This window comes from Nomascus leucogenys, chromosome 8, assembly GCF_006542625.1.
Source record: "Nomascus leucogenys isolate Asia chromosome 8, Asia_NLE_v1, whole genome shotgun sequence".
In the NCBI taxonomy this organism is placed as follows: domain Eukaryota; kingdom Metazoa; phylum Chordata; class Mammalia; order Primates; family Hylobatidae; genus Nomascus; species Nomascus leucogenys.
The window spans coordinates 67,441,396-67,585,574 of NC_044388.1; the positions used below are offsets into that span (position 1 = coordinate 67,441,396).

Sequence of the window (144,179 nt, forward strand, 5' to 3'; positions counted from 1 at the left end):
TGTGGTGTGGTGCTGAAAAAAAATGTATATTCTGTTGATTTGGGGTGGAGAGTTCTGTTGATGTCTATTAGGTCTGCTTGGTGCAGAGCTGAGTTCAATTCCTGGGTATCCTTGTTAACTTTCTGTCTCGTTGATCAGTCTAATTTTGACAGTGGGGTGTTAAAATCTCCTATTATTATTGTGTGGGAGTTTAAGTCTCTTTGTAGGTCACTCAGGACTTGCTTTATGAATCTGGGTGCTCCTGTATTGGGTGCATATATATTTAGGATAGTTAGCTCTTCTTGTTGAATTGATCCCTTTACCATTATGTAATGGCCTTCTTTGTCTCTTTTGATCTTTGTTGGTTTAAAGTCTGTTTTACCACAGACTAGGATTGCAACCCCTGCCTTTTTTTGTTTTCTATTTGCTTGGTAGATCTTCCTCCATCCCTTTATTTTGAGTCTATGTGTGTCTCTGCACGTGAGATGGGTTTCCTGAATACAGCACACTGATGGGTCTTGACTCCTTATCCAGTTTGCCAGTCTATGTCTTTTAATTGGAGCATTTAGCCCATTTACATTTAAAGTTAATACTGTTATGTGTGAATTTGATCCTGTTATTATGATGTTAGTTGGTTATTTTGCTCATTAGTTGATGCAGTTTCTTCCTAGCCTTGATGGTCTTTACAATTCGGCATGTTTTTGCAGTGGCTGGTACTGGCTGTTCCTTTCCATGTTTAGTGCTTCCTTCAGGAGCTCTTTTAGGGCAGGCCTGGTGGTGACAAAATCTCTCAGCATTTGCTTGTCTGTAAAGTATTTTATTTCTCCTTCACTTATGAAGCTTACTTTGTCTGGATATGAAATTCTGGGTTGAAAATTCTTATCTTTAAGAATGTTGAATATTGGCCCCTACTCTCTTCTGGCTTGTAGAATTTCTCCCAAGAGATCAGCTGTTAGTCTGATAGGCTTCCCTTTGTGGGTAACCTGACCTTTCTCTCTGGCCGCCCTTAACATTTTTTCCTTCATTTCAACTTTGGTGAATCTGACAATTATGTGTCTTGGAGTTGCTCTTCTCGATGAATATCTTTGTGGCGTTCTCTGTATTTCCTGAATCTGAATGTTGGCTTGCCTTGCTAGATTGGAGAAGTTCTCTTGGATAATATCTTGCAGAGTGTTTTCCAGCTTGGTTCCATTCTCCCCGTCACTTTCAGGTACACCAATCAGACATAGGTTTGGTCTTTTCACATAGTCCCATATTTTTTGGAGGCTTTGTTCATTTCTTTTTATTCTTTTTTCTCTAAACTTCTCTTCTCGCTTCTTTTCATTCATTTCATCTTCCATCACTGATACCCTTTCTTCCAGTTGATCACATCGGCTACTGAGGCTTCTGCAGTCTTCGCGTAGTTCTCGAAACTTTGCTTTCAGCTCCATCAGCTCCTTTAAGCACTTCTCTGCATTGGTTATTTTAGTTAAACATTCGTCTAATTTTTTTTCAAAGTTTTTAAGTTCTTTGCCATTGGTTTGAATTTCCTTCTGTAGCTCAGAGTAGTTTGATCGTCTGAAGCCTTCTTCTCTCAACTTGTCAAAGTCATTCTCCATCCAGCTTTGTTCCGTTGCTGGTGAGGAACTGCGTTCCTTTGGAGGAGGAAAGGTTCTCTGCTTTTTAGAGTTTCCAGTTTTTCTGCTCTGTTTTCTGCCCATCTTTGTAGTTTTCTCTACTTTTGGTCTTTGATGATGGTGATGTACAGATGGGTTTTTGGTGTGGGTGTGCTTTCTGTTTGTTAGTTTCCTTCTACCAGACAGGACCCTCAGCTGCAGGTCTGTTGGAGTTTGCTAGAGGTCCACTCCAGACCCTGTTTGGCTGGGTGTCGGCAGTGGTGGTTGCAGAACAGCGGATTTTCGTGAACCGCAAATTCAGCTGTCTGATCGTTCCTCTGGAAGTTTTGTCTCAGAGGAGTACCCGGCCGAGTGAGGTGTCAGTGTGTCCCTATTGGGGTGTGCCTCCCAGTTAGGCTGCTCAGGGGTCAGGGTCCAACTTTAGGAGGCAGTCTGCCCGTTCTCAGATCTCCAGCTGCGTGCTGGGAGAACCACTACCCTCTTCAAAGCTGTCAGACAGGGACATTTAAGTCTGCAGAGGTTCCTGCTGACTTTTTGTTTGTCTGTGCCCTGCCCCCAGAGGTGGAGCCTACAGAGGCAGGCAGGCCTCCTTGAGCTGTGGTGGGCTCCACCCAGTTCGAGCTTCCTGGCTGCTTTGTTTACCTAAGCAAGCCTGGGCAATGGCGGGCGCCCCTCCCCCAGCCTCACTGCTGCCTTGCAGTTTGATCTCAGATTGCTGTGCTAGCAATCAGTGAGACTCCGTGGGCGTAGGACCCTCTGAGCCAGGTGCGGGACACAATCTCCTGGTGTGCCATTTTCCAAGCCCGTTGGAAAAGCGCAGTATTAGGGTGGGAGTGACCAGATTTTCCAGGTACTGTCTGTCACCCCTTTCTTTGACTAGGAAAGGGAACTCCCTGACCCCTTGCGCTTCCCGAGTGAGGCATTGCCTTGCCCTGCTTAGGCTCGTGCACCTTGCGCTGCACCGACTGTCCTGCACCCACTCTTTGGCACTCCCTAGTGAGATGAACCCGGTACCTCAGATGGAAATACAGAAATCACCGGTCTTCTGCGTCGCTCACGCTGGGAGCTGTAGACCGGAGCTGTTCCTATTCAGCCATCTTGGCTCCACCCTCAAAGTCTGTTTTATCTGATATAAAAATAGTGACCTTTGCTCTTTTTAGTTTTCTATTTGTGTGATAGATTTCTCTCTAGCCCTTTGCTTTGAGCCTATGGGTGTCATTAGATGTGAGATGTGTCTCTTGAAGACCGAAGATGGATGGGTCTTGCTTTTGTATCCACCATGCCACCCTATGCCTTTTAAATGGGGTGTTTAAACCATTTACATTCAAAGTTGATACATAATGTTTTGATCATATTGTGAAGTTGTTAGCTGGTTGCTTTGTAGTTTCTATTGTGTGATTGCTTTATAGGGTGTATAGGCTGTGTACTTAAGAGTGTTTTTGTGGTAGTAGATATTTTATTTTTATGTTTATAACTGTCTTAAAGGTCTCTTGTAAGGCTGGTCTAGTGGTAACAAATTCCCTTAGTCTTTGCTTGTCTGGAAAATATATTATTCCTCCACTTATGAAGCATATTTTGACAGGATATGAAATTCTTGGTTGGAATTTCTTTTCATTAAGAATGCTGAAAGTAGACACCCAATCTCTACTGGCTTGTAAAGTTTCTGCTGAGAAGTCCACTATCAGCCTGATGGGGTTCTCTTCATGTATGATCTGACATTTTTCTCTAGCTGCCTTTAAGAGTTTTTGTTTGTTTGTTTGTTTTTTGGGTTTTTTTTTCTAGCATTGGCCTTGGACAGTCTGATGAATAAATGACTTGGGGATGCTCTTTTTTTAGAGCAACAAGTGTCCTCTGGATTTCTTGCATCTGGATGTCTATCTCTTTATCATGATTAGGGAAATTTTCTTGAGTTATTTTCTCAAATATATTTTCCTGGTTTTTTACTTTTTCTCCTGTCTCTCAGAAATCCCAACAATTTGTATGTTTGGTTGCTTTACATAATCACATATTTCTTGAAGACTTCATTTATTTTTCTTAATTCCTTTATCTTTGTTTTTGTCTGACTGGGTTCATTTGAAAGGCCAGTCTTCGAGTCCTGAAATCATTTCTTCAGCTCGGTCCAGTCTATTGATAGAATTTTCAATTGTATTTTTTTTTTTTTGAGACAGAGTCTTGCTCTGTCGCCCAGGCTGGAGTGCAGTGGCATGAACTTGGCTCACTGTGCCTCAGCCTCCCAAAGTGCTGGGATTACAGGTGTGAGCCACTGCACCCAGCCTTCAATTGTATTTTGAAATTCCTTAGGTAAATTTTTCAATTCCAGAAGCTCTGATTGATTTCTTTTAAAAATGTTTATCTTTTCCTGTGTTTCCTGGATTGCTTTAAAAGTTTCTTCTTGTTAATTTTCAACCTTACCTAGCGTCTCATTCAGCTTCATTGCAATCCATGCTTTGAATTTTTTACCTTTTTTTCATTTTTGAATTTCCATTTTGGTTAGGGACCATTGCTGGAGAGCAACTGTGATCTTTTGGTGGTGTCACAACATTCAGATTTTTCATAGTGCCATAATTTTTGCGCTGGCACCTTCTCATCTGGAGACATTGACACTTCTAGTTTTTGTAATTATTTTTGTGCACATAGGAATTTTTTTTCTTTCTTTCCACATAATATTATTGTTCTTTTTTCTTCCTCTGCTATTTCTTTTTATTATGTTTTCTTTTCCTTTCTCTTTCCCTTCCTCCCTAGGGGCTGAGACTGTAGAGAATGCTGAGTAAAGTCTTTTGATTTTGCTTCTATAGACATAAGTACTTCTATTGGCAGGTACTTTATTGGCCTGTGTTGTATGACCTATAAGCCAGTAGATGGCACTTATGAGTAAGTGCTTGCTGTGGCCAATGTGGCTGGATATATACCTGATCCCTGTTTACTGGGAGAAGCTCTCTGTTACTTCAGACAATGGGCTAATCCATGAAGTGCACAGTGGCCTGAGCTCTCTGCCCAGCCCTGCGGAGATGAGGGGCAAAATGGATGGGGACATATAAGGCAGGTCTGCCTACAGGTCCCCTAATGGCAGGCACAAGCACCAGCACCAGCTCTAAGGGATAATTCAGTAGGCATCCATAAAGCACTCAGAAGCACGCCTAGGTGTGAAGCTGGGAAACTCCCTCAGCCCCAAGTTCTTGCACAGGGGAGCAGGACAGCCTAAACTCCTAATCCAGGAGGGTGGGTGCTCCAGAGGCCTGGAGAATCTCCCTGCGTGTGGAGTGTAGAGTGTCCTCCTGCACCATAATCTCTAGAATTTTTAAAATTAATGATTTCTAGCTTATCAATTCTTTATTTCATGGATTATGACTTTGGTGTCGTGTCTTGAAAGTTATTCCCAATACTAAGATCACCTAGATTTTCTCCTATATTATCTTCTGGAAGTTTTAGAGTTTTGCATTTTACATTTAGGTTGGTGATTTGTTTCAAGTTTATTTTTGTGAAGGTTGAAGGTTTGTGCCTAGATTCATTTATTTTTTGCATGTTATTGTCCACTTCGTCCAGCACCATTTGTTGAAAAGATCACCTCTTCTCCATTGTATTGCTTTTGTTCCCTTTTCAAAGATCAGTTGAATAAATTTATGTGGGTTTATTTCTGGGCTCTCTCTTCTCCTCCATTGATCTATTTGTCTATTCTTTTGCTAGTGTCACACTGTCTTAATTACTGTAGCTTTATAGTCAATCTTGAAGCCAGGTAGTGTCAGCCTTCCAACTTTGTTCTTCTCCTTCAATATTGTGTATTCTGGGTCTTTCGCCTATCTATATAAACTTTAGAATCAATTTATTGATATTCACAAAATAACTTGCTGGGATTTTGATTGGGATTGCACTGAATTTATAAATCAAGTTGGGAAGAACTGAACTGACGACATGGAATCTTCCTATTCATGAGCATGAATATCGCTCCGTTTATTCTTTGATTTCTTTCATCAGACTTGTATAATTTTTAGTATAGTTTTTTAAATGCCATCTTTACCCAGTTCTGAGGCCCTGCATAAAAGTCAGTGAATTCCTCTTCTTGACCAGCCAAATTAAGTCTATACCCCAGTCACTTCCATTATGGAATTCTCATACTCAGGCCGTGATCCCCTTTTGCTAAGCACCTCAGGGCCAGGTACCAGAAAACTAAAGACAGCCCCTATACACCAGTGCTTGCTGAACTTATTCAGAGTAGCCAATTGTAAACTCAGTTATCCTCTCTTGCCCTTGGAAACCAGCATGCTTGCCCACAGTTTTGCTTTCTCCCTCTGCCTCAGGACTGACCCTGGTGCTTCCCCTGAGTGGTCTTATGTTAGAAGTAGCGGGGTTGGGGGGTGTCTGTGTTCTCCCAAGAAAATTGTGTGGGCATAAAACTACAACTCTTTCCAGTTAGCCTCTCTTGATCTATGCATAGCCTTACCATACCTCACCCAAGGTAACAGAGTTATTAATGAAACATACCACCATCACAAGATCTCTAACTGACGTATCTGTGCTTCTTTTTGTGGGCTCACTCTCTTGCTGCTGCAGTGAACTTTGCTGTTCATATGGAAAGCTGAAATTTCTGGAGAAATAACACCCCCAGAGAATAGCCTTCAGCCGACGGCTAACTGGAATGAGTGTATAAATACCCCAGTTCCCTTCTCCTCAGATCCATTAACTTTGACGCATGCATTTTATGCCACCTCCCAGCCTTTCCCCAGCATCCATCTTCTTATATTGCTAGCTAGATAACCATCTTTATTGCTTGCCTCCTCTTTGCTGTCCCACTTTCCCATTCCCCAACCCATGTTTTCCTTTACCTTATCGGTAAACTACTTGGACCTTACTTTAGTTTTCTGTGGTGGCCATGAGAAATTGACGTAACAAAAACGTATTCTCCTACAGTTCTAGAGGCCAGAACTCCTTTTGCCAGCTTTACAGGAGCATCCTTGCTTACCTCTTCCAGCTGTTAGTGCCTTCACAGATAGCTTGGCTTGTGCCAGGATAACTTCAATCTCTGCTTCCATCATCACATTGCTTTCTCCTCTCCTATAGTCAAAGATCCTTCTGTCCCCATTTTCTAATGGAAATTGTCATTGGACTTAGGGTCCCCTAATTAAGGATAATCTCATTTCAAGAACCTTAGCTTAATTACATCTCAAAGGCTCTTTTTCCAAATAAGGTCACATTCACAAGTTCTGAGTGGATGTATCTTTTGGAGGAGAATGCCATTCAACTCACTGTAGATCTGAATCCTTGTCTAAGTGTATGCTTCTGGAGGGAACCCAAACTATGACTTTTGTGTCATGTAAAATGAATTTAGATGTTTCAGTTAGTTAAGAGTTTGCAATTTAGTGACTAGGATCCAGACCCATCCTTTCTTCTGTGGATGATCTCAGAAGATGCTGTCTGTACAGAGAAATAGTTTCCATTTCTTAGTCTCAAGTTGGCTTCTATCCAATTGAAATAGGTAATGAAGCAAAATTTCATTCTTATCTGTAGATTTTTACAGTCTTTGGAGCATTTCTATAGTAAGGGGAGAAGTGAACCTCATTACTCCAGAAAGAATTACTTTTCTTCTTTATCTCTTTTTTATTTTCCATTACATTCTTTCCCAACATATAGAAGCATGTCTGAATCCAGAATCCCCAACCTCTCCTTTTAGGCAGGTCACTTCTAAAGATTAATGCAAATGAAGGTCTTACACAAATATCTCTAATCAGCGTCAGACAAATACCAATCAGGTTCTTTGTGCTCTGGCTCAGTAGGGTGCTATTAAGATGATTGAAAACCAGACCTGTGCATCCCGCCAGCACTAGTCCTGCCCTGCCTAGTCACATCATGGTGATCTTCTCCAGCTTTCTTAGCTGCCAGCCCAGTGTGGCTGATCGTCTGGAGAAAAACAATGCGTATTGGAACTCAAACTATGGTGTGGTACAGATTTTGTTTTGAAATCCCAGTTTGAAAATATCCTGTCTGTCGTATGTACAGCAAAGACTTCTGATCATAATTAATATGCATTCAATTTTGTTTATGCTTAAAGAAAAGACATATTCAGAAAGCTTACCTGCAATGTACATAAGAACATGTCATAATTTAAAAGCTATCTTGGCATGCTGCGCTATACAGAGCAGGATGCTACATCCCACAGACTACCATGGTATGTAATTCCTAGCCTAAGAAACAGAAAGAGGGCAAATGGTCTGAAAAATGTACCTCCACCCCAAAATACATATGAAAATATATAATATTATAATATATATTATATATATTATGTGACTAATGATAAATGTATATAATATGTGCATATTATATATTATAAACACACATATACCTATTGTGAACATGTATTATATATACACATAATACAACATACTTTATATGTAATATCAGAGCATGTATATAGTTGTATGTGCTCTTTATATATAACTTATTTGAACCTCAATCTCCTCATCTATAAAATGAGGGTTACAATGTCTAACTCTAAGATTAGTTTGAAGATTAAATCAGTTATATAAAGAGTGCACTTAACATAAAGCCTAGCATACAAGAGGAACACAATTGTAGTGAGTTTCTTTTTCCTGACCTTTATGCATTAAAACCAAATACATGGAAATGTAACCAGGTAGAAAAATTTTAATATGTATTACTTTCAATGGTTACTAGAGAAAAGAATCAAGGATCATATTTATTTTCTAAGTGGAAGAGTCTAAATTTATTTCCAGTAAATCAAGGCATCAAAAATAATTGAGTTAATTTTCAGTCTTTCCCTGCTTTCGCCGTATCTCTTATTTAATACCATCTATAAATATTCAGAATTCTCTATTTCATTTTTATTCTGAAATTTTCATTCTGGATATTACCAGGTTGAGATCTGTATACATCATCTGTCTTTTTAAAAAGAGACTAATTAATGTACTTTATTAAACTGGACTATTTTTAGGTTTGCTTTTATTTTTAAAGTCTATATTAGTATAAACAAAACATTTAGTAAACAGAATCATAAATGAATTATTATTACATTTGTGTAGTGAATTAAAGAAAACTTCAAATTATTTGATATTCCTCCCATCAAGAGTTAGGATCTACACCCTTCTTCTTGAATCTGTTTTCTGTGACTGTTTAACAAAATGATTATTGCCAAAACAATGCTGTACTGGCTCAGGCCTTAAGAAATTAGCAATGTTCCCTTCTTTTCTCTAAGAATGCTGTCTCCAGGAACCTTGAAACACCGTGTAAGAAGTCCGATTACTCTAAGACCACCATGATGGAGAGAGGGGTCACTTGCAGCTGCTTCAGTTGCCGGTCACATTGAGCCCACACCTCCAGCCACCCCTGCCAAGATGCCAAACCTGTGAGTGGCATCATCTTCAGCCCTCTGTGTAGTCCAACCACTAGCTGAATTCCACTAATGCGCCTCAGTTAATGCCACAGGGAGCAGAACAGTTGCCCTGCTGGGCACTGCCAGCATTCCTAAACCCTAGAACTGTGTCATATAATCAAACAGTGACTGTTTTAAGCTACTAAGTTTTTGGGATATTTGGCTACATAACAATAGATAGTCACAACAATAGATTTACCAAAAGGGAGTACAATGTGTTTCTCTCACTATAGGAATTATTAGTGTGGATTCAGAGGATGTGTTGTGATTGCCAGTAAATTGAAATGGATCACTAGAATTAAAAAAACTATGGTATTTTTAGCCAGTAAGATAGCTTTATAATTATTTGTTGGTCATCTTATTCAAACTGGAAATATTTCATGATCAATGCTGATTAAAATGTGGTTCTTCTAAAAAATATCCATTTTTCAGGAAATTATTACGAATATCTGATTCAGACCTCTGAAATTCCCTTGTGAAGCTGTAAACATGATAAGTTAACATCAGTTTTACTTAAGTTGTAAAATATTCCTGAAATAACTATCATTATAACAGATTCAATGTAATACTGTTCTCTGGTAACACTACAGTTCAGAAGTGAGTGATAAATTAAGTTTTGTGGAACACCAGGTACTATTTGTAAATGCTTTTAATAATTTTTATATTTAGGAAATAAATACCAGAGGACAACAAGAGAGTGTAATAATTACCTAGGTCAACTGAGTATTGAGACATGTTGGGAATACTTAAAATATAAGTAGTTAAGATGAATTGCAAATGGGCTCCTTGCTTGAAATCTCCTTCACTTTCTACCTCTGTCAGTTATTCTCCCCTTTCTTTATACTGCACATTTCCCCAGGATAATGAAATGGGTATTGCATCTATTTTCAAGGCTTTAGCCATAAAACGTACATTCAAGACATAAAACACATTTGAAGAGGCCCAGATTTATATTTCTACTCTTGTTCTTTTCACTAAGTTCCAGACCTATATTTTCAATTGCATAAAAATATGTCCTGACTCTCTAATACCACAAACATGTCCAACATTAAAAAAAAGACTCATTAGATCCAACTGCATAATCATTCAAATCTATCAAGCTAGAAACTTTAGGGTGACTTTTATCTTCCTCTTCCATCATCCTACAGATAATTGAACTTCAAATCCTGTGATTTCTATCTCTGAAACATTGCTTCTAGTCTGCCTCATGTCCCTCTCTCCACACAATTTAGGCTCTCATCATCTATTTTCTGCACTTGTGTGATAATCTCTCTCTCTTTTAAGGCAAATCACTTCAAGATTTGTTTTTAAAAACATGTCCAAGAGAAAACAAAATACAGTAAGAAAAAAGTTTTCTTTCAACATAATGCTAGAAAAAGCCATGTCCCATCTGAGAAAATGACATGCTTCCTCCATTCTAATTAAATTACTGCAAAAATGTTTAATGTGAGTTTTATTAAATTATAAATAACAGAAGTATGCACAAATCATAAGTGTAGTTTAGTGAATTTTCAAAAAATGAACACACTTGTAACTTTTTATTTGTAACCACCACACATAAAAAAAGAACACTAGCATTCCCCAAAGCCTCTTGCTTTTTCTCTTCCCAAAGGTAACCACTCACAGGACTTCTATTGTTATCAATTAGCTTTTTCAGTTTTTGAACTTTACATAAATGGAATAATGGTGTAATTCACTTGTGTCCGTTTTCTTTTGTTCAACTATAAAGTTGATGTTTATGTTATGTATAACAGTACTTTGTTCATTCTTGTTATATACTATTCCCATTGTGTGGGTATACTACAGTTAATTTATCCACTCTGCCATTGATAGACATTTGAATTTTTCAGTTTTAGGCTACTGTGAAGAGTGCATTGTGAACATATTTTACTCATCTTTGGGTTAAATATATATGCAATTTTATTAGCTATGTCCCTAGGAAGGCGAATGTTGGGTTGTAGAAACATTCATATTTATACATACTGCTAAATGCTTTTCCCAAGTGGTTATAGTGTTTTTTGGTTTCTTGTAACAGTATATAGGAGTGTCTCTTAATTCAAATCTTGGTAGCAGTTTATGTCATTAGTATGTTCAATCTTAGCATTTAGTGAGCATGTAGTTTTTATTCGTTGGATTTAAACTACACTCCGTGCTGACTAATGAGATTGGTTCTACTTTTATATGTTTATTGATGATTTGAATATCTTTTTTGATGAAATGCCCCTTCAAACATTTTAAACATTTTTTAAAAGTTGGTTGGTTGCTTTGAGTTGATTTTTTGGTAGAAGTTCTTTACATATTTCGCACGTGATTCCATTTTTGACATAGGCATGGCAAGAATTTTTTACTCTGTGGCCTGCCTTATTACTCTTATGAGTCTTTTGATAAACATAGGATTTTCATTTTAATATGATCCAATTTTTCAAGGCTTTTCATTTTGGTTAGTTTTTCTTTAAAAAAATCTCTGCATAGATGCTATTTTTTAGAATGGTTATTAATTTACCTTTAGCTGGCTGGGCGCTATGGCTCACTCCTGTAGTTCCAGCACTTTGGGAGTCTGAGGCGACCAGATCACTTGAGCCCAGGAGTTTAAGACCACCCTTAGCAAGTGGCAAAACCCCATGTCTACAAAAAATACAAAAAATTAACTGGGTGTGGTGGTGAGTGCCAACAGTCCCAGATACTTGGGAGGCTGAAGTGGGAGGATTGCCTGACCCCAGGACATTGAGGTTGCAGTGAGCCGAGATCGTACCGCTACACTCCAGCCTGGGTGACAGGGCAAAACCCTGACTCAAAAAGAAAATTACCTTTAACTTTTTGATCTATGGACCATCTGGAATTAATTTTTGTGCATGGTGTGAGGTATGGATAAAATTTATGTTTTTTCCATATAGATAGATATTCAATGAACCTAATGCTGTTTATTAAAAAGGTCATCTTTTTTTCACTGTAATATGGTGGTATCTCCTTATAAACTGATTATTGCGTATTTGAGTGCATTTCTTTATTAATATTTATTCTATTCCATTGATCTATTTAGCTACCCTTATAATAATACCATGCTGCCTGAATCATTATAGCTTTATAGTAAGTCACAAGATTTCAGAGTAAGACCTCTAACTTTGTTGTGTTTCTTCAAAATTATCTTGACTATTTTTTCTTTCTTTTCTTTTTTTTTCTTTTTTTTCTGAGATGGAGTTTTTCTCTATTGTCCAGGCTGGAGTGCAATGGCCCGATCTCAGCTCACTGTAACCTCTGCCTCCCAGGATCAAACGATTCTCCTGTCTCAGCCTCACAAGTAGCTGGGATTACAGGTCCCTGCCACCACGCCCAGCTAATTTTTTTGTATTTTTAGTAGAGATGGGGTTTCACCACGTTGGCCAGGCTGGTCGTGAACTCCTGACCTCAGGTGATCCACCAACCTTGGCCTCACGAAGTGCTGGTATTACAGGCGTGAACCACCATGCCCAGCCTATCTTGGCTATTTTTTGACCTCATAATTTGTACACAAATTTTAGGATAGGTTTACCTACTTTCACAAAACTAATCAAATATTAATTCTGATTGTTTTATATTTATGATTCAATTTCAAAAAGTTTATGTTTAAAATATGGTCTTTCAATCTATGAGGATAGCACATTCCTTCATTTATTTAGGTTTCTATTTTCTCTCATAATGATCCTCATTTTGTCATAGCAGACTGTAGTATAGTCTCAAGGATCTCTCCTGCCCACCTTATTTCCTGCCATTCCCCATCATTTGTGCATCTTTCTAAACTCTTTGAACTTTGTAGCATGTCTAGAATACAAAAGGCTATTTCTTACTTCCTTGCCTTTGCATGACATTTTTTTCCTATTTCTCAAAATTTTTCTTCTCTTCTGTGTCTTGCAATGTCCTAGCAATAGTTGAAAACAAAGCTCAACTCCAATTGTCTCTGTTAAATCTTCCCTTGCAGAGTAAATTATATTGTCCTACATGCACTGATAACACTTTTTCATATCACTGTGTTTAATTAATTTATAGCACTGTTTCTTCCACTAAAATGAACTCCTCAAGGGGCAAGAACTGCATTTCATTTGCCTTTGTGCCACCAGTACGTTGCACAATTCTTAGCTGAGCAAGAGTTCAACTAGGCCAGGCACAGTGGCTCATGCCTGTAATCCCAACGCTTTGGGAGGCCAAGGCAGGAGGATTGCTTGAGCCCAGGAGTTCAAGACCACCCTGGGCAACATGGCAAGACCCTCTCTCCATGAAAAAAAAAAAGAAAAAAAAATTTAGCTGGGTGTGGTGGCATACGCCTCTGGTCCCAACTACTTGAGAGTCTGAGGCAGGAGGATTGCTTGAGCCCAGGGGGTCAAGGCTGCAGTGAGCTGTGTTCTTGCCACTGCACTCTAGCCTGGGTAACAGAGTGAGACTATCTCAAAAAAAAAAAAAAGTTTAACTATTATTTGCCAAATGAATGAAGGTGTCCTCATTAGCTAATCTGAACCAATTTATGTACTCAGGCACACTAAATTAGACATAACTTTATATGACTTTCAGGCTTCAGAGTGTCTCAGGGTTACCTGGTATTTAAAATAAACTGAGAGAAAATATAACAAATATACCTTAAAATCCACATCTCAAGAAAAATCTAAGAAACTTCCTATTTCTGTGTTCCCAAGTCTCTTGTAGTTTAGTTTAGTGACTCTTATTGTGTATTCCACAGAACGACTACATCAGGATCATATGCAGTGAAATATCAGATCCCCTGGCCCCAAACCTGAACTCAGAACTTCCAAATCAGAAAAAAGGGGCTTGAAAGTATGCATTTCTTACAAGTGTCTGAGATAGTACTCATCAACATTGACTTTTGAGATGCATGAGCCTAAAAATGACCTTTTGAGTCATTCTTTTAAATTAAAGCCCTAGATCTGCAAGCAGAACTATGCTTTCAGGATTATGGCTTTAAAATCTCTCCCTGGCTTTCATTCCCTCTGGGAGGAGGCAGAATAGTCTGAAATTAGGCTTCCAGAATTAGAGTAGTCTGAAGGCTTTAGCAGCAGGCTGTTTCAGTTAAAAACAGAGAATATGTAATAATCTAATATATCAGAGATAAGGATAAAAGGAAGCCTAAAGAGAACTGTGTCCTGTTATTATTATAGAAACCCTCCATATTGGATGCCAATCCAGGTCAAAGTTGACTGACTCCTTAGTTCCTGTCCATTCTAGTTTAACCATTGTGTTTCCACCTGTGGTGACATGGACATATTCCAGAAACTGACACTTCCAATTCTATTTCAATTTTAAGAACACTTAAAGAACAGTCCCTGAGGGTCAGGATTGGCCATTCGTGGTAGTCCATATAAAAAGCAAAAGAAGCAGTAAGTGGATTATTTCTTCCCCATCCAGGGCACCATGGCCATCTGGATTGTGGATATACAGGTGCATGTGTGTGTGTGTGTGTATGTGTGTGTATTTGTGTCTGTGTGTGTGTGTGTTTTCTAGAATGAAAATATTCATTTCTTGTCCCCCTTTTCCCTTCAGAAATGTAAGCCATTTTATTCCACCCAGGAGCTTTGTAATGAAAAGGGTCCCTTGTCTTTTGATGAAGTCCAATGAATAATGGTTTGTAACACTAAAATGCCAATCTGTGGGGAAATGGAGGGAACTCGGTTGGTTTACAGGTAACCAAAGTCAGAACTAAGTAAAAACCCTTTAAACTCCTAGGCAGAATACAAACTAGAAGAATATTTCAGCATCACTTAATTATGAAGTGGATTTTTTTATTTCTTCATTATAAATATCTTTCTACACTCACTTTGGCTTCCTGAAGTTTGCATGCTCAGAGATAGGTGAATAACAGCATGAAGAGAGACAACTGTGCTGTATTTGGAATCAAAGTGTTCAATTATTGGGAAAATGTAGTCCCTGGGACATATGCTGAGGCAGTAAGGGCTGGTCCATTTCCAGATGGAGCTCTTGCACCAAAACCACAGAAGGATTGTGAATTTGATTTCTCATCTAACAAGGCTTCATTTCAAATACAGCTGCCTGAGGATCCTGCTCCAAAACAGATTTACAAGACAGCCAACAAAGACCATGTAAAAATGGTTCTAAGCAAAGATCATGTAATAAATGCATAACAATCTCTAGTATCTATAGACTACCATAGTTATCACTAAGTCAAATTACTCAATAATTCCAGACCAATGCTTCCATTGCTATTTGAGGAAAGATACTGATCACAAACGTGACAGTTCTTCTTTGGGGACAGGTCATGTCAAGGTGTCAATATTAATTTCAAGCTTCCTTGAAACTTCTCTAATGTTGGAGCGTGATGGGCTTTAGAAAAATGGTGATAAGTAAAAGGGACCTATACTTCCCTATGATATTCAAAAGATCTTCTGAAATTAGCAGATATTAAAGAGTCATGAGCATGAAGGTTATAGTCTAACCCAACACCAGCTGCACAGTTAAATGTGCCTAAAATGTAACACATATCGGTGGTATCAAAATTTCCGGCAAAGTAATAGAGACCCCAATGCTCATGAAATCATGAATTGCCCACAGTCAATTCCAGGACGAAATTTACTCACATGGAATGATGTTAATATTTGCTCAGAGTAGTCTATTAGTTCTCAAAATATTGTGAAAGCAAATATGTCAGAAACACTAGAGGCAATTCTCTGATCACTGACACAATGTTCATCTTAGTAAAGGTATGATAGAACCTGAAATTAATTTTGTTAATTCTATATGTGAAACAAAGATGCGGTGTCTAATATGAGTCCCAGCTGCAGTGAGTTGAGATATAAGGTGGCATAATGAATCATTTGATGCCAATGTACATCGTAATCATTATATCACTGGCAGAGCACAGGCAGTGTCTCTCAACCCAGGTAGCTCATGCTGGGGAGTTTTAAAAATATTGATGACTGTGGTTCTCCCCTCTTATTATTTAATAAATCTGGGGTATGCCCTGGGAATCGGTATTTTTTAAAGCTCCCCCAGGTGACTGTAATGTACTCTCAAGGCCATGTGCCACTAATCACTGGTGTAGGGCATTATTTCTCAACTTTGCACGTGTTAAAATCACCTGAGAAACTTTTTAAATATCCCAGTGTAGTCTGGGTCCCATCCCAGACCAATTAAATCAGAATGAGAAACTTCTAGATATAGGATTTAAAAAAAAAGTCAGCCTAGGTCATTGCATTTTGCAACCAGGGTTGGGAGTTACAGACAAAAGGTTAGCTTTCTCACAAAGCAAGTTAAATGCATTTTAGTAGCTTTCTAATTTAAAGAATTCTTGCCTGTAAAACATTATTTTGATTGTCAGGAGTCTATCATATATATGTATACATATTCATTCATACGCATACACACGCTCATAATGGGATTGCATTGAACTTGAATATTTGTATCAGAATTTCAACATCAGAAAAATACTGGCAGAAAAGGCACTGGAGTTTCTTTTTCCTTTTTAATTTGTAAAACTGGGACAGATGATTCTCATCTCAGGTTCTGTGAGTAGAAAACCTTTCCTCCAGGAGATACTGTCATTCAGCTGTTCAAATCCTAATGTGCTTGAAAATTGCTGATGTGCTACTTTTTTTCTTTCCAAAGGAGTTGGTTATGAAACATCTAAAAATGAAGCATGAAACAAAAGAGAGAGTTAACTTAAAATTGCTCTGTTGAAACACTTCGTGTAGATCTTGGCAGATTGGTGAATCCATTTGCAAATCTCTAAATTTGGAAATCAGCAGTTCTTAGGTGTACGGAGTCATTATATTCAAGGATTATGTCACTGTATTTGCAAATGCTAAGTGGGTTTTGAACAAATGAAAGATTGAATAAAAGATCATTAATTAATATTATATGTACCAAACATATCACTAGGTGCTTCTAAAATCTTTTACTCATATAACACTGATAAAATTTCTGTGATTCATAATTTTATTATACATGTTTTTAAAATTAAGAAAATGCAAGCTCATAGAAGTTAAGGAATTTTCTTAATATCACACCACTACAGAGTATCAGAGATTGGCTTGATCTCAGATCATCTGCCCCATTGAAGGGCCAGTTTTCATTAATATGTCCAACAAGGTTTTTTTCCTCCTTATTTCCTCTATCTCTACATAACTAACATTTGTGAATGGCCTTCTATACCCTAGTTCAATTGATAATATAAATGCACAATATGGTCTCCATTAACCAGAACTCAAGGGATTGTGACCTTCTGCTGGTGTTAATCCCTTTGCTGTTCCAGTTTCTGTTAGATCATCCTAAAATGTATCATTTAGAAATTTTGCCTTAGTAGGTACAGGACAGTGAATAAAATTTCTACTTTGACGATTTATTGCTTTTCAGAGCCCACGGGGAAAATCAGATACCATTGTAAAACATAGAAAAAGATAAACTTTTTCAGGTCATTTATGAGTTCTTCCTAAAAGCAATGTTCAGAAAAATATTAAGTTAATCAAAACATCATATAATATTTTATTGATAGCAGAGGCCAAATATTTAATTTTATGTATCTTCAGTACATAGCAACATAACTTCCATCCAGCAGGCAATTGGCAGATTGTTGTGGCAAGGATAGCAATAGAGATTGGAAGCTTTCTGATATTACGTACCTATACCACCTGTTTCTCTAATTCTATTTTTTTATTTTAATCTCAGATATGCATAGGCACGGACACAAAACATTATGGAGGGAAAAGAAAACCTCTTGTTAAATACTTTTACCTTGAAGAGAAAATTTCATTCTCCAAGAATGCTTATATATTCAAAGGCTTTAAAAATAATACTTTTAGGCCGGGCGCGGTGGCTCACGCCTGTAATCCCAGCACTTTGGGGGGCCGAGGCGGGCGGATCAGGAGGTCAGGAGATCGAGACCATCCTGGCTAACACAGTGAAACCCCGTCTGTACTAAAAGTACAAAAAAATAGCCAGGCGAAGTGGCGGGCGCCTGTAGTCCCAGCTACTCAGGAGGCTGAGGCAGGAGAACGGCGTGAACCCCGGGGGGCGGAGCCTGCAGTGAGCCGAGATCGCGCCACTGCACTCCAGCCTGGGCGACAGGGAGACTCTGTCTCAAAAAAAAAAAAAAAAAAAAAAATATATATATATATATATACTTTTAAGTCTGGGGTAAAGGATGCTCAAGTGTTCATCTGGAAACAGCTGGACATTCTTAGAAAATGCCTCTTTTACTTATCCCTATTCATTCCCACTGTATTAGTTTCCTATTGTGCTGTAACAAATTACCACAAGCAATGATGTAAAACAACACAATTTTATTATCTTATGGTCTGTAGGTTCAGATCTCTACCATGATTCTTACCGATCTAAAATCAAGGTGTTGGCAGGGCTATATGCCTTTCTGGAGGCTTCTGGAGGCAGAATCTGTCTGATTCCTTGCATTTTTCAGCTTCTAGGGAATGTCTTCATTTCTTGGCTAGTGGTCCCTTCCTCGATTTTCAAAGCCAACAACAATACATCTCCCTGATATTTCTTCCATTCTCACATCTCTCTCTCACCTCAACCACGAGAGGTGATTAGGTTGGGCCCAACTGTACAATTCAGGAAAACTTTTTCATTGCAGGGACCTTAACTTACCTGGAAAAAGAGCCTTTGCAGATGAAGGTAACATGTCCAGAGGTTTCAGGAATTAGAGGACAATATTTGGGGGGGAAAGGGGCAATGTTTTGCCTACCACACCCACTCTTTATCCAATGTCCTCTAGCCTTCTCTTTTTTCTAGTACCTTCAGATTTTTTTATGTGGTGCTATCGGGAAAACTACATATTTGCTGCAGCCCAAAGTGGCATTATTGGTATAAGGAACTCTGAGATCTGAAATATCTCTTAATGATTTTGGAGATGGGAAATTCTGGGACATTTGAAGGGTGAAAAATCTCAAAGATAGATCAGTTGTAACAACCAAAAGGAGAGAAGAAAAGACTGGAACAGAAGCAGGATGTGAACAAACTATGAGCACTGGGCATGGGTCATCAGCCTCTCTGAAAGGGGAGGAGACAAGGGTAAAACTTTCTTCGGTATATCCTGTCGAGGATGCTGCCCTTCATTGCAAAGGCTGAAGGGAAAGAGCAGTCCACTTCCTTCTGCAGATGGTGGGATATTATTCCATGGTGGTCCTCAACTCTTCTGATACCTATAAGACTTCTCTCCAATAAACTAGAGTGAAGTGGAAAGATATTTAAGTTAAACAAAAACCAAATCTCTCTTTTCTCCTTCATGTTCATCTTCTTTCCAACCTACCTCTGTAAAGGTACAAGAGCCCACTTGTGTTCTACAGTAATTGCCGTTAAAGCAGACCTGCATTCTGAGACACAGAAGAGAATTAAGTGAACAAGGAACAAGTCCCTATTATGTGTCAGACCCTCTCCCTCTCTTTTATTTCTTTTAATATTGAGTTAATATTGGTAAGCTTTTGGAAAGAATCTCAGGATGAATAACACTTGAGAAGTAGCAGTGAGAGATTTGAATTTAATCTCTGTCTCCAAAGATCTGTTTTTTTTTTTCCTCCCCAAAACTGATTAGGCAGCAGAGCAGGCATTGGCTGAAATTTTGGAATATTGATTGAAGGTAAGAGGTAGGCAACAATGAGGAATTACTAGTTTTCCTTAATTTTTTAACATTTTAAGAACAGTATTTGGATGCACAATACAATAAATGATTGCTATTAATATTTGGAGTCTTGATTTAAATTACCATTAAAGCCTTTCTGCATATTAGAAAAGCAGCCATGGCATGTACACAATAATCTATTTCTCACTCAGCTTATTCAATGGTGCAACTATTATGTAAAAGGCTATGAGTTAATTTTGAAGAAGATGTAAAGTATAAAGGACATGATTTTGGCTTCAAAGATTATATGGCATAGGGGAGGATCACACAACAGAACAAATAAAATGAAAGGTAAAATATAAATGCCATAAGGGTGATGGTACAAAGTGCTAGGAAAATATTTTCTCCAAGGCACTCAGGATAGATTTTATGAAATGGTATTTGCTTCATCATAAGTTGTGACATATTTACAGGAACTGGCAAAACAAAAAACAGTGAAGAAGATGGAGGCAGTAATAGGCAGAGGCCTGAGGAGACAGATATAGATGGCTGATTAATGAGATTCCCTAGCATTCCCATTGCCCATATGCTAGAGTGAGTCATTATGATTAGTGAAGCTTAACAGAGAAAACTTAAGATCACTGTAATCTGAGTCATTAGTCAGTTTCCAAAAATAAGATCATTTTACATAGGTAAAGTTTATATGGTAGATTAATTGTAAAAATAGCCCAAACTTCCCACTGCTTTTCATATCCAAACTTTTTGCAATGTCATACAGCTTTCCTCATCGAGCGACTGCAGGGGTGGAGGAGGATATCTCTTTCTCCAACCCTTAAACATGGTTTGACCCTATGATTTGCACTGGCCAAAAGAATACAAGTAAAAGTGTATGTTGGTTCAAGAAGACTTAAACAATTCCACTTGCTTTTTTGGAAAATCGCCAAAACCATGGGACTAAGCATAGAGCACATGAAATAGGGCTAAGTCATTCCAGTTGTTTCAACTGATACCTGAGATATAGGAGACAGTCCAGCTACAGCAACATAACTGGAAGTCAAAAAGAGGGGAATATAAATCTACTGTTTTAAGTTTCTTGAAGTGGCATATTATTTGAAGGCATCAATTAAAGATGCAAATGACTAAATATTAAAAAATAAAATGACATACATACAGAAAATAATAAAAATAGTCTACAAGAAGACACAAAAAGAAGTAAAAAAGAATAAAGAATAAATGAAACAAATAGAAAAATATCAAGAGGATTTATATAATACCAACTATATAGAAATTGCATTGAATTTAAACAGTCTAATTAAAAAACATTAGCTGTTAGACTGGGTTAAAAAGCAAACACAGCTATACGCTGTCTACAAGAAAATACTCAAAATATAAAAATATATTTAGTTTAATATAACATGCAGATACAAATCAAGAGAAAATTAGAATGGCTATACTAATACTGATCAAAGCACATATCAGATAAAGGAATATTATCAGAAATAAGAAGGGACATTTCATCACGGAGTAAATTCACCAAGATGGTATAACACCCTTAAATGTGTATGTGCCAAATAACAGAACCTCAAAACATACCAGGAGAAAAATCTTACCAAACTGAAATTAGCAATAGACAAACTCTCTGTTGTAGCTGGTTATTCAATACTTCTTTCTCAGTAGTTAATAAAACAAGTAGTTATAAATGTCAGTTAGATATGGAAGACTTGAAAAACACAATCACCAACTTCACTGAAGTAGCACTATTGATGGAAATGTGAAATGTTTCAACCATATATACATATACATATGTATACATATATACATATATACATATACACATATATACATATATACATATACATATGTATACGTATATACATATACATATGTATACGTATATACATATACATATATATGTATATATGGTTGAATATAATTTTTTTTGAGCTCGAGTCTCACTCTGTTGCCCAGGCTAGAGTGCAATGGCACAATCTCTGCTCACTGCAACCTCCGCCTCCCGGGTTCAAGCGATTCTCCTGCCTCAGCCTCCTGAGTAGCTGGGATTACAGGTGCACGCCACCACGCCTGGCTAATTTTGTATTTTTAGTAGAGATGAGAGTAGACCATGTTGGTCAGGCTGGTCTTGAACTCCTGACCTTGTGATCCGCTTGCCTTGGCCTCCCAAACTGCTGGGATTACAGGCATGAGCCACCACGCCTGGTCAATTTTTTTTGCATTTTTAGTAGAGACGGAGTTTCACCATGTTGGCCAGGCTGGTCTTGAACTCTTTACCTCAGGTGCTCAGCCTGCCTCGGCCTCCCAAAGTGTTGGGATTACAGGTGTGAGCCACCATGCCCAGCCAATTTCAACCACTTTGGAAAACAGTTTGGAAGCTCCTTATCTTAATATATAACCCTACCACTTCACTCCTAGGTATTTACCCAAGAGAAATGGAGCCATGTATCCACACAAAGACAAGTACATGAATGTTCTTGAAACTTATTCATTAATTTCCAGCCCCAAAGTAGAAACAAGTAGTGCATCACAATAAACTGTAGTATATTCATATGAGAGAAAACTACTCAGAAACAAAAATCAAGATCCATGCAACAAGTGGGTCTCTAAAAACATCATACTGTGCAAATGACCCAGAAGAGGTGATTGCTATGGTTCAATTCATGTGAAATTTCAAAAAATGTAAGTGACAGATGTAGGTAAATACTTTCCCTAGGGTTAAGGAGGAATGAAGGCCCCTCATGCAAAGGGGCACAGATAAACTTTTTGGTTTTATGAAAATGTTCTATACCTTTATTATGAAGGTGGTTACACAGATGTATACAGCTTCCAAAACTCATTGAGCTGTACGCTTAAAATAGGTGTGGTTTACTGAAGGAGGGTCATACTTGTATAAGATTGATTATCAAAAAGAATGTGTCTTACCCCATTCTTAACACCAGCTCCATTTAGATAAATACAACATATACCCAGTGTGTTAATTAGGAAATAATGATCTCAAGAAAGAACATTCTGTAGAATAACGTCTGGCTAGGTGAATTTATATCTTGAGATTTTTAATTAAAATTGGCACTGCCTTCCTCTTTTCTGAAATGGAAATGTGAACACAAATGAGTTTCATCTAGAAGGGAAATCCACAGCTATTACAATTTCCTTTTCTTGATTAAGATGATACAACAAGGAACACAAATGAAGCACCCAAATAAAAATAGACTGTCTATACTGTGTTATTCCTGAATGTCTGATGAATGATGCATTATGGTTACCTAGATATGTTTATTAGCTACATGGAAAGCTGAGCACTAACCCCCTGCTTTACAATTCTTTCAGTCCTTATTGAACATGAAGAATCAAAAACAGAAAACATTCTAAGTGATATTTATAGGTGGGTTGAGAGATAGCAGAGAAGGAGACTATTTTAGCAAAGGGAAGATAATAAATCTGGTTTCAGACATATTAAATTAGAAGTGCCTATAAAATCTCCAGTTGAAAATATCCAGTAAGTAGATAGTGCCACAAGCTTGGAGCTTTAATAAAAGTCAGAGGTGCTGCTGGGGATATGGATGTGGAAAGAAAGATTGGCAGGTTGAAGAGAAGCGAAGGGGAAAGAAGGAAATGATTAATACCTATTATATACTTTTTTAAAGTTGTATGGTTAAAGGAAAGAAAGGAAAACTTAAAGAGAACTTGCTAGGGATAAAAAAAGGTCAGAATATATTTCCCAGCTGAAGCATAGAAATTAGCAAAGAGAATTAAGTATAAGATAGAAACACTGGATTTGTGTGGTCTCCATGGAGATGGAAATGCAATAAAGAGCACAACCCAAGTGGCAATGCTGAATTTGAAAATGAGGAAGAAGATATTGATCTGGGGAATACAGGAAAGAGAACTGGCTGGATTCAGATTATTGTCCATCTTAAACATACACACAAACACCACTCATATTTAAAGTTTGACAGCAAGAAAATTAAAGAAGGGGCTTGAGAGGACAGAAAAAACTGGGGTAAAGTCAGAGGCTTTCTTACAAAGCTGACAGTTATAAACTTGTAAGGGCCCACTCTAAAACTTTATTACAAAATTCCTCAACAACATTGATGACCTGGAAGCAGGAGTTGAATGACAACTGGCTTATTAGGAGTTTCATTTGGGATTAGTGTATGACCAGTATAAGAGGAAACTTTCATATGACCTTTTGTGTTTGAAACTTGTGACGTATTTACTGATTGGGCATCTGAAGATTGCAAAGCAAGGATTTGGGAAAACTTTTAGAGCAAGAAAAGTAGTAGCTGATGGGGACCTGTTGGGTGTTAGAGAAGGAAATAAGGCCATTGAGTATGGAAGATCTATTTTCAAGGTGGATGTCCTGCTGGAGAGAGAAGGAATTCACTGGAGAAGGAATATTTAGTATGTTTAGGGACTGGAGAACTTGGAGGAACAGGCTCAGAACCAGGTTTATGTCAGAGGAAGGAATAGTGGCTGAAAATGTACTGTGAGAAACTTATAGAAATTCTTTCTTATGATTTTTTATTTCTAACTACAGTTCTACATCTTCAGTACCACCTCCCTTTTTCCATCTCGTTCAGTGCACTGGGACAATGGAAGAAGCAAATATAGATGTGTGGGAGGACAGTAGAGGCCATGTTTTCATTTTAGTCGGTGGATCTCAAAATCAACACCTGGGACAGGGTAGAGGGGAGGAAATGGGCCAGAGCGGGGAGGTAGGAGTGAAAAGATCTGAGTAAAATTAGAAACTGAAAATAAGGTCCCAGTGAACGGTGATGGGAGCAATTTGAGCTTTAGGTTCTCCTAAGTCCAAAATGGCCCTACTTTGGATATGTGTGTATGTGCCCCAAACCGACTATTCATTCTGTTTATTTACTACTAGTGTAAATATTCTGTGTAGACTATCATAATGTTATTGTCATTGTTTTCAAGACTTAAATTGGCTAAGTGGTACCGGATTTCTGGGTTCTGGTCACCTCTGAGCCAGGAAATTTTTCATTGATATTTTTCTCTGATCACCTCCAATCCTCTTTATTTCATACTTGGCTTTTAATATTCACTTGAAGAAGAAGAAAAATATATGTGTGTACATTTATATACCCATATAAGACTGCTGAATGAAGCCAATTTTGTAAATCTGAGATCTGAATCCAGTGTGCTTGTCATTTAAACTCTCTATTTGCATGAGATGTATTAAATACTTCTTAAGAGAACAGGGCCCTAGAGGTCGTATTTTCTTAAAACCAGACATGTACTTCCATTATGTGCTTCTGTGTCTGAAAAGGATGCACAAGTTATATGTATGGGAGTGAAAAATAGTAATACTGAAATGCATCTTATTCCTGAAGGACTTTTCACTGTTGTGAACTACTTTATTTTGTATTACTCAAGTTGATTTTTTTTTATCTCTGTGAAATGGTAATAGAGTTTTATGCCTTTCTATCACCATAATATAATGATGGCCTGAAATACAGCAACAGTTCCCATACAATTTTAAATGATTCATAGCCACTTAAAGAATTGAGATCCTTACTATAATTTTTAAAAAGTAAATACAAATGTGTAAAAAAATAGGGCCAAGGTCTGTCATATCCTTATGTATCCAGCTACTATCAAGACGATAATCTCTGGCAGCTGATTAATATGGAGGAAGACATATGTAAGTTGAAAAAGTTCACTTTTAACGTACTCTACTAATGTCTCTCTACCTAGTAATTTGGTGAAATAATTTAGCGAGTGCTTCCACGGGAAATAGGTTTATCTTCAAACCTAATGCTCTTTTCCATCTTAACTGAGCATAAAATTGTATCTTTAAAGATCTGCAAGTAAGAAAGGCTTGGTGCCTCTCGAGCAGTTCAGTGTGACATATGGTTTTAAGTGCAACAATTTTATCTGTATCACACAGTATCTGCAAATTTGAGCTAATGTTCCTGTGGAAACAAGAAGGGATTTATGCCCAAAACTAAAGAAGAAGAAGAAAGAATCTTTTTAGCTGCCATATGTAGAACACTGAAAACTGTATATAAATAGAAAACAATATTGACATTTATGCATCTATAATTTCTTTGGAAACATGTTTTTATGTCTGACTACTCTATTCAAACATGGTAACAGAAACCTTGAGTGCAAATTCCTACAGGGGTCAGGCAGGTAATAAATATACATGAGTGAAGCAGGCCCAGTGAGGATTAAGGTAAATCTGAGAGGGTTGCCCTGTCTTAAGCTGGCAAATGTTTCACAAAATCCAGCAGACTGTTGCTGTGGAATACTGTTGGCCTGCGGTTGCCAGATCTGCCACATTTTCAAGAGATGCCTCATAATTGGATCTCATGTAAATTCTCACAATCATATTGGCAACAGGATTTATTTTTAACACAAAGTGTTTTAAAATAACTATTCAGGTCATAGTTGGCATGTGGGCTGCTGATTTGTAACCACTGATATCTGATGTATGTTGTTAGATGAATGAAAAAACAAAGGTGGGAAGGTGGAAAGTAAAGGAGGAAGGGAAAAAGGAAGGAAAGAATGGAAAAAGGGAGAAGAAAATCAGTTTTCCACAATATACATAACGATTTTTATTACTGTTTTATTTGTTTTTAATTTTTATGGGTACATAATATGTGTATATATTTATGGGGTACATGAGATGTTTTGATACAGACATGCAATGTGAAAGAAACACATCATGAAGAATGAGGTATTCATCCCCTCAAGCATTTATCCATTGAATTGCAAACAATCCCACTATACTCTTTATTTTAAAATGTACGGTTATTATTGACTATAGACTCCTTGTTGTGCTATCAAATAGTAGGTGTTGTTCATTCTTTCTATTTTTTTAATACCCATTAACCACCCCCACTAGTCTCAATAAAGAAAATATCAGGAGTTCTAATTTGAATTTTAATACAAATGAAAATAAAGTTTATTAAAGGATATATGCAACTGATTAAGCCTTGGAACTCCATATCTTTCTGATGAATAGTATACACCTGGTAAAGAGTGCAAACTTCAGATAGACCATGGAATTGATTTTGTATATGATGTGAGACAGGGATTAAGATTTATTCTTTTCAAAATTGATATAATATTGACCTCATACCATGTATTGAAAAGACCATTCTTTCCACAATTGTCAACAATGTCATCTTTATTATAAATCAAATCTATATATAATATACAAATGTATACACACACATATTAACATCTACAGGGAAAGAAAGAAGGAAAGAAAGAATGAACGAATGAAAGAAAGAAAAAGAAAAGAGGGAGGAAGGGAGGAAGGAAGGATAGTTCTTGACTCCATGTTATATTCCATTATTTGACTATTGCAACAGTACCACACTGTCTTGATTAGTGTAGTTTCATAATAAGTCATACTTGGCAGTGTCTTTCCACTTTGATGGTAGTGGTGTTTTGTTTTGTTTTGTTTTTCCTAGAATGTCTTGGGTGTATGTGGCCCTACATATTAACATATACATTTTAAATGATCTTGTTAATTTCCAATTCCTTTGGAAAGCATTTGAGTACATAGTTAAACCTGTGTACCCAGGCACTCCACTTTAAGTACCTTCCCCAAAGCACTGCAAGCATGATGTAGCAAAAGACATTCAAGAATCCTCGTAACAGCACTCTGTGAAATAGGCAAAATCTAGAAAAACTAAAATGTTCAATAAAGTAAAATGAATACATTGTCTTATATTTATACAAGTAAATGCTACACATAGCAATGAAAATGAACTACTACTGTAAGTAATGATACGGATGAATCTTACAATATTGAATTAAAGAAAACAGATACATTTGAGTATAAATTGTGATTCTATGTATACAAACCTTAGAAACCAGCAAAGTAAATTGATGGTATTAGAAGTCAGTATATCAGCTCTCTTTGGAGTGTAATGACTGAGAGTGGTATAGGGAGGGTAATTGGGTACTTGTAATCTTCTTGGCCTGTGTGCTGGTTACACAAGAGGATATATTTTGTGAAAATTTCTCAAGCTGTACATTTATGATTTATGTACTCTTTTTCTATGCATGTTATACCTCAATGAAAATTATTTGAATATATGGATATCATACATGAGGCATAATAGCTTCATTTTGGTTCTGTTTTATTTTGTTCTTACAGAGCAAAATTTGGGAACAAATGGAAAAGTCTGTTGGATCCATAGTTTCTGCTATAACAAACAAGGCTTTTATGTTTATATTGCACTTCCACATCCGAAGAACCTATGAAAGAATCCAGGAAAACGCCTAGTGTCAATGTGAGGAAAGTACACGGATAGCAGCAGACTACCAGGTAACCCAGGAAAGAAACTGTGGAGGAAAAGAGAGAATAAGAGTGGACCAAATGGGCACCTGTATCCTAGACAGGATGTAGAAGTCATATAATTTTGCTTCGTGTTTAGTGAGAATTTATTTTTCTTCCCTTTCCTTCCTTTCTTTTCCCTTCCATTTCCTTTCCTTTCCTTTCTTGAAACTTGTATTAACAGCAAACTCATATCGATGCAGCATCAACAGATGAAGCCAAATTTTGCACAAACATCGTAAGATTTCTAACTAACCACTTTAGGGTATGTGTGACTTGTATCCAGTGGCTTATTAGTGTGAACAAAGTCATGGAATCAAATGAGCCTAGTGACAACTGCATGGAGAGAGAGAGATTGGGTCTGGGCCACAGGGCATACTCCTGTTAGTTTTATATTATTAGTTAATAATAATCGTGTGTTATTGTCTCAACAACCCTGTCATGTAGACAAGAAAACGAATGCTGGGGATATTATGTACTTGATTTCAGGTTGTACTAGTGGTAGATCTTGGGCTCTTGCTGCCAAGATTTGAGCCTTTTTCTTAGACTGATTATTTTCAAATGCCTGTTATCTCCATAATTTTATTTTTAAAGAAACTAAAACGGAGAAGTGTAATACACAAAACAGACAAAATGGGGCTACGCTGAGTGAGGCTGCATGGGAAGAATATACCAAGGGCTCTTTGTCCCTCCCCTTCACCCTCTCCTTCTTGGTTTCCAGAGCCAGTCTCTCAGGTGAACCTTCCCTCAGCTTGTGTTCTTCTCAGACGGCAGGGTTTGCAGCAGGAGCTCCCATGTAGTAGTTTACTTTTGGACTGGGAAGAGAAGAGTTATATAGCTGGCCATCCCTGTGGGCAACTGGGATTCGTTCCTGCTAGGACCCTCTGGGGGAATTACACAGAATAAGTTTCAGAGAATTTTCCTGAGGAATGGCAACTTGGGAATGTTTACCTACTGGCTCCTGCCTCCTTTGATCAAGGAATCCCCCTGGGAGTTTTGTCCCCCTTACATTTCCAGTTTTGCCCCTATGTGAGCACAGAGTAGGTTCCTGCAGGCATCGCACACAGCAGCCTGCATGGGAGGTGACCCACTCAGAACAGAAGGTGAGAGATGCATGGTGCCAATGAGGAGAGGAGCTCTCAGGCCCAACTTCAACAAAGGTGGTTTGTCCAGCAATGTTGCTGAAGCAAATGGCAGTTTGAGAGATGGAAGGAGGGGTGCAAGCACTGAATACAAACCCTAGGTTAGGCTTTCTGAAACCTGCTTCACAGTGGCCCACTGCCTACATTAGAATCAACTGGCATGCTGCTACACTGTAAACTCCTGGGCCATGCCCCAGAACTGTTGCATTGGAATCACCTCAGCTGTGATTCTGGAATCTTCATGTTACATGAACATTGTTAGATGAGTTATGCACAGTAAAGTTTAAGAACAGCTATTGAACATTGGATTTGGATTCAGCTGTGACCAGTTTTTGCTGGCTTAAACATCCTGACTCAGGGATACCTCTTTTATAAAGGGCTGATACCGTTTCTTATCAGGCGAAGCAGTTGCTAATAGTAAGTACTGTGAAATGGGAAGGTGGTGGAACAATTATTGTGTAAATAGAGATACACATCCCACATGCTTGTATTCTCCTCGGGGATCTTCTCTATTCCCCTTTTCTCATACCTGCTTCAACTTCGAGCCTTTTGGGTTTTACTGAAATACTCTTGATATTTATGCTTGGACACTTGAAAAGTTTTTTCTCTTTACACTATTAAGCATTTTGTTGATTGACTTTGGCCTTTGTGCTTTCTCCAAATCTATTCTTTTCCTTACCTTTCTCACTCGTCAGGGTATTTCAGGTCTAAATATTGGCCAAATAATTCTCTACGCTATAATTTATAAAATATTTCCTCTTGGGTCAGGAAAATAAGAGGTTTTATTGCAGTTCAGTTCCAAAAGTAGTAGACAGAGACTGGGTGTTTAAACAGGGCCCGAAGCAAGGTTTTGCCAACCTTTCAGAGGCTGCATAACAAATATTTTTTATTTGCTCCGTCCGGTGTTGGAGTTAGCTATAGCCTCCTGAAGGTCATCTCTGAGCCTTCACTCCCTGTTACCCACACCAACCTTTATGAGTCCCCTATGAAAATAAAATCACCCTAGGAGGGATCATACTAAGCTATAATCAGTTAATACCTTGCTTTTCAATTAACACTCTAGCAGGGATTATTTGAAAGTCAGCTGAGAATAGAAATAGAGGCAGGCTGGCACTTGGAAAGCCTGGTTAGAATAAGAAGAAAGAAAGAAAAAGACAGGAAATCTTTATGATTTTGTTTAAAACTGGTAGGTGGCTCGGGCACTCCAAATCACTTGGGCTGTCTCAGTTTTCCAACCTGTGGTTTAAAGGCATATGACTGTGAAAATTTGGCTTTTAAGAAGAATCAGGGTCTTCTTGAAGAAACAAAGAAATCCAGCAGATCATCCACCTACTCCCTGTTGTTACATATGGCATTATGCCCCTACCAGTGTATGACTACAGTGTGTAGAGAGAGAGGTCTTAACAATCCCCATGCTGTCCTTTATTTGCTTTGTGTTATTTGTGTTTATTGCCAACATAACTTAAAGGTAAGGGGTGCTTAAGTCAACAATATCGATGTGATGGTTGCTGCTCTAGTGAGCTGCCGGGACAGACCTCATGACATAAATTACACTCATGAGATAAATTCATGTTAGGATTAGGATTTTGAGCCTAGTCTTAACATAAAAAGAGCAGCATCTCCTCTCCAAAAGGACAAAAGCAAGTTGGTCGCTGTAATTTCAGGTAGTTCCTTGTGTGGTTATATTGTACAATCTACCTCTCCATGTCTGCCTGATTAATGATTTTTATTTACTTATTTATTTACATTTTAATACAATAGTACAAAAGAATATATGTGACATATGTATGTATGTATATGTATATGTATATGTATAAGTATAAGTCAGGGGTCCTCGACTCCCAGGCCATGGATGGGTACTGGTACTGGTACTGGTTGCTGTTAGAAACTGACATAGCAGGAGGTGAGCAGTGGGTGAGCAGAGCTTCATTGATTGAATTAACACCTGAGCTCCACCTCCTGTCAGATCAGCAGTGGCATTAGATTCTCATAGGAGCGTGAACCCTATTGTGAACTGCACATTCAAGGGATCTAGGTTGCATGCTCTTTATGAGAATCTAATGCCTGATGATCTGTCACTGTCTCCCATCACCCTTAGATGGGACTGTCTAGTTGCAAAAAACAAAAACAAACAGAAAAAAACAAGCTCAGGGCTCCCACTGATTTTACATTATGGGGAGCTGTATAATTATTTCATTAAGTGTTGTAATAGAAATAAAGTGTACAATAAATGTATTAATAATACCCTTGCATCCCCAAATTGTCCCTAATATCCCTGGTCTGTGGAAAGATTGTCTTCCGTGAAACCTGCCCCTGGTGTCAAAAAGGTTGGGAACTGCTGATGTAAGTTGTAAAGTGTGATAGTGTAATGAGCAACTGTGAAATATTCAAACATGGTTGCAGTGCTTCCCTGTATTTATCCTCCGCTTCCATGCTGAAATATTCCCCTCATTTTGCACAAACAGTAACCAGTACTTTGAATTTTGTGTAATTATTGCTTACTCTACTTTTATACTCTTGTCATTTGCTTGTTGGTAGGCCTAAAAAACAGATTTTTTCAGTTGTGCTTCTTTTTGAGCAGTTCGTTAAACATATTACATGGGATATCTTCTTATGAAATTTATTGTTTTTCACTTTGCATCATGGTTGTCTGTAGCTATATTTCAATCGTGTATTCCATGGAATAGCTATGTCACAATTGATTTATCTGTTCTCCTGTTAAAGGAGAATTATGGCTTCCAGTTAGCTGTTGCTGTCATGAATATACTCTTCTACATCTCCTGTTGCACATGTATGCAAGTTTCACTAACACATATACCTAGGACAGAGTTTCTCAACCTCAGCAGTACTGATGTGTGGAGACAGATAATTCTTTGTTGTGTGAAACTGTCCTATGCATCATAACACGTTTAGCAGCATCCCTGGCCTCTACCCACTAGATGTCAGTAGTGTCTCCAAGTTGTGACAACCAAAAGCGTCTCCAGACATTGCCAAAGGTACTCTAGGGGTCAAAATCACTTACCTAGAAATACAACTGCTGGGTAGAGACAATATGTAAGTATTCACTTTCACAAGAGAAAGCCCAGTTGTTTTCCAAAGTGATTGTAACAACTTAGTGCCTACTGGCTTTCCCATTGATTCACTTCTTCTCTGATACTGGGTATTGTCAGATCTTCTAATCTGAGATAATTAAATAGGTGTAAAACTGTACCTTATTATGGTCATAACTTGTATTTCCTTGATTATTAGCTAGGTTGAGCACCTCATTATATCTGTTTTGGCCATGTTTGTTTCTCTTAACTGTGTTTTGGCTTTTGCCTGTTTTTCTGTTGGGTTGTCTGTTATTGATTTGTAGAAATTATGTATATATTCTGGAATATATTAATCCTTTGTTGTTAAGTGACTTGTAAATATCTCCCTTTGTTTGCCATTTATTTTTCTTATTCTCTGATGGTGTATTTGCTGAACACAATTTTTTATTTTAATTAAAATATAAAAATTTAACCTGAATACTAAAATTTTAATTTAAATATTAAAATATGATTAGTTTTTTTTTTATGGTTAGCCTTTTTTACCCCAAGATTACAAAGGAATTTTGCCCCTGTTTTCATTTCTGGTTAGGACATGAAAAGAATAGCTCCTTCCTGACTTACTCTCTCGGATCAATTACTCTGATGGGAACCAGCTGCCATGTCATGAGTACACTCAGCTGGCCTAATGGGAGGCCCACACAGAGAGGAACTGAGATCGCCAATCAATAACCAACACCAATACAGCACAGGTGAGTGGGTACTTTTGGAATTGGATCCTCCGGCACTCATCAAGCCTTCAAATGACCGTAAGTTTATGAGAAACTCTCATTTAAACCTAATACCCAATGTTATAGCATTAAGAGGTAGAACCTTTTGGAAAGTGATTAAGTTATGAGTGCTTTGCCCTCATGAATGGGATCAGTGCCCTTATGAAAAACATTGACCTACTCCCCAAATTCTAGGTTCTCCTATTCTGACCCTCAGAAAATGGCAGGGGTAATGAATGTTTATAGTTATTTTAATAAAACTTTAACTTTTAGAGTAATTTGCTATTCTACAATAGATAACTAATACAGCTTCCTTTCTACTTTGCTAATGATCTTTGATTGTGAGCACATTACTTGATCTCTTTGGTGGAAATCCTGCAGGTCAAAAATTGAGAAGACTTTCTTTCAGTCTGGGTATGCTTTCTGACTATGGCTTCTGTCATTAATGGTAGAAAACTTCTGTTTACCTTGGGTCAGTTCAAGAATTCTAGACTCAGATTCCCTACTTTAATATTTGCTCAAGACTTAGTAACCAACAGCATAGCTACTCTCCTGATCTACCCCTAGGTCACCCTGTTCCTCCTGACCCCTGATTGTTCTGATCCCAGTTCTTCACTGCAGTTCACATGGCAGGAATTTGGGGAGAAGGTTTGAAAATCTCCACCAATTTAAAGGCAAACAATGCTTTGAAGACTTTGTCCTATGTAATAGATAGTAACAGGAGGTTTTCGGAGCACCTAGTCAGCCATAGTGCTAAAAGCAGATAGCCAAAAATATTTTCCCAAGGCCTTCTCATCTACAGGAACGGAGCAGACAGCTTCTTTTCAATACATGGGCATTTGATATATGTTATCCAGGGCTTGTGGCACCATATGAGGAAGTTGAAACCCTTCTTTTAAGCAACCATTGACCTATTGATGGACAAAAACAAACTGGTTAGACGTCCCTTCAACATGAGGGTCCATAAATTAGACCTATATCTTCAGCCTTCTCAAATAACACATGCTAAATTATTTAGCTTGCTAAGTGCCAAAAATTCAAACCTCTAATCAGTGTCAGTTTTCCCAAGGCAGAATTTCTGGAAACTACTGACCTGGAAATATGACGGGAATGAGGATGGCCTCTGGCAATAACTCTCTTGCCTCTCTACATCTCAGTTACCAAACGTATAAAATGTAGACATGGTTTGAGATGACTGTCAAAATCTTTTCCAGCTCCCACAATTTTTAAAATATCTATAGATAATGTCCATTACCAGTAAAAAAAAAATATATATATATACATATATATATATCAAATAGACCCCTCCTAGCTATCAAGTTGCTGAGGTGGTCAAGAAAGAATATGATTATTTCCAAATTGCCAGTTACCAAGTCCACATTTCACATTGACTTACAGCCTTGAAGACCCTCTCATTTTCTCTAAAAAGGCCTCAGATATAGCAGCACTTTTCAAATACTTACTGCTGTGGTGTGAATGATGCTGTCCCCCATAAACCTCATATATTGAAACCTACTACCCAATGTTATAGCATTAAGAGGTAGAACCTTTTGGAGAGTGATTAGGTTATGAATGCTTTGCCCTCATGAATGGGATCAATGCCCTTATGAAAAACGTTGAAGGGAGTGCCCCTGTTCCTTCTGCCATGTGAACATGTAGCACCAAGGCACTATCTTTGTTTATTTAGAGACAAGGTCTCACTCTGTTGCCCAGGCTGGAGTGCAGTGGTGCTATCATAGCTCATTGCAGCCTTGAACTCCTGGGCTCAAGGGATCCTCCTGTCTCAGCCTCCTGAGGAGCTAGGGCTACAGGCATGTTCTATTATGTCTGGCTATATATTTTTTTACATTTTATTTTTTGTAGAGATAGGATCTTGATATATTGCCCAGGCTGATATCGAACTCCTGGCCTCAAGTAATCCTCCTGCCTTAGCCTCCCAAAGTGCTGGGATCACAAGCATGAGCCACCACACCTGGCCAAGGCTCCATCTTTAAAGCAGAGAGCCCTCACCGGACACCAAAACTGCTAGCATTTTCATCTTGTACTTCCCAGCTTCTAGAACTATGAGAAATACATTTCTGTTGCTTATAAATTACCCAGTTTAAGATGTTTTGTTATAGCTTGAATAGGCTAAAACACTTAGTTATTAGCACATTAACACGGAGGAGCTTAACGCTGTCAGAGACAACAGGAATAAGACTCTTGAGTAAGATAAGGAGCAAAAAGGTAGCATTAAAAGAAGTGAGAAGACAGCAAGTCAAACTTTGCTAAATTACTATTTTGCTCAGGGGCCAGCCCTACTTTCAGAAAGGGCTTTATACTGATTTAAAATACTGGTTTTGTATGCGTGCACAAGTATGTATAAATATTTGTGTATTATGTATTCACAAGCAGGAAGAATCCCTTGACAATCTTGAGGTTGTTTTGTCAGAGAACTTCTTCAGTGGAATCATGGTTTCTTCTTATCCTTTCTAAGCAAAGGGTATTTTTTACAAAATGAAGGTGAGGAAGCAACTGGGATTTAGGTCTGCTGAGAAAGGCTTTGTCTTCACTTGCCTGGGTGAGTCATTCTTTTTTTTTTTTTTTTTTTTTTTTTTAATTATACTTTAGGTTTTAGGGTACATGTGCACAATGTGCAGGTTTGTTTGTTACATATGTATCCATGTGCCACGTTGATTTCCTGCACCCATTAACTCGTCATTTAGCATTAGGTATATCTCCTAATGCTGTCCCTCCTCCCTCCCCCAACCCCACAACAGTCCCCAGAGTGTGATGTTCCCCTTCCTGTGTCCATGAGTTCTCATTGTTCAATTCCCACCTATGAGTGAGAACATGCGGCGTTTGGTTTTATGTCCTTGCGATAGTTTACTGAGAATGATGTTTTCCAGTTTCATCCATGTCCCTACAAAAGATATGAACTCATCCTTTTTTATGGCTGCATAGTATTCCATGGTGTATATGTGCCACATTTTCTTAATCCAGTCTATCGTTGTTGGACATTTGGGTTGGTTCCAAGTCTTTGCTATTGTGAATAGTGCTGCAATAAACATACGTGTGTATGTGTCTTTATAGCAGCATGATTTATAGTCCTTTGGGTATATACCCAGTAATGGGATGGCTGGGTCAAATGGTATTTCTAGTTCTAGATCCCTGAGGAATCGCCACACTGACTTCCACAATGGTTGAACTAGTTTACAGTCCCACCAACAGTGTAAAAGTGTTCCTATTTCTCCACATCCTCTCCAGCACCTGTTGTTTCCTGCTTTTTTAATGATGGCCATTCTAACTGGTGTGAGATGGTATCTAAATAGACTTTAAACCAACAAAGATCAAAAGAGACAAAGAAGGCCATTACATAATGGTAAAGGGATCAATTCAACAAGAAGAGCTAACTATCTTAAACATATATGCATCCAACACAGGAGCACCCAGATTCATAAAGCAAGTCCTGAGTGACCTGGGTGAGTCATTCTTAAGCTGCTCCCACCTCCACCTGTCCCCCACCATGCTCTCAACTGTTGCCTGTGCTGTGATCTTGACCTTGAGCACATTCCCTTGAGCGTAACTTACAGCCCGCTCAAAGGGTTGGTGGCAAACTGAAAGACGACCATGCACCTCTTACACTCTGTGGTTTCCTTTGTCATGTCACTCATATACTGAATGCGTTTATGATGACGTATTCAATTAAATGTACTTCATTTATCTGGTGGCATTTTCTCATAAAATTCACAAATTCCCTTAATTTTGCTACTTCCCACATCAAAAACAGAAAGTTGAAGAAAGATTGTAAGGAAGGTTTCACATTAAGGATTCTGGTGACAACAGCCTGGTGATTTTTCAGTCAATCAGGATTTCTTTTAGGAAATATAAAGTAGGTGGGTAATTATTTAGTTGAGCTTAAAATGTTTCTTCTGCATGAGTTCCAGAGAAAATGAAGATGCTTTTGTTATTAGCAAAGTAATGAAAGGAGGGCCTGAGGTTCTAGAGGTAGGGGAATTTGAGAGGAGGTGGAATTGAGGGAGAGTTTTTCAATTGTGATGTTAAGGGAAGGGGGAAATGAAGGAAAGAGAAAGGGAATAAGTGGCTTTTTAAAACAAAACCTGGAGCATTATGTGCCAAAGAAACTAAAATTGACTGAAGAACGCTAAGTCTAAAGTTGCCATTAGAAATCGTGAATTCAAAATTCATAATTATAGCAAGTTTGATTTGTTCTTCTAACGAAATATTGAATATCCCATGCCATGGAAATGGTCTTTGATTAAATGAGAGATTTCTTTCTTTCTTTTTTTTTTTTTAAGACAGAATCTCACTCTGTCACCTGGGCTGGAATGCAATGGCGCAATCTCAGCTCACTGCAACCTCCACCTCCCGGATTCATGAGATTCTCCTGCCTCAGCCTCCTGAGTAGCTGGGATTACAGGTGTACACTGCCACGCCCAGCCAATTTTTGTATTTTTAGTAGAGACGGGGTTTCACCGTGTTGGTCAGGCTGGTTTCAAACTCCTGACCGTGTGATCCACCTGCCTCAGCCTCCCAAAGTGCTGGGATTACAGGTGTGAGCCACCGCACCTGGCCTAAATGAGATATTATTAAATGGTAGGAAAATAGTTACATGTACCATCGGGTATACATCTCATTAGGTATTTGCTTGACTATCAAACCCTGGATTCAAGTCTTCTTTCTAGGCAAACCCTTGACTCACTGGGAAGAGATGCTATGATTCAGGCATGTGAGTATAGAAAATTAAAGTAACACATTTGTTGAGGTAAATTAGCTATCTCTAACATAGGAAGGAGACATTTGTCATTTGATGATGACATATATTCTCCTAGGTCTCTTTTTAGTATTAATATTAGAACAGAATTATAAAATGTTGACACTGGAACAAACCAGCCCATCTGGTTTTTAAGGTTAATTGATTTCCCCAATTTTTGTGTACTTGTATACTTAGAAATCTTTAGTTCTTAGTTTATTTATAAGTTGGTGAAGACTAGAGTAGATTAAGTCTTAGGTCCTTCCACATTCTATAATTCATGTGTTATCTAACATATTTAATTGTGTTCAAGACACACATCTTTTTCACATTTTAGTGTCTCTAAAATTGAAGTGTGTCTTACAATCAATATTTCTTAATCACTGTCACAGAATTGTTATCAGGTTTTCCTTTACTATTTTGAAGGTACATAAAATAATGGTGCATTTTACAATGAACACTATCTTAGCTTTGATGAAATATGCTGTGTAATTGATAACCATGCCCCAAAGATACCAAACTCGGATAATGGCATCATCCATCAGCCAATCATCTCAAAACCAACTTAGTTCATCTTCCCGGGCGTCTTTGAGAGATGAATGGAATTTCAATTCCAGAAAAGGATTTAGTTGATGTAGTTTCCATAAATAAATTCTTTTTATATTTCTCTGGACATCTACTTTGGAGATATCCATTCCTCTTTATCTGAAACTGTTTTCTTTTCCTAAGTTTTGACCAAAAGTCAATATATTCAGTGCCTGGATATTCTGGTATAGGAGTGTAAAATAAGCAATTAGAAAGATAGTTCTTTCCTTATAGCTAAATATGTCTGTTTAATAGTTAATTCAAAAAGAATTTTTTGAATTTCCATGTATTATGCTATCAACTAAGATAATACACAGGAAGCAATATCTATCTTCATGGAACAGGCTATTAAACAATGCAGTGCAAAAAGGACTGCACTGGGGTAAAGGGAAGAAATTGCACAGAAAATCTGGAGTCATTAGAAAACGCTTTCTGTAGAAGGAGATAGCTGAGGACTGAAAGACAAGTAGGCTTAGCCAAGTGAATTATATGGAAAGAAGAGAAGGGCATTCTAAGGAAAGAAAGCAGAGTGTTCAATGACCCATGATTCAAAAGAAAAAGCAACCCATTAGGCTAAGGGAACTAAATCTTGTTCAGACTGGCTAGACACTCATAAGGACATCAAGTTTTCTTTCTTTTTCTTTTCTTTTCTTTTTCTTTTTTTTTTTTTTTTTTTTTTTTTTTTGAGACAGAGTCTTACTCAGTCTGTTGCCCAGGCTGGAATGCAGTGGCATGATCTTGGCTCACTGAAACCTCTGCCTCCTGGTTTCAATTGATTCTCTTGCCTCAGCCTCCCAAGTAGCTGGGATTATAGGCACCCACCACCACGCCTGGCTAATTTTGCTATTTTTTGTAGAGACAGGGTTTCACCATGTTGGCCAGGCTGGTCTCAGACTCCTGACCTCAAGTGATTCACCCGCCTTGGCTTCCCAAAATGCTGGGATTACAGACAAGAGCCACCGTGCCCAGCCCAACATCAAGTTTTCTAAATCAATCCTTCCATTTAAAAGCATTTCATCTAATCTGAGCTAAACTCTGCACAAAGCATGAGAAAATTGCAAGTAAACTATTGTCTTGACCACATAAAGCTTGAAATTTCAAAATAGGATTACATAAAAATAATTAGATAATAATACAGTTCTGAAGTAGCTACCAAGGACTTTTTGGTTCTCTCACAGATCTGGAAACTGATAATAATTTTTTTACACAAAAAACTCATCTCTTTAATGTTCACATCTATTGTTCCTTCTCTTTCCCAATCTCAGTGAATAGCCGAATAGCCATACCCTGACAACCAAACCACAAATCTCAAAATCATATTCATCTGTTCAATAACACTCTCCAAGTATAATCCATCATCTAGTTTTGTCTTTTTCACCTCATTTTTTAGCTATGCTAATATCAGACAAAATGGACTTTAGAACAAAATTTGTTGCTAGAGAAAAAGGACATTTTATGATAATAAAATCATGTGCACCTAATAAGAGAGGCCCAAAATACATGAAGCATAACCTGACAGAACTGAAAGGAGAAATAGACAGTGAGTGATAACCTGGAAGAAGCTACAAATGAGGATATTCTAATGGATTTCTGTTATCTTTAATATCTTTGGGTCGTTCAATATTCCCTCTTCTTAATAGAACCCCTATTTGGGGGGAACTCATTTCATATGGTTTATGTGAGGCTGACCCTAATCTTCCCAGGAATGGGCATATGTTATACATTTCACCAATTAGAATACCACAGGCTCTAGAGTTAAGACAGAATCCAAGATAGGTCAGTTAGAGAACTCAATGGAAATTTATTGCTGTGCTACCCCACTTTTTTTGTGTGTGTGTATGCAAGATTTATTAAGCTGGCATGGTACGATCCATCATGCCTACAACTGAGAAAGAATATGCATGCAAAATTAAGCCAAGCAGAGACAAATGGATTTCAAATAATAAGAAAGCCGGGGCCTTGATAACATTATTTTGAGGTCCTGGATTATTCCTGAATCTAAAATACCTGTAGACATCTTTGTTATGTGAGCTCTTTTGCTTAAGCCTGTTTGAGTTAGGATTTCATCACTTGCAACTGGAAGAGACAAAAACAAAAAAGCAGCAGTTAACAATAAAAGTGTATCAGTAAACTAGGTATTTTTAAACACGTATTACTAGTTATTGAGCAGGGATATACAGATTAAATGTCTTTATTTTTCTCTAATCCCTGTTTTCTGACATGACTGGTCATATCGTTCTTTCCTTCATCTGATTTCCTGAGACGATTCCACAGTTTCCTAGAAATGTTCAATTATAAGAATGTTTAGATACATATAACACTTTCAGGAAGTAAAATTTCTGGATAAGGTTAAGCCAAAATTCCAGTCTCACTTCTGATTTGATTTGAATATCTTTCTTCTCACAGCTCAGGCCAGACCCATGGCTCTGGGCCTGTAGTAGGGGAGGGGCCATGTTCTCAACTTTCAGATTTCCTTCTTACCCTTTCAAGCCTTTATTTATTTAGCTGCTTTTTTTTGTAGTTCTTTCTTGGCTGATAGTAAATGGCTAGTGTGTTCGCCATTAGAGCAGGCTTCTAAATACTGCTCTCTCACGGATAACTTTTCTTTTTTCTCCCTTTATTTTCTTTTTGAGTTCTTCAGCCAATATCTCTAAACATTGTTCACTGAGATTGTTCCAGGTTATTATTTGATGACATGGGTAATGTGCTTTCCAGCTGACCTAGAGTGACATCCTTTCAGTCTTTGTCCACAGGGATCCATCCTGTTAGGATCCACTCACCCCCAGCACTTTCTAAAGTAGGATCCCATAGAGACAGCCTAAGCTCACTTGGACTAAAGGAAACTTTTGCCTCATTTCCATGCCAGACTCTGGGTAGTCTGCCGCCCCCAGGCTCCACTCTCCCTTCCTTGTCTTGCCATGGAAGACAGCTCCAGCCAGCCTTTTATCTTCTGATTTTTTCCAGTTTGGCAGCAGACACCAGTATGTATTTTTATGTACACTGTCAAACTTCAGGGGACACAAATAAATTCCTTCTAAATGTCAAGTGCTCCCAAGGCCTCCCTCATCAAACTCTGATGTACTGACTAAGCCTAAAACTGTCTGCGAGTTGAAAGTATCCAATTGGAGAGGACAATCTGGTATCTCTTCTTTTGCAGACATCCAAAATCTCTACAAAGGTCTCTTTCAGAGCTCCCCTTACTTGGTTAGGTGGGGAGAGCCCTCTTTCCTTTTCTTCATGTGCATTTCCCCCTAGTAACAGCTCTTGTTCCTAGGCAGATAATTCTCCCCAACTTATGTCTCTTTTTGGGAACTCCTGTCCATAGCTTATATTGGATAGATGGAAGAGGTAAGTGGGAGAAGTAAGTTCCAGTTTGATCACCCCTTAGTAAACAACACTTGAAGGATTGCTGGCTGCTCTTTAGAACACAGAAGAACTTATTGACAGTGGTAGTCCTCAATGTGTTTAATGGCCAGTGTATTTAATGGCTCCTATGGCAGGTCATTAGATGGATTCAGACCATAATGTTGAAACAGTATTCTGTAAAGGCCTTGATGATCTAGAATTTAATCTTTTAGTTTCTGAACCATTAGGAAATCAAGGGGTTCCAGGCAAGAGGCTAAGGCCTCTTGCTGGGGCTCAGGGAAGTGGCTATTTATCAGTTCTCTAGAAGTATTTCTATGTTTTAGCAACCAAGTGCCTGAGAGCCCTGCCTATTTCCTATTCTCCTCAGGATTATTTGCAAGCCCTTCTCATTAAGAAACAGGGGCAAAACACAACATGTACTTGAAAAGAATTGAAGCTTGAGCTAAAATCTCCAGATAATAAAAAAAGTTTTACTCCACATTTTGTTGGAGTCAATGTCCAAGAAATGTTTGATAAACTTAAGTGAGTTAAGGTCAGAGCCTTGGGGAGAGGAACTGCTGAAGGAGCAGTAGGCATAAAAGGAGAAGGAAATCAGGAGAATGTGATAAACAGAAAACAAGAGATTTATGAAAAGTAGACCATTTGCAGCATGGAAGACAAAGACACTGAAGGTGAAGGAAACACCCTTATTTTTATTGATGGCCTTCATACGAAGATTCTTAGAATGGTGGTGAAGCTGAAAGTGAGAAAAGAGAGATAAGAGAGTAGAGGAGGTGAGATGAAGAAATAAAAGTGGACAGATGCAGGCAATTCAAGTGTGGAGTTATAAGGATGGGAAGAAGTTGGATGGTAGTGAGAAGGGCATATGGAACAAGAAGGCTTGCTTGGAAGTGTTTTGTTTTTGTTTTTCAAACATTTAAGTATGTTTGAAGGCAGAAGAGTAGGACTTGGTTGGGAATAAATGGCTGTGACTGTGAAGAAAATATAAAGCATAGTCCCTTTGCATTTGGAAGGCCTGAGCTCACAAAGATGGGATTGGCTTTGGGAAAGGAGAATTTCACTTCCCTTCCAAGACTGGATGGGATTCTGAATATTTACCAGGGTGTGAAAAAAGCATGAGTGTGAGAAAAATTAGTAGCTTGAGCCAGTAAACCCCTATCTTCTGAGTCAAGAGGCAAGAAGATTATTGAGAGTGGCAGAGAGAAAGGAGAGGTCTAGAATATTTTGCAAAGGGTGGGAGAGAATTTGCAGAACTGAATTACCAGGCATCATCAGGGTGGGTTCCGGCTGGAGTCAACACCAGATTGTTTGGTGAACAGACCCCCATGCTGTGAGGCTCAGGAAAAGAAACAGAGAGAGAGAGATGGTGGATTTGCTTTTGGGAAAGGAACTGATATAGCTTAGTGGTTAGGCACAGTTAGGGTGAGGAGAGGACAATAGCACAGAGCTGAGTGGCTGTGAGTCCAGGCTGAGGAGACAATCCAGAGAATGAACAGGATGAAGCCAGGGGTTCTGAATAAAATGGCAGACTCCATTTATATAGGAAGCAGATTGTCTAACCATCAAATGGGAGGAGAGGTTGAAATGTTTATTCTTTGGAAAGAGGACCGGGCTCCATGGATGTTGAGGTCCTGGAAGGCCTTGCTGAATTGTGACTGGTGTGGGAAGTTAGGAAGAACTAAAACTTTTCATTAGCTTGGCTTTTGATCTGAAATAAGTTTTGAAAGAGCTATATGCTGGAGAAATAAAGAGGAGTGGCCCTGGAGTCAGACAATAGTGGAGCCACACGGACATATGCAAATATGTGTGTGTTCCCTTGCTTTTGAAAGCAAACATTTTGTTTTCAGCAAACAGCTTGCATCTTGTGCTTCCTTAATTAAAAAAAAAAAAAAAAAAAAAAAAAAAAGTGGGGGAGGAAAGTACATACACAAAACAGCCTGTCACTGCTGGCTTCACAGAGGAGGAAGACAGGCCCTTGAGTGTTTTCCAGTAAGCAGCTCCCTAAGCTGGTTCTCACACGAGAAAGAAACTCAGAGTAACAAAAGGTGCCCGTGAAAGGTTCTTTTAGACTAAAATTTGGTGGAGATTAAAAGAGGGCAAAAGTTCAAATGAGAGGGAGCCACTGCCAAGTAGGCAGAAATCTTAGCCAAGGGGAAGGAAAAGGAGCCACTGGTTTAGAATGCAAGTAACCATGGCGAGCCAACAGCTCAATGCTAGAATCTGGTTAAGAAGTAATATCACACAGAGCTGTGATTGTTTATTCAAAGCAGGCCATGAGAGAACAGTTGTCTCCAATGGGTACTTGCACAGCTTGGATTCAAAATTATAAGTACATTTTTAAAAGCGTCCAGCGCTTCTCCCTGACCCGTTTGGTATTAAGCAAAAAAGAAAAGAAAGCACAAAGTTTATTCTCAGTGTCTCTTGTGGGTTTAAGACAGCTTTACATATGGAAAAGCATTTTGGTGTCAGCTGTTGAACTGGTTTCTTGCTATTCTGCTTTCAGTTGCCATTGGAAACTTTGGCTGGCTGTGTGGTAACATCACCCATTTCCCAAGGTTAGGAAACCAATGCCCCTCTAAAGGGAAGCAGAGCATTTCTTTCTTTTCAAGTACATGTGCTTTGCCCCTGTTTCTTAGTGAGAAGGGCTTGGAAACAGCTAACGGACTGTGGGAATAAAGATGAAGTATTGAAATGCCTGATGAAGATAAGCATGATACAATGTAACAAGAGGTTCTGCAGTAGCCAGAAACACAACTTCACATAAACGCCAAGTCTTCCAACGTAGATTTTCCATTTGCTGTTGTCACCACTATATAGATTAGATTGTAGATAGAGGCTGTTATCCTTTCTGTGTAAATGAAATAGTATTACTAGAGCAAGGGCTTTCAGAAGGGAGAGTGGGCTTCTGTTGGTCCTTGAGTCGCTGAAATTTATGCAAAAGCTCCTATATCACTTTGCATGTGCATTTTTTTTCTGGGGCAATATGTCCATAACTTTCCTCATATTATTAGAGTGGTCCATTACCCAAAACACATTAAGAACCAAGGAACAGAAGTATCACCAAGTGAGGTGCACTGGCTACACTCTCACATATGGAAAGAATGTAACCTAATGGTTTCAATTATGACAATGCAGTAATACGGACAGTGCACTGGGAAAACTTTCTCCCTGGTTAATGGATACAACATGGTCAAGGAGAGGAAATTTCCAGGAGAAGATTGACTCTCTGCTGGCTGGCAGCTGGGAGAAGCGGTGTTCAGCTTTAAAAAAGAATGTGTCATGTTGGTGTTCTCTTTTTATATCTTGAGCTATCGAGGAGTTGGAGAGATACAAAGAGAATCTGCTTTGTCAGGAAAGGAAGAGGTGTGCTTCAGAGCTCAACCTGATGATTTCACAGACCAATTTAGAGCAAAAGGGAAGGGCAGCCTCATCACATGGTCTAGTTCAAGGAGGTAGTCTAGCATAGTGTTCTGGCACTTAAAATATATCATCTGGAATCAGACTGCATGGGTTTGAAACCAGGTCCATTAAGCAGTAGATAGGAAAGTCAGGTATTAGTTACATAACATCCCTGGGCCCAAGTTTCCTTATTCTTAAAGTGGAATTACAATAGTACAACCAGTACTTACTGTTTTAGTCTGCTCTGGGCCACCATAAGAAAATACTAGACTGTGTGGCTTAAACAACAGAAATGTATTTTTTCAAAATTCTGGAGGCTAGGAAGTCCAAGATCAAGGTTCTGGCTAATTTGGCTTTAGGTGAGGGCTCTTTTCATATCTTACAGATGGCCACCTTCTCACTATGTCCTTACATGGCCTTTCTTCAGAGCATGAGGTGCGGAAAGAGAAAACTCTCCAGCGTCTCTTCCTTATAAGGAAATTAGTCCTATCTGATCAGGACCCCACACTTAGGACTTTATTTAACATTAATTACTTCCTTACACACCCCATCTCCAAATACATCCACACTGTGGGATAGGGGACATACCTATCGATTCAGGGCACAAATATTTCATTTTTTACATTCGTTATTCACAGATTTCATATTTGCAAACTTGTCTGCTCACTACAATTTATTTATAACTCCAAAATCAATACTTGCGGCACTTTCATGGTTATTTGAAGACATGCACAGAGCTGTGAAAAATTTTATTCACCTGATATACATGCTCCCAGCTGAGGTCAAACAAGGTGATGCTCTGCTTTCTGGTTTCAGCTCACATGCTGTAAACACGTGTTCTTTCCACAGTCTAGGTGATGCCACATTTTCACATTTTTGTGCATTTCTGTTGGTGATTTCACCTTCTACAATGGCCCTAAGTGTAGTGCCAAAGTGCTGTCTGTCTAGTGTTTCTGTGTGCAGGAAGGCTGTGGTGTGTTTTATGGAGAAAATACATGTGTTAGATAAGTTTTATTCAGGCAGGAGTTATAGTGCTGTTGGCCATGAGTTTAATGTAAATAAAACAACATTACATGAGGTGTCTTTAAACACAAGCACACATAAAACAGGGTTGTGTATTGTTCAGTTGATGAAAATGCTGTCAGCAGGGGCTCAAAGGAACCTGACCGTTTATTTTTTCTAGGAACAGCAGTCCAATTCAGTGTTTGTACAGAACATAAGTACTGTGAATAATGAGAATTGATCGAGTATGACTCATCAAGCTATTATGAAGATTAAATACATTTTTATACATAAAGTCCTTATAAGACTGCTGTCCTAGTTCAGGCTGCTGTAACAAATACCATAGACAGGGTGGCATAAACAACATTTATTTTCCATTTTTTGAGGCAGGGAAATCCAAGATCAAGCTACTAGCTTGACATTGTTTGGATCCGCATCCCCATGCAAATCTCTTGTTGAATTGTAATCCCCAGTGTTGGAGGTGGGGCCTGATGGGAGGTGATTGGATTGTGGCAGCAGGTGGTTTCTCATGACTGGTTTAGCACCATCCCCGTAGTGCTGTTCTCATGATAGAGTTCTCACAAGATCTGGTTGTTTAAAATGGTGTAGCATGCCCCTCCTTCTCTCTTGCTCCTGCTCCAGCTGTGTAAGACAGGCCTGCTTCCCCTTTGCCTTCCACCATGATTGGAAAGTTCCTGAGGCCTCCCCAGCAGCAGAAACAACTGTGCTTCCTGTGCAACCTCCAGAACCAGGAGTCAATTAAACCTCTTTTCTTTATAAATTACCCAGTCTAGATTTCTTTATAGCAGTGTGAGAACAAACTAACACTTGGCTGATTCGTTTCCTTGTGAAGACCTGCTTCCAGGTTTGCAGATGGGTGACTTCTTGCTGTATTCTTACATGGTAGAGAAAGAGAAAGATCCTCTCTCTCATATCTCTTTAAGAGACAGGAATCCCATTCATGAGGGATCCATCCCCATGACCTAATTACCTCCTGAAGGCCCCACCTCCTAATGTCTTCATACTGGGAATTAGGGCTTCAATACATATATTTTGGGAAATAAGCATTCAGTCCATAGCAACTGCCTAACTCACAGTAAATGCTCAATATATGCCCTCTATTACTATTTTCTCAGTACTAGAACAGTAAAAGATCCCTCCACAGTTGGAAACAACACCACAAGATATTAAATAACACTCATTGAAAGTGTTACATAGTTAGGCTTTATGATCAGGCAGAAAAAAATATATTTACTGCTATGTATTGTCTACCCTGCCATTTATAGGGTAGGGTAGACAGAAATATCCAAAAGTGCTTAAATTTTAGCAGTAGATTATGGCTTAACTTGTATTAATTAGTTTACCCATTCTTCATTTACATCATCTGTAAAACATTTACTCTGCATATTCACGTTGTGAAGTAAATGCCGTAGGCATACTAATATGAATAAATCTTGTATATAACTAAAAAAAGATATGGGATAAGCAGTGACTTGATGGAAAGGTAAAGAAGATATTAAAGGAATGTAGAGATGGGATAAATTCCCTGAGAGTTCTCTCAGCATTTTCCTGAGAACTTCCTGGTCTTAAAGCCAAGCTGATGTTTGTGATAAAATAGGAGGGAAGCAGCAGCTTCAGTAAGGCCCATGGGCAAGGACCAGGTTGGCCATGATGATCTGTTAGGACTCCATCCCCTGCACTGATTCAACTATAACACTATCATCATCAATACAGTTCTTTGGTTAAGAGCTTAGGTGCTGAAGCCAAGTCTGGCTGTTTTCAAGTTTCAATATTTCCTACTACCAGCTCTGTGACCTTGAGCAAGTTCCTTAATTTTTCTGTGACCCAGTTTCCTTAATATATAAAATGAGGGTGATGATAGTGCCTTCTAGCATTTCTAGATTAAATATTTGACAAGCACCCTAGAACTGTGTCTGGTACATGATATACTTTACTTCAATATTTAACAAATAATTAAGTGACCTGAATGTCCCACACCAGACACACAGTAGTAGTCAGATAACATAATTAACAATCAATTGTTGAATGAATAAGTGAAAAGTAAAAGACCCTGGAAAATGCTGGGAGGAAAGAAAATATGAAGGCATGACTTAAAAAGAGCTAATTTGATAGTTAAGATATTTTAGATTGCTGCTGCCTTACATAAAAGCTTCTAATGGGCTGACTTGGTTAATATTTAAAAGTCCAAACTTTATGGCACGGCATATTGACAAGAAAAGGACAGGGTTTGTGGCAGCAACATATAAACCCCCAAATCTCAATGGTTTGGAAACAAAAGTGTATTTCTTTCTCTAGCAAAGCCTGATGAAAGAGTTCTCATCTATTTGATCACTGAGAAATTCAGGCTGAGTTCATCTTGTGATACTATCATCTCATGTCACCCTGTGTGTGAAGAGAAGAATGGAGAAGGGAAATTGATTCTTAGCTGCCATGGCCTAGATGTGACATATGTCATTTCTGCTCACAGTCCGTTCCTCAGCACTGTCGTGTCCCAAAGGCAGCTGAGGGCTGGAAAATGTAGGGCACATATGGATATGCAATGAACAGCTTTCTCAGCCCCATATGGCATGCAAGGACCTCAGTAATTTGTGAGTGGCTATTTCCACCTATCTTTCAAACCCAACGAAGGCTTGAGGTCTCATGACACTGACAAATAATCACTCTATGTATGGAACAGGCTTTCATCACATGAAGTCTGGTAATGACACTGCTTGCTAGGTGCTGGCTCTATAGGAGTGACAAACATAGGATATAGCTTCTGCCTTTGAGGAACTTACAGTATGGTAAAGGAAATGCGAAGGTAAGAGGAGAAGGCAATGTAGAATCAGTTGCAACTGAGTGCCAGAGATAAGCTAGCTTGGTTTTAGCACAAGGACCTTGAGATCTGGAATCAGGCAGCCCTGGGCCCCAAAGTTCACTACCTGCATTATCTTAAGCAAGTCACTTAATCTCTAACAGTGTGTGTGTGTGTGTGTGTGTATGTGTGTGTGTGTACACACACACACATATATACAGAGTGAGAATCCAAAAATCTGATATCAAAAATGCTCTCAAATCCAACATTATTTAAGTGCTGACATGATACCACGGTGGAAAATTCTACACACAAGTACTCAACACAACTTTGTTTCAGGCACAAAATTAATACAAATGTTGTATAAAATTATCTTCAGGCTAGGTGTAGAAAGTATAAAAACCATAAATGAATTTTGTGTTTAGACTTACCTCCTTTCCCCAAGATATATATCTACAAATATTCCAAAATATGGAAAAAAAAAGTACAAATCCAAAACGCTTCTGGTCCCAAGCATTTCAGATAAGGAATACTCAATCTGTATGTATCCTTAGGAACTCAATAACTCACGAAGTAGTAGCTGCTGTTATTTTTAATAAAAAAAATCCTTGATAAGAAATAGATTTTTTTCCAGACATGGAATAAAATGGGACATTATCCCAGCTACGCTTTTTAAACCTCTGTTGAACAGCAGCCCAAAAGCAAAGGTAAATCTATGACTCATCTAGTCTGAAAGAATTTCTTCTAGATTATCTGGTTGATAGGTGTCTCTCATAAGTGGCTCGTTACTCACTCTCCCTTGGTGGAAACACAGACCATGATAACTCAGAACCTAAGCTTAAAAGATGTTTTCTGCTATGTTTCAGGGGAAAACAGGGCCACAAAACCTACACCCAGCAAGACTGCAGTAGCATTTGGTTAGGGATACCTCTGCAGCGGTAAGCAGTACTAGATTTATACCTCACCAGAGGTACTGCCACTGGTACCCACAGTGCCTGTAACACCCTTTCAGAGGCATGCAGTTGGGATGAAGGGGGCACATAAAATATGAAAGTAACCAATGAACTTCTCATTTTAGCAAATACCTCCCCACTTTCTAGCCTCCACATCCTTAGATACGGGGGACTTCCTTTTCCCAAGTCCATCACTACAGGTTTTCAAATCATAGTTTACTGAATTATTTCAAAACTTACTGAATGAGAAGTTATTATCCACTTGGCTTTCTTGATTTCCAGAGTCAACTTAGAAGAGCAGATGTTCCGTTTCTTTCCCTAGGCGCTATCTATCCCAGATCGGAGGCCCTGGGAACTCACAGAGGTGTCGACAGATCTCCCATATACATCCTGATTCATGATAAAGGGAGCCTGACTGAATAAAGTTCTCACTCTCTGGTATCACACTACTGACTGTGACAAACATCAGTAGATCCTTTTTTTTTCTACTACCATGAATAAGAATATCATTTTACCATTTCTCTCAGAGCACAGAAGCAAATAGAAAGGAAGAATCCCATCATTTTCATTGCATAAAGCTATCTTGGGCTCTGTTCATCAGAGAGTTCAATTTTGCTGAATAATTCTCTATAGACACGAATGATAGAAGAGGGGATTATTACCCATCTGTTTGCCCTCTCGGCTTTTGTTCAGCCCTTATTGTCTTTTCAATCTGGATCCATCTGATTGCTTTAGTGACGCAGGAAGACATCACCAAACATGAGCACATTCCCAGGCCAGGAGCCTCTCGCCACACTGAGGCAGAGTGATACAGAGTATTTTGCCTTGAAGCATTTCAGCAAACTGGGGCTGGAATACGATGCTTAAGGTCAAGGCAATGGCCTCTGTAGCTGGGAAAGGGCCAACGGAGATCATTTTTATCTTCTACTGTACACATGCAGTCTATTCATCACCAGGCATCAAGACCTTTACTGAACAGCCAGGAAAATCACAGAGAGCAGAGCTCTGGTCTCTGCTGTCAGAGTTGCTGTTTGTATTATTTTGCCTTGTTTTTCCCTGGAACCTCATATAAAGCTTTTTCAGGTTTGGGCAAAGCTTTGCTTGGATTTTCATGTAAAAAAGACAAATTTAAACTGGAGTTGGGAAAGGAAGGAGAGACTTTTGAGCCATATTATTTCTGACTTCCGGTTTGTAGAATCAACAGGAAATTCTTTTTGGGAAATGGATATGGTTGCCAAATTGTATAAACTTAATTAGAAAATAAAATGATTGTTTTCTATCAAACCACATCCACTTAAGCCCCATGTGAAAAACCCATCTCTAATTCTCTTCTGACATTCTTTTCGATGTGAGCAGAATTACAGATTATTAAATAGAGACAGTTTAGAATCAAAACCTTTTCATTGCTGAAAATTACCTTTCACTTATTTTGTAAAGTCCACCTGACTTTCTACGGGCCCTGTTATAGAAAGGAAATTGTAGCTATACTTAAATCCTTTCAATTCACACTCTTAGATCCAATAGGATGTAAAAGATAAGAGAAACACTAACATCTTACAGGGCCTGGGTTCAATTCTATGCTGAAAACACACACACACACACTACGCTGAAAACACACACACACACACACACACACACACACACACACACCTCTTATGTCCTTTACATCTCAGAACTTCATTTTCCTCACCAATAAAAATACAGTTGAACAAAATTGCTTCTAAAGTCATCTCTTCCTTGATAGTATTTCCTTCAAGTAACATTTGCACTATGTATTTACTATTTCTCTATATTGATTTTGTGACCACTCTATTAACTAGAAACATACTTACCTTTGTCTTCATGAGTGTGATAGAGGCCAAAATGGAGAAAGTGACAGGACCTTCGACCTTTAAAAGCATGTTGTCCTGAACACTTTCTGGGCTGTGCTCCTAATCTACTTGTGATTATGCCTCTTGTTTCACTTAAGATTTGGCAATAAGAAATTCAGAAAGAAGATGCCTATTGTGTTTTCATTCTCTCGCCTACCCATTTTCATTTAACAATGCACTGCTATGCTATCATGTACTTATTTTGTAATTTACTGTTAATTTTTGTGACACCATCGTGATCAGCATTTCAGAGCATGTTTGAAAGATGCATTGTTTCATGCCGTTTTTGTACAGTAAATTGAATTTTGATGTTATCCATTTTCAAGGTCGCTAAAGCATACTCATAACAGGTCATCATGATCCTAGATAAAAACAACCCAGAAGCACCAGATTACACATCCCAACTTAAAAAAATACAGGGATCTGATTTTGCCTTTCAGATTCAAAGAACTGGCTTCATCCTGCACTTCTTCAGTGCTTGAGGGAAAAATATAATAAGGTGTTAAGATATAGCTTCAAAATTCTGCTCCTCGAAAGTCCTGTGTAGTGTTCACTTACATTTCTGAGAAATAAAGAGAAGAGGTTAATAAGCCACATTTATTAAGTCTCTTCTATCATATATTCCAGATGCCATGTTCAGTGCATAATAAATACTTTTGCTTCTAATCCCTAAGTGGGTAGCAGTATGCTTATACTACAGATGAGAGCTAAATGTTTGCAAATATTTTAGAAATTGCTGAATGTTTCACAAAAAGAAAATATACATCTTTTCGAATTTGTTCTTCCACTGTCTGGTATTTCACAAGGAGGACCAAGGCTTAAATATTTTTCCGTTTTGCAAAGGGTCTTTACTGAGCCAACCATAATGGAGCATGTAATTCATGAGCCCAAAGCGCTTTTCTGCTATAGAAGCATCTACTTGCCCTACACTTTTTATGATAAAAGGGGACACAGTCCCTCCCTCCCTCCGTCCCTTTTTCTTTTGTTCCTTTATGTTTCATTTATTTAAAGACTATGTTTTTAGAATAATATTTAAAGCTCACAGCAAAATTAGGAGAAATGTACCAAGATTTTCTTTATGACCCTTGCCCCTTCACATGCATAGTCTGCCTTATTATCAACATCCCCCTTCTGAGTGGTACATTAGTTAGAATTAATAAGCCTACATTGACCATCATTATCACCCAGAGTCCATAGTTTACCATAGTATACACTATGGGTTTGAAGAAACATATAATGACATATATCCACCATTATAGTATCATAAAGAATAGTTTCACTCCTCTAAAAATACTGTGTGCTCTGTCTATTCATGCCCCCCTCCTCAGCTCCTGGCAACCACTGATCTTTTTACTGTCCCCATAGCTTTGCCTTTTCCAGAATGTCATATAATTGGAATGATAAGTATGTATCCTTTTCACATTGTCTTCTTTCACTTAATTATATGTATTTAAGTTTCCTCTATGTCTTTTCATGGCTTGATAACTAATTTCTTTTTAACACTGAATAATATTCCATGGTCTGGATGTACCACAGTTTATCCATTCACCTACTAAAGGACATTTTGGTCACTTCCAAGTTTTTGGTAATCATATATAAAACTGCTGTAAATACCTGAGTACCAGTTTAGTCCACAAACTTATGTGTTGACATAAGTTTTCAACTCCTTTGAGTAAGTGCCAAGGAGAGTAATTGCTAGATCATATGGTAAGAATATGTTTAGTTTGGTAAGAAACTTCTGTTTTCCAAAGCTGCAGTACGATTTTGTATTCCCACCAGCAATGATTGACAGTACCTGTTGTTCCACATTCTTGTCAGCATTTGGCATTGTCAGTGTTACAGATTTTGGCCATTCTAATAGGTGTGTATTGCTATCTTATTATTGTTTTAATTTGTATTTTCCTGATGACATAGGAAGTGGAACATATTTTCATATGCTTATTTGTCACCTGTATATCTTCTTTGGTCAGATGTGTGTTGCAGTCTTTGCTTTATTGTTTAAATCAGGTTTTTTTATTGTTGAGTTTTAAAGTTTTTAATATATTTGATATATATAAATAATATATCAAAATAGTTGTATTTTGGGGCTGATGCTTTGTGTTTTAGAAATTTTAAAATTAGAAACTCAAATTTTTAATAGATAATAATATATCAAAATAGTTGTATTTTGATATATTATTTGATATATTTGATATATATTATCTTATATATTAATATATTATTTTGATATAAAAGTATTTGCAAAAAAGACTCATGTGATAAAGATCTATATAATAGTACTAATAGGACTATATAATAGTCCTTTATGTATGTGTCTTTTTGCAAACATTTTCTCCCAGTCTGTGGCTTGTCTTCTTATTCTCTTGTCATTGTATTTAACAAATCAGAAGTTTTTGGGTTTTTTTAAGTGTAGCTTCTCAATTTTTATCTCATTATTTGTGACTGGTGTTTTATTCAAAAAGTCATTACCATACGCAAAGTCTTTTATATTTTCTTTGATGTTATCTTCTAGGAGTTTTATAGTTTTTCTTTTTTTCACTGAGGTCTATGATGCATTTTGAGTTAATTTTTGTAAAGTGTGTGTGGTCTTTGTCTAGTTCACTGTTTTGCATGTGGCTCTCCAGTTCTAGCACCATTCACTGAAAGACTATCAGTTGCCTATCTTGATGTGGGTCTATTTCTGGGCTCTCAATTCTCTTCCATTGACCTATTTCTTTATTCTTTAACCAATATGACATTATCTTGGTTTCTATAGATTCATAGTAAGTCCTGAAGTCATGTAGTGTCAGTTCTCAAACTTTGTTCTTCTTCAATTTTGTGTCAGCAATTATGGGTTTTTGCCTCTCCATAAAAACATTAGAATCATTTTGTTGATATCTACACAATAACTTATTGGGATTTTTGTTAGGATTGCATCGAATCTATTTTTTCTATTTTTTTCTTTTTCTTTTTTTTTTTTTTTTTTTGAGACGGAGTCTCACTCTGTTGCCCAGGCTGGAGTGCAGTGGCACAATTTCGGCTCACTGCAAGCTCCACCTCCCTGGTTCACGCCATTCTCCTCCCTCAGCCTCCTGAGTAGCTGAGACTACAGGCACCCACCACCATGCCCAGATATTTTATTTTTTGTATTTTTTAGTAGAGACGGGGTTTCACTGTGTTAGCCAGGATGGTCTTGATCTCCTGACCTCATAATCTGCCTGCCTCAGCCTCCCAAAGTGCTGGGATTACAGGCGTGAGCCACCACACCCGGCCTGCATTGAATCTGTATATCAATTTGGGAGTAACTGACATCCTGAAAATACTGAGTCTTCCTAACTATGAACATGGAATAGCTCTCCATTTATTTAGTTCTTTCTTGATTTCATTGATCAGAATTTCATTGTTTTCTGCATATAGATCTTATATATATATATTATTAGATTTATAATTAACTATTTTATTTTGGGGGATGCTAATGTAAATGGCATAGTGTTTTAGATCTAGAATTTCACTTGTTCATTGCTGGTATACAGGAAAGCAATTGACTTTTGTATATGAATCTTATATCCTACAACTTTGCCATAATTGTGTAATAGTGTTTTTGTTTCATCAATTTTTAAAGATTTTCTTCATAAATGATTATGTCATCTGCAAACAAAACAGTTTCATTTTCCTTTCCTGTCTGTATATTTTTTATTTCCTTTTCTTGCGTTATTGCATTAGCTAGTACTTCCAATATGATGCTCAAAAGTAGTAGTGAGAGAAGACAGACATCCTTGCCTTCCTCCTAATTTTCAAATCATTGGAAAAGCTTCAGGTTTCTCATTATTAATTAAGATGTTAGCTATAGATTTTTGTAGATTTTTTAAAAAATTTATCAAGTTAAAGACATTCCAGAGTTTTTATCATGAATGAGTATTGGATTTTTAAAAATTCTTTTTTTCTGCATCTATTGATATGATCATGTGATTTTTCTTTTTTATAGTGTTAATGTGATAGATTACATTGATTGATTTTTAAATGTTTATCCAGTCTTGAATACCTGAGATACATCTCACTTGGTGATGGTGTATACTTCTTTTTATACATTGTTGGATTTGATTTGCTAGGGTTTTTTTTTTCTGAGCATTTTTACATCTATGTTCATGAGAGATATTGGTTTGTAGTTTTCCTTACTTTTAACACTTTTTCCTGGTTTTAGTATTAGGGTTACTCTTGCCTCATAGAATGAGTTAGGAAGTATTGCCTCTGCTGCTATCCTCTGAAGGAAATTGTAGAGAATTGAAATAATTTCTCCCTTAAACATGTGGTAGAATTTACCAGTGACTACATCTGGGCCTGATGCTTTGTGTTTTAGAAATTTTAAAATTAGAAACTCAAATTTTTAATAGACAATAATTGAGATTGTCTATTACTTCTTGTGGAATTTTTGGCAAATTGTTATCTTTCAGGGAATTGATTCACTTCATTTTGATTACCAAACTTGAGAGCATAGAGTTATTTATACTATTCCTTTATTATCCATTTAATATTTATAGGATCTGTAGTATTGTTCTCTGTTTCATTTCTGATGTGATTTATATCCTTTCTCTTTTTGCATATTAGGCATGCAAGAGGCTTATTAATTTTATTGATGTTTTCAAAGAAACAGCTTTGGGTTTTATTGCTTTACCCTATTGATTTCAGGTTTTTTATTTCACTGATTTCTGCTTAAATTTTTATTACTGCTTTCCTTCTTGTTACTTTGGATTTCATTTGCTTTTCCTTTTCTAGTTTCCTAAGGTGGAAACTTGTATTGTTGATTTTAGATTTTTCTTATTTTCTAATGTATGCATTCAATGCTATAAATTTCCCTGTAAGCTTTGCTTTTGTACATCCCACAAATTTCAATTTGTGTTTTCCATTTTCATTTAGTTCAAAATATTTTTAAATGTGTCCTGAGATTTCTTATTTAATTCACGTGTTATTTAGAAGTGTTGTTTAATCTTCATGTATTTGGGGATTTTTCATTTATTTTTTCAGTAATTTCTAGTTTAAGTCTATTTTGGTCTGAGAGCAGAACTTATATGATTTTTATTTTTTAAAATGTGTTAAGGTATGTTTTATGGCCCACAATGTGGTCTACCTTGGTAAATGCTCTATGTGAGCTTCAGAAAAATGTGTTTTCTGCTATTGTTGCATGAAGTAGTCTATAGAAGTTGATTATATCCAGCTGATTGATGGTATTGTTGAATTCAAGTATATCCTTGCTGCCTTTCTGCCTGCTGGATTTCTCTATTTCTGATGGGGGTGTTGATGTTTTCAACTATAAAAATGAGTTTACCTTTTCGTTCTTGCAGCTGTATGAGATTTTGCTTCACGCAGTTCGACTGTCTGTTGTCACATTAAGAATTGTTATGTCTTCTTATAGCATTGACTGCTTTATTGTAATGTAATGCTTCTCTTTATCTCTGATAACTCTCCTTGCTTTGAAGTCTGTTCTGGTATGTGTGTGTGTGTGTGTGTGTGTGCGTGTGTAGCATGGTATATCTTTCTCCATCCATTTACTTTTAATCTATGTGTGTCTTTATATTTAAAGTGGATATCTTGTAGACAACATATGGTTGGGTCTTGTTTTTAATTCATTCTGACAATCTTTTTTCTTTAAGTAGATCATTTAGACCATTGACATTCAAAGTGATTATTGATATTTAGATATTTAGATTAATATTTACTTGGAACAGTTTTCTATTTCTTTTTCTTGTTCTTATTTTTGTCCTTTTTTCTGCTATATGTGGTTTTAATTGAGCATTTTATGATACCATTTTATCTTCTTTCTTAGCATATCAGTTATACTTCTATTTTTATTTTTAGTGGTTGCCCTAGAGTTTGTAGTGTATATTTACAACTATATATTGTATATAAATAAGCACATATAATTATTATGGTTTGGATTTTTATGTCCTCTCCAAAATTTATAGATTGAAACCTAATCACCTAATCTGCAATGTAATAGTATCGAAAGGCGGGGTCTTTAAGAGGTAATTAAGTAATAAAGACAGAGCCCGCATAGATGAGATTAGGACACATAAAAAGGCTCAAGGTGGAAGAGGGAGTGTACTTCCTCTCTTGCCCTTCCACCTTATATCATGTGAGGACACAGTGTTCCTCCCCTCCAGAAGTCAGGAAGAAAGGGCCTTGCCAGATGCTGGTGCCTCGGTCTCAGACTTCTCAGCATCCAGAACTGTGAGAAATAAATTTCTGTTCATTATACATTACCTAGTCTTTGGTATTCTGTTATAGCTGCAGAAAATGGACAAGGACAATAATCAAATACATTGCTGTTATTATGAATTTTGAACAAACTGTTGTCTGTTCAATCAGTTAAGAATAAGAAAAACAAAAATTTGTATTTTATCTTCACTCATTCTTTTTTTAAATACTCTTCTTTATGTAAATCTGAGTTCTGAACTATATTATTTTCTTTCTCTCTAAGGAACTTCTTTTAACATTTCTTACATGGCAATTCTACTGGCAACAAATTCCTCAATTTTTGTTTCTCTGAGAAAGTCTTACTACATCTTCAGTTTTGGAGGATAATTTTGCAGAGTGCAGAATTCTAGGTCAGTGGTTTTTTTTTTTCTCAACACTTTAAAAATCTCTTCTACTCTCTTCTTCCATGTATTATTTCTGAGGAAAAGTCATATATAATTATTTTCCTTGTTCCTCTAAAGGTAAAGTGTTTTTACCCTGACGTTTTCAGGGCTTTTCCTTCATCTTCAGTTTTCTGTAGTTTGAAAATAATGTGCCTAGGGAGGGGGGACAAGATGGCCTACTAGATACAACCAGGAAGTGCCGCTCCCACCGAGGAGACCAAATTATTGAGTAAACCACCATAACTTGGATGTATCTTCAGATAGAAAATGCCAAGAGTGTTTGTAGAAACAATACTGAAGCTGAAGCTAAAGAGGAAGGAAGTTTAGACCCTTGAGTGGGGTACTAGGAGTACTAGGAGTAGTTTCTGGCCCTGAATGGTTCATGGGAAAAGGATGAGTGAGGGAACTGAAGGATGGCTCACTCTCACTGTGGACCTCTTAGATCCTAGCTACAGGTGACTCTGCTTCCCCTGTGATTATGTGAGCAGGCATAGGGATCTGCCTCTCTGCAGAAACAGAGACAGGCTTCAGATGACATAGAGCTGGGAAGCTTTCGTGAGCTGGGCAGCTTTGCCAGAGTGTGGCCATGGACGCCCATCCCCCAGGGCTCCCCATCCCTTTCCAGGAGCTGGAAGTCTCAACTGACCTCTGAGCCAGGAGACAGCAGGGCTAGCTCCCCACTGGACCTAGGATGCATCTGTTCCAATGGGAAGATGCAAGTTTCCCTGCCCACCAGCCCTTCCCAGGGCCCAGGGCTAGCCAACTGCAGGAGCAGGTACACAGTGCAGCCCTTGCATGCCATACTGAGTGCATTTCTGCACCTGAGTACTTTCCTGGTGACCTGGGAGCACATAAGGTCCCCCTGTGTGGCTGGAACCTGACCCCAAGCTGTGGGATGTTCTGGTGTCCCAAGGGCTGTGGTGCTCAGCTGGGGAATATGAAGATATGTGGCTGACAGAAGAGCAGGGGAGAACCCTGACCCTCAGAGCATTGAGAAGGGCAAGATGCGTGGGTTCCTGGGCCAGGGCAGGAGTGGGGCATGCCTTCCTCTACAAGGCCAGTCTAGAAATGGTGTGGCATATCTCCCTGCTGCAGCCTCTGCCTGAGAGAGCCCCACAGCCCAGAACATCTAACAAAAGCAATGTGGAGGCAGTGCCAGTGATCAGAAGTGGCTCCCCCAATTCCCAGGAATGAACCTGGTGAGGAGGCCATGCCCCACCTCAACCACAGCGTACACTTTGAATGTCAGAAAATACAAAAGAGCTGTGGGAGTGGGTATTAACCTAGCTACCGACCATCACTCTTAAGTGCCATCTACTGGATTGCAGCCCAAAAGACAATACCATAAAGATTGCCGCTAATATATATATACCTGTGAGCCCAACTGCAAGAATTCATCCACAAATAAAGGTCCTGTACAGAGCCTTAGCCCTATGAAAGCACCAGAAACAAAGCCAACTGCTTATAGCTAACTTACACCAGAGTTAAAGGAACACCAACCACCCAGATGAGAATCAATGTGAGAACTCTAGTAATTCAAAAAACCAGAGTGTCCCCTTACTTTCAAATGAATCCATTAATTCCCCAACAATGGTTATTAACCACTTTAAAGTAACCGAAGTGGCAGACAGCATCCAGGATTTGGATGACAAGGAAACTCATCAAGATTGAGGATAAAGTTAAAACCCAATCCAGAGTCCAGTAAAGTAATCCAAGAGCTGAGAGATTAAACAGCCATTTAAAGAACCAGACTAAACTTCTAGAGCTGAAAAACTCACTACAAGAATTTCATAATACAATCAGAAATGTTAATATTAGAATAGATAAAGCTGAGAAAAGAATCTCAAGAGTTTGAAGACCGGTTCTTCAAATCAACTCAGACAAGAAAGAAAAAAGAATTTTTAAAAATGAGCAAAACCTCTGAGAACTACGGGATTATGTAAAGATACCAAATCTATGACTCATTGGCATTCCTAAGAGAGAAGGAGAGAGAATATGCAACTTAGAAACTATATTTGAGGACTGTAATTAGGTCATTCTTGCTTTGCTATAAAGAAATACCTGAGACTGGGTAATTTATAAAGAAAAGATGTTTAATTGGCTCACAGTTGTGCAGGTTGTACACAAAGCATAACATAGGTATCTGCTTCTGGGGAGACCTCAGGAAGCTCCCAATTATGGTGAAAGGTGTAGGGGGAGCAGGCATCTCACACTGGGGAGCAGTAGCAAGAGAGAGAGGAGGAGGGGCCACACACTTTTAAACAACCAGATCTTGCAAGAACTCACTCACTATTACAAAGACAGCACCAAGGAGATGGTGCTAAACCATTCATGAGAAATCCACTCCCATGATCCAGTCACCTTCCTGCCTGGCCCTACCGCCAGCACTGAGGATTACATTTCAACATGAGATTTGGGCAGGGATAAATATCCAAACTATATCAAGGACATAGTCCACAAAAATTTTCTTAATCTCACTAGAGAGATTTTACATGCAAATCTAAGAGATACAGAGAACCCCAGCTAGATACTGTATAAGATGACTATCTATCTCTAAGGCACATAGTCTGATCCACAGAGGTCAATGTAAAAGAAAAAATCTTAAATGCATCTAGAGAGAAGGGTCAATTCACATAAAGAGGGAACCCCATCAAGGTAGCAGCAGACCTCTCAGCAGAAGCCTTGCAAGCCAGAAGAGACTGGTGGACTATTTTTAACATCCTTAAAGGAAAGAAATTTCAACCAGGAATTTTTATATACTGCCAAACTAAGCTTCATAAGTGAAGAATAAGTAAAGCCTTTTTCCAGATGAGCAAATGCTAAGGTGATACCTTTCGACTAGACCAGCCTTACAGGAGGTCCTTAAGGGAGTCCTAAACAGGGAAACAAAAGACCATTATTGGCCACCACAAAAACATACTTAGGCACATAGCTCACAGGCATAAATATAAAGCAAGGATACACTCAAGTCTACGTAAAAACCAGCTAACAACAGGATGAAAAGATCAAATTCACACATATCTATTAACTAACCTTGAATGACAACGGGCTAAATGCCCCATGTAAAAGACAGACTGGATAAAAACATCAGACCAAATAATCTGTTGTCTTCAACAGACCAGTCTCACATGTAACAACACCAACAGGCTCAAAGTAAAAGATGGCAAAAAAAAAAATCTACCATGCAATGAAAAACAGAAAAGAGCAAGAGTCACAATTCTTATATCAGATGAAACAGACTTTAAATCAATAAAAATGAAGAGGACAATGAAGGGCATTACATAATGATAAAGGGTGCAATCTGACAAGAAGACTGAATTACCCTAAATATATATGCCCCAACATTGGAGCACCTATATTTAAAAAACAAGTTCTTCTTTCCCTATGAAAAAACATAGGCAACCACACAATAATGGTGAAGATTTTAACTCCCCAATGACAGCATTACATAGATCACCAAGGCAGAAAACTAACAAAGAAACTCTGGACTTAAACTCAACACTTGACCAACTGGACATAAGAGACATCTACAGAACATTCCACCCAACAACTATAGAATATATCTTTCTCATCTGCACATGGAACATATTCTAAGATTGATCAGATACTCAGTGATAAATCAACACTCAATAACAAAAAAATATGGAAATCATACTAATCACATTTTTGGACCATGGTGCAATAAAAATAGAAGTAAATATCAAAAAGGCTTCTCAAAACTATACAAACATATGGAAATTAAACAACTTGTTCCTAAATAATTCTTGAGAGAACATTGAAATTAAGACGGAAATAAAAAAATTATTTGAAATTGACAAAAATAGGGACAGAACTTACCAAAATCTCTGGGTTGCAGCTATAGCAGTGTTAAGAGGAAAGTTTATAGCCATAAATGCCTTCATCAAGAAGTGAGAAATATCTCAAACTGACAATCTAACTTTGCACTTAAAGGAACTAGAAATGAAAAGAACAAACAAACCCCAAACCTAGTAGAAGAAGATAAATAACTAAAATTAGAGAAAAATTCATGAAAATTTAGATGCAAAAATCCATATAAAATATCACTGAAACCAAAAGTGGATTGTTTAAAAAATTAACAAGATTGATAGAGTGCTAGTTAGACTAGCAAAGAAAAAAGAGAAGATCCAAATAAGTACAATCAGAAATTACAATGATGATATTACAACCTATCCCACAGAAATAAAAAAGCTCTTTAAAGAATACTATAAACAAGTTTATACACACAATTTAGAAAATCTAGAGGAAATGGACAAATTCCTGGAAACACAATCTCTTAAGATTGAATCAGGAAGGGATTGAAATCCTGAATAGACCAATATCGAGCTCTATAATTGAAGCAGTAATAAACAACCTACAAACAAAATAAGCCCTAGACCAGATGGATTCACAGCTGAATTATACCAGATGTACAAAGAACTGGTGCCAATCCTACTGAAACTATTCCAAAAAATCAAAGAGGAGGGATTCCTCCCTAACTTATTCTATGAAACCAGCATCAGCCTAATACCTAAATCTGACAGAGACACAATGAAGAAAGAAAGATTCATGCCAATATTCCTGATGAACACAGATGAAAAAATCCTCGACGAAATATTAGCAAACTGCATCTAGCAGCACATCAAAAAGTTAATTCAACATGATCAACTAGGCTTTATTCATGGGATACAAGGTTGGTTCAACATACACAAATTAATGTGATTCACCACATAAACAGCATTAAATATCATACAATCATCTCAATAGATGCAGAAAAAATGATTAATAATATCCAAAATCCCTTCATGATAAAAACCCTCAACAGACTAGCTATCAAAGGAGCATACCTCAAAATAATAAGAGCCATCTATGACAAACCCACAGCCAACATCATACTGAATGGGCAAAAGTTGGAAGTATTCCCCTTGAAAACTGGAACAAGGCAAGGATGCTCACTTTCACCACTCCTATTCAACGTATTACTGGAAGTCCTAACCAGAGCAGTCAGGCAGGAGAAAGAAATAAAAGGCATCCAAATAGAAAAGTAAAAGTCAAATTATCTCTTTTGGCCAATCACATGATTCTATACTTAGGCAACCCTAAAGACTCTGCCAAAAGGCTACTAGAACTAATAAAAGATTTTAGCAAGGTTTTAGAATACAAAATCTATATGCAGAAATTGGTGGCATTTCTGTACACCAGTAACATCAAGGCTAAGAGTCAAATGAAGAATACAATCCCATTTACAATAGCCACAAAGGAAATGAAATAGCTAGAAATACATCTAACCAATGAGGTGAAAAATTTCTACAAAGAGAACCAAAAAACACTGTTCAGAGAAATCAAAGATGATACAAATAAATCAGAAAACACCCCATGCTCATGGAGTAGGAGAGTCAATATTATTAAAATGGCCATATAGCCCAAAACTATTTAGAGGTTCAACACTATTCCTATCAAACTGCCAATATAATTAGTAACAGAATTACAAAAAAGTATTTTTAAATTTATATGGAACCAAAAAAGAACCCAACTAGCCAAGGCATTCCTAAACAAAAAGAACAAAGCCAGAGGCATCACACTACCTGATAAGGTTTGGCTCTTTGTTGCCATCTAAGTCTCATGTTGAATTGTAATCCCCAATGTTGGAGGAGGGACCTGGTGGGAGGTGATGGGATCATGGGAGTGGATTTACCCCTTGCTGTTGTCATGAGAGTGAGTTCTTACAAGATCCGGTTGCTTGAAAGTGTATAGCACTTCCTTCTTCACTGTCTCCTCTTTCTCCTGCCAGCTTGTGAAGATGTGCTTGCTTCCTCTTCACCTTCCTCCATAATTGTAAGTTTCCTAAGGCTTCCCCAGCCATGCCTGCCATACCCCATGACACTATAAAGATACATCAACCAAAACAGCCTGATACTGTTACAAAAACAGATGCATAGACCAATGGAACAGAACAGAAATCTCAGAAATAAAGCCACACATCTACAACCATCTGATCTTCAACAGGGCTAACAAAAACAAGCAATGGGGAAAGGACTACCTATTCAATAAATGGTACTGGGATAACTAGCTAGCCATATGCAGAAGAATGAAACTAGACCCTTACTTTTCACCATATACAAAGATTAACTTAAGATAGATTAAAGATGTAAATGTAAGACCTCAAACTATAAAAAGCTTAGAAGAAAACCTAGGAAATACCTTTCTCGGCATCAGCCCTAGCAAAGAAATTTTGACTAAGTCCCTCCAAATAGTTGCAACACAACAGATATTGACAAGTGGGAGCTAATTAAAGAGCTTCTGTACAGTGGAAGAAACCATCAACAGAGTAAACAGACAACCTACAGAATGGGAAAAAGTATCTACAAACCGTATATCTGACAAAGGTCTAATATCCAGCTTCTATAAGGAACTTAACAAATCAACAAGCAAAAACCAACCCCATTAACAAATGGGCAAAGGACATGAACAGACACTTCTCAAAAGAACACATGTAAGTGGCAGATAAATATATGAAAACATGTTCATCATTACTAATAATCAGAGAAATACAAATCAAAACCACAGTAAGATGCCATCTTACACCAGTCAGAATGGCTATTATTAAAAAGTCAAAAAATAACAGATGTTGGTGAGGTTGCAGAGAAAAAGGAATGCTCATACACGGCTAGTAGAAATGTAAATTAGTTCAGCCACTGTGGAAAACAGTTTGGAGATGTCTCAAAGGACTTAAAACAGAACTACTATTTGACTCAGCAATCCCATTATTCAGTACATACCCCAAGGAATATAAATTGTTCTGTGATAGGTCACATGCATGTGTATGTTCATTGTAGCACTATTCACAATATCAAAGACATGGAATCAACCTAAACACCCATCAATGGTGGACTGGATAATGAAAATATGGTACATTTATACCATGGAATACTACATAGCCATTAAAAAGAACCCTCAAATCATGCCCTCTGCAGCATCATGGATGGAGCTGGAGGCCATTATCCCATGTGAGCTAACAGAGGATCAGAAAACCAAATACTGCATATTCTCACGTATAAATGGGGGCAAAAAATTGAATACACATGGACACAAAGAAGAGAATAGACACTGGGGCCTACTTGAGGGTAGAGGGTGGGAGGAGGGTGAGGGTAAAAAAACTACCTATCAGGTATTATGCTTATTACCTGGGTGGCAAAATAATCTGTGCACCAATTTCCTGCAACACGTAATTTACCTATTTAATGAGATTTAAAAGCAACCTAAGTGTCCTTCAACAGATGAATAGATAAAGAAAATGTGGTACATATACCCAATATAGTACTATTCAGCCATAAAAAAAGAAGATCCCACCATTTGCAAAAACATGGATAAAATTGGAGGTCATTATGTTAAGGGAAATAAGCCAGGCATAGAAAGATATACTTCACATGTTCTCACCTATTTTGGGGAGCTAAAAATTAAAATAATTGAACTCATGGAGATAAAGAGTAGAAGGACAGTTACCAGAGTCTGGGAAGAGTAGTGGGGGTGTGGTGGGAGGGAAGTGCAGATGGTTAATGAGTGCAAAAAAATAATTATAAAGAATAAGATCTAGTATTCGCTAGCACAACAAGGTGATTATAGTAAAAAATAATTGTACATTTAAAAATAACAAAGTGTATAGTTAGATTGTTTATAACACAAAGGATGAATGCTTGAGGTGATGGATACCCCGTTTATCCTGGTGTTATTATGCACTGCATGCCTGTATCAAAATATCTCACATAACCTATAAATATGTACACCTACTATGAATCCACAAAAATTAAAAAATTAAAACACGCACAAGTGCCCCGAACCTAAGAGTTGGAAAGAAAATATTAAAATTGCATCTAGTAATTTTAATTTGACATGATTTTATTTACAGCAATAAATTACTTAAAATAGAAATCTCTATCACTAATATTCCCTATAGATTATTTAAGCAATCTCTCTATATATAGAGAGGGAAATAAATAAAATTGAAACAGAAAATATGTAGATGAGAGAGAAAAAGGTAATTTTAAAGTAATATGCTTACATAAATACCCCTACCTTTGCCAAAAGCCCGAAGGGATTTGTTTTCTCCCTTATTTACTGTGGGAACCTGGACAAGATCCGGGAGGTAAATCTCACAAAATTGGGAGGGTCCCCCTATGACTGGGTGCCCCCTAGAGTTTTTAAGTCTTAGAGTTGCCTGCACGGGGCCTCTAGCAATTTGTCAATTACAGTTCAGATTTTTCCTTCCCTGGTACTGATTCCTGCAGAGGTTTCTACTTGTGAGTCTCTGCTCCAGTAAGCTGTGACTTCCTGCATTCGCCTTTCTCTCCAATCTTGGGGGCAATGCTTCGCCCTGTGTCTCACCTCTCTTACAGATTCAAGAAGAGTTGTTGATATTTTCAGTTTGTTCTGTTTTCTCCATGTTATTAGGACAGAGTGGTAACTTCTAAGCTCCTTACATGTGAAAGTAGGTGGGGATAGAGTTCTCAGGGACAGTGAACCCAGGCAGGTACACAAAAGTTATCAGTGGGGAATAACTGCTGGAGTCTTATGAACAAGTTGAGTACGTTTAAATTTAACTTTCTTAAATCTTTCTATAGCAGGTGAGATTTCTGGACTTTTTTCTATGATGAATACATTTGTATATCTGTCTAAAAATTAAAATTAGAGATTGTGAAAAGCTCCATGAAGTGACCTAGAAACTATGGAAATTTCTTGCAAATGCTAGATGAAGGAAAGTCAACACCAAAGGCAATCTACAAGCTGCACGCACGTTGAAAATACTGAAGGTCACACGTATGTCATTTTACCAGATGTGCACATCATCACAAATGTACATCCTCAGCAATCCCTATGGCAGGATGCCCAGGGGGAAGAGAAACGGAGACTGTATCTAGGGAAACATCCTTGGCTTCTGCCATCAAATACTGAGATTTAATATTCCTTTTACTTTTATCCAATTAACAAATACTTTAGTCATAAGACAGAGTCCTGGAACACACCTCCCCTCCAAAAATTAATGATTTTTATTTTTTAACAAGGTATTGTATTTCCAGGAACAGGAATTTCTTTGCAAGTTTTTCATTTTGTCATTTTCTAATGCTGGGGCACTTTCTAGGATTCTATAGCTTTTTGACATTGCTGGTTACACCCTAGATATGACAACGACCTATAATCGGAGATAATGTTAAAGGTTCAGTATTTGGAAGTTGTTCTTATGAATTTAATATATTTTATTTTTCTTCTTAGCAGACTCTAGTTGAGTATCTGGTTTTTGTAGAATGAAATTATTGGCACTCAGATGCAAGTGATTACCCTGAGGAAATGCTCACTTCTTGCTGTTTCTCTTAGAGGATATGATAATGAATTGACCAAAAAAAAAAAAAAAAAGATATAAAGGAAAAATGCCAGATTGGTTTAAATCCAGATTCCTGTTGGTACTTTGATAATGGCATATGCTGTTCTTTGTGCTAAGAACAAGAAATCCCAGTCTTCAAAACATTTGGAAGGTAATTTTATTGACAGACAAATTGTCTCACAACAAAGACCCTAGCTCATATGTAAGAATTGGAAACCTGGTCAAGAACTAAATAAATAACATCCTACCCTTTGCTTTCCCTTGAACGGTTCAGATAGAAAGAAAGATGCTTAGCACAATGGCTGCATATTAGAGTCACCTGGGGAGTGCTGTAAACATACCATCGCTCAGGCTTTCCCCATCTCCTAGGTTTGGGTTCAGTGTTTCTGGAGTAGGGCCAGGCTTTTCAGTTCTAAAACCTGCCTGAGTGAGCCTAATATGTAGTGAGGCTTGAGAACCACTGCAACTTCGGGCAATTCTCATCGCTTGGGTGGAACAAAAAGATGGGAACTGGAAAACTGTAACTCAGCCAGAGGAAGAGGGGAAGGAGAGGCAAAGAAAAGTTAATGTTAGTTTGGCTTGAACTTTCCTAAATTATTGAAAATCATTATTTTATGTTCCTACTCCATGGCAATGACATGGCTGATTGGAAAGACCCTGATCTTGGTGTTGAGCAAGTGATCACGTTTCCAATGTTAGAGTCACCCCAATATTTTAGGCTCAAAGCCTCAGAAGCAAGCTTGTTAGTTTCTGCTTTAATTATGCCACTTTCCAGATTAAGACACCAATTGATGAGAGTGAGATCAGTTTCAAGCTGGAGCTGAGACTCAGGAGTGAAAAATAAACATAAAAAATAATTTTTTATTCCTACTCCCTCCTTCCTCCTGCTCATGGTTTGTGATCACTACTACTCCCCAACCCCTGCCCCTGGCCCACAACTGGTGGATGCCTCCACTTCTGGCCCAACTTCGTCTTTATCATATATTTATGAGATAAAGATATATATGTGTATGTATATGTGTATGATGTATATATAATATATATGTATATATATCCATGTCTAGCCTACTTCAACCTCCTCCCAGTTGAGAATATGACTGCAGTTTTTTCCTTTTGTTTCCTCTTTTTTTTTTTTTTCAGTAGGGACAGGTCTCACTATATTGCCTAGGCTGGTCTTGAACTCCTGGCCATAAGCAATCTTCATGTCTTGGCATCCCGAGGTGCTGGCATTACATGCGCGAGCCAGAATGCCCAACCATAGCTGCGTTTCTTATCCTCTCTTGGTTCTGTAATGCTGCTTTCCTTTCTGAGGATTCTTCAACAGCTCCAGTTCTGCCTTGTTTATAGTCTCTCTTACTTCTAGTTCATAGGACTATTTCTACAGTTTTAGCTCCTATTCAAGGCCACTGGCCAAGTTCAGTTTTTTTCATACAATCCTGACAAATAAGCTGGATAAAAATGCTGTTTCTTTTTACAACCAGGGAATTTGAGTACCTGGAGAATGAGACTACAAAATAAAACGTGTTTGTAACATCAAATCCTGACCTTGCCTCATGCAAAATTTTAATAAAGTGAGAATGGTAATGTCTGCTTAAAAGTTACTTTAGAGTTTAAAATGATATAATGCATTTCATATTGCTGCCATACACTGGCGTGTTTCAACATTTAATCAGTCTCCCCTGTGTTCCCTAGAGGCAGGCTCTCATCCAGATTGTTATTTTTATTTAATATCTCAGGTTTGGAACATACGAGATATATTCCTGTAATCCTCCAAAAGGAAGGGTATGAAGCTTTTCTTGTTTTCTGTAAATTACTCAGGAAACTTTTGCAAAATTTTTACCTACATCTGTATAATTTATTATTGACAAAATATTGGTGTTTATACATTGGGAATAGAAATTTCCACAGGTGGACTTCAGGGCTGTATTTGTGTTGTTGGAATCTGGATTGCACTGAGGATATTAACAGTTGTTTCAGACGAACTACATTTTCCCTCATTTAAAGTAGACTTGACTTTTTAGACTAGTTTTGGGTTCACAGCAAACTTAAGTGCAAAGTACAGAGATTTCCCATATACTCTCTCCCCACACAAATGCATAGCCTCCCCCATTATCAATATCCACCAGAATACTACATTTGTTTCAACTGATGAACCCGTGTTGACACATCATAATCATCCAGAGTCCATAGTTTGTTTACATTAGGGTTCACTCTTTGTGTTGTGCATTCTATGGGTATGGAAAAATGTGTAATGGTGTGTCTAACATTGTTGTATCATACAGAGTAGGTTCATTGCTCTAGAAATCCACCGTGCTCAGCTATTCATCCCTTCCTTCTCTCTAATCCCTGGAAACCACTGATCTGTTAACTGTCTCCATAGTTTTGCCTTTTTCAGAACGTTATCTAGTTGGAATCATGCAGTATGTAGTCTTTGTCAATTAGCTTCTTTCACTTAGTAATATACATTTAAGTTTCTTGCATGTCTTTTTGTAGCTTGGTAACTCATTTTTCAAACACTGAATAATATTTTGTTGTCTGCATGTACTGCAGTTTATTTACTCATTCACCCACTGAAGGACATCTTGGTTACTTTTTGGCAATTATGAATGAAACTAAAACATGGTGTGGAAGTTTTTGCTTGGACATAAGTTTTTTTTTTTTTTTTAATTTTACTTTAAGTTCTGGGATACATGTGGAGAAGAACGTGCAGGTTTGTTACATAGGTATACATGTGCCATGGTGGTTTCCTGCACCTATCAATCAACCCGTCATCTAGGTTTGAAGCTCTGAATGCAGCAGGTATTTATCCTAATGCTCTCCATCCCCTTGCCCCCTATCCCCTGACAGGTCCCAGTATGTGTTGTTCCCCTCTGTGTCCACGTGTTCTCATTGTTCAACTCCCACTTATGAGTGAGAACATGCAGTGTTTGGTTTTCTGTTCCTGTGTTAGTTTGCTGAGAATAATGGCTTCCAGCTTCATCCATGTCTCTGCAAAGGACATGAACTCATTCCTTTTTATGGCTGCATAGTATTCCATGGTGTATATTTGCCACATTTTCTTTATCCAGTCTGTCAGTGATGGGCATTTGGGTTGGTTCTAAGTCTTTGCTATTGTAAATAGTGCTGCAGTAAACATACGTGTGCATGTGTTTTTATAGTGGAGTGATTTATAATCTTCTGGGTATGTACCCAGTAATGGGTTGCTGGGTCAAATGGTATTCCTAGTTCTAGATCCTTGAGGAATTGCCACACTGTCTTCCACAATGGTTGAACTAATTTACACTCCTACCAACAGTGTAAAAGCGTTCCTATTTCTTGACAGCCTTGCCAGCATCTGTTGTTTCCTGAATTTTTAAAAAATCACCATTCCCACTGGTGTGAGATAGAGAGTATCTTATTGTGGTTTTTAACTCTTTTGTGTAAATACTAAGGAGTACTGTTGCTGTATTGTTAAAAAATGACATTTTTGTTTCAAAATTAATATTTACTGACATTTACAACATGGTAGATTAAATCCACTTTAGAATTATAATAGAACTTTCAATCAATAGACTCAATGCTCAAGCAGGATGCTATACCGAATAGTTGGCTACTTTGAATAATACAGATGTCACAATTTGAGACACTTTTACCGTCTTGAATAGTATACCTCACGCTATGAGGGGCTCCCAATGAACAAACTGATACATTGTTCTGTTTCTCATGTGTTAACGATTTTCAAAGTATTATGCCCCAACCTATTTCCTTGTGCCAATGCTGTGTCTAGTTGAACTTCACTTTAAATATAAGTGATCAGAGCATGCCACTGAACTGGTGGGGAAGGTCTAACAGAAGATATTTGGAGGGGTAGGATGAGGACAGGAGATCTTGTGTGGGGGAATGGGGAGCCTAGGTAAATGAGCTTACTATAATAGAGATATAGTTGTAAGTTAGGGGAAGTGATTCTGAACACAGCGTGATTGTTATCTTCCATGTGCATCTTACAACTTAGCTCCTCTTGGATACATATCTAGAGCAGTGGAGAATAGGGACTGTCCATTAAAGCTGAAATTATTTTATTTAGTTTTTTTCTGAGAAAAATTTACAGAACACTGGAGTATAAACAATCTTACTTTGGAAACTCTAGACCATGGTGTAACCAGAAGAGAAAGAAGCATTTTCCCCTACCTAACCACAGATAACCCTACAGATTTAGCAAAACAAACAGTCACTGGGCATTAGAGCCTGTCAGAGCCCAGTAGGATCCATCAATGCCAGTGTTGCCACCTATTGGGTATCTAGTAGGGACAAGAAGGCTTACCAGGGATGTGACCAAGTAGAGTGAAAATGGGGCTTGGCAGAGCAGACTTGATTGAAAGCACAGGTGTAATAAACTTGGGAATTTTCAGCCTGTAGTAGTGAGACCTGGAGGGACAGCAACACTTTAGGGATGTGGAGCAACAAGGTAGAAGGAGCCTGGGTCCCTGGATGACCCCATGGAGCCGACTCACAATGCTAGTCCTGCCCATGTCTCTCTGGGCCATTAAACAACAGAGATAAAGTTGTCTCCATTTGACACGATGTTATTTTGGGTCTCTTCTAACTGCAGCAGATCTTATATTCTAGTAATGCCTCTCTTTCTCAGACCATCCTCCATGCTCAGGCATGGCTAATGTGTGTGTGTGTGTGTGCACGTGCGCATGCACGTGCATAGAGAAAGGATTTCACCATGTTGCCTAGGCTGGTCTCAAACTGATGGTCTCAAGCGACCCTCCCACCTCAGCCTCCCAAAATGCTGGGATTACAGGTGAGGGCTACCTTGCACAGTTGAAACTAAAATTTTATAAGTGGTAAATATTACTTACATTTTTAAGAAAGGCTTTTGTTATGTCAGGCAGGTGACTGACAAAGGAGGTGACACTTTTGTGCCTGGGCCCTGTAGGCATCCTTCAACTAACATTTTAATTGTATCACTGCCCCAACTTGATATGTGTATTTGGCTGACACCGAGGGAGGAAATGCACAGAGCTCTCCTGCAAGTATCCTTTATAGTAATCTCAGTGTACTTCCTACAGTATGGCTCATCTGAACTGCGTCCACTCTGAGAACTTAATAAGAACTTAATATTTCCCAAGATGTAAGGCTAAGAAAATAAAAATAATTAAGTGAAAGACATTCACATGGTCAATATTCAAGAGTATTCAGACTAATACAGTTACAAATAGGTTACTTTGCTTTGCTATAATAGTCTTTTTACTATATATATATATATATATATATATATATCCTATTATATATATCCTATAACATCACGTCGTATACTAACTATACACAATGAAATTTATATTAAAAATGAAAACAAATATGGAGCTGTTGATTTCAATCCCAAATCAGAGCAGAATGGACCTGCCTGAAGTCTGTATCTTCTCTCTGTTTTAGCATATACCTTATGAGATGTTGCTCTATAGGATATAATATGTCTAGAATGGTGTCTCTCACATCACAGGTAATTAACATTATTGAATTGATGATGAATGACTGTGCTATGTGAACAATAACATTAAGCAAGTAAATCGCCCCTTGTTAAACTTCTTATGCATTTCTAGTCCCTAAGAAACCCTGTGTATGTGACAGACATGGAAAACCTGTCAGCTAGAGAAAAAAATTAGAAGAATAGTTAAGGAGAAAAGGGTCGAGAAGATGAAAAGACAAAATTGATGGCTCTCTTTTTGTATTCAGCACTGTATTCCTAGAATAAAATGTTCTTTATTCAGCAGCAGAGTTAATTTACATCCACTAAGCCCAGGACAAGGCATCAGAAGGTGGGAAGGAGCAACTCTAAGGCATTGAGAGTATTAATTTCTTTCAGAAATGGGAAAACACAGACACAATTGCTGGCAATTTCTAGCAGTAACTTAAGATGTTGTAGAAAATATTCCTACAGAAACACAAGTACCATGACAGGCTTCAGGTAGGTGGTATGTATTTTTACTTCTTGCAGTAGATACAAACAGGAAGAAAGTGCCAGCTTCCACTTGTAAGGCTCACTGAAGCTAAATCAAGCATTGCTTAGTTCAGAGGAATGGGTTAATTTTCTATTCACTGAATTCCGCATGCCTGACAGGTTGTTGATGACTTATTTTTATTTGCGTAGCTTCTTCCAGGTTGTATCACTTGGAATTCTCTCAGCTTGATCAAAATGTAGTTCTAATCAATGAACAGTTGCTGATTCCAGTCTTTTAAGGAGGATCATGCCTGCACCTGCTCAGCACACACTCACCTGGTGACCTCTGGCAGAGGGTGCTGCTTCTTTCATGAAAATGTTCTCATGCAATACCATCCTCAATGCTCATTGCAACAGCCTGTCCTCATATTGAAGCTGCAGCAGATCAGTGGTGTGCTGGTAAAGGTTTAATAATAGGCTCTGGGGTTGATAGTTGACTTTGTGAGAAGGGAACCCTCATCTGTAGCATTTGCCGGTTTCTGTGGGTAGAACTACACCTACCATGACCTATTTTGGTGTTTATGTGAAGCCACAGAGCCCAGAGTTGGAAAGAGATGTGCACAATTGATTCTTAGGAGCTGGTGCAAGCTGGCTGCAGCACACCTCTATGTGTGCAGCTGACCACCCTCCAGGTCTTTCCCAAAACCCACTATTCCTTAACCTCTGAGGTCGAATACTACATCAAGATTTCTCTTAAGAGTGTATACTTAGAAAGGTCTCATGGCTGGTTTTCCTCTCTAGAATTCCCACAGGGGCTAATATATATTTGTTCAACTTTGTGACAATGTGACTCTCTGATCCTGCCATTAAAAATCACCATCCCATCCTCTGCCATCCCTTTTCCTTCTCTCTTTCCTCTTTAGCTCTGTTCCACCTCTCCCCACTCCACTGCTGCCTTCCTTCTACTAGTCCCACAAATAGTTCCTCTATCTCCTGTCCTTCATTTTTTTTTCTTAACTACTTCCCTCACAATGACCCAAATCATGGAAGTAGCCTCTCCCTCCTGATCCCAGCAAGTGTCTGAAGACTATGCTGCTCTTGTCCAAGAAAATAAATGGCATTCTTCCTGTTCGCCCATTGAGTGAGATGGAGGAATCAGAGTACTGCTTTCTCCCTACTGCCTCTTCTTGGCCACTGTTGCATTCACATTTCTAAAAACTAACTAACTCATATTTTGTGGTACCTCTTATGTTCTGATGTCATTTCTCTCCACTCCTGTTGCTTTTATCTGTAATTTCCAGGAAAGGCACCAAACCTCCCTGATGAGTTAAGCACCAGATTCATAAGTTTTTTCGTTTCCCTTTATTTTGTCATTATTCTGATGAGTTTCAGCTACCACTTACTTACTTTTATAAGCACACTCTGGCTTTTCGCCCTCATGCATCACTTATTATAGCCAAAATGAACTGTTTTCTCATATACACATTTTATTCTCTCCTGTCTCAGTAGCTATGGCAATTATTTTCCACTTGGTCCCTACCCCGCTCCATTTTCTACCTCAAGCCATGCTCCAGAGCTGTTCCTACTGACTGTGTTTCTTGTTGGGATCAGCTGGTGAGAGTTCAAGCAGGGAGGCTGGAGAGTGGGAAGGGAGAGGCTGAGGCTTTTCCTCCTGTCTCCTCCTGTCTCTTCCTGTCTCCTTCTGTCTCCCTCTTCTCCTCCTGCATCAGCATCATGGCTCTTGCAGAGCTGCATCCCTCTAGGACGAACGCTCTGTCTGTCAGGCCATTCTTTCTACATGGCTACACTCTTCACTGGCTCCCTGAACACTCTTTCCTAGGAGTGACTTCTCACTGTTGCCTGTCCCTAGGCCCCTCATGTCCCTTGTCCATGTCCTTAACTTTGCCAGCCATCTCCATAGTTATTTCATTACAGTCTTTCCAGAGGTCCATAAGATTACACCTGAGGTTTCCTGCAAAGATAGTCACTACTCTGGGACCAGAGCTAATACCAATTATTCCATCTGGAGTTCCCCATACAGCATTCTTTCCATGTGAACATCTTATTTCTCTATAAGTTCCAGACCAAATGCTACTTAGTATATAAAATGATATTCCTGTATTTCTCCCAGTTGAAAATAATATCTTCCCTCTTAGAAATCCAAAGGCATTTATCTACAGATCTTTTAACGGGTATGCATAATTTACCCAGATAAAAAACTGTCTATGTCTTGTCTCTGTCAGATTTGAAGGTGGGATTTAAGTTTGATTCCTAAGTACCAGTGCAGGGTCCTTCAACAGATACTCTGCAAGTATCTGTTGCATGAATGAGCAAGTTATGAGTGTTGTCATCTTTCATTTCTCTACCATTTATATTTTGCCTAGCTCATCTTAACTACTAATAAGCACTCCTTTAAGCGTAGACTTTATGTTGCATTTTCTCTTTCTTACCTTTCTGTCTGTCTCACAAGTTACAGTTCTTTATTTTAATCTGCTCAGGCTGCTGTAACAAAATACTGTGGACTGGATGGCTTCAACAGCAGACATTTATTTCTCACAGTTATGGAGGCTGGGAGTCTCATGATCAGGGTGCCCGCTGATTTGGTTCCTTGTGAAGGCTCTCTTCCTGGCTTGTAGACAACCATCTTCTTGTTGTGTCCTCATATGGTGGGGGTTGAGGAGAGAGAGAATACAAGAGCATACGTGAACAAGTGGGCACTCTCTGGCCCTTCCTTATAAGGGCACTAATCCCTTCATGAGGACTCCATCCTTATAACCTCATCTAAACCCAGTTACCTCCCCAAAGTTCCATCTCTGGAGATCATCATATTGAGGATTAGAGCTTTGACATATAAATTTTGGGGGGACACCATTCAGTCCCTAGTGCATTTCTACAGTTGAACGAACTCATTGATAAAGTTGAGTCCTAAGTTTCTTACATTTTTCTCTTGCAGTATCAGACTTGGCGTCTCTCACTGTCAACTTTGTATTTCTATATGTAGTCATCACTACTTTAATCTTCCACTATCCCATGTTGACAGAAAGATCCTGCTCTTCAACAAAGCTCCTCAGCTTGATGTTCACGCTTCTTCTGAAAGTCATCTGTATTCTCCTAATAAGCCCAAATCAGAAACTTGCAGTCATCTTTTCATACAATTTCTTTGACTTCTTGACTCTACCTTTGTAAATTCCCTTGCATATAAAATATTTTTTCTGTAAACACTTCAATCGTAATTTATTTTTCCATTTATTTTTTGCCAAACTTATGCTATATACTAAAGAGTTTCCGTATTTCCCATGTTTTCCTCACTATAATATATAGACCTATGCTATTAATAATATAATAATAAATATTTATTAGAAGCCAAGTTCACCATCTTTACAGAGAGCTCAATGGGACCAAAAGGGGTCAAATGATTCACTTAATTTCACACGTATGGGTAGTGTGGCAAAGCTGGACCGAGAGACTAAATCTCATGCCACCCAGTGTAGCATTTTTTCCGCTTTCCCAGGATTCAACCTCTATCCTGCTGCCGGATTAATGTTTATCCTCACTAGCCTATTCATGTTGTACTCTTGCTTATTAACTACTTGTGGTTTTTATTCTCCGTTACCTTATAGAGTTAAGTCACTCCGACATTCAGTTAAGTACACTACATCTACATGCCCCACTTTCAGCTTTTTTCACTGCTCCAATGTGTGTAAAATTATTTGCATATTATATAGCTTACTCTTTTCTAGCTACACTCTATGCTCTTCTACCTTCATATCTAATGCTTATCCTGTTACTTTCTTTTCTGTAAATGTACCTGCCCTCATCCCATCTTTGGAATACATTATAAATGTCATGTTTTTCATTATGCATTTTGATATTCCCTTAACTGGATATACTGTCTCCCCCCTTTAACTCACCTTTACATTTTGTCTGTGATTTGTTATTGGAAGTAATTAATTCTACCTTATACAATTGTCTAAGCATATCTGCCTCTTTTCATTTTCCGTCCCTACTTATATAGCACCAGGCCTAGTATTTTGTACAAAATGGACACTAAATGTTGATGTGTTAATATTTGATAGTCCAAGCCATTGAAGTTAGGTGTTTCATGCACTTGCTTGCTTATTTTTAAACATTAGTATTTTTGCTCTAATCTCTTAAGGTGCATATCTCACAAATACATTTGAAAATAGTTATTTATCTGCAGGCTGGTGGTGCTATGAAGTTATGGTACAGAATCTTCCTCCTCCAATAAACAAAAGCAAAACAAAAACAACCCTGCCAATTTTCCCATCAGCAGGAAGAAATGGGGAAGGATTATAAACTCAAAAATGATGACCAGTGAAGTAACAGAAAATTGTGGTGTCATGGCCAGGTCAACAGAATTCCCAACTCTTATTCTACCTCTAGAAGAGGCACTGAGGATATAAGAAGTGACACAAATCCTGAATCTGAATGCTCTGTAACTTGAAAGGAGTGGGCTGAAGGGATGAATTGATGGGTCTGGGAAAATCAAGATAAAACACTTAGTGGATGCTCTACAAATCACATCTGGACCTTGGCAGAAGCAGGAAGGGCCATAGATTCTCTCGCTCCAGCATACAGTGCTAAATTAGGGAAGTGAGCCAAAGCCCAAAAGACTTGAATTCACGCCCAGCTTGGTGTAATGGAGTCCAATGAAGAACATCTGGTAGGATCTCAGCAAGAAGAGTAAACCCAGGACCTCCTCAAAGACTGCAATCAGTCCCAGCTGTGCTTCCCACTCTCTTCTGTCTGTTCTCTGTACCTTCTAGTACACGGGGGGAAGATAAATAATCCCAGATAAGGTAAGAGTGATGTCAAGGAGAAACCACATACACCATTTCCTAGTAAATATATTAACAAAGGTACAAGAGGAAAAAAATTGAGAGTGATGAAAATATATTACAGCCCCCAAATAAAAATATATTAATATATAAATGGAGAAAGGCATTGATTTTAAAACATAATCCAATTTGAAAGAATATACAATCCAAGGAACTAAAATTCCTTTGCTAGTGTTTTGCATTTATTGAATAATCCAATAAGGACATAGATTTAGTAAAACAAGGAAAACACAATAATGTAATAAAAGATCAGAATTATGAGAAAAGCAATATAAGAAAAAGAAAAAACTGATACAAAACAAACAGTATAGATAAAATAAATTAGAAGCAGCAGGAAACAGAAGTCATCATGGAGATAATGATTTATTTAGTTATAGTGAATAAAAATAAACAGACAACAGGTTTAAATAATTAGACGATAGGTATATAAACTATAGTGCATCCACCATAGGGCTATTGATACTGCTGAAGTAAAGACACCAACAAATAGAACAGAAAATAATGAGAGATATAAAAGAGGGAAACTTACCTAAAGTAAATGAATGACTAAATATTTCAGTTAATACGGCACATGCCAAGAAAAGTTAATAAAAAGCTAATACTATAAAACATTTAGTTATTAAATTTCAAAAATAAAAGCATTCAGAAATTGATGAGTCTGGGAAAATCAAGATAAGCAAGTTACATAACAAGTGGGAAATCTGATTGGCCTCAGAATAAATATTGAGTTTCAGAAACAATGTAACAAAGTCTCCGTTTTATATATAGCAAATTGCTCTTCAGTTGTAAATACAACAGAAAGGCATTTCTATACATTAAATAACAGGTTTAATGAGATTTTACAACAATGAAACTTAAACAAACCCTACTTGAAGATTAAATGCAACCAATGAAGAGATAAATCATAATAAAGAATAGAGAAATTAGGAAACCATGGTTATATAATAGGTGGCTGAACACTTACTTCATTTAAGTATGACCTAAGATAAAACAACTGAAGTAATTATTATTGCAGAGTAGAACAGATATATAATAAACCATCACAAATTAAATATTATAAAAGCAACAAACTCAGAAGAAAAGAGAAATAGAGGTTCTTAATTATATCATCTTTCAGAGGAGTTAATGATGATTACAGAAATTAAAATATGTAATTTAAATAAATCTATGCTGAATACAAGTTATTGACAGTTTAATTTTTTTTTAATCTAGAGGGACATTTTGGTACCTATTACCTGATATGATGAAGACAATATGAAGTCCTACAATTTTTTCATTCACCTTAGTTGCATTTTTCATTATATTCATGTCAAATTAAAATTACTAGCTGCCATTTTAAAATAGCATTTATCCAAGCATATTACTTAGAAATTATGTTGTCTTTTTCTTTCTCATCTACAAAATTTTGTCTCAATTTTTATTTCCCTCTCAACATATGTAGAAAAGTTGTTTAAATAATCTATATGGAATATTAATGGTAATGATTTCTATTTCAAATAATTTATTGCTTTCATTAAAATCATGTGAAAATTGCTAGATGCAATTTTTTAATAACTTTTTCCCAGTTTTTAGTTTGGCTTAATTTAGTTTAGGTTGAATATGCATTATCACTTAAAATTGTCATGTTATTCCTTTAAAATTATTTTGGTAAATTAATTTTTGACATAATTATTAAAAGTCCATAGAAAATTATTGGGAAGACCAAGCTACAAAGGTAAGACTCCTACTGAAGGAGGTGGAGCAAGATGGCCAACTAGAACCCTTCAGAAATTCCCTCCCTCATCCTCTGCAGGAACATAAAATCAAACAATTATCCATGCAAAAAGCACCTTCATAAGAACCAAAAATATCAGGTGAGTGATCAGAGTAGCTGGGTTTAGCATAATAACAAGGACACATTGAAGAAGGTGGGAAGGACAGTCTCTCATGTTCCCTACACTACCCCTACCCCCACTCCGAGCAGTACAGCCAAGAGAGAAAATCTGTGCTTGGAGGAGGCAGAGCAAAGTGAGTTTGGAACTTGGCATGGAACTCAGTCCCACCCTGTCACAGTCAGAACATAGCATGGGGCAGAATTCTGTTGATGCCATTAAAACAAGCCCTGGGCCCAAGACTTCATCACCCAAGGAGGAGGAAACTGAGTCCCAAACAAACAAGGTCAGACTGTGAAGACTAGATCAAATACCTAACTCTTCAATGTCGACACAAGGACAAATGTTCATAAGCATGAAGGACATCCAGGAAAATATTACCTCACCAAACAGACTAAATAAGGCACCAGTGAACAACCCTGGAGTGACAGAGATATACAACCTCTCAGATAGGGCATTCAAAATAAACATTTTGAGGCAGCTTGGCAAACTTCAAGATAACATAGAGAAGGAATTCATAAATCTATCTAAGAAATTTAACAAAGACATTGACATTTAAAAAAATACTGGAGCTGAAAAATTCAATAGATTAAACTAAAAAATGTAACACTGTCTTAACAACAGAATTAAGCAGAATAAGGAACTAGTGAACTCAAAGATGAGCTATTTAAAAATAGGAAGATAATAAAAAATAATTAAAAAGAATAAAGTATGCTTACAAGATCTAAAAAAAATTCTCAAAAAGGCAAATTTAAGAGTTATTGTCCATAAAGAGGATGTAGATACAGAGATGAGGGTAGAAAATTTATCCAAATAAATAATAACACAGTACTTTCCAAACCTATAGAAAATTATTAATATCCAAGTACCAGAAGTTCACAGAACATCAAAGAAGACACAATCCATATAAGACTTTCCCAAGGCATATAACCAACTCCCAAAGGTCAAAAACAAAGGATCCTAAAAGCAGCAAGATAAAAGCAAATAACATCTAAGGTCTGATACGTCTAGCAATAGACTTCTCAGAGGAAACCTTATAGACCTGGGGGGAATGGGAATGACATATCCAAAGTGCTAAAGGAAATAAAAGCTCCAACTAAGGAAACTGTACCCAGCATAGCTATTTTTCAAACACAAAGGAGAAATAAAAACTTTCCCAGATGAACAAAACCTGAGGGAATTAATTAATCATCACCAGACCTGTCTTACAAGAAATGTTAAAGGGAGTTTTCCAACTGAAAACAAGGATGCTATCATGCAGCAAGAAATCACCTAAAAGTAGAAAAGTCACTGGTAAAAGTACACAGAATTATCTAATACTGCCATTGCAGTGTGTAAACCATGCATACACTTATTATAAAGACTAAGAGGCAAATCTATAAGAAATAATAACCACACAGGTTTGTTAAGAGATAGGAATTATAAGAAGATATATAGACACAGCAAAAAGTCGAAAACCAGGGGGATGGAGTTAAACCGTGGAGTATTTTAATTTTTCTTTGCTTCTGTCTTTTCTTCTTTGGAATCAAAGTTGTCATCAGTTTAAAGTAACTTGTTATAACTCTAATATGTTTGTTTCAACCCTTATTATAACCTCAAAGCAAAAATCTAACAGATACACTAAAAAGAAAAAATGAATTAAAACATACTGCCAGAGAAAATCATTTATCCCCAAAGCCAGTAAGAAAGAAAGAGAAGGTTTACAAAATAACTGGAAAACAACTAGCAAGCTGGCATTAGTAAGTCCTTACCTGTCAATAATGACACTGAATATAAATTGACTATATTCTCCAGTTAAAAGACATGAAGTCACTGAATAAAGAAAGACACAACTATGTGCTTTCCACAAGAAACTCACTTTACCTATAAAGACATGTGGACTGAAAGTAAAAATGGATGAAAAATAAAGATGGAAAAAGATATTTTGTGCAAACTGAAACCAAAAAAGAACAAAAGTAGCTATACTTAAAGTACATTTCACATCAAAAACTGTAAGAAGAGACAAAGGTCATTATATAATGATTAAAAAGTCAATACAGCAAGAGGATATAACAACTGTATTCAATTGTATTAAATATATATGTAACCCATTGTATTATATATGCAACCAAAATTAAAGCACTTGTTATGGTTTAAACTTGTGTCCTCACACAAATCTCATGTTCAATTGTAATCCCAGTGTTGGAGGTGGGACCTGGTGGGAGGTGATTAGATCATGGGGGTGGAGTTCTTATGAATCATTTAGTGACATCACCCTTGGTACTATATAGCCAGTGAGTTCTCATGAGATCTGGATGTTTAAAAGTGTGTGTTACCTCCTTCATTTTTCTCTCTCTCCCTTCTGTTCTGGCCACATAAGATATGCTTGTTTCCCTTTGCCTTCTGCCACGATTGTAAGTTTCCTGAGGCCTCCCCAGCCATGCTTCCTGGACAGGCTGCAGAACCATTAGCCAGTTAAGCCTCTTTTCTTTATAACCCACTCAATCTCAGGTATCTCCATATAGCAATGCAAGAATAGACTAATACATCACCCAGAAATTTAAAGCGAGTATTAAAGATAGACTACAATACAATGATAGCAGAGGACTTCAACAACCCAGTTTCAGCAATGGACAGATCATCCAGGCAGAAAATCAACAAAGAAATATTGGAATTAAGCTACATGCTAGGCTAAATCAACTTAACTGATATTTATAGAACATTTCACCAAACAGATGCAGAAAACATATTCTTGTCATCAGCACATGAAACATTCGCCAGGATTGACTATATGTTAGGCCACAAAACCAGTCTTAACAAATTCAGAAATATCAAAATCATATCAAGTTTCTTTTTTGACTACAGTAGAATAATACTCTAAATCAATAACAAGAAGAACTTTGGAAACTACAAAAATACATGAAAATTAAACAACTTGTTCTTGAACCATTAATGGGTCAACAAAGAAATCAAGAAGAAAATTTAAAATAATATTGAAACAAATAAAAATGGAAAGAAAACATACCAAAACCTGTGGAATACAGCAAAAGCAGTACTAAGTGGGAAGTTTTTCGTTATAAATGGCTACATCATAAAAGTAGAAAGACTTCAAATAAACAATTAATGGCACACCTTAAAGAGCTAAACCTAAACCAACCTAAAATTAGTAGAAGACAAGAAATAATAAATGTCAAAACAGAAATAAATAAAATTGAGACTAAAAAATATAAAACCTCAACAAAATAAGTTGAGGTTTTGAAAAGATAAAGAAAATTTGGAAACTTTTAGCTAGACTAAGAAGAAAAAAAGAAGAACCAATAAATAAAATTGGAGACCAAAAGAAGACATTACAACTGATATCACAGAAATGCAAAGAACTGTTATAGACTAAGATGAGCATGTATATGCCAATAAATTAGAAAACATAATAGAAATGGATAAATTTAGTCTAGAAACATACAACCTATGAAGGTTGTTCCATAAACAAATAGAAAACCTGCACAGACCAATAATGAGTAATGAAATAGTAGTAGTAATAAAAAGTCTCCCATCAAAGAAAAGCTGAGGAACTGATGGCTTCCCTGTTGAATTCCATGAAACATTTAAAGAAAAAATAATACCAATCCTACTCAACCTCTTCAAAAAACTGAAGAGGAAGGAATACTTCCAAACTCACTCTAGATGGCTAGTATTACCCTGATACCAAAAACCCGACAAAGACTCTACAACAACAAAAACTACAAGCCAAATATCCTTGATCACCATAGATGCAAAAATCCTCAAAAAACTAACAAACCAACTTTACCAACACATTAAAAAGATCATTAAGGCCAGGCGCAGTGGCTCACACCTGTAATCCTAGCACTTTGGGAGGCCAAGGCGGGTGGATCACGAGGTCAGGAGACTGAGACCATCCTGGCTAACACAGGGAAACCCTGTCTCTACTAGAAATACAAAAAAATTAGCCGGGCGTAGTGGCAGACGCCTACAGTCTCAGCTACTCGGGAAGCTGAGGCAGGAGAATGGGGTGAACCCGGGAGGTGGAGTTTACACTGAACCAAGATTGTGCCATTGCACTCCAGCCTGGGCAATAGAGCGAGACTCTGTCTCACAAGAAAGAAAAAAAGATCACTAACACAACTAAATGAGATTCATCTCAGGGATAGAATTGACGTTTCAACATACACAATTCAGTCAACATAATGCATCACACAATAGAATGAAGGATATATCACATATATATCATTTCAATGAATGTTGGAAAAACATAAAATTTAACATCCTTTCATAAAATTACTCACAACAAACTGGGTATAGAAGAAACATACTGCAACTTGATAAAAGCCATATAAAACAAACCCATGGCTCATGTCATACTGAATGGGGAAAGGCTGAAGGCATTTCCTCTAAGATCTGGAACAAGACAAGGATGCCCACTTTTACCACTTTTATTCAACATGGTACCGGAAGTCCTAGCCAGGGCAATTAGACAGGAAAAAGAAATAAATGGCATTGAAACTGGAAAGGAAGAATTTAAGTTGTCCTTGTTTGTGTCTTTATATTTAGAGAAACTTAAAGACTTTACCAAAAAAAACTGGTAGAACTGATAAATTAATTCAGTAAATTTGCAGGATACAAGAATCATTAGCATTTCTATAAGCCAACAGTGAATGATGTGGAAAAGAAATCAAAAAAGCAATCCTTTTTACAATAGCCACAAAAAATACCTAGAAATAAACTTGACTAAAGTTTTTATCTCTACAATAAAAACTACTAAACACTGATGAAAGAAATTGAAGAAAATGGACAAAAAAGAAAGATATCTCAGGTTACGGATTAGAAGAATTAACAAATTCTTTTAAATGTTCATACTACTCAAAGCAACCTACAGATTCAATGCAATCCCTGTCAAATACCAGTGACATTTTTCATGGAAATAGAAAAAACAATCCTAAAATTCACATGGAACGAGAAAAGACCCCAAATAGCCAAAGCCATCCTGAGCAAAAAGAACAAAGCAGAGTACTGGCATAAAAACAGACACATAGACCAATAAAACAGAATGCAGAACCCATAAATAATTCCTTGCATTTACAGCCAAGTCATTTTTGACAAAGTTGTTAAGAATATACATTAAGGAAAGGACAGTCTTTCCTATAAACGGTGCTGGGAAAACTGGGTATCCATATGCAGAACAATAAATTAGATTCCTATCTCACCATCTACAAAATTGACAAATGGGATCATATCAAGCTAAAAAGCTTCTGTACAGCAAAGGAAGCAACTGACAAAGTGACGAAACCACCTACAGAATTAGGTTGAATTAGAAGAATTAGGCCCCATTTCTCACCATATATAAAATTAGTAAAGAATATGTGCAAACTATCCAAAAATGGACTACTAATCAGAATATATAAGTAACTGAAAACTCAATAGCAAAAAAAAAAAAAAAAACAACTCTCCAAATAATCTGATTAAAAATGGGCAAAAGACCTTAACAGGCATTTCTCAAAAGAAGACAAATGGCCAACAGGTACATGCAAAAATGCTCAACATCATCAAGGAAATCAAAATCAAAATCAGATACCATCTCACCCCAGTTAAAATGTGTTATCAAAATAGATAAAACAAATGCTACCAAAGATGTAGAGAAAGGGGAACACTTGCACACTATTAGTGGGAATGTAAATTAGCACAGCCACTATGAAAAATAATATAGAGGCACCTCCGAAACTAAAAATATAACTACCATATGATCGATCTAGCAATCCTATTGCTGGGTATATATCCAAAAGAATGGAAATCAGTATATTGAAGAGAAATCTAAACTTCCCCCTCTTTATTTTTGCAGCACTATTCACAATAGCCAAGATACGGAATCAACGTAAGGGTCCATCAATGGATTAATGGATAAAAAGAAAATGTGGTGTATATACATAGGCAATGGAATATTATTCATCCATAAAGAAAAGAATGAAATCCTATCATTCGCAGTAACATGGACTGAACTGGCGGACGTTATGTTAAGTGAAATAAGCCAGGCACAGACAGACAAATATCACATATTCTCACTCATAACTGGGAGCTAAAAATATAGATCTCATAAAAGTAGCAGATAGACTGGTGGCTACCAGAGGCTAAAAACGTTTGTGAGGGTAGTAGGGTGACTATAGTCAATAACAACAACTTATTGACTATTTAAAAATAGCAAAGAAAATTTGGAATGTTTCCAACATACAGAAATGATAAATGTTTAAGATAATGGATACTTCAGTTACCTGGATTTCATCATTACACATTGTATGCTTCTATCAAAATACCACATGTACCCCATAAGTGTGTGTAACTATTACGTATCCAAAAAAAGTAAATATTAAAAAAAAAAAACACACACAAGTCTCCTACTACATAGTGAAGGGCAAGGAAAATCAGCTTTAGTCAGACTTCTGAGACAATCCTAAGTAGCTGAGATTTGAGCTTCTTTGTTTGTTACTTCCAAGAAAAATGTGAAGTTTCCTTTTCCCCCCATAATTTTTAAGCCCCACCTATTCTATCTTCTAGCCATCACTTCTTTTGTTTAAATCACCATATAGTTGCTGTACGCAGCAGGAGGAGATTGTCTAGGGAAAGACGGAAGAAGAAAGCGAAATAAATGAAGGCTGGTAAGAATCAGAGAAGTAAATGGATACTCATCTCTATCAGTCAGGATTAGCAAGGTCCTGTGATGGTAGCAAATTATCCCAGAGTCTCAATATCAGTACAACAAAGTCTGATAAAGTCAGGAAGCTCCTCCTGGTATAAAAAGCTCTTCCGGCCGGGCGCAGTGGCTCAAGCCTGTAATCCTAGCACTTTGGGAGGCCGAGGTGGGCGGATCACGAGGTCAGGAGATCAAGACCACCCTGGCTAACACGGTGAAACCCCATCTCGACTAAAAACACACACAAAAAATTAGCCAGGCGTGGTGGTGGACGCCTGTAGTCCCAGCTACTCGGGAGGCTGAGGGAGGAGAATGGTGTGAACCTGGGAGGCGGAGCTTGCAGTGAGCCGAGATGGCACCACTGCTCTCCAGCCTGGGCAACAGAGCAAGACTCCACCTCAGAAAAAAAAAAAAAAGCTCTTCCAAAGCTGTTGCTCAAAAAGCCAGACAGCCACCATCTTGTAACTCTGCCATCTTATTAGGCAATCCCAACAATCATCCAAACAAAGGACGAAAGAATGGAGAGCAGGGATCCCCAACCCCTGGGCTGCAGGCCAGTACTGGTCTGTGGCCTGTTAGGAACTGGGCTGCACAGGAGGTGAGCAGTGGGCCATCAGGCATTACCACCTGAGCTCCACCTCCTGTCAAATCAGCAGGAACATTAGATTCTCCTGGAGCGTGAACCCTGTTGTGAACTGCACACATGTGAGGAATCTAGGTGGCATGGTCCTTATGAGAATCTAATGTTTGATGATCTGAAGTGGAACAGTTCCAAGTTTCATCCTGAAACCATTACTGTGGAAAACTTGCCTTCCTTGAAACCAGTCCCTGGTACCAAAAAGTTTGGGGATTGCTGATACAGAGGACTCATTCTTGCTTATTTTTTCCACTGGACTAAAAGTGAAAAACCCCAGTGTGTGTAGCTTGTTGACCAGAAATAGTCACGTCGCCCTGGTCTAACTGCAAGAGAATGTAGGGAGTACAGTATTCCTGTGTGTTCAAGAAGAGGAAAATAAAACATAATTTGGAGAACACTTAATATTGCCTCTTCTATGTGACATGAAAGTGAGAAAATTATGTGATTAAACATAATAGCCTGAAAAACTAAAGAAACAGAATGCCTAAAACATCAGTATTTCATATATATTATAAAAGATAAAATAAAAGAATAAATCACTAGCCAAAAAAATGCTCAAATATATGAGACCAATTTGTTTTTTGTTATTCGTAACACTGCCCATAATAGGGAAAATCAGGAGAAAAACTGTTTACAGCTAAACAAATTAAGGCATATCCATGCCACAGAATATCACCAAGAAATTTAGAAGAATGAGTTACATCTATATACAAAATTTACTGTATGCCAACAAATTCGATATTCTAGATGAAATGGACAAATTCTGAGAACGACACAAACTACCAAAACTGACCTAATTTTTTTTTCCAATGAGGAGGTCTAGAACAAGTAAGGTGATTGAATTCATAATCAAAAAACTTCTCACAAATAAAATTTCAGGACCAGTTGTCATCAGTGAATTCTACCAAAGGTTTAAAGAAGAATTTATACCAATATTTCACAAACTCTTCTGAAAAAATAAAGAGCCCATAAGCAAATCTGAAGGGGAGGAAACACTTCCCAACTCATTCCATGATGCCAGTATTACCCTGCTATCAAAATCAGATACAGACATCACAGGGGAAAAAAAAAAAACACTACAGGCTAATATATTTTATGACTGTAGATCTTCAACAAAATGCTAGCAAACCAAATACAGCAGCATTTACAATGAATTGTACACAATGACCATGTGTGTTTTATGCCAAGAACTCATAATTGTTTCAACATATGAAAATCCATCAATGTAATATCTTATATGCATACAATAAATAATAAAAAATACATTTTATCTCAATGAATGCCAGAAAATCATGTGACAAAATTTAACACATTTCTATGATAAAACCCTTAACAAACTAGGAATATTAAAGAACTTCCTCAATCAGATAAAGCGTATTTATGATAAACCTACATGCTCCCTATGGTCAGGAGCAAAACAAGGATGTCTGTTCTTGTTACTTTTATCTAATATTGTAAGTGAGGTCCTACCCAGGGCATTTAAGCAAGAATATAAAACACAGATATATAGATTAGGAAGAAAAGAGTAAAACAATCTCTATGACTTTTTTTTCCTATACAAAAATCTCAAGGATTTCACAAAAACAAAACAAAACAGCTAAAAACAAGTTGTACAAGGGTGCAGTATACAAAATCAACATACCAAAGCCAGTTGTATTTCTATACACTGGTAATGAACAATCTGAAAATAAAATTAACAATTTCATTTACAATAGTGTCAAAGAGAATATATTAATAATATAATTTTAGAAGTGTAAGAAGTATAAAATTTATGCACCAAATACTATAAAACATCATTGAAAGTAGCAAACTAACAAAGACTAAATAAATTTTAAAAACCTTATGTTCATAGAATGAAAGAATATTGTTAAGATGGCAATACTCAAATTGATCTACACATTCAACACAATTCCTATCAAAATCCCAGCTGATTTATTTCCAGAAAGTTGCAAGCTGATTCTAAAATTATCTCACGCCTTCTGCCAAAGTTAAATCAGAATGGATGAAAAACCTAAAAGCAATAGCTTAGACTCTAAACTCTTATGAGAAAAGATATGCACAAATCTTCATGACCTTGAGTTAGGCAATGGTTTCTTACATATAATATCAAAAGTACAAATAAAAACAAAAAATGTTAGACTTCATTAAACAATGGAAAAATGTACATCAAAGGACATTATCAAGAAAGTGAAAAGACAACCTCTTTGCAAGTTGTATACCAGATAAGGATCTAGTATCCAGAATATATAAAGAACTCTTACAACTCAACAACAAAACGGACAAAGGGTGTGAAGAGACATTTCTCCGATGATGATATACACATTCCCATAAGCACATGAAAAGATGCTCAACATCATTATTCCAAATGTAAACCAAAACCACAATGAGGTGCTACTTCACCCCCACTAGAGGCTATTATCAGAAAAACAGACAATAACTAGGATGTGTGGTTACCTTCCAATATATCTGATGGGATTGTAAAATGGTGTAATCACATTGAAAAACAGTATGGCAGTTTCTTAAAGCTGGTGTTACCATGCCTGAAACCGGGTGCTGCAATGTGACCCCACAATTCCAACCCTAGGCACATATGCAAGAGAGATGAAAACAAATGTACATAAAATGTATCCATATCAACACTTGTACATGAATAGTCATAGCAGCATTATTCATAATAGCTAAAAAGTAGAAACAACACAAATGTCCATTAATTGTAAATGGATAAACAAAATTTGGTATATATACACAGTGGTGTATTATTCAGCCATAAAAATGAATGAATTACTGATATATGCTACAATGTGGATAGGCCTTGAACACATGCTATGTGAGAGAAGGCAGATGCAAAAGGCCATAGATTCTACTCATGTAAAATGCCAATAGCAGGCAAATTCTCACACACAGAAATTAGATTAGTGTTTGCCTGAGGTTTGGGGGAGGGACGAATAATAATAAGTGTCCTTGTTTCTTTTTGAGTGATGACAATGTTCTGTAATTAGTATTATTGATGGCTGCACAACTTTGTGAATGTGCTAAAATCCACTGAGTGGTTTAACTTAAGAGTAAATTTTATGGTACCTGAAAAATAATTATGGTATATAAAAATGCCTAAGAAAAAATTATCAAGTTATATTGTCAATGGAGAAAATAAAGTTGTAGGATAAAATAGAATATAGTCATGTCTATTTAAAATGTTTGCTTATCCATGTACACATTTATGTGTGAAAATGCATAAGAATTAAAGTGATGTATGTTGAATTCTTAACAGTAGCTACTTCTGAAGAAGAGAACAGTAGTGGGAAGATTTTAAAGATTTTGTTTTCTTTGAATGTTATATAAGGAGCACACATCCATATGTTATATAAAAACTAAATTAAAAGAAAATTAATAAAGTTAGATGTTATGAAATATAAACACTATCTCACCCCACTTTCAATGCCCAGTTCCATTCTCCCCATTTTATAAAGTCTTCCTTACTCCATCATTTACTGATTTATCTGTACTCTTAAAACTCCTGCCCTTTATACACTACATAATTTAGTGCCTTATCATACATTTGACTAAACCGATTACATGGGAGAACCTTTGATAAACCGTAAAATATAATATAAATGCCATGCCAATACCAATATGTTGGGCAATGTCTTTTGGAATTGTCAGTGTGAAATCAAGAATAGCAAAGCTAAAAAGGGAGGCCAAGGTCAAAAGTTAGAAAAATTATGGGCGAGCTGCCAAACCTAAGTCCTTAAAACAATAGTGATGTCACAGGTCAAATGGAAGTTTTATATTGTGGGTTGACATAAAGACAGACTTCAAATATAATAAATTTCTGGGCAAATCTAAGCAAGCAGTGTTTGATAAGAGAGTAAGCAATTATAATAGGTCCAGAATCCTCATAGAAAAACAGTAACAAAAAAACAAGACGTAAGTGGAAAGGAACATCCCAAAATAGTCTTAAAGGCAAAGTTCTTGTACATGGCATAGTTTTTATTTTTGCACTCATATTATTTCATATGTTACCCTCAATTTCCCAATTACATTGCAAGATTGCAATTTACCAAGATTTGTTGGATTTAGGAAAAATGCTTGTATTTATCGTACAGCCTCTATGTCATTAGATTACATACCTGATTAGTTTTATTGATTTAACTGATAGGTACTGACCAGTTACAGTGGGGTTGAAAAATAAAAATTAATTTTCCAAAAAATATTAAGTCTGTTCCAACTAAACCCAAAGTAAATACTGAATGGTCATGATCACCTAGTAAAACAAGTGGTGCCTATTTCACAGGGGTCGTGACAAATCTGATGTGGAAAATAAAGTAGAAGAGGGAGTTTGTCGATGCTTGATTTTATCTGACTATCCCAAACAGCCCAAGAGTCTGACTGAATTTTTAAAATTAATCCTTCTTTCTAACTTTCACTAATGGCATTATGATTAATATTAATGTTCTACTAATAGCAGATAATGTGTATTGAGGGTGTACCTTGTACTGGGCCATGAGCTGAATATTTTTATATATAGTATCTCATTTAATACACCACTGCTATAAAGTAGTAACTATAATCACATATATTGGAAAGATGAGAAAGCTGAGGTTGAGTGAGTATAAACAACCTGACCATGACCACACAGCTAGTAAGTGATAACGATGTGACTCCATTTTGAGCCTAGCTCTCAAATTTATGTTCTTTACTCAAATACTACTCTAGCTATACAATACTTACTATCCGAACATCACTCAGGATCCTGGATTCCCATCCTATCCTGCCATGGTCATCTTCTCCTTCAGGACCTCAAAGGAAGTAATTGTCTAGAGCACAAGGGCAATTAGGGCTTCAGCCTTCAATCCCAACAAAATAACTAGTGAATTAGTCTAGATTCTGCCAGTGACTCTCTTTGAGGAGGCAAATGCTGGGCAAAGTGGCCTCCTTTTGCCTTTTGTCCTGGGCCCACCATCCACTTACTCTGCCAGTGCTGAAGAAGTGTGAGTCTAGAAGAAATAGCCAATCCAAGAGCAAGACAGAGTTTGAGCTTAACACAGAAAGTATCCATTTTTTTAATATGGCAAAATAACCCGGCACAAAAAAATGCCAACAACGACCTATCAAGGGGAATTCTGCAAATAATCTACTTCTTTGATGACAGTGGATTTGATTAGATAAGAAAAGGCAACTTCCAGCGCTAAGGAGAATGAAAGCAATTTTATCCAAAATATGAGGGTTCTAGAAAGTTATTTCCAGTGCCTCCATTATCCTGAGAGGCAGAAATACACACTTTTAATTTGCCTGGAACTGATGACAACAAGAATGAATTAAATATGTAATCAATCGTACTGTTAAATGGAAAAAACAATAGGTTTCTGCTTACACATAGCTTGAGAGAGAGATCCAGAAGGTGTAACATTCATCTGAGTGCAAAACTCACACTAGAGAGAAACTCTACTTTACCTTTATGATTAATAAGGAAAAGATTTTCAAGACACCAATTTTTTGATTTTGGAAAGTGACATAATATGGAAATGAGAAAGAAAAAGATAGAAATTAGGTTACTCCTGAGAAATCAGTGTTTATAGGGCTAAAAATCAGAAACAATGCCAAACAAAGAAAAAAAAAGAATTCACATAAATCAGAAAGGAAATATGACTGTTAACGAAAAGGAACACACAAACAAACCTCCAGTGCACAAAGCAATGAATTCCTCACTATCCCATATTTCAAATGAACCGCTAGAGAGGGAAAAAATTGATAGCAACACTTGCAGCTGAAATAACTCTTACAGTGATAAATTCTCCTCTTTCTTCATGTTGCATTTTTCCCATGAGGTTCCTCTTGGTATTTGGCAACTCTTTTAAAAGAAGATACTTGCAAGCACTGACCTCACCTTTGACTATTCGTCTGTCTCCACAGTTCTTCACAGATATTACTGAGCATCACCATAGATGTCCTTCTTCACCTCTTTATCCACAACTGAAGTATATCCACCTCAAAGCCTCCAGAGGTCCACAGCTTAGATCCATCAGCACAAATCTGCAAAAGCCCTTTCTCACTGAGTGGATGATGATGCAATGTATTTGTCTTCTATCACCATCTCTCTGATTATTTTCAAAGATACAGCTACATATTATTAGTAATCTAGTTAGCACTAGTAGAAGCAGCAGCAGCAGCAAACATCCTATATACCCTCCCAACCGCACCTCATTCTTGTGAGATGTTGCTACTATTTGAATTATTAACCCATTTGTAACTTAAACTCAAATAGGAGATTATGGGTTTCTTTTTCTTTCTTTTTTTCCTTTTTCCCAATGGGGCTAAAGCCAGCAGGGAATCTTCATTAAAATTCACCATAGGCCCATTCGTTTGCCATTTCCCTTCACCTAAGTCACATATTCCTCCCACCCTGCTGTGAACTGTGCAGAGCAGAGGAATGCCCTGTGGAATCTCATGGTCCTGTGGAGGTGCCAAATCAAGCTGCTCCTGTTTGCCAAATAAAGATGACATATATTTACCATCTCTGGACACCCCTCCAAATAGTAGTGTATTCACAACTTTATTTTATTCTGTATTTTAGGAAAGAACGTCTCTTTCCTTATGAACAGGTGCAAATACTGCTGACATTTAGAACACTCCTCAAAGGTAGGGACTAAGGATCTAGGCTTGCATGGTGTGAGTTCCTACTGGAGACCAATATCAGGGCATTCTTGGGTGGTTATTATTGTTGTTTGGTTATTGCATTCTTCCTCTCTGATGAGACATAACTATGCCAGAGTCATACTTCATATTCATCTATAGGAACATCTGGCCCATGTCTAACATTTAATTTCCACACCATTAGAGTCAAACAATACATGTACATCAGTAGATAATATAATGCATTATCACGCAAGGCAGAGAGTAGCAATTTATTAGCCTAATTTAAAATAGCCTTCAGCAAAAAACAGTGCATCTTAATTCAGAGTTTTGAATGGAATGACATGTTTTCAAGTAAAATTCAAAGGTATATACTCAAACATGCGTTGGTAAAAGTTTCCTACATATATTATCTTCTGCATTATTCAAGGAGGGAAGATCAATTCTGTTTTTTATATTCCAAACAAATCTAATCCATAATAATACAAAAAACAAAGATAGCCCTGGGAGAAAATAAGAAAAGGAATTCCTTGGAACATAACTTAGAAATCACAACTTCAATGTACAGGCTGCAAAGAATCTCTTTGCACATACTTAAAATCACAGAAAATGTTTTGCTTTGAATGTAGCATGAATTTTGTCTCTATTTCCTAAGACATTTCATTACTATTTTAGGTTTATAGACAATGAATATGTAGAGTGTTAGTTTGTCTTTGTAGGAGAATATTATAACTTTTATAAGAATTTAAGTGATGTAATCTTAGAAATTAGCTTAAGCTATGCAGCTTGCACAAATCGTAATTATTAAAAACAAATATTCAAATATCTTCTCAGTTCTTATTAATGAAAACCAACCTCTGCTTTTTTAACACATATATTTGATATAAGAAGATGCCCAGTGCTTGTTAACACTGACAAAAACCTTCTCCACTCACTTAAATAATATAATGGAAAAATAGTATATATTTAGAGCACATATATAGTAGTACAAATTCTAAATTCTGTGACACTCACCAAAGCATAGTCATAAAACACATTGCATATGACAATTCAGCCTTAGAAGAGATGGAGAAAATTTGTCATCTTGAGGTCCTTAATGGTACTTAAGCTGCTATTGAGACTTCTCTCAGCAATGATATGCAAGTCCATGGCCAGGCCCTGTGGTGAATGCAAATGACATAATTTTTATGAGCTCTCAGATTAATGGAAGAAGTAAGGGATGCACATACAGAACCAGAGTACACAGTATAAAGTGCTAAATGCCGTAAGAAAGTTGGGAAAAAATGCTTTGAGAGATAAGGGAGAGAGGAACTGTTTCTGGCTGTGGGAAACAGAAAGGCTTCAAAAAAGGAATTAGCTTGTGCTGGAACTTAGAGGACAGACTACAGACTGGAAATGTACAGTGATACAGCCCAGAAGGCAAGGTCCTGGCTTCTAAAGGGAGTCACTGAGGCAGTATGTTATGGTGTACCGGAATTAATTCGGATCATCCTGACCCCAAGTCCCCACATCCTACTACCAATTTTTCTCCTGATAGTACTAATCCTTAGCTTGAATTCACCAATTAGGTTAGAAATATTTGCTGCAGTTCAGTTCTTGAGATCTTATATTTGAAACCTATATAGTGATTAACATTTTGCTCCCCTCTATCACACTTTGTCATTGTATGTGATCAATTTGGTTTGGTATTGCTACCACCTGTGCTGTGACTAAAGTGGGAGCAAATGCAGAAACCACCCAGGGTGTTAAAATTTTGTACTAATGCCTGGCTGCTTGAACTAATTCCATTGAACTTCAACCTTTTACAAGTCAATTCCCAAAATATGTTGTTACCGTTGATAGTCTTCAAATGAGTTTGTGGCTCCCATTGGCATAACTTCATCCCAAAAGCCTTGAGCTTATCATATATCTAGTAATTTTGTCAGCAATCTCAAATACCTATTTACATGTGCCATACCTTATACCCAACCTGTGGCACAGGGGCAGATATGCAAATTAGGTCTCCCTGTCTTCCAAAGTTTTCTAAAGCTGGGCATGTATCGTGACCTTGAGTTTCATCTTTCTAATATATGTTATAATAAATGTAATAAATAAGGGCAAAACTTAGAAATTCACCTTCCCAATCTCCATTCCTCAGCCTCAGTCTCATTTCCCAGAGACAATTACATTTAAATATTTCTAATTTTAGTTCTAGTGTTTGTCACTATACGTACTGGGCTTTAGATAGCTTACGCAGACTCCATTCTACAAAGAAGAGGAATTTAGTTCCCTTACTAGAGTCTTCTCCTGTTTTCATTCTGATTTACAGTATTTTCAGTTTTTCCAGTGGTTGCCTTCATAATTTTAAATGATACTACTCCTTCAATTTGAGATTTCGACATTGAAAATCATATAAGATTCTTTCTTCTGCTCAGTAATATTGAGTGTCCACATTGACCAAATGCTACACTAGATTCTAGCAATAAAATGAGTAAAAACAGACATAAACCCTGCCATAGTGAAAATCACCACTTAATGAAAAGGGCGATCAATAATAACAAAACAGAATAAATTATAATAAGTGTGGCCCAAAATAAAATCATTATAAGTTATGAGAATTTATATTAAAGAGGTCAGAGATAGTTTCTCAGAAGAGACCACCCTTGATAAGAAATCTGACCAATGAGTAGGATTTAACTATGTGGAAAATTGTAACAAAGGCTTTCTAAGCAGAGGAACAGCTTGTGCAAAGACCCTGTGGCAGAGAAGTAATGGTGAGTGTCAGTGGGACTCAAATGGAGAAAGTCAAGAACTGCAGAGATGTAAGAAAGAAAAGATAAATATCGACTGGCCATTTGGAGCTTTACAGGGTTTATAAAGGAATTTTGCCTTTATCCTAAGATCAAGGGAAAGTCACTTAATTCTGATCAAATCATGATCAGAATAAGGCTTCTGAAAGTTTACCCTGATTACAGCTTAGTGGATGTAAAGAAATAAGCTGGTCTTATTTCTTTCCCTATAGATCTTACTTCTCAGTCTTAACATTGCTTTCAAATTGCCAATAATTTTATTATTTTTATTAGCTTATAACTATATATGAGCCTTCAACATTTCCTCTGCAAATTGAGTGTAAATGTTAAAAACAATAAAAACATCTACTACCCTATGTCATAGCAAATGAGTGCACACATCCACCAAAATATTGTGGAAGGATGTCCATAACAGATTCATTTATGACAACCAAGAACCAAAACCAAGTCCAACGTCCAACAACAAAAATGGCTAAATTAAAGTATGTAAAGAAATAACTGCACAGCAATGAAGAGAGAATGAACTACTGGTAAACACAATGACAAGGATGACTCTCACAATGGCAGAAGTTAGACGCAAAATAATACACACCATTGGATTACGTTTAGATGAAGTTTAAGAACTGGCGAAACTAATGAATGGAGAAAGAAGTGTGAATGGTGATTACCATTTTGAGAATGGAAGGATATGACTGGAAAGGCTCATAAAGACTACTTTTGGGTGCTGGAAATGTTATATATTTTCATCTTGGTAGTTATTACTTAGGTGTGTACATCTTTAAAACTTGATCAAACCTCATAAAGATTAGTGAACTTGACACTCATTTGCCCACATGTATTCTACCTCAGTAAAAAATGTAAAAAACAATAAACAGCATTTAAAATACTAAGATATTGCAGATATGTCATCCAGATCCAAGTGAGATATCTGGCACATATTCATATGTACCCCTGTAAGGAGATTATTTCAAGAGTGAATGCCAAATTCATTCTTTAAAAAAAATTCTATCACTTTCTCAAAATCATGCCATATGGACAGTGAACTTTCAAAGTCTACATGTCAGAAAATGTCTTTATTTCACTCTGACTTTATTAATTGTTTGGCTCCAAATCATTTTCTCTCAGAACATGGAGGGAGTTGTTACATTGTTTTCTAGAATATGGTGTTGTTAATGAAAAGTTTAAAGTTATTTTGATTTTTATAACTTTTAAAATTTTCTTTGAAAGCTGTAAGAAATTTTTTTTTACACACAGTGTTCTGAAGTTTCACCATAATTCATGTAGATACATTAAATTTCTATTGCAGCTTAACAAATTACCACAAATTTAACTGTTTAAAATAACACTTATTTATTATATCACAGTTTGTGAAGGTCAGAAGTCCAGGAAAGGCCAGCTGAATCCACAGCACAGAGTCTCTCAAGGTTAAAATCAAGGTGTTTACTAAGCTGCATTCTCAACTGGCTAGGGAAGCATCGACTTCCGCACTTTCTCACGTTTTTGGCAGAATTCACTTCCTTGAAGCTGTAGAATTTATGGAAGCTTGCTTTTTCAAAGCCAGCCATAGAAGGAGAATCTCTTCTTCCTGTCTCTGAGCCCAGGAAGCCTTTTTAAAGGGCTTGCTTGATGAGGTCAGGCACACCTAGAAGAATCTCCCTTTCGATTAACTCAAAGTCAAACTGATTGGAGACATTAATTCTATCTGAAAACATCCCTTATCTTTGCCATAAAATGTAACCTACTATGGGAATGACATCTGTCAGAGTCAGGGGACCCTCTCTATATTTAAGAAGAAGAGATGCCATAGGGCACGCACACAGTGGGTGGGATTCCTGCGGGACATTTTAAAACATTGCCTACCACATATTTTTCACACAATTCCTTTTCTTTTTTTTTTCTTTTTTTTTGATGGAGTCTTGTTCTGTCACCAGGCTGGAGTGCAGTGGCACAATCTCAGCTCACCGCAACCTCTGCCTCCAGGGTCCAAGTGATTCTCCTGCCTCAGCCTCCCAAGTAGCTGGGACTACAGGTGCCCGCCACCACGCTGGCTAATTTTCAAATTTCTAGGAGAGACAGGGTTTCACCATGTTGACCTGAATGGTCTCGATCTCTTGACCTCGTGATCTGCCTGCCTCAGCCTCCCAAAGGGCTGGGATTACAGGCAGGAGCCACTGTACCCAGCCCCCAGCCCTTTTTGATACTTTCATAACCACAAAATTCTGAGTAATACTGAGCTCAAATAATTGTTGAATAAAGAAATAAACAGATACTTTACAGCTCCTTTCAAATCTGAAGATGTGAATCTTTACTCTGCCCAAAGAAATTTTCCTGTTACACCTTCAAATATGTTTTACCTTTTTTCTGAACACTTTGATATATTTTAATAAATATTATTCACAGCTCAATATTTTCACCCATTTAAAAAATTTGTCTTTTTCTTTATGTTCTTATATATAAGGGTATGGAGAGAGATTTATGAATAGTTCATATCACCAACTTTAACAATTTGTGTCCAAGTTGTTATTTAGTTATCCTATTCAATGTTTTATTTTGACAATCTTATGCATTTCTAAGAACCAGTTCTAGTTCTTTTATCTTACTCAATTCTGGGTATAATGGCTTCTCAAATCTCTCTGAGAATACTGAAATGATCATGTTTAAGTTTTCTTTTCTTCCTGAATTACCTATTTCTTTCCAGAATCAAGTTTCTTTTTATAAGGCCCCTTGTTGCTGCTTCTACGCATATATCTCGTGATTCTTGATTATCCACTCACAGTTGTTCATGAACCACTAAGTAATTTGGATATAGTGGATGAGTCTGTGTCCAATGTGCCATGCTCTTTCCATCTTTGTACTTGAGCTCATACTATGACTCCATCTGCATCTGTTAGGCCTTCTTAGTTCCAACATTCACAAATAGCTCCCATCTTTTGGTATTCACTTACAATGAATACCACACAGTACATGGTTTAGAAGGGTTCTTTATTTATTTTATTTTTTAGAGACAAGCTGGAGTGTCACTCAGGCTGGAGTACAGTGGACTGACCACAGCTCCCTGCAGCCTCAAACTCCTGGGCTCAAATGATCGTCCCATCTCAGCTTCCCAAATAGCTAGGACTACAAGTGTGTACTACCATACCTGGCTAATTTAAAAACAACAACAACAAAAACTCAAAACTTTTATAGACAGGGTCTTGCTATGCTGCCCAGGCTGGTCTTGAACTCGTGTGCACTCAAGCAATCCTCCTGCCTTGGCCTCCCAAAGTTCTGGGATTACAGATGTGAACCACCATGGCTGGCTTCCAGTTTAGAACCTAATATCAGTTGAACTTACATTAGCAGGTAACTGATGTGGTTTGCCTCTGCAACTTGTGGTCTGTTTTTCTATTATTCTCCCTTGAAATAGTGGGATGACTGGAGGCCTTGTCTACATGGGTAAAGTGTGCATTGTAGCATGACTGACTTTAGTATGTATCAAAAGGGCCCAGCCAGTTTGTTTAGGGTCCAGCCAATATGGATGGACTTACTCTGGCATGTAGATGTCATCCATTACTCTGGGAAAATATTATCATTTTCCCCTCTTGGTCAGATCTGTCTTTCTTTTAAAATATCTTGTCTGTTGGAAGGTTTACATTAGACTCTGCTCTACGTTTTCGTGTATCAGCACCTATATTTCTACTTCTCCTCTGGCAGACTGTTGCATTTCCTTAATAGCAGCTCTCTGCTTGTATCACAGGATAGAAATGGCTGTGACTCACATGGGAAGTGGGTCTGGGGTGCCAAGACATCAGTGGCTCAGTTGTTTCATAGAGAGTATGTGAATTAATTCCTTGAGAACTACCCTAGCCCATTTCTGCTCTCACTGCTTGGCAGTTCTGAGCATATGGACTTCCTCTTCTCTGCCAGAAAGAAGAGCTTCCACTCCTATTGTGTCATTTGGCTCTGTTCTGGTGGTTTATTATTAATAAGATGCCATCTCCTTTCTATCTTTCAGGTGAATGCTAGATCAGAAAATGCTTACTAATTGAGAGGACTTAACACACAAGCAAAGCTTATTATATCATGGTTCTTTTAATCAATATTTGACTATCTAGTTTGCAAACAGTAATAAGTACTGTAGAAGATCAAAAGAAAGAAAAAAGTCTCTTCATCCTAGGACTTTGGGATCTAGGAGGATTCAAATAATAATAATGAAGGAATAAGAACATTAAAAGACCCAAAAGAAATAAATGAGCATGTTATGAATCATACAGAATCACACTTTTGAACTGACTACTGCAGAAAACCCTGATATGTTTGTATCATGAATTAGGGCCATGCCAATGAGGAGCTACCACGACCTCATCCCCAAGCTGTATGTAGGATAAAGTTGCTAAATCTGAAGGGCTGGTAGCTCAAGAGGATAATGTCAAACAGTGATGAAGCTACTGCTGGAATAGGTGGAATAGAGTTTCAGGCCCTTCCCAGCTGCTGCCTTGGGCTTCTCTGTAAGCTACTATATGCTTAGTAATTGAGGGTAAGACTTAAAGCACAAGCAAAACGTACTATATCACAGTTCTTTTAATAGAAAAACTATTAAAAGAAATATAATAAATATAATAAAAACTATTCACTCATAGCATATATATTTCCTCCTGATATCTAATTATGTCCTTACTCTCATTTCCCTTTCTTATTTAGCATGGATGTACAGACCTGGATTTGAGTCCTTCATTCATTACTCATTAACTGGTTAATCTTAGTTGAGTTCTTAAGACTCCTTAACATCCCACTTATATAAAATAGGATCAATAGTAGGACCTAATTAATAGGATTGTTTTGAGGAAAGTACGCGGTACCTAACAAGTAATAAGAATTCAATAAATGCTAGTTACTTTTACTATTTATGTTTTTGCCATATTTAATAGAAAAACTATTGTATTATCAGGAGTAAATATATAGTGCACCAGGGCACATCAGTTTTCTATTTCTGTGCAATTACCACAAACCCAGCAAGTTAAAACAGCACAAATTTATTATCTCACAGTTTCCATAGGTAAGAAGTCTGGACATGGCAAGACTGGTTTCTCTGCTCAGGGTCTCATAAGTCTGAAATGATGGTGTCAACTGGACTGAGTTCTTGGCTGGAGACTCTGGAGAAAAACTGACTTCTAAATTCGTTATCGTTTTTGGCAGAATTCAGTTTCTTGCAGTTATAAAACTGAGGTCCTTGTTACTTTGCTAGCTGTCACAGCAGGGGGCTGCTCTCAGCTCCTAGAGGTCACCCTTACCATATGGCCCCCTTTCTATTCCAGTTGTCGTGCCAAGTCAAATCCTGTCATGTTTCAAGTCTTTAACTTTGTCTTTGTCCTCTAGACCCAGAATTAAGGGGCTCTTGTGATTAGGTCGGGCCCATCCAAATCATCTCCCTTTTGAGGAACTCAGAGTCAACTCATTAGCATCCCAAATTACATCTGCAAGATCTTTTTTGCTGTGTAACTTAACAGGAGTGATGTCCGTTCATATCCAAGGGTTCCTCTTACAGTTAAAGGGAGGGAATTGTACAAGAATGGGTCCTTGAGAATCATTTTAGAATTATGACTACCACGCAGGGTCTCAGAAATTGCATTCCCCGTGACACCAACACTAAAAGAGGAGAAAAAGAAAAAAACATCCCCTTCCCCTTCCTCCACTCATATCTACCCCCATTAATTTCATCCATGTGCAGCCAAACTCCTCTGAAAAGAGAAAAGCAAGAAATTCTTCATTGTGTCGAGAGGATTCTGCCCTTGTGCTTTGTGTAGAGGTCTATTTTTACTAGGCTAAATGAGCACTATAAAGGGACTTAAGGTAAGAAATGCTTTACTTTTTCTATTCTTAACCTGACAATCAACCTGAAAACCCTGATCCCCTACCAAGAAAAGGGAAATGAATCAAATTTACATTGACAAAGTATCTACAATAGGCATGGCACAAGCTTTACATATTTATATATGTTCACTTCATTCTCAATAGCACATCTGAATATTATCTCCATTTTATGGAAGAGAAACCTAGGAGATAAAATAACTTGCTCAAGGCCACAGAAGTAAAGTAAAGAAGCTAGGACTTTCATCTAGGCTGAGGATTTTTAAATATGTTAGTACAAGCCCTAGATGTCAGCTACTAAAAAAGACAACTATTTTTATTAGCAGATGTGAGACAGGCATGAGGATGTACAAGTTACTTTGCTTAGCCTCATGAGCAAAGCTTCATTGACCTTCAAGGAAAGTGTCTAAAGATCTAAATTTAGTTCCAGGGCTTGACCTACTAAAGCAGTCATCATACTGGTAAAATTCTCATTCTCATTCATCCACAGACCATAAGCCAGTGTCCCAACTAGGGACTTGAAGATGAGTCTACAGAGATGACCAGAGTGGTGCTGGGTGAACTTCACTGCTCCTTTCATAGTCAAGAAGGCTTAAGTAATAGTGTGAGAAAATACCTGAAACTCCACACCCTGGTAGAAAAGACACTGCTGTCATGGCAGCATTCTAAGTATATTTTTATTTATTCATTTTTTTACAGAAAAAAATATTTACAGTGGTTTACACAGATTTTTAAAATATGGCAAAATAACATAAAGAGTAAAAGTAACTAGCATATATTGAATTCTTATTACTTGTTAGGTACTGTGTACTTTTCTCAAAACAATCCTATTAATTAGGTCCTACTATTGACCCTATTTTATGTAAGTGGGATATTAAAGAGGCTTAAGAACACAACAAAGAGGCCGGGCACAGTGGATCACGCCTGTAATCCCAGCACTTTGGGAGGCCGAGGTGGGCGGATCACGAGGTCAGGAAATCGAGACCATCCTGCCTAACGCGGTGAAACCCCATTTCTACTAAAAATACAAAAAAAAAAAAATTAGCCAGGCGTGGTGGCGGGTGCCCGTAGTCCCAGCTACTTGGGAGGCTGAGGCAGGAGAATGGCGTGAACCTCGGAAGTGGAGCTTGCAGTGAGTCGAGATTGTGCCACTGCACTCCAGCCTGGGCAACAGAGTGAGACTCTGTCTCAAAAAAAAAAAAAAAAAAAAAACACCACTAAGATTAACCAGTTAATGAGTAATGAAAGAAGGACTCAAATCCAGGCCTGTACATCCATGGTAAACAAGAAAGGGAAATGAGAGTAAGGACATAATTAGATATCAGAAATATATATGCTATGATATATGCTGTGAATTACTATATACTTGCTAACAGAAGGAGACAAATTGGACTTAAAACTTTCAGATGGTACAAAGAAAGAAAACTGATGTATCACTAGCTTCAATGTCTATTTCTAGTGTTCCTAACATAAAATCTATTACTCAACCATGTATGACACTGTAAACATACTCAGTATGACAAGTGAAAACATTCTTTTTGATTTTAGGTTTTTTTTTTTTTTTTTTTTTTTTTTGAAATAGAGCTTGCTCTATTATCCAGGCTGGAGTTCAGTGGTGTGATCATGGCTCACTGTAGCCTTGTAGCCTCAATCTCCTGGGCTCCAGCAGTCCACCCAACTCAGCCTCTTGAGTAGCTGGGACTACAGGCAGTATATATACTGCACCACACCAAACTAAGTTCTAAGCTTTTATTTTTGTTTATTTTTTATTTTTTTTGGAGAGACAGGGTCTCACTATGTTGTTCAGGCTGGTCTCAAACTTCTGGCATCAAGTGATCCTCCCACCTCAGCCTCCCAAAATGTTGAGATTACAGATACAAGCCACTACTCCTGGCTAAAAAACATTCCATTCAGAATATTTGTGGAGAGCACCCTGCATTACTGTATGTACATCTAAGAGCATTATTGCTGAACATTTATTCTGGGTCGGGCAGTTTCTGTTTGTTTTATCCTTAATTCTTATCATCATATGGTGTGAGTACTATTATTACTCTCATCTTACACATGAGCAAATTGAGACTTATAAAGATGATATATAACAGGTCCAAGGTTACATAGCTAGTAAGTGGTAATGTCAAGATTAAATTCAAGTAGTCAGATAGAACTTGTAATCACTATGCTATGTTGCCTCCAATTAGCAATTTATCAGTAGCCTTACAGTAGTTTATTGGTGCTATTTCTTATAGCATCACTAAATATACATATTAATCCAAAGTACAGGACAGTTAAGCAAAAGATAAATTGTTGGGAGTCAATATAATGGAGTGTAGGCAGAGAAATATTCCGTCAGTCCAGGGATAGATTTCAGAGTGCTTGGAGCATGAATTCTCAACATGGGCAATACCATCCAAAAGCAGACGATTATTTGTTCTTAGGAGGCAAGAAAATCTTAGATATTAAAATAGCTTGTAGACTTCTAAAGAGCCACAGTATATAAATATATATACCACTTATCTCTGATATTCAAGTTTCTCTAGGAGCAGTAAGGTGATAAGGAGAAAAATGTCTAAAAAGGCTCTGTAAGTGAGCAATTTGAAAAGCAAAAGGTTGAGAAATAACTGTTTAGAGAAATAGATGGACTGCATGTTCTTCAGATTATCTTCATAAATATTATTTCTCTCACCTGCAGATTTGATAGCTACAGAGTATCACCACATTCCAAACTGTCTACTCCAATAGGATCAAAAGTGAAGTTAGTCTGTTACCAGTTGAATACAAATAGTTATGCCCAAGCAGGTATCTGTGAAGGGATAGATTTGACATTTTAATTTGATAACTGAGTTGCCTAACAACTCAGTTATTAGGTCAGTATTAGGACCCAAATGCTAGAAGTCTGTAGATCATGCCAAGATTCTGCTTATAATGGATTCAAAATTACTTCATACCATGTAAATACATAAGTGGTCAAAGGTGCAAAATTTTATTCCAGATGTTCAGAATAATGTTAGCTTAAAAGTTTTCTGCTACTGGGAGGGGAACAAAAACCCTTCATCTTATTTAAAGGACTAATAATACATACCTTTGAGTAAATTATCCCTCCCCCACTCCCACAACTTTTGAATGTGTTTCTAAAAAACGTTTCACTTGTTCATGGAACATCTACCAAGGTAATGGTTTCAGATTTAGATTAATTAAATCATAGCTCTCTTTTTCTGGCAAGAATCAGGTTGCAGTTTTGGTGGTCCATTAATTCCATCCCCAAAAGGATGATGGAGTAAGTTAATGCAGCTTTCTCCTATCTGGTCAGGGATTTTACTCTACTTATAAGCTAATAAGTAAGCCTGTTGCTGCTTCAGGAATGCTAGTAGAAGACAAAAGACTCCTGAATCAGAGACAAAGGACTTTATTAATCATGGCAAAGCAAGCAACACAAGCACCAGCGTCTTTGCCTCAGTTCCCCCTTGATCCCCAGGTCCCACAGGGGTGATGCATAGAGCCCAGGTTGATGTAGTGGCTTTGTCTTACAGCCAAGGAACACTTAGATTGGAAACCTGCTGTGTTTATAGCAAGCAGTAAGCAAGCCTGCTCTTTGTTCCAGAGGAACACATTATCTTATCCCTCAAGGTTGCTTGCTGCAAACACAACACTGAAAAATGACCAGGTAAGAGTCGTTAGGGCCTTGAATTCTTTGCATATTCAGCAAGAAAGCAGGAACAAAAGATACCCAAGGAGAAGTGTCTCCCAACATCTGTCCCCTGGAGTTCTCTTTACTCTGATTTCAATGAGATGTGATTCTTCCAAAAAAACACTGTGGATACATTTTATTGTCATACTTAACTCCTTGTCCCAGTACCTTTATTTCCTGTGGGCTTTTTCTGACTTAGGTAGAGGAACTTCCTGCAAAGAGTAAGCTGTCATAAGTACCCACTTTACTATGGTCTTTATTAATTGTCTATATTTAAATTATTCATCTTATAAAAAGATGCTAGAAAATTTGAGAAAACAATCATCATCTATATTTGAGTTGCCTCAAAATTTATAAGCCACTTTCTGAGGTTGAGGTAGGTGGATCACTTGAGCCCAGGAGTTCTATACCAGCCTAGGCAATATAGGGAGATCCTGTCTCTACAAAAAATAACAAAAATTAGCCAACCGTAGTGTCACACACCTATGGTCCCAGCTACTTGGAAGGTTGAGGTGGGCATATCACCTGAGCCTGGGAGTTTGAGGCTGCAGTGAGCTATGACTGCACCACTGCACTCTGGCCTGGGTGACAGAGTGAGACCCTCTCTTAAAAAAAATTAGAAGCACTGAAAGAATAGATAAAAGCATGTTTTCAGGAGGCTGGACAAGGTAAATTCTAAACTCTCAACTTGGGTTTCTTTGGTATGCTTAAGCATTAGTACCCATTATAAACTTGTGGTTATTTCTAATTGTACTTACCCACACAGTCTTTTGGAAAATGACAGTGCTACTCAGTGGGAAGATAATATTTATTGATACTAAATTAATATTGTTGGAATAATCTTTTCATCAATAGTACAATGCCCTCTTTTCCACAAACAGGACACATTATAAGAGCCCTATTTTCCTACAGAGCACTATCAATTCTTATATATTCAATGTTTAATTTAAATACATTTATTAACAATTTAAACATAAATGACTAGCAAAATAATCAAAAGAATTAGTGTCTCTAGGAAGCAAAGTAGGGGAAGAGGAATTTACCATAGATTTTATTTGGCTCCATGCAATATCTCTGCAGCAGCGTATAGATATTTTAAGAGGTGTGTCTTGAGTCCAAACAAAAAAATAAAAAGGACTCTTGCATCCCAGAAGAATTTAAACTAAGCTATTTGTACTTGTTGCCCAAGACATATTTTAGCACAGTATTTTTGTGGCTTTCATTTCTAGAATGATTTGTTTGCGCTTTGCCATGTGTAGTTAGGTTCTGGTGAAATCAGATGATCAAATATTGGCACCTTACTCAGTTTGTGTTTTATAGACATGGCCTTATGTACAAGTTTGCTTTTCTTCTTTTTGCACTGGAAATTTTGTATTCTTTCCTTGATATTATAACTGCATTGAGCTCCTGTTTAGAAATAATCTGTGGTCAACAAACCAAGGATTTAAGTTCCAAAGCACATTAGACTCATAAAACTGGTATAGTCAAACACCTGAATCCCTTAGATTAAAAATATAAAGACAAAGAGAAGGTGCTTAAGTTAAAGCTGCCTTGGGGCACCAGCAAGTTATGGGTTGGTGGGTTTTATAAGACTACTTACTATGCCATTCAATTAAAAAAAAAGAGAGCAGTTACCATGGCAACACCACATCTAATGGTGCTTATGCTACCTCTGAGATACAAAATGCCTTCTTCCAGGGACACATTGACCAGTGCAGCCTGTTATGGGAAGCTTTTTATGCCTAACGTTAGCCTTAGAAGACAAAAACTGTATTTCAAGAATATAAGGAATATACAAACACACACAGAGATCTCAGTTTGCAACATTCAAATATCACATCACATTTTAACTCATTTTCTTTCTTTTCCAACATTTTTAAGGATCAAATTGTTTTTCTAAACTTCAGGAAAATAAAATTCATTTAAGAGAAAAATGTATAAATAGTTTTGCTGATATATGGACATAGAAGTATTTTAAATTCTTCCATAAGAGCTACCAAATATGTATAATTTTCTATTGGAATAACACTTTGAGCTCCTGACTATTAATACAGAAATTTTGGTATTACTCGTGTTTCAGTAAATTATATATTAACTCCTGGCCAGAAAAATATGTTAAAGTCCTATTCATTTTTTAAAAACTTAAACCTCTTAAATGAAATAATTATTTAAGGAAGTAAAAAATAGTTTGGCTAAATAGTAAAGAATATGGCCTTTATTAATCTCACAAAAAGAAGTTAAATAAATATCAAAGAAAAATATGAATACATAATAAAAACAAAACATTTTGGTGTAGAAGATAATACCTTTTCTACATTATCTCTCAGATGAGTTTTAAGAAAGTGAGTGGGATGCAACCCATTCTAACTTTTTTCTAAACAATAGGCAAATATGCACCAATAAGTATTTTCTTATTCAATGGTGTTTTTAAAGAGACCCATATAAGGACTGTCTTAATGACCATCCAATACTGTGGGGTACTGCACTCAAATCCAATGACCACAGCAGAAACAAATACCTAACAAAGGCAAAAGTTATGTATCATATACCTTCTTTGTTTCAGATATAGTTCTATAGTTACCAATTCGACATTTACATTTCTACTCACTTCTGAAAAAAAGACTTAGTATAGTTGCTGCATGAGTATCAGTGTGCTTTTAATGCAAAAGTGGTTCATAACCCAAAGGTTTAATGCTTGCTCAGAACTCAAAGGTCGACTGTTATCAATGTAAAAATAACTTTTTTAACAAAAAGTAAACAAAGTAAAAGTTTGTTGGAAAGTAAAAATTATTGTTACTTCAATCACAAAACCACATTTTCATGCAGACACAATGTAATAAATACAGTTTAAGCTCCCTGGAAGGCTCATAAAGCCTATTTGATCTAGGATATAACAGAACTGCTTTAGACTTGCAATAAAATATAATTGGCTATACTACATATATAATCAAAACATAAAGCTGAAGAATACATCATTTTTATTACAAATGCTAATATTTGAGAAATTAGATTTTATTTCAGCAAAATAATAGACTAATTAGAACTTTTTGGAGCTTTGAAGAAAACTTTAGAATCCTTTGAAAATTTTATTTATTCAATAATTATTCAGAGAGCACCTACTCTGGGCCACGTATTGTTCTAGGGGCTACAAAAATAACCGTATAGATAAAATTTCTAAGACCTTATTACAATGGCAGAAATAAATAATGAAGAAATAAACAGCAATGAAAACAAAAAATAATTTTCATTGTCACATATGCTGCAAAGTAAATAAACTATATGGCATGATAGAAAGTAACTTGGGAAGGCCACTTAAGACACAGAGAACAGAGAGATGATTGTTGAATTAATGTTTAAGAGATAAGCAATATGAATTATAAAAAGAAAGATAGAAACCAATTTCTCGCAGTGAAGGTCCTATTTGGGATGTCAAGATGATAGAATGGGAAGTTTCAGCCTTGAACTCTCCCTCCACCCTCAACCCCCACCCAGAAACACTGATTTTAACAACTGCACATGATAGCAATGCTTTTACGGTAACCCAGTCATTTAGTTAAAAGCTTCCAGCACCTCAATGAAGCAAAAAAAAAAAAAAAACTGAAGAATAAATACACTAAGGGGAGTAAGAATAGCTTCACTTTACCCATATTACCCCTCCCCAAGCTCAGCATAGCTCCGTGCTAAGAGATTCACTCAGCCTGTGATTTCTCCTGGTGGGAGAAAGGGAGATCAAATGAGTGCCTGGCTTCCCCAGCCTTCTGGGATGCTATCCAGGAGGCTCATTTCTGTTTCACCCCACCCAAAACACAGGGAATACGCATAGCGAAAACATCTGGGGGCAGCTAGGAGCAGGGACAAGAGGAGAGGCTTAGTGGCAGCGGGCACACAAATCTCAACAAGCTGCAGATCCTACTGGCTGGGTTGAAGACTCTACCTGGATCTCCAAACGCGAGTCTCATGGGGTGTCTCAACTGTGAACACCCAACAAGACATATATCCCCAGCACTCTGCATGCACCACTTGATGTAGCTGGCATCCTGAGCACACTATAGACATCAACATGTACGTGTTCGCCCCATGGAGAGCACACATGAACCACCACAGATTGCATGTGAGCTTTCACACATAGGACACATAAATTAGCAGACAGCTCTGATGGATCAGGAGAAAGTACACAGCCAGGAACCTTCAGGTCACTGCCCTAAGGAAAATAAACAAAAGGCTCTCAGAGTCCAACCTGCTTTGTGAGACTGAGAGAAAGCACACAATTCTAAGACACCTCCCCACCACCACCACCACTGAGAAAGAACAAGAGAAGTGGGAAAGGCACATTCATAGAAAGGTCTGAGAATCCGGGCGTAGTGACTCATGCCTGTAATCCCAGCACTTTGGGAGGTCGAGGTGGGTGGAAATATGAGGTCAAGAGATTGAGACCATCCTGGTCAACATGATGAAACCCCATCTCTACTAAAAATACAAAAATTAGCTGGGGGGCGGGTGGTGGCACTTGCCTGTAGTCCCAGCTACTATGGAGGCTGAGGCAGGAGAATTGCTTGAACCCAGGAGGTGGAGCTTTCAGTGAGCCAAGATCATCCCACTGCACTCCAGCCTGGGCAACAGAGTAAGACCCTGTCTCAAAAAAAAAAAAAAAAAAAAAAAAGGCCTGAGAGACCTTCCCAGAATCTCTAGCCAGGCTGATAAAAGTTTTGTTTTTTGTTTTGTTTTGTTTGTTTGTTTTATTAGCTAGTTAGCTAGAATGGAGGATGTGATTGCTCCTTCAACTGCCGCAATGAAAGTCTCCAAGAAACATGAAAGGAAGACAGTAACACAAAGCTTCTAGGAACATAAAAAAAAATCAAAGAAACATGACACCATCAGAGGAACAAAATAGCTGAATGGCTGACTCCAAAGAAATGCGGATATGAATTGCCTGACAAAGCGGTCAAAATAATTGTCTTTTAAAAACTCAGTGAGCTACAAGACAACAAAAAAACACAATTAATAAAATCAGGAAAATTATGTGTTAACAAAACTAGAAATTCAAGAGAGGTATAAATCATACAAGGGCAGAAATTCTAGAGTGGAAGAATAAAATGACTACTCAAAAATTAAAGAGATTGAAACAGCACAATGAAGTAGTAGAAAGAATAAGCAAACTTGAAGACACATCATCCATTTCAAATTATCCAGTCAGAAGAACAAAAAGAATAAAAATTAGTGAAAAAAATACCTTGGGATTTATGAGACATCATAAAGCAAACTAATATACACATTATATGAGAGTCCAAAGGGAACAACAGAACAAGATAAAGGGGTAGGAAATTTATTTACACAAATTAGAAAACCTAGGTGAGATGGATAAATTCTTGGACATATACACCCTCTCAAGACTGAACCAGGAAGAAATTGATTCCCAAACAGACCAATAATGAGCTCCAAAATTAAATCAGTAATAAATAGTTTACAAACAAAAAAAAGGCCCAGGAGCAGATGGATACACAGCCAAATCCAGCAGTACATCAAAGAGCTATTCACCATAAACAGACAGGCTTCATCCCCAGGATGCACATTTATTGATTTGAGTGTGTTGAACAATTCAACGAATGTGATTCATCACATAAACAGAACTAAAGACAAAAACCACATGATTATTTCAATAGATGTAGAAAGCCTTTTGATAAAATTCAACATCCCTTCTTGTTAAAAACTCTCAATAAACTAGGTATTGAAGGAACATACCTCAAAATAATAAGAGCCATCTATGGCAAACCCATAGCCAACATTACACTGAATGGGCAAAAGCTGGAAGCAGTTGTCTTGAAATCTAGCACAAGACAAGATTACCCTCTCTCACCACTCCTCTTTAACAAAGTATTGGAAGTCCTAGGCAGAACAATCTGGGAAGAGAAGGAAATAAGAGGCATCTAAACAGGAAGAGAGGAAGTCAAACTATCCCTCTTTGCAGATGACATGATTCTATATCTAGAAAACCCCATAGTCTAGGACAAAAAGCTCCCTAAGCTGATAAACAACTGCAGGAAAGTTTCAGTATCCAAAATCAATGTACAAAACTCACTAACAATCCTATACACCAACAACAGCTGAGTTGAGAGCCAAATCAGGAAGGCAGTTCCATTCGCAATTGCCACACACATACACACAAAAAAACCCTAGGAATACAGCCAACCAGGGAGATGAAAGATCTCTACAATAAGAATTATAAAACGCTGCTCAAAAAAATCAAAGAAGACACAAACAAATGGAAAAACATCCCAAGCTCATGGATAGGAAGACTCAATATCATTAAAATGGCCATACTGTCCAAAACAATTTACAGATTCAGTGCTATTTCTTTTTTAAAATTTATTTATTTTTAAAATTATACTTGGTAAGTTCTAGGATACATGTGCAGAACGTGCAGGTTTGTTACATTGGTATACGCGTGCCATGATGGTTTCCTGCACCCATCAACCCGTCATCTAAATTAGGTATTTCTACTAATGCTATCCCTCCCCTAGCCCTCCCATCCTCCAACAGGCTCCAGTTTGTGATGCTCCCCTCCCTGAGTCCATGTGTTCTCAATGTTCAACTCCCACTTATGAGTGAGAACATGTGGTGTTTAGTTTTCTGTTGCTGTGTTAGTTTGCTGAGAATGATAGTTTCCAGCTTCATCCATGTCCCTGCAATGGACATGAAATCATCCATTTATATGGCTGCATAGTATTCCATGGAGTATATATGCCACATTTTCTTTATCCAGTCTATCACTGATGGGCAATTGGGTTGTTTCCAAGTCTTTGCTATTGTGAATAGTGCCACAATAAACATACATGTGCATGTGTCTTTATAGTAGAATGATTTATAATCCTTTGGGTATATACCCAGTAATGGGATTGCTGGGTCAAATGGCATTTCTGGTTCTCGATCCTTGAGGAATCGCCACACTGTCTTCCACAATGGTTGAACTAATTTACACTCCCACCAACAGTGTAAAAGCATTCCTATTTCTCCATATCTTCTCCAGCATCTGTTGTTGTCTGACTTTTTAATCATCGTCATTCTAATTGGCATGAGATGGTATCTCATTGTGGTTTTGACTTGCATTCCTCTAATGAGCAGTTTCAATCCAAAGAAGACTTTATCAATATATATTATAATCAAACTCAAAGCAAAAGATGAAATTATGAAAACAGCAAGAGAATAGAGCTTATGATGCACAAGGGAACCTCCAAAAAACTATCAGTATATTTCTCAAAAGGAACTTTACATGCCAGGGAGAAGAGGATGATATATTTAAAGTACTGAAAGAAAGAAACTGTCAACCAAGAATACGATACTTTACCTGGCAAAGCTGTCCTCCAAACATGAAGGAAAGTTAAAGACTTTCCTGGACAAACAAAAGCTAAGGGAAGTTATCACCATTAGGCCTGCCTTACAAGAAATAATAAAGGGAATTCTTCAAGCTCCAATGAAAAATTAACATGAAAACATATAAAAGTATAAAATTCATTGGTAAAGATAAGTATATAGTCAAATTCAAAGTTAAGTTGTTACCAATTAAAATAGCCTGTTATAATCATATAAACTATGAGATATTTTAGTAACCCTCCTAGCAACCAGAAGGCAATACATACATTAGATACAAAATATAAGGAGAAAAATTTAAAGTGTACCACTGTAGAAAATCATGAAAGGAAGACAATGAGAGGAAAAAAGAAACAAAAGACTTACAAAACAACCAGAAAACAATTACCAAAATGGCAATACTAAGTTCTTGCCTATCCATAGTTTTCTCAAATTTAAATAGATTAAGTTCTCCAATTAAAAGACACAGAGTGGATATTGAGAGGAGCCAAGATGGCCGAATAGGAACAGCTCCAGTCTATAGCTCCCAGCGTGAGCAACACAGAAGATGGGTGATTTCTGCATTTCCAACTGAGCTTTGAAGAGAGTAGTGGTTCTCCCAGCACGCAGCTTGAGATCTGAGAACGGGCAGACTGCCTCCTCAAGTGGGTCCCTGACCCCCGAGTAGCCTAACGGGGAGGCACCCCCCAGTAGGGGCAGACTGACACCTCACACGGCCGGGTACTCCTCTGAGACAAAACCTCCAAAGGAATGATCAGGCAGCAGCATCTGTGGTTCACCAATATCTGCTGTTCTGCAGCCACCACTGCTGAAACCCAGGCAAACAGGGTCTGGAGTGGACCTCTAGCAAACTCCAACAGACCTGTATCTGAGGGTCCTGTCTGTTAGAAGGAAAACTAACAAACAGAAAGGACATCCACACCAAAAACCCATCTGTACGTCACCATCATCAAAGACCAAAGATGGGAAAAAAACAGAGCAGAAAAACTGGAAACTCTAAAAATCAGAGTGCTTCTCCTCCTCCAAAGGAATGCAGCACCTCACCAGCAATGGAACAAAGCTGGATGGAGAATGACTTTGATGAGTTGAGAGAAGAGGGCTTCAGACAATCAAACTACTCCGAGCTACAAGAGGAAATTCAAATCAATGGCAAAGAAGTTAAAAGCTTTGAAAAAAAATTAGACAAATGGATAACTAGAATAACCAATGCAGAGAAGTCCTTAAAGGACCTGATGGAGCTGAAAACCAAGGCACGAGAACTACATGATGAATGCAGAAGCCTCAGTAGCCGATGCGATCAACTGGAAGAAAGGGTATCAGTGATAGAAGACGAAAAGAATGAAATGAAGTGAGAAGAGAAGTTTAGAGGAAACAGAATAAAAAGAAACGAACAAAGCCTCCAAGAAATATGGGACTATGTGAAAAGACCAAATCTACATCTAATGGGTGTACCTGAAAGTGACAGGGAGAATGGAGCCAAGTTGGAAAACACTCTGTAGGATATTATCCAGGAGAACTTCCCCAATCTAGCAAGGCAGGCCAGCATTCAAGTTCAGGAAATACAGGGATGCCACAAAGATACTCCTCGAGAAGAGCAACTCCAAGACACATAATTGTCAGATTCACCAAAGTTGAAATGAAGGAAACAATGTTAAGGGCAGACAGAGAGAAAGGTCGGGTTACCCACAAAGGGAAGCCCATCAGACTAACAGCTGATCTCTCAGCAGAAACTCTACAAGCCAGAAGAGAGTGGGGGCCAATATTCACCATTCTTAAAGAAAAGAATTTTCAACCCAGAATTTCATATCCAGCCAAACTAAGCTTCATAAGTGAAGGAGAAATAAAATACTTTACAGACAAGCAAATGCTGAGAGATTTTGTCACCACCAGGCCTGCCCTAAAAGAGCTCCTGAAGGAAGCACTAAACATGGAAAGGAACAACCGGTACCAGCCACTGCAAAAACATACCAAATTGTAAAGACCATCAAGGCTAGGAAGAAACTGCATCAATTAATGAGCAAAATAACCAGCTAACATCATAATGACAGGATCAAATTCACACATAACAATATTAACTTTAAATGTAAATGGGCTAAATGCTCCAATTAAAAGACACAGACTGGCAAATTGGATAAAGAGTCAAGACCCATCAGTGTGCTGTCTTCAGAAAACCCATCTTGTGAGCAGAGACACACATAGGCTCAAAATAAAGGGATGGAGGAAGATCTACCAAGCAAATGGAAAACAAAAAAAGGCAGGGGTTCCAATCCTAGTCTGTGCTAAAACAGACTTTAAACCAACAAAGATCAAAAGAGACAAAGAAGGCCATTACATAATGGTAAAGGGATCAATTCAACAAGAAGAGCTAACTATCCTAAATATATATGCACCCAATACAGGAGCACCCAGATTCATAAAGCAAGTCCTTAGTGACCTACAAAGAGATTTAGACTCCCACACAATAATAACGGGAGACTTTAACACCCCATTGTCAACATTAGACAGATCAACAAGACAGAAAGTTAACAAGGATACCCAGGAATTGAACTCAGCTCTGCACCAAGCAGACCTAACAGACATCTACAGAACTCTCCACCCCAAATCAACAGAATATACATTGTTTTCAGCACCACACCACACCTATTCCAAAACTGACCACATAGTTGGAAGTAAAGCACTCCTCAGCAAATGTAAAAGAACAGAAATTATAACAAACTGTCTCTCAGACCACAGTGCAATCAAACTAGAACTCAGGATTAAGAAACTCACTCAAAACCACTCAACTACATGGAAACTGAACAACCTGCTCCTGAATGACTAATGGGTAAATACTGAAATGAAGGCAGAAATAAAGATGTTCTTTGAAACCAACGAGAACAAAGACACAACATACCAGAATCTCTGGGACACATTCAAAGCAGTGTGTAGAGGGAAATTTATAGCACTAAGTGCCCACAAGAGAAAGCAGGAAAGATCTAAAATTGACACCCTAACATCACAATTTAAAGAACTAGAAAAGCAAGAGCAAACACATTCAAAAGCTAGCAGAAGGCAAGAAATAACTAAGATCAGAGCAAAACTGAAGGAAATATAGACACAAAAAACCCTTCAAAAAATTAATGAATCCAGGAGCTGGTTTTTTGAAAAAAGATCAACAAAATTGATAGACCACTAGCAAGACTAATAAGAAAAGAGAGAAGAATCAAATAGATGCAATAAAAAATGATAAAGGGGATATCACCACCGATCCCACAGAAATACAATCTACCATTAGAGAATACTATAAACACCTCTTCACAAATAAACTAGAAAATCTAGAAGAAATGGATAAATTCCTCAACACATACATCCTCCCAAGACTAATCCAGGAAGAAGTTGAATTTCTGAATAGACCAATAACAGGCTCTGAAATTGTGACAATAATCAATAGCTTACCAACCAAAAAGAGTCCAGGACCTGATGGATTCACAGCTGAATTCTACCAGAGGTACAAAGAGGAGCTGGTACCAATCCTTCTGAAACTATTCCAAACAATAGAAAAAGAGGGAATCCTCCCTAACTCATTTTATGAGGCCAGCATCATCCTGATACCAAAGCCTGGCAGAGACACAACCAAAAAACAGAATTTTAGACCAATATCCTTGATGAACATTGATGCAAAAATCCTCAATAAAATACTGACAAACCGAATCCAGCAGCACATCAAAAAGCTTATCCACCATGATCAAGTGGGCTTCATCCCTGGGATGCAAGGCTGGTTCAACATATGCAAATCAATAAATGTAATCCAGCATATAAACAGAACCAAAGACAAAAACCACATGATTATCTCAATAGATGCAGAAAAGGCTTTTGAAAAATTCAACAACCCTTCATGCTAAAAACTCTCAATAAATTAGGTATTGATGGGACGTATCTCAAAATAATAAGAGCTATCTATAACAAACCCACAGCCAATATCATACTCAATGGGCAAAAACTGGAAGCATTCCCTTTGAAAACGGGCACAAGACAGGGATGCCCTCTCTCACCACTCCTATTCAACATAGTGTTGGAAGTTCTGGCCAGGGCAATCAGGCAGGAGAAGGAAATAAAGGGCATTCAATTAGGAAAAGAAAAAGTCAAATTGTCCCTGTTTGCAGATGACATGATTGTATATTTAGAAAACCCCATCGTCTCAGCCCAAAACCTCCTTAAGCTGATAAGCAACTTCAGCAAAGTCTCAGGATACAAGATCAATGTACAAAAATCACAAGCATCCTTATACAGCAATAACAGACAGAGAGCCAAATCATGAGTGAATTCCCATTCACAATTGCTTCAAAGAGAATAAAATACCTAGGAATCCAACTTACAAGGGATGTGAAGGACCTCTTCAAGTAGAACTACAAACCACTGCTCAATGAAATAAAAGAGGATACAAAGAAATGGAAGAACATTCCATGCTCATGGGTAGGAAGAATCGATATCGTGAAAATGGCCATACTGCCCAAGGTAATTTATAGATTCAATGCCATCCCCATCAAGCTGCCAATGACTTTCTTCACAGAATTGGAAAAAACTACTTTAAAGTTCATATGGAACCAAAAAAGAGCCCGCATCGCCAAGTCAATCCTAAGCCAAAAGAACAAAGCTGGAGGCATCACACTACCTGACTTCAAACTATACTACAAGGCTACAGTAACCAAAACAGCATGGTACTGGTACAAAAACAGAGATATAGACCAATGGAACAGAACAGAGCCCTCAGAAATAACGCCACGTATCTACAGCTATCTGATCTTTGACAAACCTGACAAAAACAAGCAATGGGGAAAGGATTCCCTATTTAATAAATGTTGCTGGGAAAACTGGCTAGCCATATGTAGAAAGCTGAAACTGGATCCCTTCCTTACACCTTATACAAAAATTAATTCAAGATGGATTAAAGACTTACATGTTAGACCTAAAACCATAAAAACCCTAGAAGAAAACCTAGGCAATACCATTCAGGACATAGGCTTGGGCAAGGACTTCATGTCTAATACACCAAAAGCAATGGCAACAAAAGCCAAAATTGACAAATGGGATCTAATTAAACTAAAGAGCTTCTGCACAGCAAAAGAAATTACCATCAGAGTGAACAGGCAACCTACAGAATGGGAGAAAATTTTTGCAACCTACTCATCTGACAAAGGGCTAATATCCAGTATCTACAATGAACTCAAACAAATTTATAAGAAAAAAACAAACAATCCCATCGAAAGGTGGGTGAAGGATATGAGCAGACACTTCTCAAAAGAAGACATTTATGCAGCCAACAGACACATGAAAAAATGCTCATCATCACTGGCCATCAGAGAAATGCAAGTCAAAACCACAATGAGATACCATCTCACACCAGTTAGAATGGAGATCATTAAAAAGTCAGGAAACAATAGGTGCTGGAGAGGATGTGGAGAAATAGGAAAACTTTTACACTGTTGGTGGGACTGTAAGCTAGTTCAACCATTGTGGAAGTCGGTGTGGTGATTCCTCAGGGATCTAGAACTAGAAATACCAATTGACCCAGCCATCCCATTACTGGGTATATACCCAAAGGATTATAAATCATGCTGCTATAAAGACACATGCACACTTATGTTATAGCAGCACTATTCACAATAGCAAAGAGTTGGAACCAACCCAAATGTCCAACAACGATAGACTGGATTAAGAAAATGTGGCACATATACACCATGGAATACTATGCAGCCATAAAAAGGGATGAGTTCATGTCCTTTGTAGGGACATGGATGAAACTGGAAACCATCATTCTCAGCAAACTATAGCAAGGACAAAAAACCAAACACCGCATGTTCTCACTCATAGGTGGGAACCGAACAATGAGAACACATGGACACAGGAAGGGGAACATCACACATGGGGCACTGTTGTGGGGTGGGGGGAGGGACAGCATTAGGAGATATACCTAATGCTGAATGACGAGTTAATGGGTGCAGCACACCAACATGGCACATGTATACATATGTAACAAATCTGCACAGTGTGCACATGTACCCTAAAACTTAAAGTATAATAATAATAAAAGAGACAGTCCGGGTGGAGCCAAGATGGCCGAATAGGAACAGCTCCGGTCTCCAGCTCCCAGCCCCAGCGACACAGAAGACGGGTGATTTCTGCATTTCTGCTTGAGGTACTGGTTTCATCTCACTAGGGAGTGCCTAACAGTGGGTGCAGGACAGTCGGTGAAGCGTACTGTGCGCGAGCCGAAGCAGGGCGAGGCATTGACTCACTCGGGAAGCGCAAGGGGTCAGGGAGTTCCCTTTCCTAGTCAAAGAGAGGGGAAGCAGACGGCACCTGGAATATCGGGTCAGTCCCACCCTAACTGCGCTTTTCCAATGGGCCTGGAAAACGGCACACTAGGAGATTGTGTCCCGCACCTGGCTCGGAGGGTCCTATGCCCACAGAGTCTCGCTAATTGCTAGCACAGCAGTCTGAGATCAAGCTGCGAGGCGGCAGCGAGGCTGGGGGAGGGGCGCCCGCCATTGCCCAGGCTTGCTTAGGTAAACAAAGCAGCCAGGAAGCTCGAACTGGGTGGAGCCCACCACAGCTCAAGGAGGCCTGCCTGCCTCTGTAGGCTCCACCTCTGGGGGCAGGGCACAAACAAACAAAAACTCTGCAAGAACTTCCACAGACTTAAATGTCCCTGTCTGACTGACAGCTTTGAAGAGAGTAGTGGTTCTCCCAGCACGCAGCTGGAGATCTGAGAACAGTCAGACTGCCTCCTAAAGTGGGTCCCTCACCCCTGAGCAGCCTAACTGGGAGGCACCCCCCCAGTAGGGACAGACTGACACCTCATTCAACCCGGTACTTCTCTGAGACAAAACTTTCAGAGGAACTATCAGACAGCTGAATTTGTGGTCTCACGAAAATCTGCTGTTCTGCAGCCACCGCTGCTGACACCCAGCCAAACAGGGTCTGGAGTGCACCTCTAGTAAACTCCAACAGACCTGCAGCTGAGGGTCCTGTCTGGTAGAAGGAAAACTAACAAACAGAAAGGACATCCACACCAAAAACCCATCTGTACATCACCATCATCAAAGACAAAAAGTAGATAAAACCACAAAGATGGGGAAAAAACAGACCAAAAAAACTGGAAACTCTAAAAAACAGAGCACCTCTCCTCCTCCAAAGGAACGCAGTTCCTCACCAGCAACGGAACAAAGCTGGATGGAGGATGACTTTGATGAGTTGAGAGAAGAAGGCTTCAGACGATCAAACTACTCTGAGCTACGAGAGGAAATTCAAAACAACAGCAAAGAAGTTAAAAACTTTGAAAAAAAATTAGAAGAATGGATAACTAGAATAACCAATGGAGAGAAGGGCTTCAAGGAGCCGATGGAGCTGAAAGCCAAGTTTCGAGAACTATGCGAAGATTGCAGAAGCCTCAGTAGCAGATGCGATCAACTGGAAGAAAGGGTATCGCTGATGGAAGATGAAATGAATGAAATGAAAAGAGAAGGGAAGTTTAGAGAAAAAAGGATAAAAAGAAATGAACAAAGCCTCCAAGAAATTTGGGACTATGTGAAAAGACCAAACCTACGTCTGATTGGTGTACCTGAAAATGATGGGGAGAATGGAACCAAGTTGGAAAACACTCTGCAAGATATTATCCAGGAGAACTTCCCCAATCTAGCAAGGCAGGCCAGCATTCAGATTCAGGAAATACAGAGAACGCCACAAAGATACTCCTCGAGAAGGGCAACTCCAAGACACATTATTGTCAGATTCACAAAAGTTGAAATGAAAGAAAAAATGTTAAGGGCAGCCAGAGAGAAAGGTCGGGTTACCCACAAAGGGAAACCCATCAGACTAACAGCTGATCTCTCAGCAGAAACTCTACAAGCCAGAAGAGAGTGGGGGCCGATATTCAACATTCTTAAAGAAAAGAATTTTCAACCCAGAATCTCCTATCCCGCCAAACTAAGCTTCATAAGTGAAGGAGAAATAAAACACTTTACAGACAAGCAAACGCTGAGTGATTTTGTCACCACCAGGCCTGCCCTAAAAGAGCTCCTGAAGGAAGCACTAAACATGGAAAGGAACAACCGGTACCAGCCACTGCAAAAACATGCCAAATTGTAAAGACCATCAAGGCTAGGAAGAAACTATAGCAACTAACGAGCAAAATAACCAACTAACATCATAATGACAGGATCAGATTCACACATAACAATATTAACGTTAAATGTAAATGGGCTAAATGCTCCAATCAAAAGACACAGACTGGCAAACTGGATAAGGAGTCAGGACCCATCAGTGTGCTGTATTCAGGAAACCCATCTCACATGCAGAGACACACATAGACTCAAAATAAAGGGATGGAGGAAGATCTATCAAGCAACTGGAAAACAAAAAAAGGCAGGGGTTGCAATCCCAGTCTCTGATAAAATAGACTTTAAACCAACAAAGATCAAAAGAGACAAAGAAGGCCATTACATAATGGTAAAGGGATCAATTCATCAAGAAGAGCTAACTATCCTAAATATATATGCACCCAACACAGGAGCACCCAGATTCATAAAGCAAGTCCTGAGTGACCTACTAAGGGACTTAAACTCCCACACAATAATAATGGGAGATTTTAACACCCCACTGTCAGCATTAGACAGATCAACGAGACAGAAAGTTAACAAGGATATCCAGGAATTGAACTCAGCTCTACATAAAGTGGACCTAATAGACATCTACAGAACTCTCCACCCCAAGTCAACAGAATATACATTTTTTTCAGCACCACACCACACCTATTCCAAAATTGACCACATAGTTGGAAGTAAAGCTCTCCTCAGCAAATGTAAAAGAACAGAAATTATAACAAACTGTCTCTCAGACCACAGTGCAATCAAACTAGAACTCAGGATTAAGAAACTCACTCAAAACCGCTCTACTACATGGAAACTGAACAACCTGCTCCTGAATGACTATTGGGTACATAATGAAATGAAGGCAGAAATAAAGATGTTCTTTGAAACCAACGAGAACAAAGACACAACATACCAGAATCTCTGGGACACATTCAAAGCAGTGTGTAGAGGGAAATTTATAGCACTAAATGCCCACAAGAGAAAGCAGGAAAGATCCAAAATTGACTCCCTAACATCACAATTAAAAGAACTAGAAAAGCAAGAGCAAACACATTCAAAAGCTAGCAGAAGGCTAGAAATAACTAAAATCAGAGCAGAACTGAAGGAAATAGAGACACAAAAAACCCTTCAAAAAATTAATGAATCCAGGAGCTGGTTTTTTGAAAAGATCAACAAAATTGATGGACCGCTAGCAAGACTAATAAAGAAGAAAAGAGAGAAGAATCAAATAGATGCAATAAAAAACGAAAAAGGGGATATCACCACCGATCCCACAGAAATACAATCTACCATCAGAGAATACTACAAACACCTCTATGCAAATAAACTAGAAAATCTAGAAGAAATGGATAAATTCCTCGACAAATACACCCTCCCAAGACTAAACCAGGAAGAAGTTCAATCTCTGAATAGACCAATAACAGGTTCTGAAATTGTGGCAATAATCAATAGCTTACCAACCAAAAAGAGTCCAGGACCTGATGGATTCACAGCCGAATTCTACCAGAGGTACAAGGAGGAACTGGTACCATTCCTTCTGAAACTATTCCAATCGATAGAAAAAGAGGGAATCCTCCCTAACACATTTTATGAAGCCAGCATCGTCCTGATACCAAAACCTGGCAGAGACATAACCAAAAAAGAGAATTTCAGACCAATATCCTTGATGAACATTGATGCAAAAATCCTCAATAAAATACTGGCAAACCGAATCCAGCAGCACATCAAAAAGCTTATCCACCATGATCAAGTGGGCTTCATCCCTGGGATGCAAGGCTGGTTCAACATACGCAAATCAATAAATGTAATCCAACATATAAACAGAACCAAAGACAAAAACCACATGATTATCTCAATAGATGCAGAAAAGGCCTTTGACAAAATTCAACAACCCTTCATGCTAAAAACTCTCAATAAATTAGGTATTGATGGGACGTATCTCAAAATAATAAGAGCTATCTACGACAAACCCACAGCCAATATCATACTGAATGGGCAAAAACTGGAAGCATTCCCTCTGAAAACTGGCACAAGACAGGGATGCCCTCTCTCACCGCTCCTGTTCAACATAGTGCTGGAAGTTCTGGCCAGAGCAATCAGGCAGGAGAAGGAAATAAAAGGTATTCAATTAGGAAAAGAGGAAGTCAAATTGTCCCTGTTTGCAGATGACATGATTGTATATCTAGAAAACCCCATTGTCTCAGCCCAAAATCTCCTTAAGCTGATTAGCAACTTCAGCGAAGTCTCAGGATACAAAATTAATGTACAAAAGTCACAAGCATTCTTGTACACCAATAACAGACAAACAGAGAGCCAAATCATGAGTGAACTCCCATTCACAATCGCTTCAAAGAGAATAAAATACCTAGGAATCCAACTTACAAGGGATGTGAAGGACCTCTTCAAGGAGAACTACAAACCACTGCTCAATGAAATAAAAGAGGATACAAACAAATGGAAGAACATTCCATGCTCATGGGTTGGAAGAATCAATATCGTGAAAATGGCCATACTGCCCAAGGTAATTTATAGATTCAATGCCATCCCCATCAAGCTACCAATGACTTTCTTCACAGAATTGGAAAAAACTACTTTAAAGTTCATATGGAACCAAAAAAGAGCCCGCATCGCCAAGTCAATCCTAAGCCAAAAGAACAAAGCTGGAGGCATCACGCTACCTGACTTTAAACTATACTACAAGGCTACAGTAACCAAAACAGCATGGTACTGGTACCACAACAGAGACATAGATCAATGGAACAGAACAGAGCCCTCAGAAATGGTGCCGCATAGCTACAACTATCTGATCTTTGACAAACCTGACAAAAACAAGAAATGGGGAAAGGATTCCCTATTTAATAAATGGTGCTGGGAAAACTGGCTAGCCATATGTAGAAAGCTGAAACTGGATCCCTTCCTTACACCTTACACAAAAATTAATTCAAGATGGATTAAAGACTTATATGTTAGACCTAAAACCATTAAAATCCTACAAGAAAACCTAGGCAATACCATTCAGGACATAGGCATGGGCAAGGACTTCATGTCTAAAACACCAAAAGCAATGGCAACAAAAGCCAAAATCGACAAATGGGATCTCATTAAACTAAAGAGCTTCTGCACAGCAAAAGAAACTATCATCAGAATTAACAGGCAACCTACAGAATGGGAGAAAATTTTTGCAACCTACTCATCTGACAAAGGGCTAACATCCAGAATCTATAATGAACTCAAACAAATTTACAAGAAAAAAACAAACAACCCCATCAAAAAGTGGGCAGAGGACATGAACAGACACTTCTCAAAAGAAGACATTTATGCAGCCAGAAAACACATGAAGAAATGCTCATCATCACTGGCCATCAGAGAAATGCAAATCAAAACCACAGTGAGATACCATCTCACACCAGTTAGAATGGCCATCATTAAAAAATCAGGAAACAACAGGTGCTGGAGAGGATGTGGAGAAATAGGAACACTTTTACACTGTTGGTGGGACTGTAAACTAGTTCAACCATTGTGGAAGTCAGTGTGGCGATTCCTCAGGGATCTCGAACTAGAAATACCATTTGACCCAGCCATCCCATTACTGGGTATATACCCAAAGGACTATAAATCATGCTGCTATAAAGACACATGCACACGTATGTTTATTGCGGCACTATTCACAATAGCAAAGAGTTGGAACCAACCCAAATGTCCAACAACGATAGACTGGATTAAGAAAATGTGGCACATATACACCATGGAATACTATGCAGCCATAAAAAATGATGAGTTCGTGTCCTTTGTAGGGACATGGATGAAACTGGAAAACATCATTCTCAGTAAACTATCGCAAGGACAAAAAACCAAACACCGCATGTTCTCACTCATAGGTGGGAATTGAACAATGAGAACTCATGGACACAGGAAGGGGAACATCACACTCCGGGGACTGTTGTGGGGTGGGGGGAGGGGGGAGGGACAGCATTAGGAGATACACCTAATGCTAAATGACGAGTTAATGAGTGCAGGAAATCAACATGGCACATGGATACATATGTAACAAACCTGCACATTGTGCACATGTACCCTAAAACCCTAAAGTATAATAATAAAAAAAAAATAAAAATAATAATAATAATAAAAGAGACAGGAAGAAAATAAATAAATAAATTTGATATATTAAGGAATAAAAAAAAAACAGAGAGTGAATGAATGGATGTAAAAGAAAATAAAATCCAACCATAAGCTGCCTGCAAACGACTGACTTTACTAGTAAGAACACACAAAGACCAAAATTGAAAAGATGGAAGAAGATATTCCATGCAAATGGAAATCAAAAGAGAGCAGGGACAGGCATACTCACATCAGATAAAATAGACATTTAAGTCAAAAACTGTAAAAATGGACAAAGGTCATTTATAATAAAGTGACCAATTCATCAGGAGGTCACCACAATTGTAAGTATATATGCATCAAACGTAAAGCATGAAAATATATAACAGATCTGAAAGGAGAAATAGACAATAATAAAATAGACAATAATAAAATGATTTCATTGAGAAATCATTTGTATACTTTGTGGAGTAAAATGTAATTAATTTCTTGATAGATGTATACAATGTGGAATGCTTAAATCAAGCTAGTTAACATTCTTCACCTTGCGTATTCACCATTTTTATGGTGAGACATTTGAAATTTACTGTCTTAGTTATTTTGAAATGTACTATCAATTATTATGTGCTACAGTCACTGCTATACAATAGATCTCAAAAATCATTCTATCTGAAACTCTGTACCCTTAGATCAGCAATTCCTCATTTCCTCCCTCCCACCCCACTCCATCCACAGCCTATGGTAGCCATCATTCTGCTTTCTACTTCTGTGATTTCAACTTTTTTAGATTCCACATAAAAGTAAGATCATACATTATTGGTTTTTCTGCAGCTGGCTTATTTCACTTAGACTACTGTCTTCTGGGTTTCTCCATATTGTTTTAAATGACAGAACTTCATTCCTTTTTAAAGGCTGAGTAGTATTCCATTATATATATATATATGTATATCTGGTATGTGTATATATGTACATATGTGTATATATGTATATGCTTTGTGTGGATATACGTGTGCGCATGTGTACACATACACATACATAGACATATACGTATGTGTCCATGTGTGTATAGATGTACATATATACACATATATACACTCACAGGATATATGCCTAAGTGTATATATGTGTGTGTATGTATATGTATATATGTACATATATGTATATGTATACCTAGCTATATATACGTATACACATACCTCAAAGCTAAATGTCCATGGACAAATTAGTAAAGAAAATATGGTTTTCTTCATTCATGTGTCCATGAACATTTAGCATGGGTATGTGTGTATATACATACACCCACACACACACACACACACACATACAGACACGACATTTTATTCATTTGTCCATGGACATCTAGTTTTGTTCTATATCTTGGCTAATGTGAATCATGCTGCAATAACCCTGGGAAGGCAGAAAACTGTTTGACATATTGACTTCAGATTTCTTTAATATATACTCAAAAGTGAGATTACGGGCTCATAGTTAGTTCTATTTTTAGTTTTTTGAGAGACCTTCATACCATTTTCTATAATGGCTGCAATAACTTTACATTCCTACCATCAATGTACAAAAATTCCCCTTTCTCTACATCCTTACCAAAAGTTATCATTCCTCTTTTTGATAGCCATTCTAATAGCTGTGAGGTCATATCTTATTATGGTTTTAATTTGCATTTTTCTGTGGATTAGTAATGCTGAGCACTTTTTCATGTACTTGTTCGCCATTTGTATGCCTTCTTTTGAGAAATGTCTCTCCAGGTTCTGCTCGTTTTTTTTTTTTCCAGTGTGGTGTCAGGTTTTATTTTTTTTTCTTCGTCTAGAATACAGACCAACAGCCAAGATCTGTACTTTGGTTGCTGTGAGCCCCACCCTTGCTTTTTATTTCTAATTGACCTCAGGTGATCTATTCCTGCTGGTAATGTCAATGTTTCCTATAGGGCAAGCCAGAAATAAGCCCCTTGCAAAGAGTCCCAGACAGGTGGTGAGCTGAATGTCCACCTTCAACTTATTTCTTCCACTGTAAAAACCATGGATTTTGTCACATCCTCTGTGTGTAGTGCTGTCCTGGGTTATGGGAAGGGTGACATCACCAAAGAGAACCATTCTTCTTTTGAATGCAGCATTTTTCAGTTCTAGTTTCCCAGGGGATGTTTCAGCCTCACTCCTGAGTTTGGGATATTCACAAAGGTATTTTTGCCTGAGAATATTTGTTAGTTGGATTTCTGTGTGTGGGTGTGTGTGTATAGCAGGGGTGTGGGCTGGAGTTGGAGCAGTTTAGCTGAAGAATTCCTGTTCCACTATCTTGCTAACATCATTTCTACCAATACTCCACTTTCAACAGTGGATAGATCATTCAGAATTAAATCAATAAAAAATTGGATGTGACCTTCACATTATACCAAATGGACCTAAAGATTTATAGAACATTTTATCCAACTGCAGCAGAATACACATTTTTCTCAATCATGCATGGTACATTCTCTAGGATAGATTATATGTTAGGCCACCAACAAGTTTGAATACATTTCTAAGAATATTGAAATCACATCAAGTATATTTTCCAATCACAGTGCTATAAAACTAGAAATGAATAATATAAAATACTTGAAAATTCACAAACACATGGGACTTAAACAACACACTCATGAACAACCAATGGGTCAAAGAAGGCCTCAAAAGGAAATTTTAAAATATCTACAGACAATGAAAATGGAAACATAACATACCAAAACTTATGGAATGAAGCAAAAGCAGTTCTAAGAGGAACGTTTATAGCAACAAATGCCTACATTAATAAAAAAGAAAGACTTTAAATAAAAGCCTAACATTACACTACAGGGAATTAGAAAAAGAAGAAAAAACTAAAAGCAAAGTTAGAAGGAGGAAGAAAAAAACAAAGAAATAAATGAGCAGAACAGACATAAATGAAACTGAGACTAGAAAAGCATTAAAAAAGATGAACAAAACTGAGTTTGCTTATGAAAAGAAAAAATTGAGAAACTCTTAGTTAGAACAGGAAAAAGAGAGAAGATTCAAATAAATAAGATTAGAAATTAAAGATGATACATTACTAGTCAAGACAACCCTAAGCAAAAGAACAAAGCTGGAGGCATCATGCTATCCAACCTCAAACTATACTACAAGGCTACAGTAACCAAAACAGCATGGTACTCATAAAAACACAGACACATAGAAAAATGGAATAAAATAGAGAACTCAGAAATATGACCACACATCTATAACTATCTTATCTTCAGCAAATCTGACAAAAACAAGCAATGGGAAAGGGTTCCCTGTTTGATAAGTGGGGCTGGGAGATCTGGCTAGCCATATGCAGGAAATTGAAACTGGATCCCTTTCTTATACCTTATACAAAAATTAACTCAAGATGGATTAAAGACTTAAATGTAAAACCCAAAACTATAAAAACACTAGAAGGAAATCTATGCAATACCATTTAGGACATAATCAGGAGCAGCGATTTTATGACAAAAACATGAAAAGCAATTGCAACAAAAGCAAAAATTGAAAAATGGGATCTAATTAAACTAATTAAAGAGCTTCTGCACAGCAAAAGAAGGTATCATCAGAGTGAACAGTCACGGGAGAATGAGAGAAAGTTTTGCAATCTATCCATCTAACAAAGGTCTAATATCCAGAATCTACAAGGAACTTAAACAAATTTACAAGAAAAAAAACCAACCCCACTAAAAAGTGGGCAAAGGACATGAACTCTTCTCAAAAGAAGACATTTATGTGGCCAAAAAACATGAAAAAAAAGCTCAACATCACTGATTAGTAGAGAAATGCTAATCAAAACCACCATGAGATACCATCTTAAAAAGTCAAGAAAAAACAGATGCCAGCAAGGCTGTGAAGAAATAGGAACTCCTTTACACTGTTTATGGGAATGTAAATTAGTTCAACCATTGTAGAAGACAGTGTGGCAATTCCTCAAAGATCTAGAACCAGAAATACCATTTGGCCCAGCAATCCCATTACTGGGTATATACCCAAAGAAATATAAACCATTCTACATGCACAACTATGTTCATTGCAGCACTATTCACAACAGCAAAAACATGGAATTAACCCAAATGCCCACCAATGATAGACTGGGTAAAGAAAATGTGGTGCATATACACCATGGAATACTATACATCCATAAAAAGAAATGAGATCATGTCCTTTTCAGGGACATGGATGGAGCTGGAAGCCATCATCCACAGCAAACTAACACAGGAACAGAGAACCAAACACTGTTTGTTCTCACTTACAAGTGGTAGCTCAACAATGAGAATACATGGACACAGGGAGGGGAACAACACATACTGGGGCCTGTTGGGAGGAGGAGGCAGGGGGAGGGAGAGTATCAGGATAACAAGCTAATGCCTGCTGGGCTTAACACCTAAGTGATGGGTTGATTGGTGCAGCAAACCATCATGACACACATTTACCTATGTAACAAACCTGCATGTCCTGCACATGTATTCCAGAACTTAAAATATTTTTAAAGAAAAAAAGATGACACTTATAACTGATACTACAGAAACACAAAGGATTATTAGAAACTACTCTGAACATTTTCTCCAATTTTGTAGGTTGCCTGTTCACTCTGACGGTGGTTTCTTTTGCTGTGCAGAAGCTCTTTAGTTTAACTAGATCCTATTTGTCAATTGTGGCTTTTGTTGCCATTGCTTTTGGTGTTTTAGACATGAAGTCCTTGCCTGTGCCTATGTCCTGAATGGTATTGCCTAGGTTTCCTTCTAGGGTTTTTATGGTTTTAGGTCTAACATGTAAGTCTTTAATCCATCTTGAATTAATTTTTGTATAAGGTGTAAGGAAGGGATCCAGTTTCAGCTTTCTACATATGGCTAGCCAGTTTTCCCAGCAACATTTATTAAATAGGGAATCCTTTCCCCATTGCTTGTTTTTGTCAGGTTTGTCAAAGATCAGATAGCTGTAGATACGTGGCATTATTTCTGAGGGCTCTGTTCTGTTCCATTGGTCTATATCTCTGTTTTTGTACCAGTACCATGCTGTTTTGGTTACTGTAGCCTTGTAGTATAGTTTGAAGTCAGGTAGCGTGATGCCTCCAGCTTTGTTCTTTTGGCTTAGGATGGACTTGGCGATGCGGGCTCTTTTTTGGTTCCATATGAACTTTAAAGTGGTTTTTTCCAATTCTGTGAAGAAAGTCATTGGTAGCTTGATGGGGAAAAATTTTCGCAACCTACTCATCTGACAAAGGGCTAATATCCAGAATCTACAATGAACTCAAACACATTTACAAGGAAAAAAAAAAACAACCCCATCAAAAAGTGGGCAAAGGACATGAACAGACACTTTTCAAAAGAAGACATTTATGCAGCCAAAAAACATATGCAAAAATGCTCATCATCACTGGCCATCAGAGAAATGCAAATCAAAACCACAATGAGCTACCATCTCACACCAGTTAGAATGGCCATCATTAAAAAGTCAGGAAACAACAGGTGCTGGAGAGGATGTGGAGAAATAGGAAAACTTTTACACTGTTGGTGGGACTGTAAGCTAGTTCAACCATTGTGGAAGTTGGTGTGGCGATTCCTCAGGGATCTAGAACTAGAAATACCATTTGACCCAGCCATCCCATTACTGGGTATATACCCAAAGGATTATAAATCATGCTGCTATAAAGACACATGCACACGTATGTTTATAGCGGCACTATTCACAATAGCAAAGAGTTGGAACCAACCCAAATGTCCAACAACGATAGACTGGATTAAGAAAATGTGGCACATATACACCATGGAATACTATGCAGCCATAAAAAAGGATGACTTCATGTCCTTTGTAGGGACATGGATGAAAGTGGAAACCATCATTCTCAGTAAAGTATCGCAAGGACAAAAAACCAAACACCGCATGTCCTCATTCATAGGTGGGAATTGAACAATGAGAACACATGGACACAGGAAGGGGAACATCACACTCCAGGGACTGTTGTGGGGTGGGGGGAGGGGGGAGGGACAGCATTAGGAGATATACCTAATGCTAAATGACGAGTTAATGGGTGCAGCACACCAACATGGCACATGGATACATATGTAACAAACCTGCACATTGTGCACATGTACCCTAAAACTTAAAATAGAAAAAGAAAATAAAAATGCAAAAGAATAAAAGTAATAACAAAATACATACGTATTCAAAAAAAAAAAAAGAAACTACTCTGAACAATTATATACCAACAAATTGGATAATCTAGAAAAAAATGACACATTCCTAAATACATACAATCTACCAAGACTGAATCATTATGAAATAGAAAATCTGCACAAACAAATAATAAGTAAGAGGATTCAGTAATGAAAAGTCTTTCATCAAAGAAAAGCTCAGGACAGGATGGCTTTACTGCTGAATTCCACCAAACATTTAAGGAATAATTAATACCAATTATTCTTAAACTTCCCAAAAATTGAAGTGAAAGTAATACTCCCAGACTTAATTTGTGAGGCTAGCATTACCCTGATAGCAAAGCCAGACAAGGTCATAATATGAAATAAAAATTGCAAGCCAATATTCTTGATAAACATATATGTTAAAATGCTAAATAAAATATTAACAAACTGAAATCAACAACCCATAAAAGAATCATTTGCCATGATCAGGTGATATTTATTCCTGGAATGCAAGAAAGGTTCAACATATTCAAATTAGCAAATTTCATACACTACATTAACAATATTAAGGATAAAAATCATATGACTCTCTCAATAGATGCAGGAAAGGCATTTACCAAAATCCAACATTCTTCATGATAAAAACACTCAACAAATTAGATCTGCAAAGACTGTACCTCAGTACAATAAAGGCTGTATATGACAAGACCAGAGGTAACATTATCATTCATGGTGAAAAGCTGAAAGCTTTTCCCTTACAATCAGTACATAGGTAAGAATGCCCATTTTCACCACTTTTTTTTTTCCCAGTAGGGTACTAGAAGTCCTAGCCAGAGAAATTAGGCAAAAGAAAGAAATAAAAGGCTTCCAAATAGGAAAGGAAGAGGTAAAATTGTCTCTGTTTGCAGATGGCGTACTATATATATATATAGAAAACCCTAAGTACTCTATCAAAAAAGTATTGGAACTAATAAATGAATTCAGAATAGAAAATTAATTTACAAAAATTACTAGTGTTTCTCTACACTAACAACAAACTACACAAAAAAGAAATCAAGAAAACAATCACATTTACAACAGCATCCAAAATAGCAAAATCCTTAGGAAGAAATTTAACCAAGGAAGTGAAAAATCTACCCACTGAAAACTATAAAACATTGATGAAAAAAATAAAAAATACACATAAATGGAAAGATATTTCATGTTTATAGACTGAGAATCAATATTGTCAAAATGTTCATACTGCCCAAGGCAATGCACAGATTCAGTGCAATTCCTATCAATGGAATTTTATTATAGTTTTATACAATCTATATATACATATGTATATACACATATATCAGAAGATAGATAAGATAGATAAGAGAAAATAAACTGTTCTAAAATTCTTACCTTGTATGAAAAAACCAAAGTTTTCACATAAATAAATAAAAATCCTGAAAATTTTATGGAACCACAAAAAATCCCAAATAGCTAAAGCAATGTTGAGGAAGAAGAACAAAGCTGGAGGCATCACACTTGATAAGTTAATATAAGAGGAAAATGGGCTAAGAGAAAATGAGCTAATCTTCACAATATAGGAGAAAAATGGGCTAGATAACAGTAAAATGATATAAACTCAAATATATGTATCAATGATTATATTAAAAGTAAATACCATATTTAAATTAAAAGACAAAGGAAATGACTACATAAAAATAACAATGATAGGTTGCTTATAAGAAACTGTGGGAGCCATAGACTCTTGGTCCCCTAAAGGTTCACTGAAAAATCCCTGACATGAGGCCGATTGATTAATAGGAGAAAAGGCATACAAACTTATTTAACGTGTTTACATGGGATTCTTCAGAATGAAGACCCAACCCAACAATAAGATACAGAAGCTTATATACCATCCCGAGGCCACTGAAAAAAATGCGGACTCAGAGCATGGCCCCAAACAGGTTATGTGAGTAAATGAGGTTTACTGGAAAGACAGATCATGAGAGGGAGAAAGGAAGAGGTTTGGCTAGCAAAGTTGGACTTGTTATGTAGATGAAGTCTCCCTCATAGAGAATAGATGGTGAATGTTTCTTTTCAGATTTTTGAAGGTATCAGACTCTCAATCTCTCCTAGATCCAAGAGAGGCATAGAAATGGATGGCATGGCTGCATTAATGAAGATTCTCTAGGGGTGCAAATTTCCCCTACCTCAGTCTGCTAGCCTCGAGGCAGCCATTTCAAAATATATCAAAAGATACATTTTGGGGTAAAATAGTTTTCATTTCCTATAATATATACTTTAAGTATAGTGGCATAAAGATTGAAAGTAAAAGAATAGAAAAAACATGCCATACAAACACTAAATGTTATATATTTATGCTAATATTAGATAAATTAGAAGTTAAAGCAGTAGATACTATAGAGATAAAAATTTAATAATGAATTTAAAACAAAGAAATGAGATTCTAAATTTATGTTTACCCAATAATACAGCCTCCAAATATATAAAGAAAATCTCTTACAGGAATGAAAGAAGCAGGCAAATAGGAGAAGATTTTACTGACAACTCCCAGTTATTGAAAAAATTAACAGGCCAAAATTAGTAAAGATATAGATGATGCAGATGATTAGGCAACATGATTAATATACTTGGCTTCATTTAAACATATAGCATACTGTGCAGTACAACTGGAAAATACATATTCTTTTCAATTGTACATAGAACATTACTAAAAATAGATTATATACCAGACCATAAAGTAATTATGAACAAATTCTATAGTATTAGAGCCATACCTAGTATGTTTTCTGTGCCAAGTAAAATTAAAGTGTAACAGAGCCTATATTAAGGTGTTTGCTTTACTTATTTTCCTTTCTCTTTGTCCTTTTCTTCTTCCATGCATGATTGCTTGCACTTAGTCATTTCCATAGAGAGAGGGTAGTCACTAATAATTGATTAACTTCACATCCTGACCCTTGGGAGTTGCCTACTTGATTAATGAACTTGTTTTTCAGAGAACAGTAATTCTTAGGTCATGCTGACCTCCTCGATGGCATTCAGAAGTTTGATCAGCTGAGGGATGCAAGCAGCTTTGATCACTGGGGACCTCACTTCCTGCATACTTACCTTACTCATAAAAGTCACCAGTTATGGTCAAAGCCATGTTGGATTTGAGAGTCTGCCTCTCCTCTTCTCATGCTTTGGGCAAATCAAATAAACCTTTCCCTCCTCCTAAACAGTGCTATGTCAGTGTTTGGCTTACTGTGCAAATCATACTCAAAACTAGCTTTTGGGGTTTTACAACAAACGTAGAAATAAAAGGGGACAACTATAATATCGCATAATATTTAGACACTAAGCAACATACAAATAAATAACTAATGGACTCAAAGAAGACATCATGATGATAATTTTAAAAGATTTTGGAAATTGGAAGTAGTGTGAGAAAAAAGATTCATTACATATCAGAGATGCTTAATAAAATTAACAGCAGATTTCTCATCAGAAACCATGGAGACTAGAAGAAAATGGGATGACATATTCAAAGGCCCGAGAGACAAAAACCGTGTCAATCAAGAACACCATATCTGGCAAAATAATTCTTTTAAGATAGAGAAATTAAGACATTGCCAGATAAACAAACATGATGAGAGTTTGCTACTAGCAGACCTGCCCTCTAAGAAACATTGAAAAGCATCCTTCAGGCTGAAGAGAAAGAACACAAGACAGTAACTTGAATACACGTAAAGAAAATAAAGAACACTAGTAAAGATATTGACATAGGTAAATATAAATGACAGTAAAACGTATTTTCTGTTTGTAACCCTTTTTTTCTTGTATCTGATTTAAAATACAACTGCATAAATCAAAAATTGTAAGTCTAAGTTGATGGGCACACAATGTAAAAAGATGAAATTTGCAACAATCACAGCATGAAAGAAACAGGAAATAGAACTTTATAGAAGCAAAGCTTTTGTATACTATTGAAATTAGGTTGGTGTTAATCCAAAATATATTGTTATAAATGAAGATGTCATGGTAATCCCCAAGGCACCACTAAGAAAATACTATTTAAAAATGACCCAGGAAAAAAAAGTTAAACCTTTTCTACTTTAATGGATACTATCAAGCAAGTGAAAAAGGAAAAACTCGGAAAAAGTATTTGCAAATCATATATCTGATAAAGGTCAAATATCCTGAATATACACAGAATTCTTACAACTCAATAATAAAAATAAATTTAGCCGAGTTTTTAACAATGAGCAAAAGGTGTGCGTAGACATTTCTATAAAAATATACAAATGGTGGATAAGCTTATGAAAAGGTGTTCAGTATCACTGGACATTAGGAAAATGCAAATTCAACCCAAAATGCAATGCCAATTTATACTTACTAAGATGGTTATAATTTAAACAAATGAACAAATGTTGGGGACCCTGAAAATATGTTACAACTCTCATACATTGCCTGTGGACATGTAAAATACAGCCACTGTGGAAAATATTTTTTGCAGTTTCTCAGAAAGTTAAATGTAGAATGACCATAAGACCCAGGAATTATACTCCTCACCATCAGGATTGAAAACACAGATTTGCACAAAAATATGTACACTTGGTACATAGCTGGATTACTTATAACAGCCCAAAATGTAGAAACAACCCAAGTGTGCAACAACTGATGACTGGAGAAACAAAACGCTTAGTCATACGATGAAATGTTACTCGGCAGGAAAAAGGAAAGAAGTACTGATACATGGATGAACCTTGACAGCATTATGATAAGTGAAAGAAACCAGACACATAAGACTACATGTTGTATATTCCATTTATATGACATGTCCAGTTTGTGCCTGTTGTCTCAAAGTAATACTTAACACATACTTTTTCATGTTCAAAATTGTCCCCATTTGAATGATAAATTGCAAGATAATCGTATTGTTGTGTAAAATGTGTGGTAGAGTGTGAAGTTGTGTTTGATTAATCTGAGAGAGAAGAGTAGTGCTATAGAGCAATATTGGATTAGACACTTTTCCAGGATGCATTCCAGAGTAAGTTGCTTCAAACATATTTGGTAAGACACTAAATGACGAGTTAATGGGTGCAGCAAACCAACATGGCACATGGATAGATATGTAACAAACCTGCACATTGTGCACATGTACCCTAAAACCTAAAGTATAATAATACAATAAAATAAAAAAGAGAATAAAAAAAAAGACCAAGGACTAGGCCAAAAACAAGAAACAAGAATAGTATATAAGCAATGACAACTATCATGTGAATTCTCTTCTTCTGTAAGGTACATTTATATATGTAATGATAATGACTCAGGAAGCGCTGGGAGGCAAAACTTTCCAAATAATAATCATCTCCTATTGAATAGAAAATGCATGTTATACCAGTGTTTAAAAATAGTACCAAGTGGTTTTGTATTGTGGATTACTGCTCTTCAAGAATGATTCTATCTAGTCCTCTTCATTACTTATAAATAAATACTTTCTAAGGACACTTTTTCCAAATGAAGATTTCATTTCTAAAACCAGTAACAATATTACTTACAAGATTCTTAGTGGAGACCTTGTAAATATACCTGTGCTGTTTCGGGTATTCTAGAAAATAAAGCACATATCTTACCTTTCTTATTGATAGTTCTTTGCATCCAGAAAAGCATTATTCATTTTAAATGAAATATGAGTAACTTTCTTAATTCTACATTACTAAAACAAAAAAATTGAATGTGCTTCTATGAGTGAAAGAAAGCATATGTCTGAAGTATCCACTTTTACTATGAAAATTAACAAAAATGAAAATTGCTTGTGAATATTTAAAAATTTGATGACAATAAAAATTATCATTTTCACTAAAGTATTCTAAAATATGATTATTAAATTAATCTCATTGATGTAACAAAAGGAAGTCTTGAAGTACCTGCTTTAGCCCCAAGCATTGTAAATTTTTTAAGCCTATTTTGTGGAATACTATGCAGCCATAAGAAAGAATGAGTTCATGTCCTTTGCAGGGATATGGATGAAGCTGGAAACCATCATTCCCAGCAAACTAACACAGGAACAGGAAACCGAACACCACATGTTCTCACTCATAAGTGGGAGTTGAACAGTGAGAACATATGGACACAGGGAGGGGAACATCATACACCAGGGCCTGTTGGGGGTGGGGAGCAAGGGGAGGGAGAGCATTAGGACAAACACCTAATGTATGTGGAACCTAAAACCTAGATGACGAGTTGATAGGTGTAGCAAACCACCAAGGCACATGTATACCTATGTAACAAACCTGCATGTTCTGCACATGTATCCCAGAACATAAAGTAAAATTAAAAAATGCCTATTTCAAATACTACTAAATATTTGAAGGACATTTTTTCTAATTAAAACAATATACACATTACATTTATAGTTTTTTTTAAACTACATTTTCACTTTTTCCTATGTGACCAACATTAAGAAAATATACTTCGGATTTTGTGGAATGTTTTTTTTGCAATATTTCCTTATTTTTGAACTTTATGTGCAAGAAGCACTTTTCACCAGTCAGTGTTTAAAACTATTTATCTAATTCCTAGTGGTCATCGGAGAGGGTCTGGCCTAAGAAAGACACATGCTCAGTGGAGCTCATTTGCCTGGCATCTTCCAGGAAGAAAGTATCTGGAATCACTACAGAAGCATCCAGGAAGTCAGTCTCTCTATCTCTCTCTGTCTCTCTCGGTCTCTTTGTCTCACCCACCTTGTTAGACCAGCTTCTTCCTATCAGAAGAATTAACAGAGAAATGTCTCTAATATCAAATTTCTTAAGGCTGAGAGAAAAAAAGGCAGAATACCATTTGTCAGTTATTCCCAAGACAAACACTGTAGGAAGTGTGAAAAGCTAGAAAGAGAAAAAGAGAATATGGTTAAATGCCTTTGCAGTACATTCAGAGGGAATTGGCCTAAAACAGAGCCTATATGGAAGGAGAACAAAGTTGGGAGACTGGCACTATCCAATTTCAAGACAAAGTACAGTAATCAAGGAAGTTTGGCACTGGCAAAAAAAATAAACAAATAGGCCTATGGGACAGAATAGAGAGCTCCAAAATAGATCCACATAAATATAGTCAACTGATCTTTGACAAACTTGCAAAGGCAATACAATGGGGAAAAGCGAGTCTTCTCAACAAATGGTACTAGAACAAGTCGACATCCACATGGCAAATAGTGAATACAGTTACAGACCTTATACCTTCACAAAAATACCTAAAAATGAAATATAACCTAAATGTAAAATGCAAAACAATAAACCTCCTGGAAGATAACATAGGAGAAAACCAAGATGACCTTGGTTTAGAAATGATGTTTTAGATATAACATCAAATAAATGATTCATGAAAGAAATAACAAAGGTCAGACTTCATTGAAATAAAAAAAAATCTGTTCTGCAAAAGACACTGTTAAGAGAATGAAAAGACAAGCTTGAAATGGGGAGAAACTATTTGCAAAAGACATATCTGATAATAGACTTATCCAAAATGTACAAAGAACTCTTAAATCTCAACAATAAGAAACAAACAACCCAAAGACAATGGGCCAAAGATATAAACAGACACTTTACCAAAAAAGATATACAGATGGCAATAAGCATATAAAAAGATGTTCAACATCATGGCATTAAAACAACATCATGCAAATTAAAAAAAAAAACAATGAATTATCACCACACACATAGAAGAACTAAAATCCAGAACACTGACAGCACTTAGGATAGAGGTGGAGGAACAGAAACTCTCGTTCATTACAGGTGGGAATATAAAAAGGTACAGCCACTTTGGGCAGTTTCTTTATAAAATGAAACAAACTTACCATATAACCCAGCAGTTGTGCTCCTTGGTATTTACCCAAATGAACTGAACACTTACATCTACACAAAAACCTGCACACAGATGTTTACAGCAGCTTTACTCATAACTGTCAAAACTTGGAAGCAAGATGGTCTTCAGTAGGTGAATGGATAAATAAACTGTGGTACATCCAGATGATGGAATATTATTTATTGCAAAAAGGAAATAAGCCATAAAAATACAGGAAGAAATGTAAATGCATATTACTAAGAGAAAGAAGCCAATCTGAAAAAAGCCAAATGCTATATAATTCCAATTATATGACATTCTGGAAAAGATAAAACTGTGAAGGTAGTAAAAAGGTGAGTGGTTGCCAGGGATTAAGCAGGAAAAAGGGAGGCATAGGCAGGATGCAGAGGATTTTTCGGCCAGTAAAACTGCTCTGTATGATACTGAATAAGTGAGTACATGCCATTATACAGTTGTCAAATCCCTAGAATGTACAACACCAAGAGTGAACCCTAATGTAAACTATGGATTTAGGGTGACAGCAATGTGTCAGTGTAGGTTTATCAATTATAACAAATGTGTCACTGTGATACAAGATGTTGATAGTAGGAGAGGCTGTGTTTGTATGAGGGCAGGCTGTATGGGGGAACTCTGTGTACTCTGTATACAGTTTTTGCTGTGAACTCAAAATGGCTTTAAAAACTAAAGCTTTTTTTTTTCTTTTTAAAGAAAGAGTTTCTCGTTTTATCCTCTACATTCACCTAGCAAAGATAAGGGTGAGCCTGGAGTTGTTTCTCAAGTCGGGGTACTGAAGAAAGAAAGTAAAGGGCTATTGTTGCCTGCCACCAGCTTTCAGATAGCCGTCAATCAAAGATAGCTTTGTGCTATACTCAAAGACAGCAACACAGCTCCCTGTGCTGGCGTTGTTAAAGTCGTATCTGATATGGCACTCACTCCTCTCATAGTCCTGAGGTACCAACTCTATTTGTATTTGTGGGCTTCAGTTTTACTCTTTCCTAAGACTTTTTCTAGATAATTTCTGTTTTTTTGTTTGTTTTTTTCCGGTTTGTAGTTTTTGTTTCACTTGTAAAGTGAACAAAATTTAGAAATCAAGGGTAAAAAAAATAGAGAGAACCCCTTAGAATTATAGAATTATTTTTTCATTGCAAAAAATTAGCCGGGCATGGTGGCGGGTGCCTGTAGTCCCAGCTACTCAGGAGGCTGAGGCAGGAGAATGGCGTGAACCCGGGAGGCGGAGCTTGCAGTGAGCTGAGATCGCGCCACTGCACTCCAGCCTGGGCGAGAGAGCGACACTCTGTCTCAAAAAAAAAAAAAAAAAAAAAGAACTATTTTTTCATACATACATTTAAAAAAGATGGCAACGCTCTATACTTTAGATGATAAAATTGTTTTCCATGGGAGTATGGGTTATTAATTCTATTATTGCTATACATATACACTGGCACTGAACAGTGAAGTAAATGGATGGCAGATGGTGGTAGCCAAGTTTCTCACTACTGGAGTAGAAATCTATAGATAAGCAAGGGGAGGAAGCTAGAATGATCCATGTGGTAGTAGGTTAGATTTGGACACTTCAGTATCAACTCATGTTTAGCTTAATATACAGATGGTTATGAATAGTAATATTTATAAATATGTGTATATATAGGGGTAAGTATACAGACATGTATTTTCCTTTTCTGTCAGTTGAGGCAAACAAACCAGTTAGCAACAAGCCCACCCAGCACCAAGATCTTGGTGTCTAATACCATTCTCTAGTAAAAGCAAGCAGGACTTCTTGGAGAAATGGCTGATTTGAGCACCAGGGCTGGAAATATACAAAATGACCTCAAGCATCATGGCACTTTGTTGTTCAGAAATGAAGAAGTACTAAAAGCAAAACAAACAAACAAACTAAAAACCCATAATGATGAAGTTATGTTACAAGGACAACAGAAGGAGCTCTCAATGGTCAACCTGGAACAATGGGAGCATAAGAAAAGCAGTATTTATAGCCCAAAGTATTAAGTATTATATCTGTGAGTGGATACAAATGATTCAATAAATCAATAAATGGGGGAGAAAAGACAAATCACCCACGTAGAAGAATTTCAAGTAAATTATTTAGATACTCCACCCTACATGAAGGGGAGCATAGCTGTTCACTCCTTAAGTGTGGGCTGTGCATAGTTACTTCCTTCCAAAGAGTACAGTATGGAAAAGGGGAAAAACAGTTATTTTATAATGGAGAAACCTGACAAACGCTACTTGGCCAGATGATCGAGGTCAACATCAATAGTGATAAGTCATTTTGCTGGTCTGTACATTTGATATGATGTGATGAAAACGACTTTTTACTTCTGTGATCTTCCTCTCTAAAATGTATAACCCTAGGCTAATCATGAAAAAAACGCCAGGCAACTCCCAACTGAGGGACATTTAACAAAATACCCAGACAGGTACTCCTCAAAACTGTCAAGGTCATCAAAAAAATGTAAGTCTGAGAAACTGTAGCAGCCAAGAGGGGCCTAAGAAAACATGACAATTTGCCAGGCGCGGTGGCTCTCGCCCGTAATCCCAGCACTTTGGGAGGCCAAGGTGGGCGGATCATGAGGTCAGGAGTTCCAGACCAGTCTGACCAACATGGTGAAACCCCACCTCTACTAAAAATACAAAAAAGTTAGCTAGGTATGGTGGTGGGCCCCTGTAATCCCAGCTACTTAGGAGGCTGAGGCAGGAGAATTGCTTGAACCTGGGAGGTGTAAGTTGCAATGAACTGAGAACACACCATTGCATTCCAGCCTGGGTGGCAGAGCAAAAAAAAAAAAAAAAAAAAGAAAAGAAAAGAAAGGAAAAAGAAAAAAAAAAGAAAACATGACAATTAAATGATTAAATGTAATGTGGTAGCCTGTATGAGATATTGAGATTTTGGAATAGCAAAAGGACAAAACTAAATCTGTATAAAGTATGGACAAGTTAATATCAAGTATCAATATTGGTTCATTAATGTAACAAATGTGCCATACTATATTTGACATTACTAACAGGTGAAGCCTGAGAAACACTGTCTAAGCTAAAGCACCAAGGTCAACATCAACAGTGGTAAGTCATATTGATAGTATGTACATTTCATATGATGTGATGTAAATAGCGTTTTAACTTCTGTGATCTTTCTGGTACTGGGTATATGGGAATTCTCTGTACTCTCTTTAACATTTTTGTGTAAACATACAACTAAAATAGAAAGTTTATTTTAAAAAACATGGCATTTTGTTGCTCTAGGAAAAGTGATATATAAAAGAATGTGCCTTAATGTGTCTCTGTCATATGCTTGCAGAAAGAGGAGACTTTGGGACTTGGAAGTGACTCCTAAAATAGAGTGTTTTTAAAACTATGGAACATAACGTCAATAAAATTATTGAGAATGGCTACTTGGCAAATAAGGGAACTTTTGCATCTGAGATTATTTATGACACATCACAATAGCAATCTTAAAAATGGAAGCAGATTCTCAGAGACCTAAGCACAAACAAATGATAAAGGATTGCAAGTGTAAATCTTAGGCTTCTCTAGGACGAAGAAATCTTCTTTAAAAAAGGGCCTACGTGGCCAGGCGCGGTGGCTCACGCTTGTAATCCCAGCACTTTGGGAGGCCGAGGCGGGCGGATCACGAAGTCAGGAGAACGAGAACATGGTGAAACCCCGTCTCTACTAAAAATACAAAAAATTAGCCGGGCGTGGTGGCAGGCGCCTGTAGTCCCAGGTACTCGGAGAAGCTGAGGCAGGAGAATGGCGTGAACCCGGGAGGCGGAGCTTGCAGTGAGTCGAGACTGCGCCACTGCACTCCAGCCTGGGCGACAGAGCGAGACTCCGTCTCAAAAAAAAACCAAAACCTGCGTTTCAAAGCCTAGCTGTGCAGGATGAATGAAAATCCATTTGCCCATGCTAATGAGCAGATTTTCACCAAATACTAATGATGAGAGTGATATCTCAGAGGATAGGGTGGCCCAGAGAATAGCTGAGATTCCTAGGAAATGTAGGGCAATAGATAGCAAAACTGACCCACGATTAGGTGATCAGGGAGATGAGGAACACAGTTTTACAGCAAGAGTGTGACTGAAATATGTTAGAAT

The 144,179-nt window shown here is 37.5% G+C and overlaps 1 long non-coding RNA gene across 2 annotated transcripts; it reads right to left on the reverse strand.

Moving 5' to 3' along the window:
- Positions 1 to 14,724: 14,724 nt before the first annotated feature.
- LOC115836352 lies at positions 14,725 to 82,220 on the reverse strand. Of its 2 annotated transcripts, XR_004031370.1 has the most exons (3): positions 75,918 to 82,220; positions 40,159 to 40,227; positions 26,779 to 28,687 (listed from the first exon to the last, which is right to left on the reverse strand). It is a non-coding gene; the product is annotated as an uncharacterized LOC115836352 (long non-coding RNA). The 2 variants fall into 2 exon arrangements; XR_004031371.1 differs by lacking the exons at positions 26,779 to 28,687; positions 40,159 to 40,227 and adding an exon at positions 14,725 to 16,599.
- Between the last annotated feature and the right edge of the window lie 61,959 nt (positions 82,221 to 144,179).